General features: G+C 43.3%; 1 protein-coding gene across 1 annotated transcript; it reads right to left on the bottom strand.

Annotated features, from left to right (window-relative positions):
• Window positions 1-78,601: 78,601 nt before the first annotated feature.
• Window positions 78,602-140,497, bottom strand: WDR18 (WD repeat domain 18). Its single transcript, XM_073594096.1, has 10 exons — window positions 140,237-140,497; window positions 140,045-140,155; window positions 121,664-121,797; window positions 119,300-119,441; window positions 105,024-105,167; window positions 104,887-104,945; window positions 84,710-84,834; window positions 81,851-82,017; window positions 80,041-80,109; window positions 78,602-79,948 (listed from the first exon to the last, which is right to left on the bottom strand). The coding sequence occupies exons 1-10, from the start codon at window positions 140,444-140,446 to the stop codon at window positions 79,823-79,825; spliced, it is 1,287 nt and encodes a 428-aa protein (XP_073450197.1). The 5' UTR covers window positions 140,447-140,497; the 3' UTR covers window positions 78,602-79,822.
• Window positions 140,498-144,179: the final 3,682 nt, after the last annotated feature.

The following is a 144,179-nucleotide window of genomic DNA, read 5'->3' as shown; positions in this document are numbered from 1 at the left end:
AGAAGAGGAGGAGGCACGGATGAAGCCTTTCTCCAGGTTTTCATCGATGTATTGTCTCAATGTCCCTAGTTCCATCTCCGAGAGGGGAAATATGCGACCGAATGGGATTTCGGCTCCTGGGAGTAATTCGATTGGACAATCGTATGACCGGTGTGGTGGCAGGACATCAGCCTTTTTCTTGTCAAAGACGTCTGAAAACTCCTGGTAGGCCGTGGAATATTCTGGTTATTGACAGGTACAGGTTGAACTGACAGGCAACTGGCTGCATTGCTGGATTCAGGGGCAAGACACTGCTGCAGGCAATAAGGTGAAGTAAATGAAATTTCTTTCTTGATCCAGTTGATCTGAAGGTTGTGGGCTTGGAGCCACGGGGTACCCAAAATGACAGGGAACATAGGTGAGCTTAGGATGTCAAAACATATAAATTCCTGATGACCATCAGGAGTAGTAACAAAAAGAGGAACAGTCTCTTGTGTCACAGGACCAGAACTAGGCAGGGTGCCATCAGCCAGGAGGACTTCCAATCTACGTTTCTTGGGGAGCAGAGGCAGGCCAAGCTTTACTGCTAAGTCCAAGTCCAAGAAAGAGCTGCATGCCCAGAGTCGACTATGGCCTGAAGCTGAACCCCCTTGTTGGCCAACTGTAGCGTGATGAAAAAGGGTAAGGTGGGAAGAGGAAGTTCCAGACATCTGGAAGTACACTGGAGAATTCTTGGGTAACTTGCTGGGCCTTACGGGGCAGTTGCTCAGGAAGTGTCCTTTTTGGCCACAATAGAGACAGAGATTGGCTCGACGTCTACGCTGTTTTTCCTCAGGTGTCAGTGTGGATCGCACCAAACCCACGGGCATAGCGCCGATCTCTGGTACCAGCATTTTTGGGAGTCTGAGAACGTTCAGCCTGGCGCTCCCCAAGGCGTCTATCCAACTGGATGGATAGTTGAATGAGCCCCTCGAGGGTAGTTGGGATGCCGATCCTGGCCAACTCGCCCTTGAGGGATTCAGAAAGCCCCAGGCGAAACTGATATTTCAACGCAGCCTCATTCCAGTCTGTATCTGCAGACCACCAGTGGAAATCCACAGTATAGTCTTCCACCGGGCGCTGTTTCTGCTGAAGAGAATGCAGAGCGGCCTCAGCGGTGGCTGTGCGTTGGGGGGTCTTCATAAAGTTGCGACATAGCTGTAAAGAACATTTCCGCTGAACTAGTAGCTGGGTCCTTCTGTTCTCATTACCTGTGGGCCCAGGCCTGGGGTTCATTGGTTAGCAGGGAGATGAGGAAGCCAACTTTGACAGTCTCAGTGGAAAAGGTCCGGGGTTGCAGAGCCAGATATAACAAGCAGGCATATTTGAAAGATCTGAATTTCTGCCGGTCTTCGGAGAAACTTTCAAGGGTAGGTACCCTTGGTTCTGGGGGCAAAGTCAGTACTGAAGAGGCCGTAGCAGGGAGATTGGAGGAGGAAGGACCAGAATCCAAAAAGGCAGATGGTAGCATAAGATGTTGGAGTTTTCCTTCTAATTGGAGGTATCCTTGCTGAAGACTTTGGACCACTCGTGTAAGGGTAGTAGCCTGTTGGCACAAAGTCTCTATTGGGGACACACCTCCGCTGGCCTCAGTCATGGCTGGATTATACTGTCAGAGTCCTGGATGTGAGGCAGAGGGGGCGTCCCTTGCGGCTAAGTCCAGTGTATCCCTGGGAGTGAGACAGGGAATACGGTGCCCAAAGGTGTACAAGTTGCCAGGACGATGTTGCTGAGTAGCAGATAGCAGGGAGCTGCTGGGGTGCGCTGGTAAGGTTAAAGGGCAACCGTGCAAGGAGAGATTCCAGGTATGGAGCCGTGGAGCTACCAGGAGTGGAGTCAGAGCCAGGCCAATGATCTTGCAGCACAGGAATCAGTCCGAGGTGAGGTACAGCAGGATAATCAGGAACGGAGAAGGTAGCCGAGCCGGGGGCCAAACACAGGAGGACGATCAAGGTACAGATGCAGAGCAGAATAGTCAGGTCCAAGCCGGGGTCAATGCAGGCGGAACACAGGAGTAGTCAGGCAAGCCGAGTAGTAACAGGAAACAGGTATAACGACAGGCACAAGGAACACAGGAAGCTGATGATAATCCAGCAACCAGCGTGTACCAGCAGCAGGCTTAAATAGGTAAAAGGGCGCCAATGATTACTGTGATGCGCGCGTGCGTTAACGCATTCGTCTGCACGCTCCCGCTGTTGCGCACCTGTGTGTGCCCCTTGTCGTGCGCACAGAGATTCGCCTGGCACCACCATGGATACTGGCAGAATTACCCGTCCTACGGCTATTACCCTGACAGGGACCTAATGCGTTTTCTTCCACTTTGTGAAGATGCGATTAAAACCGTTAATCTTTCCTCCAATCCAATCATGGCTGAGGAAAAAACCTCCTGAGTAATATATACAGGGGCTGAAATGCCAAAAGCTGTTGCTGCCCCTGACAACCCCGATGGCTCACTCTGACCAGCCTCCCTAGGCCTTTCAGGGAGGGATGGCGTTGCAGAGGGAGGGTCCTCAGAGCCTGAGGGAGATCCCTTTGAGCTCCTGTTTTTTGGGGTATTTGTACCTCCCCTTCTGCCCATAATGCCAAACACAAATGCAGAGGTACTACGAGAAAATGCACCCACTGCTGAGCAAAATAGTCCAGCAACTGCCGCTGCTATCAAGGCTCAGTCTGATGCTAAGTAAACATGCCCTGGGAATGCCTTTGTCACCCACACTCACGTCCCTCCTTCAGCTGTATGCACCTGCAAAAAGTGCACCTTACAGCTTTATAGCTTTACATCGCCCGCGTTGTGGACGCTCAATCACGCCAACACTGCGCTAAGGCCCCGCCCCCCTTCCTCTGACCTCCCACTGCGCCCCCCTCATCTTTTTCAAAAGAGACTGTTTCCCGCGCGAGCGGGGGCTTTGATCCGACTGGATCGCACATGGAGGGGGGCTGGGGTGGAGGAGAGCTGCTGGATGGAGAGCCGCTGTAATGGCGGTGGCAGCGGGAGTGGTGTGGCAAACCGCCGAATGACCCATGCCCTCTCTGCCTGCTGGAAATAAGCTGTCCAGGTGGTGGGACATTCCAAAGAGAAACCCCCCCCTTCCCACATCCTACCTGGGGCTTGGGCTGGAGGAAGCGTGCAGCTTGTGACACAGAGCGAGACTGACAAGCATGGAATCAGCAAACATAAATTTTAGGAATTGGATAGTGTGCTAGCCTGCCGACATTCTAGATAACATTGTAGGGAAAAAAATGCAGAGAAATGCATTGGGTGGACGCCCCCTTGGACTTTAAAGGGCAGGAAAAAAATGGATAGGAGGTAGATGAGTATAAAAGGCAGAAAATTACAACTTTATTAAGGTACAAAAATTCAAAGATAGGAAAAGTTCAAAATCGTATATAATACAACACCAATGATAAAACATCAAGATTTGTTACACAATATATTACCCAAGGCTGGTAATCCAAAGTGTTACTCATGATTAGGGATGAGCTTTGAGTTTGAGTCGAACTCATGTTCGACTAGAACATGGGCTGTTCGCAAGCGAACAATTTGGGGTGTTCGCTGCAAATTCGAATGCCGCGGAACACCCTTTAAAAGTCTATGGGAGAAATCAAAAATGCTAATTTTAAAGGCTTATATGCATGGTATTGTCATAAAAAGTGTTTGGGGACCTGGGTCCTGCCCCAGGGGACATGTATCAATGCAAAAAAAAGTTTTAAAAATGGCCGTTTTTTCGGGAGCAGTGATTTTAATAATGCTTAAAGTGAAACAAGTGTAATATCCCTTTAAATTTTGTAGCTGGAGGGTGTCTATAGTATGCCTGTAAAGGGGCGCATGTTTCCCGTGTTTAGAACAGTCTGACAGCAAAATGACATTTCAAAGAAAAAAAGTCATTTAAAACTACTCGCGGCTATTAATGCATTGCCGGTCCGACAATACACATAGAAGTTCATTGATAAAAACGGCATGGGAATTCCCCACAGGGGAACCCCGAACCAAAATTAAAAAGAAAAAAAATGACGTGGGGGGTCCCCCTAAATTCCATACCAGGCCCTTCAGGTCTGGTATAGATATTAAGGGGAACCCCGTGCCAAAATAAAAAAAAAAAAACGGCCGCAGGAAAAGAGGAGGGCAAGAGAGTGCTCCCCCTCCTGAACCGTACCAGGCCACATGCCCTCAACATTGGGAGGGTGCTTTGGGGTAGCCCCCCAAAACACCTTGTCCCCATGTTGATGAGGACAAGGGCCCTTATCCCCACAACCCTGGCCGATGGTTGCGGGGGTCTGTGGGCGGGGGGCTTATCAGAATCTGGAAGCCCCCTTTAACAAGGGGACCCCCAGATCCTGGCCCTCCCCCCTGTGTGAAATGGTAAGGGGGTACAAAAGTACCCCTACCATTTCACTAAAAAACTATCAAACATGTTACAAAATGACAAGAGACAGTTTTTGACAATTCCTTTATTTAAATGCTTCTTCTTTCTTCTCTCTTCTTTCTTCTATCTTCTATCTTCCTTCATCTTCATCTTCGTCTGGTTCTTCTGGTTCTTCCTCCGATGTTCTCGTCCAGCATCTCCTCCACGGCGTCTTCTTCCCTTCTCCTCGGGCCGCTCCGCATCCATGGCATGGAGGGAGGCTCCCGCTCTTCTCTTCATCTTCATCTTCTTTTCGGGCTGCTCCGCATCCATGCTGGCATGGAGGGAGGCTACTGCTGTGTGACGCTTCTCCTCTTCTGACGGTTCTTAAATAATGGGGTGCGTCAGAGGGGGGCGGGGTCACCGGGTGGCCCCGCCCCCGTTATTTAAGAACCGTCAGAAGAGGAGAAGCGTCACACAGCGGGAGCCTCCCTCCATGCCAGCATGGATGCGGAGCGGCCCGAAAAAAAGATGAAGAGAAGAAGATGAAGAGAAGAAGATGAAGAGAAGAGCGGGAGCCTCCCTCCATGCCATGGATGTGGAGCGACCCGAGGAGAAGAAGGGAAGAAGACGCCGCGGAGGAGATGCTGGACGAGAACACCAGAGGAAGAACCAGAAGATCCAGAAGAACCAGAAGAAGAAGAAGAAGAAGAAGAAGAAGAAAGATAGCAGAAAGAAGAATGAATAAGCATTTAAATAAAGGAATTATCAAAAACTGTCTCTTGTCATTTTTAACAGTTTTTTAGTGAAATGGTAGGGGTACTTTTGTACCCCCTTACCATTTCACACAGGGGGGAGGGCCGGGATCTGGGGGTCCCCTTGTTAAAGGGGGCTTCCAGATTCCAATAAGCCCCCCGCCCGCAGACCCCCACAACCACCGGCCAGGGTTGTGGGGATGAGGCCCTTGTCCTCATCAACATGGGGACAAGGAGTTTTGAGGGGCTACCCCAAAGCACCCTCCCAATGTTGAGGGCATGTGGCCTGGTACGGTTCAGGAGGGGGGGCGCTCTCTCATCCCCCCTCTTTTTCTGCGGCCTGCCAGGTTGCGTGCTCGGATAAGGGTCTGGTATTGATTTTTGGGGACCCCACGCCGTTTTTTTTAAATTTTGGCCGGGGTTCCCCTTAGTATCCATACCAGACCTGAAGGGCCTGGTATGAAATTTATCGGGACCCCCACGTCATTTTTTTTTAAATTTTGGTTCGGGGTTCCCCTGTGGGGAATTCCCATGCCGTTTTTATCAATGAACTTCTATGTGTATTGTCGGACCGGCAATGCATTAATAGCCGTGAGTAGTTTTAAATGACTTTTCTTCCTTTGAAATGTCATTTTGCTGTCAGACTGTTCTAAACACGGGAAACATGCGCCCCTTTACAGGCATACTATAAACAACCCCCCCCCCAGGTATGAAATTTAAAGGGATATCACATTTTTATTGTTTCACTTTAAGCATTATTAAAATCACTGCTCCCGAAAAAATGGCCGTTTTTAAAACTTTTTTTGCATTGATCCATGTCCCCTGGGGCAGGACCCAGGTCCCCAAACACTTTTCATGACAATAACTTGCATATAAGCCTTTAAAATGAGCACTTTTAATTATTCATGTTCATGTCCCATAGACTTTAATGGTGTTCGAACAAATTTTTTGCCTGTTCGCATGTTCTGGTGTGAACCGAATAGGGGGGTGTTCGGCTCATCCCTACTCATGATGAGTTGAACTCAATTTGAATTTCACAGCATATATCCCGACATGTTTCAGAAAATCGCATTGGAGTGTACTTTTCCTTCTTCAGGGGAAATTTATAAATGGGTATATTATTGTTGTATCTGTAACAAATGTATATATGTATAATACAAACATAATATTTGTAGTGTAGGCATCAACAATATGATTTGGAGCCTAATTATATTATGTTACAAACGTGGTATATATAAAAAATACTTACATACATATCATTGACTCATTGAGTGGGAAGAGGAATAAAAACAAAAGAGAAAATACAGGCTGGCTGCATGAATCCATAAGCACGGCATAAAGGTTATCCGTGTGTCCATAGGCGGGAGAGCGAGATGCATTCACAAGGGACGCCTGGTTCACAGCGGAAAACAAGTGTAACCACTGTGGAGACAGTTATAACAAAGAAGGGGTGATTAGATCCACCTGATAATATTACAGAGTAATAAGGGTAAAGAAAATGCTGATCAAGCAGAGTTAACACATGGACAGAGACCATGTCCATGTGTTGGCAAGTATAAAAGTAGCGTTTACCTTTAGGATATACCATATAGCTGAGATCCGGGCTAGAAATGAAGGATTGACACGGAATGTCCAAGTGTCAGTCTTATTATACCCACTATTACACCCACTGGAATTAGTGTGGGCCAATCAGGTGGTTAGCTCCGCCTGATCAGCTGTGTGCTTCACAGCTGATCGCGGAATCAGAGCTCCCTAGGGGCCCTAGGGTCGTCACGCGTCTCCACGTCACCGGCGGGAAAAGAGAGCACCCGCCGCTCATCAAACAGGTGGCAGCAGAGGCGCAGATAGGCTCCTAATGGTGCACTGAAGCAAGGGCACGGACAAAACATATGTCCAATGGAGCCCACCCGCCGGGTGTCTGCATAACGACACCGCCATGTGCTTCACAGCTGATCGCGGGGATCAGAGCGTCCCTCTGATGGAGGGGCGCGCAGCGTAGCCACGAGGACGGGGCTAAAGAGCCACCTAGTGGTGAAAAAGGATCCGAGCAGCCAGCAAGTTTACAATGGAGAGAGGATTACAAAGACATGACAGATACATATACATACATATATACAATGTAGATGGTGACACTGAGCATCTCAAATATAGAACAAGGGTACCGAAAAGAGCAAGAATAAATAAAAAACTTTTAGAAACTGAGTTTTATTAGAAAATGATAATATAAATAGAGAATCTTGAACAGGGTGGAGATAGATGAAAAGTTAGAGCGCACATGCACTTTAACATTGAAAATATCTATTTACAAGCCTAAATCCAGGAAAGTATTTATGGAGCCTCCTGGTTAATTCTGTATTTTTAACTGTATTTATAAAGTGAGTAAGGTGTTGCCATAAACCACCCTACATAACTGGCTATGTGTATGGATAAGAGAGACTGTTAGCCCTACACTACTGTGTGTATTAGTAGATACGAGATACTATTACTCAAACAGTTTTTATAGGTAAAAAACAGAGATAGTGTCTTGAAATGTAATAAAGATGACAGTGTATACAAAAAAAATAAGATTTTTAGAGATTTAATTCAGACCCCAGGAGGTAAACCCTGGAAGAAATGAGCGAAAATTGAATGCCTCATTCAACCAGGGTAAAGCAGTGGCCTGTAGATTAAATATCCACCATAGCTCACATTGGAGGAGGCGCTTGTTGAAGTCGCCTCCCCTGGAGTGAAGGTGAATACAGTCTAGTCCCAGGAAGAAAATCTTGGGAATGGAGTCTGGATGTACCAAGGCCATATGACGGCCAATAGGTACCTCAGGGTCCCGTTTACGGATTGTGGATATGTGCTGATATATTCTCTTCCAAAACTCATTAATCACCTTACTGACGTAGTAACAACCACACTCACGTGTCAGTAAATATACTACGGCGGGAGTCTTACAGTTAATGTAGTGCTTGGGACGAAAGTGATTTGGTAGAACTACATTGTGGCGCCTATCCATGTATTGACAGTATGGGCACCCTCCACATGGGAAGGTGCCCAGCGTTTTGCAGGGATCCCCTCTATGAGATCTGTATTCACTTGTGACTAGCTTGTCACCCACGGAGGGAGCTCTCCTGTATGTGACAGCAGGTGTATCTGGTACAAATGGAGACAGTAGAGGGTCCGTGGTAAGTAGGTGCCAATATTTGTTCAAAATTCGCTTTAGGTTGGTTATGTTGTGTTGTATAGGTGGTGATAATCCTGGTAGTGTTAGTGGAGGGTAATTTCTGTGTATTGAGTAAACCACGGCATGACTGCCCAATAGTTTTTCTATACACCTTTTTTTAGGCTAGAGTTAGAATACCCTCTTTTGAGGAGTCTCACTCTGAGCTTGTTGGCTTCATCTTTGAAAGTGGCATCATCTGAACAGTTTCTACATACCCTGAGGTACTGACTATAGGGTATGGATGCTAAAAGTGGTTTGGGGTGAAAGCTAGTCGCATGTAACAGAGTTCCCTGCTGTGGACTTGCGGTAAAGCTGACTTGAAAGACTGCTGTCAACTTGCTTTTTAACAAGCACATCCAAAAATGTGATCTCTGTTGTACTATAAGACATGGTGAAGGTGAGATTAAATTCATTTTGATTGATGGAGGCTAAAAACTCCTGTAGGAGCTCAGCCGAACCATCCCAAATTAGAAACACGTCGTCTATGTAACGTTGCAATGAAAGTATATGGCCGACATAGACAGACAGCAAATCATTAGTGAGCAGTGAGTGTTCCCACTCCCCTAGGTACAGATTGGCGTACGATGCAGCACAACAAGTCCCCATCGCCATGCCCTGTACCTGGAGGTAGTGGGAACAGTCAAAGCAAAAGACATTGTGATACAATATGAATTCTAAAGAATTCAAAATGAATTCAGTATACTCAGGTTTACATTCACTGAATTGTGACAGTACATGGCGTATTGTGGCAAAACCCTTAGTGTGCGGTATGGTGCAATACAAAGACTCAACATCGATGGTTACTAATAAGACACCGTCCGTAATGTGTAGATCTTGAAGGGTCTGAGGGTCTGTAAGAAATGTAGAGTGTCCCGTACATAGGATGACAGGCAAGTAACGAGTGGTTTGAGGTGGTTATCTACAACTCGACTGAGGTTTTCAGTGAGATTGCCACAGCCAGAGATAATAGGTCTACCGGGTGGCTTTTTAATTGTTTGTGTAACTTTGGCAAAGCATAGAACGTAGCTTCTCTAGGATGGCTAGTTCTAACATACTCCCACGTTTGTTTCGTTATAACGTTTTGGTGGAAGGCTGAATACACCAATTAATAGAAATCGTGAGTAAATTTATCAAGTACCGATCGCTGAATTGGTCGATACCAATCGAGATTGCCGAGTATGTTTTTGCACATCTCGATGTATTGGGCATTGTCCATGACCACGACATTGCCACTTACTCACTTTATAAATACAGTTAAAAATACAGCGTTTACCAGGAGGCTCCATAAATACTCTCCTGGATTTACGCTTGTAAATAGATATTTTCAATGTTAAAGTGCATGTGCGCTCTAACTTTTCATCTATCTCCACCCTGTTCAAGATTCTCTATTTATATTATCATTTTCTAATACAACTCAGTTTCTAAAAAACTTTTTTGTTTATTCCTGCTCTTTTCAGTACCCTTGTTCTATATTTGAGATGCTCATTGTCACCATCTACATTGTATATATGTATGTATATGTATCTGTCATGTCTTTGTAATCCTCTTTCCATTGTAAACGTGCTGGCTGCTCGGATCCTTTTTCACCACTAAAAGTTGCTCTTTAGCCCCGTCCTCGGCGGTGTCATTATGCAGACACCCGGCGGGTGGGCTCCATTGGAGCAAGGCGGGCATTGGACATATGTTTTGTCCATGCCCTTGCTTCACTGCACCATTAGGAGCCTATCTGCGCCTCTGCCGCCACCTGTTTGATGAGTGGCGGGCGCTCTCTTCTCCCACCGGTGACGTGGAGACACGTGACGTCATCACGCCCCTAGGGGCGTGGCTACGCTGCGCGCCCCTCCGTCAGAGGGACGCTCTGATCTCCGCGATCAGCTGTGAAGCACACAGCTGATCAGGCGGAGCTAACCACCTGATTGGCCCACACTAATTCCAGTGGTTATAATAAGACTGACACTTGGACATTCCGTGTCAGTCCTTCAGTTGTAGCCCGGATCTCAGCTATATGGTATATCCTAAAGGTAAACGCTACTTTCATACTTGCCAACACATGGACATGGTCTCTGTCCATGTGTTTACTCTGCTTGATCAGCATTTTCTTTACCCTTATTACTCTGTAATATTATCAGGTGGATCTAATCACCCCTTCTTTGTTATAACTGTCTCCACAGTGGTTACACTTGTTTTCCGCTGTGAACCAGGCATCCCTTGTGAATGCATCTCGCTCTCCAGCCCATGGACACACGGATAACCTTTATGCCGTGATTATGGATTCATGCAGCCAGCCTGTATTTTCTCTTTTGTTTTTATCCTCTTCCCGCTCAATGAGTCAATGATATGTATGTAAGTATTTTTTTATATATACCACGTTTGTAACATGAGATAATTAGGCTCCAAATCATATTGTTGATTCCTACACTACAAATACTATGTGTGTATTATACATATATACATTTGTGTTACAGATACAACAATAATATACCCATTTATAAATTTCCCCTGAAGAAGGAAAAGTACACTCCAATGCGATTTTCCGAAACATGTCGGGATATATGCTGTGAAATTCAAATTGAGTTCAACTCATCATGAGTAACACTTTGGATTACCAGCCTTGGATGATAAATATTGTGTAACAAATCTTGATGTTTTATCATTGGTGCATTTTTGTATTATATACGATGTTGATCTTTTCCTATCTTTGAAGTTTTGTACATTAATAAAGTTGGCATTTTCTGCCTTTTATACTCATCTACCTCCTACCCATTTTTTCCTGCCCTTTAAAGTCCAAGGGGGCATCCACCCAATGCATTTCTCTGCATTTTTTTTCCCTACAAAGCATGGAATCAGGTATGTGCTCTTGACAGCCTCCGGTGGCGACTTGACATGTCATGACAACATTTACTTAAAGGAGAAAACCCACAAGAATTAGAAAAATTCCTTAGGAATCTCCCTTACCTTATCCGCCTGCAGGGTTCTGTGGTAAACCAGACAGACCCAAGCTTTACCACTCACGGTGGGCTCTGTTAAAAAACGTTCAGGAATCGGGGCCTTTTTTATCGGGGGATTCACACTCCTGGGCCTGTAAAGAAACTTTGAATGGATCTGGTTGCATGGCTTGCTCCAGCAAGATTTTTCCCCGTGGAGCTCAGCACAGCACATCTTTACTCGTGACCAACACCTAAGACACTGGCAAAAAAACTGAGATACTCCCAGTAAGGGGAGGGGTTGTATAGGGAGCTAAACTTCCTGTCTAGGGTGTGCCAATTATTTTTTTGATTCTCCCTATAGTGTGGGAAGTGCTGATATTTTTACTCTTCTTGTATTCCTATTGTTACCGTGGGCCGACAGTCACTATCCCAGTGTTTTATAGGTTAATGAGAGACCCGACTGGCGCTGACAATGGGGAATAGTCTCTGTAAAAGAATGTTTTGTGCCTGCTTATGAGGCTGCTGTGCTCCTAATGTGCCAAGTGGGAGGGGAAGTTTGGATTCAATAGTAAACTAACTGTAAAAAAGTGTCAGGATTTGGTGGATAAACTTAAATTGTTAGGACCCAAAGATCAAAAAAGGTATGGGTTGATAATAGGAGTTTAAATAACCAGCAAAAAAAAAAAAAATCATTCTTTACATTTCATGTTCTGTGTGCCTGGAAACTGGCAGACAACTCATTTCCCCCCTCCCCTTGTGTTGTAGCCTGCTTGCCTATTAGTGACAGAATGGGAGCTGACAGAGAAGCAGGAAACTTTGCAAAAGCTTAAAGAGATACTTGGTTGAATTGTCTTATGGCTTCACTCTGTAAGGCAGCCAACACCTTGCTAGCCGATGTATTAAGCAGATAAATATGTAAAATACCAGATGGCATTGCACTATATGGCCCATGGGGATTGGACCGGAGCTGGCGTCTTGGATTACTGCACCGTCTCAGGTACCACTGACAACATTGTCTGGGAGACTGTGCTACATCTGGGCCGCCTGAACCCTCGGCCAGACTCATAGGAACCAAACAGTTGGAGTTGCAACTTCAGGTAGAGATAATCCAATAGCCATATCACTGATGGGTCTAGCAAAAGAGAATTAGACCAGATGCAAGTGTTATCTAAATGTTTAACAAATATTTGAGAAGCAGAAAGATAGCTAAGTATGGCTGAGCGGAAAAAAAATAAGTGCGAGAAATCATTTGGGGAGACTAAAGCCTGCTCTTTGCAGTTTTCCTCACTCCCTCCCCTCATTTGAATCTCTTGTAAGGAGGGAATGAATTGCTCCTCAGTTTCAAATTCCTGTGTGAGAGATTGTGTCCATAAAAAAAGTTAACTCTTGACCAGCTATGACAATACAGAAGGGTTATATTGTATATATTGAAACTGAGCGTAAATAAAAAAAAAAAAAAAAGGTTCCATACACTGATAAGACCAGGTTGCTTTTTTATTTTAGCATGCCAGAATATTAAAGGAAGCACATGGCAGAAATTAATAATGGTTTTAAAGAAGTAGATAGGAAACATGAATTGCACTATAAAGAAAGTGAACAGAATATTGTAGAATTATCAAGTGGCTTGATGAATGTGAGACAAGAAAAGGCTGAGAATGGTTTTGATTACTTTAAATGTGTCCAGTCCAGAGACAGTATGTGAGTACTAATTTTACTGCCATAAGGAAACAATAAGTTTATAAATTTTACTGCCATGAGGAAACAAGGATTTGAATGGGCTTTGCTAAGAGAAGTGTGCAGTAGTATTGAAGCCCAGAGAGAGGAGAGAAAAGGGAATACAACAGACTTTATGCTTTTATAGCCCAAAATGATGGTCAAGAAGCTGTTTCTCAGAAACAAGAAAATGCAGATTGCCTGACAGAGTAGCAGAAGAGAGGGAGATGATGGATGACTAGTAGGGCAGCATTAACCCTTTAATCACACAGAGGTTAATTTGTGCATCTGTGAAAATATTAGGATTATCAGTGGGAAAGAAAGTCTGAATAACAGTCGTAAAGCAAATATTTCTTGGATATGTTACTTTTAGAATTCCCAGACTTTCAACTGTAAAGTGTTAATGATGCAATGCTGTTTATATTTGGGTACATTTATAAAAAGTAAAAAAAAGGCTAAGCTCTGAATCAGAATATGTGTTTGGGTTAAAAAAAAAAATGTTCTGTTTTGGGACCCTGTGGATTTCACTTGGGACCAGAGAATAAGAGGAACAATACAAAAGGGGGTTCAAGTTTGAAAGCATTTTATGTCTGCATACTTGGTGGACTTATATTTGAATAAATGAAAGAATATTGTTTTTAACAACTCCAAGGTAAGGAAGGCTTTCTTTGGTAGTTTGACCTGTGACCCTGTGCTCATTCATGTTGGATAAAGATTATCCATTTTATCCAATTCAAGTGCAGATATGACACCCCCCCTCCTTCTACACAACTGAAGAATGAGGAGAGTTCATTTTTATGGGTGTCTACTGATTACATGGATGAGTACAAAAATTGAACCTTTAGAGGTATTTTAGAGTTTAGAACATTAAATTAAGGTATGAAATAATGTAGACTACACAGTCCTTAGAGACAAAGAAACAAATTATGTCCTTCCTGGGTATGGCAAATTTTTGTAGAGCCTGGATTCCCGGGTATTCCATGCTGACTGCCCCGTTAGTTCGGGCAATACATGGGAGCCCTATGGCCCCCCAGGATGCTATAAAATGGAGTGAGGAAACAGAGACAGCCTTTACTGACCTAAAACAAGTCCTTTCTAGTTCATCAGTGCTAGCTTTACCAAACTATGACAAACCTTTCAAACAGTAGACTCAAGGGAAGGTCACATGGCATTAGTACTTACACAGTCACATGGCAGGCGCCAGAGGCCGATTACTTACTATTCTACAAAATTAGACAGTGTAACTAGAGCACTTCCACCCTGTGTACAGGCAGTGGTAGCTGCAGCTGAAGCAGTTAAGGCCTCAGCATCTATAGTGCTATATCACCCGCTGACACTTAAAGTACCATATGCAGTATCTGTTATCCTTTTACAACAAAAGATATCACATTTGAGCCCAGCATGACACCATTCCTGTATGACAATACTTTTGACACAAACTCACTTAAACAATACAGAGATGTACTACATTTAACCCATTCACACTAATACCACTTCCTACTGATGGTCATAAAGATGACTGTACTGCTGCTATCGCTGAAAAGGTACTGCCACAAAGTGATTTGAAAGATGTACCATTATCTAACCCTGACATGACACTTTTTGTTGATGGCTCCAGTAAGAAAAATCCAGATGGCACAAATGCAACTGGATATGCAGTAGTTACACAGGATGAAATTTTGGAAGCTAGGACATTACCAAAACATTATTCAGCACAAGTAGCAGAACTTGTAGCACTGACAAGAGCATGCATACTATCAAAAGGAAAATCCGTAACCATATACATAGTTACATAGTTACATAAATAGTCAGGTTGAAAAAAGACACAAGTCCATCCAGTTCAACCTTAAAAACAATAAATAAAATATAAAAAAAAAAAAAAAACACTGACAGTCAATATGCCTTTTCAACAGTACATGTTTTTGCACAACAATGGAAAAACAGGGGGATGGTCACCTCCAGTGGTAAACCAATTTCACACACGGACTTCATTCTAGAACTCCTAGATGCAATACAGTTACCAAAAGAGCTTGCAATCTGCAAATGTCAAGCACACACAAAATATACAGACCCCATCTCAAAGGGAAATGAAAGGACAGATGAAGCAGCCAAAATAGCAGCACAAGAAACACAAATAATGACAGAACAGGAAATCCATAGAGATAGATCATACAGTCCTTACTGATATGCAGCAGAATGCACCCCCCCCGGGTAAAAAACAATATTGGAAAACAAAAGGTTGCACAATAATAGATAACATCTACATGTCACCTGATTGAAAACCGGCATTGTCAAAATGCCTATTTAGGTATGCAGCAGTATTGACACAAGGAGTAACATGTGTCAAACAGGGGGATGACTGAAATGTTAAATAAGGTATGTACAGCCTATGTGCAAGATACGGTGCTCAGGGAGGCAAAAGACCACGGAAAGGGAAGTTCCCCACACCGCAATATCCATTCAAACACATTTGCATGGATTTTATTGAATTAGACAAATGTGAAAGGAAGAAATATTGTTTGGTAATCATAGATGCCCTGACCAAATGGGTGGAGATATTCTCGACAGGAAGTGCAGATGCACAGACAGTGATAATGGACCCCATTTTGTAAATAAAACTATACAACATTTGACAGAAGTGATGGGAATTCAAGTGAAATATCTATCATCCCCAATCAGCTGGATTGGTGGAAAGACATAATAGCATTCTAAAAAGCAAACTGAGGAAAGCTATGGAAGAAACAGGTAAAAATTGGATGTACTGCCTACTAGTAGCTGTGACCAGTATGCATATCACACCCACAAAAGAAGGTTTAAGCCCATTTGAAATAATACATGGAAGGCCAGATAAGATACCCTTACAACCAAATGAAACAGCTACTGAGGAGTCTGAGCACACACTAGCAGAATACATGTCTAGGCTCTTAAGACAAAGATGTACTAATGATTTTTGTTCTGTCCTAGAAGGTCCAATGCAAAAATATGAAAAGGTACATGTGGGAGATTGGGTCTTAACAAAAAGTAATAAGAAAAAGCAGTGGTACTCCCCAAGGTGGGATGGTCCTTTCAAAGTCCTCCTAACTACCCCTACTACAATAAGGATTGCAGAGAGGTCTACCTGGATTCACCAGTCCCATTGCAAAAAGGTTGTAAAGGCAGAATAGGGCCAGTTGGCTGCAATAGGTTCAGAAAATCTGGATACAAAGGGAGGTCTCACACAAGGTGGGATTTGTCTCAAACTGGTGAAGACTCCCTCCCCTTCCAACTCCCCTACCCTATCCGTTGGAACTCTGTAGCTGGTTAGGATAAAAAGGGACAGTAATTATCCTTGGGTTACTGGTGACTCTAGGAGAGGCATCCATAAGAACCATTGGATTGGGAAAGAACAGGAAAAGCATTGAATCTAACCTTTAAAGAGGGAATAACTAGCACTATACAAATATAGGAATTACCTCCAGAAGGTAAAGGGGCTTTGGAGGCAGCAGACAACAATGAAGATGTTGTATGGTATAAAAAGTGACTTTATTAATGCATGAAACATCGGAGTAAAAACATGAACTGTGTACATCGAGCTATAAAAGGGGCACAGAAGTATATATACATAGGTGATGTGTTGAAAAAGCGCTTGGATATTCCTGACGTGTTTCGACCCCATCGGGTCTTCTTCAGAGGAAATGCATGCGCTGTAGGAGAATTTTGTATACATGAAACAATGTTATCAATATGGTTATATATACACTCGTAAGTAATGAGCACAGTTATCTATGATAAAACTTTTTGAGCATAATTACCCAAGGGTGTGCGTATAGCTGTATCTTCTGAGCTTGCGATTTTAGAAGTCGCCTCTACCATTAGAATTCAACACCAAGGCCCCGCGGTCCGCCACCACCCCCGGGGGGGGGGAAGCTTGAGCAGCAGCTATGCGACTTACGATGGCTTACACGTTAGGAAGAACCCCCACACCTGGTGAGGGGCATGTGGATCAGCAGCACCTGCGATCTAAACACCAAGCAACGGCATGAATAGAAGCATGTAGAGGTTTTTTAGAAAATTTGTATCGATCAATGATAGGAGTATCAGGGTATTTTAACATTTCTCTACAGGCTGGTGGGTCTAAATTGTATCAGAGTAAAGATCTTTATATATTTTAGTCAAGGTTTTTGAAGCAGGTGTGTGAACATCGCGTTAAAGGAAAAATAAATAAAGAATATATATACCGACCTGTTGAGGAGATGGAAGGGAGTAAAGAGGGAACGAAAAGAAGGAAGGAGGGGGAAGAGAGGGGGGGGGAGGGGGGGAGGGGGGGAGAGAGGGGGGGAGAGGGGGGGGGGAGAGGGGGGGGAAAGAGGGTACCCCAGAGTGGGAATAAAAGTGGGGGAGGAAGGGACATGAAAAGAGGGGCAAGGAAGGGAAAACAATAGGGGGACCAGGGGAAAAGAGGAAAAAGGGGGGAGGAAAGAGCAGAGGAGAAACAAAGAAAAAACAGGGAAAAGAAAGAGAAAGAGAAAAGGGAAGAAGATATCCTAGGCCTAAGGTACAGATGGGGAAAGAAAAAGGAAAGGAAGAAAGGATAGAGAAAGAAAGAAAAAAGAGAAAAGGATGGTCAGAGGTGAACAGGAGGAGAGGAAAGGGTTAAATGGATGGGGGAGGCTAAAGGAAAAAATGTGTGAACAGGTGCTATGGCTGGAAGAAGTTGTGATGTAGTATAAAAAGACTACTAAAAAAGAAACAGTTGGGAATATCGTGCAAATGAGTGAGAAATGAAAAAAGGAATATAGTACAAGTAAGTGATAAGGGGGTGATAGAGGAAAATTATAACGGTGTGTGAGGGTAAAAATATGGTAAGTGAGGAATTGTAAAAGTGTTTAGGATGCGAATCTGAGATTTACCTCTAAGTGCCAAACATACGGCAGTGCCCCATGTGCAAAAAACAATCTAGGACAGTGGTTCTCAACTCTGGTCCTCAGGACCCACTAACAGGCCAGATTTTATGTAATACCTTGGGGAGATGCAGACTAGAATACTGCAATCACTGAGCAGCAAATGATATCACCTGTGATGTATTTCAGTTATCTTGCAAACCTGGCCCGTTAGTGGGTCCTGAGGACTGGAGTTGAGAACCACTGATCTAGGAGGTTGCACCAAAGAGGATATCGTGGCTGTGTATAAAATTGCAAGATATGTTATAATCAGGCTGACAGTGCAAGAATTGGTCTAATGTAAGAGTTGATAAATACCTGAGTTTCAGGAGCCTCTTATGGAAGTAGTGTTTCCTGATAGAGCTTTGGATATCAAATGCAGATCCCTTGTGGGGGACTTGCAGTCTTTAAGAGGTAACGGCCTCTAGTTTTGATTGGCTGCTGATGATAGATCGCAGGTGTGTGCCGGCCACCCCCACCCTACTCACCTGTGCGGAAGTAGTGCTGACTGTCAGCACTACATGTATATGTCACCCGGCATTCCGAAGGACTGAGTTCCGGCTCCACCGCCCCTCCGACGTAATAACGTGACGTTGTGACATCACGCGCCTGCGCGCGCCCCGGAATGCACACGCAGGCACGGAAGTGGCGCCCGGAGGGGTTCGGAATGGTGCTGGCAGGGGGAGTACACATCCCCGAGGGTCAAGCCCTCTGATGGTCGTGTGTATAAGCACAGATAGCTACACTTGTCTCCCCCTGCCAGGTAGAAGCTTAGCACTGCAACCGCCACCCCCCCATATAGAGGGGGGGCGGTCGAACCGGTGGACCAGATGTGGACCTAAATGGAAAGGGCATGCAAGACACACATGTACCCTGTAACAGATTGATTAACAGGGCACTTGGGATATTAGGTATCAGCCCATAACCGATGGAATCATTTTATTTGTTACAGCGATTATAACCGCATATTTTGAAGGCATGGAATAAGAGTAATTGTTCTAGACACTGAGAGCTTATTGGCTCATAATTCAGGAGTTCCTACATTTGTTAACATGTCATCTCCTTCTATTGCAAAATTATTTGTGCTAAACTTCCACCTCCTAGGGGGATGCATGCAATAAAAAGACATATTTAAAGTGGAGTTCCACCCAAAAGTGGAACTTCCACTCATCAGATTCCTCCCCCCCTCCGGTGACACAGTTGGCACCTTTCAGGGGGGAGGGGAGTACAGATACCTGTATATTACAGGTATCTGTACTCACTTCCGGCATAGATAGCCGCAGAATCTGCGGTTATTTACGCCACTTCCTGCTCCCTCCCCGCTGCCTGCTGGGAAACACACGGGTCCCAGAGGCAGCAGGGACCATCCGTATTGCGCTGCGCGACTCGCGCATGCGCAGTAGGGAACCGGGAAGTGAAGCCGCACGGCTTCACTTCCTGATTCCCTTACCGAAGATGGAGGCGGCAGCACCCGAGGACGGAGAGACGGTTCCGCCTCGGGTGCCGACATCGCGGGCGCCCTGGACAGGTAAGTGTCCATGTTTTAAAAGTCAGCAGCTGCAGTATTTGTAGCTGCTGACTTTTAAAAAAAAAAATTTCGGCGGCGCTCCGCTTTAAATTGAAACATTATGTAAACAAACCAAAAATCGCATTGAGTACAAATCGCATGGAGACAAGAGGGAGAAAGGGAGGATAACAAAACGATTTCAATATATTATTGTTCCTTGAGGGTTTTTATGCCAAAACAAGGCCAATTTCTTATTCAAAATCTTTGTAAGTTTCTAGAACAGGGAGGAAGCAGATAGATTTTTCTGCTCTCCCTGTGCAAAAGTAGCCTCATAATTATGCATCAAAGCATCCCATTTGTCACCTACGAACTGACTCGTTATGTATGACATTCGAACGTTCTTCTAAAAAAGGTATGAACAAACAAATATATGAATTGGACTCTAATCATAAGCCAAGTAGCAGCTAACAGTTCATGTCCTGACTCAGGTGTCAAAAATGGGGGAAGGGGTGTTTAACCACCCAGTCATGTACAAAAAGAGGGGAGACACCTGGGAAAAGGAGAGGCTGCCCACCCCAAAATCATAAAAATAGGAATTACCCCCAGAAGGTAAAGGGGCTTTGGAGGCAGCAGACAACAATGAAGATGTTGTATGGTATAAAAAGTGACTTTATTAATGCATGAAACATCGAAGTAAAAACATGAACTGTGTACATCGAGCTATAAAAGGGACACAGAAGTATATATACATAGGTGATGTGTTGAAAAAGCGCTTGGATATTGCTGACGCGTTTCGACCCCATCGGGTCTTCTTCAGGGAAAATGCATGCGCTGTAGGAGAATTTTGTATACATGAAACAATGTTACCAATATGGTTATATATACACTCGTAAAGTAATGAGCACAGTAATCTATGATAAAACTTTTTGAGCATAATTACCCAAGGGTGTGCGTATAGCTGTATCTTCTGAGCTTGCGATTTTAGAAGTCGCCTCTACCATCAGAATTCAACACCAAGGCCCCGCGGTCCGCCACCACCCCCGGGGGGGGAAGCTTGAGCAGCAGCTATGCGACTTACACGTTAGGAAGAACCCCCACACCTGGTGAGGGGCATGTGGATCAGCAGCACCTGCGATCTAAACACCAAGCAACGGCATGAATAGAAGCATGTAGAGGTTTTTTAGAAAATTTGTATCGATCAATGATAGGAGTATCGGGGTATTTTAACATTTCTCTACAGGCTGGTGGGTCTAAATTGTATCAGAGTAAAGATCTTTATATATTTTAGTCAAGGTTTTTGAAGCAGGTGTGTGAACATCGCGTTAAAGGAAAAATAAATAAAGAATATATATACAGACCTGTTGAGGAGATGGAAGGGAGTAAAGAGGGAACGAAAAGAAGGAAGGAGGGGGAAGAGAGGGGGGGGGAGGGGGGGAGAGAGGGGGGGGAGAGGGGGGGGGAAAGAGGGTACCCCAGAGTGGGAATAAAAGTGGGGGAGGAAGGGACATGAAAAGAGGGGCAAGGAAGGGAAAACAATAGGGGGACCAGGGGAAAAGAGGAAAAAGGGGGGAGGAAAGAGCAGAGGAGAAACAAAGAAAAAGCAGGGAAAAGAAAGAGAAAGAGAAAAGGGAAGAAGATATCCTAGGCCTAAGGTATAGATGGGGAAAGAAAAAGGAAAGGAAGAAAGGATAGAGAAAGAAAGAAAAAAGAGAAAAGGATGGTCAGAGGTGAACAGGAGGAGAGGAAATGGTTAAATGGATGGGGGAGGCTTTGCTGGTTCTGGAATAGGGCAGGATGCCAAGCATGGAATCAGGCCCTGTGGACCAGTGTATTAAGATTGGGGGTATAATCTACCAGGGCCTAAAAAGAGTGGAATAAAAGAAAGACTCATAATTACAGAAGCGGCCAACTCCCCCTGCACACATAGTAAGAACTATAACCAATTATTGATAACATTAAAGGAGCCGAGGTAGAAAGATCAGCGGTTGTACTCTATGGGAGCATGGGTGTCAGGAACTGACCCCTCAGGCAAATTTTTCCTTGAGGTATTACCACCTAATAAAACCAGACAACAGCAAAAGGTAGACACAGAAGGGAAAGAAGAAGGTCATACTAAAATAGATGTTCTGAGTAAAGCTATAAGATTTACCAACCTAACAGCAGATGATGCCATAGCTTTGGAGACAGGATACCAAGAAAAAAAATGAGTGGTTAGAATGGTTGAGGTACACGGTTAAAACTCTAAAAATGGAAAACTGTTTAGTTTGTGCCAGAGCCAGACTACATTTAGCAACTATCCCTTTTCCTCTAGATCACAATACAGACCCAGAAGGTTTAAAATGTTGTGGTTGTATAATAAGAGCTATAAACCTGAAACAAATTTTACCTGTCACACGTTGAGTTTGTTTCCCCCAGTACAGAGACCTCAGATACCTCCGGCGGTTACTGCTTATCCGGGCAACTTTACTTGTTTTGCACTCCCAGGGAACCATAGCGGGTGGATCTTGGGTCACTACCCAATGACTACTGTGTGGAGAGGATTAACACGGGCAATGGTGACTGGGTTATACATGACTATCAGAGAGCTGATGTCTGGTGGATGTGTGGGGATAAGAAACTGCGAACTAGGATACTGGCCAATGCCCGAGGAAATTGTGCTATGCCCCTGAGGATCCTGTTAGAACACCCGTGGACTAGAGTCACTAACAGTATCGGAGGGACACCTCTCCCATAGGGTCATTTGACTCTCAGATCTACATAGATGAGATTGGGTCTTCCTCGCGGGGTGCCGGATGAGTTTAGGGCCAGGAATCAGGTGACAGCTGGGTTTGAGTCTCTTTTCTGGTGGGTGACTATAGATAAAAATGTTGACTGGATTAACTATATACACTATAACCAACAACAATTTGTAAACTATACTAGGGACACTGTGAAGGGCCTAGTAGAACAGTCGGCCCCCACATCTCTAATGGCATGGCAGAACCGAATGGCCTTAGTTGAAAGAGGAGGGGTATGCAAAATGTTTGGTAGCATGTGTTGCACCTTTATCCCTAACAATACAGTTCCGGGAGGGATTGTGACCAGAGCCCTGGAACGACTGACTGCTCTATCGAATGAATTAGCGGAAAAATCAGGTATTAATGATCCATTCACAAACTGGCTTGAAGGATGGTTTGGTAAGTGGACTGGACTTATCACATCATGTTTGATCTCAATTGCTGTGGCTTTGGCCATTTTGGTCACTGTTGCTGCATTCCCTGTATTCGAAGGCTTTCACAAAAACTGATTGAAACCGCAGTCTCAAGTCTCAACTTAATGACATACAGTCCGAAAGTGTATTACACATGGACTATCATCGAAATGTGTTGAGATAAAATAGTCACAAGAGGAGGGAATGTTAGAAAAGTTTTAAGTGTTTATTGTGTAACTATTAAAAAAAGAAAAACCCTGAGACTGATTTTTAAGATGGCTTCTAAGCACATGTTTGAATTAACTTCTTTTTGTCTTTGTCTAACAAGCTTTGCCATATATGGTAGAACAAAGTGTACAAGATACCATTTTGTACCAGACACCTTATCAGTGTTTCCTCAGTCAATAGAAGCGTTATAGCTATATTATTGTAAGTACTAGGAGGGGGGCTGTTCATCTCTATATATGATTTTTACTTCATCTTTTGACTTGTAAGCATCATCCTTTTGTGTGACACATCTGAAATAAATTGTCTGCTTTTCAATACATCTGGAGTTTGATTGATCACAGGAGAAGAATAATCCTAACAATCTTCACTCCAAAGTTGTGCCTCTGAATGGCAGAAACTGCCCTGAGCTATCCTCCGGCTTTCATTATAAGGGCTGTGTGCACCTGGACACAAAACCTGCACACTGGGTTGGAGACTTCTTCCCTCCCAAGACACTCAGAAACCTTCAAGCTACAGAGCAAGAGCCAGGAATACCAAAATCCAGAGAAAACTGTAAAAACATTTTTTTCCCGCTCATAATCGATAATCCAGTGTCCAGCACTCTGCACACGTGAGAACCCTGTGTCCTTTTTCCAACCATCTTCCTGGTGGCAGAGCCTCCCACTGTTTCACCATGTAGTTACAACACCCTCATTTCTGCATGGGACATCATCAAAATAATAGGACTCTTGCACTCCTTTCCTGCACATACTGCCCACCAACATGCCCTTGCCACCATGCCTTCTGTAATTCCCCCCTGCTGCCCACCATCATACCCTCCACATTCCTCTCCTGCACATAATGCCCACTGCCATATTCTCCATACTGTTCTCCTTCACATACTGGCTGCTGCCTTACCTTCTGCGCTGTTCCCCTATACATACTGTCTGCTGTCATAACCTTTGCATTTCTCTTCAGCACATACTGGCCACCATCATGCCCCTGTCATATCCTATGCAACCCTCTGAATGTACAGCCCACTGTTCTACTGTCATACTATTTACACTCCTCTCCCCTATACTGCCTGCCAGTCTGTAGAAAAAGATTACTTGTTTGGAGAGTTCCTTGGTCTTCAAGGCAGTGTTTGCTTAGTGGTGCCTCTTGCTTAGGTGTTGCAGCCTCTGGGGCCTTTCAAAAAGGTGTGTATATGTAATGACAGATCATGTGACACTTAGATTGCACACAGGTGGACATCATTTCACTAATTATGTGACTTCTGAAGGTAATTGGTTGCACCAGAGTTTTATATGGGCTTCATAACAAAGGGGTGAATATATACGCACATGCCAATTATCAGTTTTTTATTTCTGAAAAATAGTTTTATGTATATATTTTTCTAATTTTACTTCACCAATTTAGACTATTGTGTTCTGATCCATCACATATCATTCAGATTGAAAAAACAAAAACAAAATAGGTAAAAAAAAAGTGAATACTTTTGCAAGGTACTGTATATGCAAAAACGAATAATCTCCAATCTTTTTAAAGGAGAAGTCCAGCCAAAGGGATCAGGGATATCAGTCCAGGCACCGCGTCATCATGACAATAAACTCTGGATCCACCAGGTGCCTGGACTGACACCCGTCTCAGCCTCTCAGCGAGCTCCGCCTCTCCACAGCTCAGTGCTCCAAAGAGCGAAGAGGGAGATGAGCAGAGAGCTGTGACTGACAGTCTACAGCTCTCTGCTCACGGAGCTCTCAAAACTGAGCGAACGGCGATGTTCGATCGCTCCATTTTCAGTGGAGGAAGCAGATAGATTTTTCTGCTCTCCCTGTGCAAAAGTAGCCTCATAATTATGCATCAAAGCATCCCATTTGTCACCTACGAACTGACTCGTTATGTATGACATTCGAACGTTCTTCTAAAAAAGGTATGAACAAACAAATATATGAATTGGACTCTAATCATAAGCCAAGTAGCAGCTAACAGTTCATGTCCTGACTCAGGTGTCAAAAATGGGGGAAGGGGTGTTTAACCACCCAGTCATGTACAAAAAGAGGGGAGACACCTGGGAAAAGGAGAGGCTGCCCACCCCAAAATCATAAAAATAGGAATTACCCCCAGAAGGTAAAGGGGCTTTGGAGGCAGCAGACAACAATGAAGATGTTGTATGGTATAAAAAGTGACTTTATTAATGCATGAAACATCGAAGTAAAAACATGAACTGTGTACATCGAGCTATAAAAGGGACACAGAAGTATATATACATAGGTGATGTGTTGAAAAAGCGCTTGGATATTGCTGACGCGTTTCGACCCCATCGGGTCTTCTTCAGGGGAAATGCATGCGCTGTAGGAGAATTTTGTATACATGAAACAATGTTACCAATATGGTTATATATACACTCGTAAAGTAATGAGCACAGTAATCTATGATAAAACTTTTTGAGCATAATTACCCAAGGGTGTGCGTATAGCTGTATCTTCTGAGCTTGTGATTTTAGAAGTCGCCTCTACCATCAGAATTCAACACCAAGGCCCCGCGGTCCGCCACCACCCCCGGGGGGGGAAGCTTGAGCAGCAGCTATGCGACTTACACGTTAGGAAGAACCCCCACACCTGGTGAGGGGCATGTGGATCAGCAGCACCTGCGATCTAAACACCAAGCAACGGCATGAATAGAAGCATGTAGAGGTTTTTTAGAAAATTTGTATCGATCAATGATAGGAGTATCAGGGTATTTTAACATTTCTCTACAGGCTGGTGGGTCTAAATTGTATCAGAGTAAAGATCTTTATATATTTTAGTCAAGGTTTTTGAAGCAGGTGTGTGAACATCGCGTTAAAGGAAAAATAAATAAAGAATATATATACAGACCTGTTGAGGAGATGGAAGGGAGTAAAGAGGGAACGAAAAGAAGGAAGGAGGGGGAAGAGGGGGGGGGGGAGAGGGGGGGAGAGAGGGGGGGGGAGAGGGGGGGAGAGAGGGGGGGGGAGAGGGGGGGAGAGAGGGGGGGGAGGGGGGGGGGAAGAGGGTACCCCAGAGTGGGAATAAAAGTGGGGGAGGAAGGGACATGAAAAGAGGGGCAAGGAAGGGAAAACAATAGGGGGACCAGGGGAAAAGAGGAAAAAGGGGGGAGGAAAGAGCAGAGGAGAAACAAAGAAAAAGCAGGGAAAAGAAAGAGAAAGAGAAAAGGGAAGAAGATATCCTAGGCCTAAGGTATAGATGGGGAAAGAAAAAGGAAAGGAAGAAAGGATAGAGAAAGAAAGAAAAAAGAGAAAAGGATGGTCAGAGGTGAACAGGAGGAGAGGAAAGGGTTAAATGGATGGGGGAGGCTTTGCTGGCTCTGGAATAGGGCAGGATGCCAAGCATGGAATCAGGCCCTGTGGACCAGTGTATTAAGATTGGGGGTATAATCTACCAGGGCCTAAAAAGAGTGGAATAAAAGAAAGACTCATAATTACAGAAGCGGCCAACTCCCCCTGCACACATAGTAAGAACTATAACCAATTATTGATAACATTATAGGAGCCGAGGTAGGAAGATCAGCGGTTGTACTCTATGGGAGCATGGGTGTCAGGAACTGACCCCTCAGGCAAATTTTTCCTTGAGGTATTACCACCTAATAAAACCAGACAACAGGAAAAGGTAGACACAGAAGGGAAAGAAGAAGGTCATACTAAAATAGATGTTCTGAGTAAAGCTATAAGATTTACCAACCTAACAGTAGATGATGCCATAGCTTTGGAGACAGGATACCAAGAAAAAAAATGAGTGGTTAGAATGGTTGAGGTACACGGTTAAAACTCTAAAAATGGAAAACTGTTTAGTTTGTGCCGGAGCCAGACTACATTTAGCAACTATCCCTTTTCCTCTAGATCACAATACAGACCCAGAAGGTTTAAAATGTTGTGGTTGTATAATAAGAGCTATAAACCTGAAACAAATTTTACCTGTCACACGTTGAGTTTGTTTCCCCCAGTACAGAGACCTCAGATACTTCCGGCGGTTACTGCTTATCCGGGCAACTTTACTTGTTTTGCACTCCCAGGGAACCATAGCGGGTGGATCTTGGGTCACTACCCAATGACTACTGTGTGGAGAGGATTAACACGGGCAATGGTGACTGGGTTATACATGACTATCAGAGAGCTGATGTCTGGTGGATGTGTGGGGATAAGAAACTGCGAACTAGGATACTGGCCAATGCCCGAGGAAATTGTGCTATGCCCCTGAGGATCCTGTTAGAACACCCGTGGACTAGAGTCACTAACAGTATCGGAGGGACACCTCTCCCATAGGGTCATTTGACTCTCAGATCTACATAGATGAGATTGGGTCTTCCTCGCGGGGTGCCGGATGAGTTTAGGGCCAGGAATCAGGTGACAGCTGGGTTTGAGTCTCTTTTCTGGTGGGTGACTATAGATAAAAATGTTGACTGGATTAACTATATACACTATAACCAACAACAATTTGTAAACTATACTAGGGACACTGTGAAGGGCCTAGTAGAACAGTCGGCCCCCACATCTCTAATGGCATGGCAGAACCGAATGGCCTTAGTTGAAAGAGGAGGGGTATGCAAAATGTTTGGTAGCATGTGTTGCACCTTTATCCCTAACAATACAGTTCCGGGAGGGATTGTGACCAGAGCCCTGGAACGACTGACTGCTCTATCGAATGAATTAGCGGAAAAATCAGGTATTAATGATCCATTCACAAACTGGCTTGAAGGATGGTTTGGTAAGTGGACTGGACTTATCACATCATGTTTGATCTCAATTGCTGTGGCTTTGGCCATTTTGGTCACTGTTGCTGCATTCCCTGTATTCGAAGGCTTTCACAAAAACTGATTGAAACCGCAGTCTCAAGTCTCAACTTAATGACATACAGTCCGAAAGTGTATTACACATGGACTATCATCGAAATGTGTTGAGATAAAATAGTCACAAGAGGAGGGAATGTTAGAAAAGTTTTAAGTGTTTATTGTGTAACTATTAAAAAAAGAAAAACCCTGAGACTGATTTTTAAGATGGCTTCTAAGCACATGTTTGAATTAACTTCTTTTTGTCTTTGTCTAACAAGCTTTGCCATATATGGTAGAACAAAGTGTACAAGATACCATTTTGTACCAGACACCTTATCAGTGTTTCCTCAGTCAATAGAAGCGTTATAGCTATATTATTGTAAGTACTAGGAGGGGGGCTGTTCATCTCTATATATGATTTTTACTTCATCTTTTGACTTGTAAGCATCATCCTTTTGTGTGACACATCTGAAATAAATTGTCTGCTTTTCAATACATCTGGAGTTTGATTGATCACAGGAGAAGAATAATCCTAACAATCTTCACTCCAAAGTTGTGCCTCTGAATGGCAGAAACTGCCCTGAGCTATCCTCCGGCTTTCATTATAAGGGCTGTGTGCACCTGGACACAAAACCTGCACACTGGGTTGGAGACTTCTTCCCTCCCAAGACACTCAGAAACCTTCAAGCTACAGAGCAAGAGCCAGGAATACCAAAATCCAGAGAAAACTGTAAAAACATTTTTTTCCCGCTCATAATCGATAATCCAGTGTCCAGCACTCTGCACACGTGAGAACCCTGTGTCCTTTTTCCAACCATCTTCCTGGTGGCAGAGCCTCCCACTGTTTCACCATGTAGTTACAACACCCTCATTTCTGCATGGGACATCATCAAAATAATAGGACTGGATCCCAAAAACGTCTGCCACATTCACTGTGTGAAAAAGGGAATTCACTCATACAAGGTGAAGTGTGTAACTCTGCACTAATAACAAACCTATTACAAGACACATATGAATGGCGAAGAGTACCAATAGAGATACATTCTGCTTGTGTCCTTTGCAATGTGACAACTGTATTTCCTATGGGAAGCTTTCAAAATCAGATTTTTTTTTTTTTTGGAGGTTCATTCTGTCTGCCATTTTAAATTTATTTCCAAAGTAAACCTTGGATCAATGTATGTATATATTATACCCGGCAGATCCCTGTGGAAGTTGGAAATCACTGTATTAGGCACTGCTACTGCAGTGATTTCCAGCTGACTTCCAGGTCCTGTGCTGATTAGTAGACACAGATGGTCACTCGCTTAGCACAGGCACCAATCGCAAGACACATTTTCTGAAGGAGTGCAAAGCTTTCTATGATTGGATTAGGTGGAGTTTTGCAGAAATAGCCATATCTGAAATTCAGCTTTCATTTTTTTAAAAGCCGGCATACGACTTGTTATCGGGTCCTTTAGAGCAGGGCATAGACTAAGAGAGGGAGCAGCAGAAGTTGAGCTGCATGCTGATAGAAGGGAGCAGAGTGGCAGTGAGGTGAGTTTATAAGTCTGTTGATTCTCTATTCACTCACATAGTGGGGATGGAGAGGAGACCTGTAATGCTGCGTACACATGACCAGTTTTGCCGTCGGAATAAACTCCGAAGGTTTCTCCGACGGAACTCCGAGGGAATTCCATTCAAGCGGTCTTGACTACACACGGTCAAACTAAAGTCCAACCAAAGTCCAACCAAAGTCTGACTGTCCAGAACGCGGTGACGTACAGCATGCATAACGGGACTAGAAAAAAGGAAGTTCAATAGCCAGTATCCAATAGCTATAGAATATACGATGAAAAGCTTCTGTCGTACTTAGCATCGCCCGCAAATACAGGGATGAACTGTTTACCCCATCCTCCAGGTTGTTTATGAACAAAATAAATATAATTGGTCTCAGCATAGAACCCTGGGGGACCCCACTACCCACCTCTTACCATTCCGAGTACTCCCCATTTATCACCACCCTCTAAGCTCGCCCTTGTAGCCAGTTTTCAAGCCATGTACTCACTCTATGGGACATGCCAACGGACCTTATTTTGTACAGTAAACGATTATGGGGAACTGTGTCAAATGCTTTTGCAAAATCCAGATATACCACGTCTACGGGCCTTCCTTTATTTAGATGGCAACTCACCTCCTCATAAAAGGTTAATAGATTGGTTTGGCATGAACGATTCTTCATGAATCCATGCTGATTACTGCTAATGGGCGGCACAGTGGTGTAGTGGATAGCACTTTCGCCTAGCAGTAAGAAGGGTCGCTGGTTCGAATCCCAGCCACGACACTACCTGCCAGGAGTTTGCATGTTCTCCCTGTGCCTGCGTGGGTTTCCTTCGGGTACTCCGGTTTCCTCCCACACTCCAAAGACATGCTGGTAGGTTAATTGGATCCTGTCTAAATTGTCCCTAGTATGTATGAATGTGAGTTAGGGACCTTAGATTGTAAGCTCCTTGAGGGTAGGGACTGATGTGAATGTACAATGTATATGTAAAGCGCTACGTAAATTGACGGCGCTATATAAGTACCTGAAATAAATAAAATAAAAATAAATTATACCGTTGACATTACTAAAATCTTGTATATAGTCCCTTATTATCCCCTCCAGTATATCACCTATGTATTTAGGTGTTTGTGTAGAGATCAACTATAAGTCAAAGGCAGACTATGTGAACAAGTGTAAAATATAGCTTTTCTTAAAGCAATTACTTGCTGTAACTGTTTGTCTACAAACAGGGGAGACTAGAAGCCAACAAATTCACCCAGCACACGTCTATACATGGAATTGCTCTGGCAGTATGGCACTTCTCTAGATGTAGGTCACTTCTATTTGAACATGACAATGTTGCTCTAGTTGATTGCAGTCCTTCTGACAACAGATAGTGACTGAAAACAGTGTAAATATTACTACATTTTTATAATTAGGTTTGCTTGGAGCAGTGTTGAAGGAGGAAGACTGGGATATTTCTGACATCATTCCTAATTACTTCCATGGTCCCAATTTCCTAATTAGGTTTTTTGACCCTGACAACGTCCTACATCCAAGCATCTTGGATGAATTAAGCAAAGAGGATATGACTGATGGTGGTGGCCTGTAACTCGGTATTACTGAACATGATGGATCACATGCAAGTACAGATCTAAGACTGTGGATTTTGTGATCAATTAAACTCTGTAAGCTTCATCATTTAATATTAGAAGGCCTAATTTTAATTAGCTACTTAGTCCTGTCGATAATGATAAAGGAGCTATATCTTTCCTAAACAATGAGTGTATGTCCTCTACCCTCCTCTCATGCACACACTGCCCACTGCCATATACCCTCTGCACTCCTCTTTTGCACATACTGTCTGCTGCTATACCCTTTGCACCTCTTTCCCACATGTACTGACTGCCATCATACCTTCTGCACATACTGCCTCTGTAATAAAGTATTCTGAACAATATTCACTGCAACTATACACTGGGGGGAGAACCTCTGGGGGGAATCTATGATGGAAAAGGACCTGGGGGTCCTAGTAGATGATAGGCTCAGCAATGGCATGCAATGCCAAGCTGCAGCTAACAAAGCAAACAGAGTATCGGCATGCATTAAAAAGGGGATCAATTCCAGAGATAAAACGATAATTCTCCCACTCTACAAGACTCTGGTCCGGCCTCACCTAGAGTATGCTGTCTAGTTCTGGGCACCAGTCCTCAGGAAGGATGTACTGGAATTGGAGCGAGTACAAAGAAGGGCAACAAAGCTAATAAAGGGTCTGGAGGATATTAGTTATGAGGAAAGGTTGCAAGCACTGAACTTATTCTCTCTGGAGAAGAGATGCTTGAGAGGGGATATGATTTCAATATACAAATACCGTACTGGTGACCCCACAATAGGGATAAAACTTTTTCGCAGAAGAGAGTTTAACAAGACTCGTGGCCACTCATTAAAATAAGAAGAAAAGAGGTTTAACCTTAAACTACGTAGAGGGTTCTTTACTGTAAGAGTGCCAAGGATGTGGAATTCCCTTCCACAGGCTGTGGTCTCAGCGGGGGGGGGCATCGATAGTTTCAAGAAACTATTAGATAAGCACCTGAATGACCACAACATACAGGGATATACAATGTAATACTGACATATAATCACACACATAGGTTGGACTTGATGGATTGTGTCTTTTTTCAACCTCACCTACTATGTAACTCTCTCCTGCGCATACAGCTTGCCGGCATACCTTTTTGGACTTCTCTCTCTCTCATACTGCCCACTGTCATGCTCTCCACACTCTTCTCCTTCACATGCCTGCTGTCAAACCTTCCACACTCCTCTCCTACTCTCCTACCAATCATCATGCCTCTTGCACTCCTTTCCTGCACATACTGCCCACCAACATGCCCTTGCCACCATGCCTTCTGTAATTCCCCCCCTGCTGCCCACCATCATACCCTCCACATTCCTCTCCTGCACATAATGCCCACTGCCATATTCTCCATACTGTTCTCCTTCACATACTGGCTGCTGCCTTACCTTCTGCGCTGTTCCCCTATACATACTGTCTGCTGTCATAACCTTTGCATTTCTCTTCAGCACATACTGGCCACCATCATGCCCCTGTCATATCCTATGCAACCCTCTGAATGTACAGCCCACTGTTCTACTGTGATACTATTTACACTCCTCTCCCCTATACTGCCTGCCAGTCTGTAGAAAAAGATTACTTGTTTGGAGAGTTCCTTGGTCTTCAAGGCAGTGTTTGCTTAGTGGTGCCTCTTGCTTAGGTGTTGCAGCCTCTGGGGCCTTTCAAAAAGGTGTGTATATGTAATGACAGATCATGTGACACTTAGATTGCACACAGGTGGACATCATTTCACTAATTATGTGACTTCTGAAGGTAATTGGTTGCACCAGAGTTTTATATGGGCTTCATAACAAAGGGGTGAATATATACGCACATGCCAATTATCAGTTTTTTATTTCTGAAAAATAGTTTTATGTATATATTTTTCTAATTTTACTTCACCAATTTAGACTATTGTGTTCTGATCCATCACATATCATTCAGATTGAAAAAACAAAAACAAAATAGGTAAAAAAAAAGTAAATACTTTTGCAAGGCACTGTATATGCAAAAATGAATAATCTCCAATCTTTTTAAAGGAGAAGTCCAGCCAAAGGGATCAGGGATATTAGTCCAGGCACCGCGTCATCACGACAATAAACTCTGGATCCACCAGGTGCCTGGACTGACACCCGTCTCAGCCTCTCAGCGAGCTCCGCCTCTCCACAGCTCAGTGCTCCAAAGAGCGAAGAGGGAGATGAGCAGAGAGCTGTGACTGACAGTCTACAGCTCTCTGCTCACGGAGCTCTCAAAACTGAGCGAACGGCGATGTTCGATCGCTCCATTTTCAGTGTAGAGGCATCGGGGGACAGATGCAGCATCGGACCGATCCTCTTTGCCCCTCCCCACTTTAATACTATAGGTCTGTTTGCAAATAATAAGCTATTTGAGACAGGGAAGGATCAGAGTTTTTAGTGATCATTCAAATTGATAATGTACATTGTATTTTGCAAGTGGAAACAAAACTGGTCAGGATGAGAAAGGGATAAAACACAAGATATACTGAAGATTAGCATAAGTAAACATAATTATTAGAATTTTATATGGACTTTAAGGTGTTAATATATATATTTCAACAATAGTCTTCAGTTTTTTTGGAAAATCCTCAGCATTTTTTAAATTAAAATAATACCTGGTGAGCCTGTCATGAAGGTCCTTGTTCATAAACATCCTTTTATAGGGTGACAACTGTCTGTGTCTCTCGCTCCTAATTGTGCTCCTGTTTTGTCACTCTTTCACAGTAGCAGATGGAGAGTACAAGTGGCTGTTTCAACACACATTACACAGATATGGTCCACTGTTGTCACTATTTCAAAACAAGCCCTGATAAATGACATGCAGCCATTGCTGGAGTGGCTGCAGGAGAAGAAAGGTGAAAACAAGAACCCAATAAAAATAATAGCAGTTGTTTATGACAGTAATTTGGTAAATACAATTTCATTCAGTTGGACTTTACATTTACTTTAGGTGTAAATTAAATATATCGGAATATGTAATGCATTTTGTCTCAAGATTGTTATGGATAAGCTTACACTTTGAAAGATCCGGAAGGGGTGCCCTAAACTTAGGTGAAAAAGTATGTATTATCAAATGCATCCAGAGCTGGGCAGATTCCTTGGTGATCAGCCAAAGCTGGAGCAGAAGCACGATTAAGCTGTCACTCCAGACATCAATATGTAGCAGGATGAGAGATAAGCTGACTGTGCATTGGATCCAGAAAATAGACTGTTCAGATAAATTCATCAGTTGGCTTAAAATACAATTTTTTTGTACTAAAGCTAAAGTAACAGACTAAGGATGGACAGCTTTGTGTCAGCATCTATGGTTTTTCACAACTGAAAAAAAAAAGTTTTTTTGTTTATCTCCAAAAACAACTTGCTTCTTGAGTGATTGTCAGAGGCCTAAAAACCTTATAAATCTTGCTGTGAGCGCATGATATAGCACAGCAACACCGGAGCTTTATTGACATAGACATTTATTTATGCCTACATAACTGTCTGGCACTGGTAACAGCAAAACTAATCATTTGATATCAGACTGTAAATAAATAGTATTTCAGGATGTAAATGAACATTTATTAGTTCCAGGGCACCTGCAATGAGGTCAGCTCTCATTGGGTTTCCGATGCTACCTCTACACAGCTATTATTACGGAGTTATTCATCAAGTATTTACTGTATGATTGGAACATACATAAATACCTGATCATCCAATTAGGACTACTTACCAAGGAGCAGAGGGCAACTGGTAAAATGCATGTAAATCTTAACAATGAACTCCTCTTATTTGATCCATTTTAGTTCATTAAATATAACATTGGAAGTGTTTTGTTATATCTGTTCAATAAATCCTGTTAAAATTCATATGAAAATACTCTAGACTGAGACCCTCTAGATACTAATAGATACAGCTAGATCCTATGAAAAACTGTATATATAACCTGTGATATAATATCCAACATGTATTAATCATATTGCTTGAACATCACTCTGAGGGTGGGAGTCAATGGTATAGAAGTAATCAAACAAAACTGAGAACAAAAAACAATTTGTTGACTTAACCACTCTCAATGAGTGATAATCAGTAAATCAATGCTACAACTCACTGGGCTTTGTCAAACCAAAAAATCCTTTTATTAACAAATACTAGAAAATGTTGCACTTCATTACAAAATTCCACATACATCTAAAAACACACACATCCACCTCACTCACATACACAAGCATAGTGAGGAGAAATGAGGCAGATTGCTGCTCCAGGTGAGTGTAATAATCCACCAAAAAGGAAGGGCTGGGTGCTAGCTCTGGCTCGCAACCGTGAACATGTAGACCAAGTGAGAAAAATTAGCTGCACACCAACATCCGTCCAACAGGTTTATTGAAAGGCTGCCACTAGGACTAAGACAACGGACCAAGGGGTGACAACGTTTTACACATACATTGTGCTTCTTCAAAACCCTGTCGTCACCCCTTGGTCCATTGTTTTAGTCTTGGTGACAGTCTTTCAATAAACCTGTTGGACAGATGTTGGTGTGCAGCTAATTTTTCTAACTTGATCCACAAGCATAGTGACCCAATGATATTGATAAAGATGATATTACAATTCATATTTCCTGGCCTACCTCACGTCAGCACACAATGGGTTAACACCTCCTCTGGAGCCCCATAGGAACACATGTTCCTAGCTGAATAAAAGACAGCCCCTCCCCCAACTAAGAGGTTCAAGATGGAGTCTATGCAAACAGTCACAGGGAGTGCAAGGCCATTGGAACGCGGTGAAGCGCAGACTTCCCAAGTATCTTGAATGGAAGAAAGCCTTTCAGGATTTTCAAGGGGGCCTGAGTAAGGTTGACAACAAGACAGTAGTAGCCTACATTGACTGACAAGGGGATATCAAAAGTCTTTTACTGTTTTTCACATTACAAAGAAACTTTTCGTGGGGCAGAGAACCACCTGCAGTCAGTTAAGGTTGGTCTTCTTGCCAGGAAAGCAAAATCTATTGGTTCTGTTAGGCAGAATAATTTTCAACAAGTGCCTCAAACCTATATTGGCTCTATGGAGGATTCCAGCAGTAGTTCTCAAGGAGCCTCCACTAAACACGCAAAGACTCCATCATACAAGATAGGTTCACAGTGCTATGGAAGAAGTTTGTTTTGTTTGCTCAGCAAAAGCTTTCTCTCCTGTGTTTCCTGCTCTCGCCAATATCCTGGACATTTTACGGTCAGTGCTAGAGGTTGGTCTGGCATACAACTCCATTTAAGGTACAGATCCCTCCTTTATCTTTCACAGGCTGCAGATGGGTGCAAAAGCCAGTGACTAGATGCTTCTTGCAGGTGACAATCTATATAGGACCTTGAGGGAAATCCTTGTTCCCTCTGTGGGACTTAGGCTTGGATCTGAGAGCACTGTTTGCTCCAATGGTTTCATTTCCATTGAAGTACCCCACGGTAAAACTAGTTCTTCTGACAGCAACTACTTCAGACAGAAGGATGTTAAAGATTGCAACACTGCAAGGGCCCTTTGGTGTCTTTTTTCTTTTCTTTTTTTACCAGAGATAGGGATACCACATCTATCGCCAAAGTTCAATTTTAAAGTGGTATCCAGTTTCCAGAAGTAGTCCCTCCGAGTTTTCACACGAGAGTCACTGATTGCACAGTAGGAAGACTTAAGTTTCTTACACATGGTCGAGTTACTAACAGTGTACTTGGTCAAAAGAGGAACGTGTACAATCTTTTCATTTTGCCATCAGGCCCTCAAGGGTCATCCACTATTGGCTTACCAGGGTGATTAGATTGGCATGCATGAAGTAGGCCTTTCTGCTCTGAAACAATTGCAAACTTATTTGACTAGAGGGATGGCAGCCTTTGGGGCAGTTATGCCAGGATTGCTTGGAAGATATATGTATGATGGCTAGCTTAAAGGTCTCGTGTGGCCTTCATTCAACCTTACAAACTAAATATGCAGTCAACAAGTTTGGGACAAGAGAGATCAATTCTTTCTGGTCTTAGCAGCTTTTCTTAGCTTGTCAGTGTCTCTTTTCATTTGTTCTCTCCCACCCATTTATTCAGCTATGGTATATCCTGTTGTGTACTGACGTGAGGTGGGCCAGGAAAACGGAAATTTCTTATCAAATACTTTCCATAATTTTACTTTCCTGGCCTATCCTCACGTCAGCACAGGACTCCCTTCCTAGTGGCCTGTCGCAGGCTAGGTTCTCGAACACCTTAGTTGGGGGAGGGGCTGTCTTTTATATAGCTAGGAACAGGTGGTCCTATGGGGCTCCAGAGGAGGTGTTAACAAGTTGTGTGCTGATGTGAGGATGGGCCAGGAAATTAAAATGACGGTAAATATTTGATAACAATTTTCCGTTATTTCTACAAAGCAGATATAGACAAAAGATATCCCTCCAGGAATCATTGAGTAATGGTTCACATCATAGTTAATAGTCCCTACGTTGGCACATGTATATCACAAGGAACCTTATTTTTTCACCATGGCAAATTTAGAACAGATTTGGTAATTCTGCTAAGTATATAGAGTAAGCATGGAAATCCTTAGGAAAGTTCCTAGTGTAGAGAAATGCAATGAAGGTCCTAGGCATAGGCTGGTTAAACCAACCTCCCCTCAGAGCGGTTATCAAGGGGACAGCATGAGTATAGTGGTCCAGAGGAAGAAACAAACATTAGAAGCTTGGGTTAACATCAGATAAGGTTATATGAGCAAAGTCCATTCCAACTGCAAGCATATCATGAGCCACCCTCACACTCTAGCAATAAACCAGACCAAAAAGAGCATTCCCTGTATCCATAAACAACAGAATTAATCAATCAATGTCTTCGAAATAGATAAGGTCAGCACAGTTTCATATAGTTCACATAGCCAAATAAAAATACTAGCGTCAGTTTCCCTTGGGGCAGTGGCGTCACTAGGGTTGGTGTCACCCGGTGCCGAAAAAATTGGTGTCACCCCCTCCTCCACCAACTACCTCAGTACAGACCCCCCCCCCACTAACTACAGACCCCACTCCATCAATATAGCCCCCCTCCCTCAGTACAGACCCCCTTCCATTAATATAAACCCCCGCTCAGTGCAGACCCCCTTTCCTCAGTATAGACCCCCCCCCACTAAGTACTGACCCCCTCCCTCAGTACAGACTCCCCTCCCTTATTGCAGACCCCCCATCAGTTCAGACACCCTCCCTCAGTGCAGAGTCTGCAGACCCCCCTCCATCAGTATCAACCTCCCACCTCAGTGCAGACCCCCCCATCAGTACATACTCCCCCCCTCAGTGCTGACCCCCATCAGTATGGAATCCCCCTCTCAGTGTAGACCCCTGCCCATTAGTATAGAATCCCCCCTCAGTGCAGAGCCCCCATTAGTATAGAATCCCCCCTCAGTGCAGAGCCCCCATTAGTATAGAATCCCCCCCTCAGTGCAGAGCCCCCATTAGTATGGAATCCCCCCTCAGGGCAGAGCCCCCATTAGTATAGACACCCCCCTCAGTGCAGAGCCCCCATTAGTATAGACACCCCCCTCAGTGCAGAGCCCCCATTAGCATAGACACCCCCCTCAGTGCAGAGCCCCCATTAGCATAGACACCCCCCCTCAATGCAGAGCCCCCCATTAGTATAGAATCCCCCCTCAGTGCAGAGCCCCCATTAGTATAGACATCCCCCTCAGTGCAGAGCCCCCATTAGCATAGACACCCCCCTCAGTGCAGAGCCCCCCATTAGCATAGACACCCCCCCTCAGTGCAGAGCCCCCATTAGCATAGACACCCCCCTCAGTGCAGAGCCCCCCATTAGCATAGACACCCCCCCTCAGTGCAGAGCCCCCATTAGCATAGACACCCCCCCTCAGTGCAGAGCCCCCATTAGCATAGACACCCCCCCTCAGTGCAGAGCCCCCATTAGCATAGACACCCCCCCTCAGTGCAGAGCCCCCATTAGCATAGACACCCCCTGCACCCACACATACATAAAGTTTACAGACCTCAGAACAGCGCGGATGATACACACAGCCGTGTGTGTCCCTCGGGCTCCCCCTCTTCCTGTGTGGATGTAAACAGAGAGGAGGGGGAGGCGGCTTCAGTCCGCTGCGCTGAGGGACACAGCGCAAGTCCGGAGGAGCAGATCAGGGCAGCGGGCAGTGTTAGCGGTGCGTGCCGCTACCTACGGATGTCACCCCTCTGGAGGGTGTCACCCGGGTGCGGCCCGCACCCCCCGCACCCACCTAACAACGCCACTGCCTTGGGGTGCATGTGCATTAATACTTATCGGTTCCTGGTGCTTGTAAGGGTTCCAATATCAAGTTGCTTTGCAACATGACCCTCCAGTTCCTGGATGGGTGAACATTGAATCGCTGTGAGGAGGTATTCAGTGGGTGCATGCTGGACCGATTTTGCTGGACACAGGCCGGCTGCTTCAAAGGCAGGTTGGAGAGTGGGCCATCTTTTGTTTATATCTGCTTTGTAGAAATATATGAATTGTAATATCATCTTTATCAATATCATTGGGTCACTATGCTTGTGTATGTGAGTGAGGTGGATGTGTTTTAAGTGATTGTGGAATTATGTGTTTTGGGTACCTTTTTAATGAAGTGCAACTTTTTGTAGTCCAGTTTGACAAAGCCTAGTGAGTTGTAGCATTGATTTACTGATTATCACTCATTGAGAGTGGTTGAGTCAACAAATTGTTTTTTATTCTCAGTTTTGTATAAAATTCATATGAGCTGATATCTTTACATGCTCTCTGCCTCTGCTGACTGTTATCATTTAGCATTGTTCTCAGCTTTCTGTGTGTAATACTGAACACCCTCAAAAGTTATGAAGAAGAGGAGAGGGGGAGGTGACAGTGCTGCCCCTCCTATCCAGTTCCAGTGAGTGATAGTTGTCCCTTTTAGGACCAGGAGTATGTCACTGGCGGGATCACCAAGTGAAAATACAGCTAAAATAACCTGTAAAAAGAAAACAAATGCAGAACCACAGCTAGGAACCAGTAAGCTATAATATACAGTATATTTTATTTTTCTTCTTGAGTTCAGATAATCTTTAAACATTTTTTAGGTTTTCGTAGGGGGATAATGGTAATTTGGATTTAAGAGTCAGCTTTAAACAAATCTGGGTAATTGCTGTGTTTGCAGACTGCCTCACAGCCGGATCCATATTTCACTTTTATAATATTGCAACATCTAGCTTAAATACATTCCTTAAAATTGCTGGCTGCGTATAAAGCATATATCTTCTGTTGTCTGGAACCTGAACTAGTCTGAACAAATGTATTCAGGAATTGCCATTTACTTGTAGAAAATGATTGCATGGTATGTTAACCCAACGATTTCCTATGAAAATATAACCAGCAATGAAACCAAATAAGATGCAGGGGTTTAAGTTCTGTTTCAATTACAGAAACATCACAGAAGGCATAATGAAATGGAGATGATAGGGTTGATTTTATTAAAGGCAAATAGGTTGCTTACTTGCAAGGGAAGTTGCAATTTGCAAGCAAATTTTCTCCAGAGCTTGTGGTGAAATTTCACTTTGCAAAGAATACCCAATCATGTGCAAAGGAAATAAAAAAACAGCATTTTTCTTTGTACATGATTAGATGATGGAAATCAGCAGGGCTTCAACCCATTCACTGAGCTTTGGGGAAAATTCTCTTGCAAACTGTACAGTTGGTTTGCTTTTAGTAAATCAACCTCTTAATCCCGGTTCACACCTGTGCGATTAGTTTCACTTTGGCCATGGGGCGACACTGCACAACAATTACTTTCTACATTCACATCTATGGAGCAGTGCATTTTTGGCCTGATGCTAATCCCTTAGGGTCTGTGGAAAATGCAGCTTGCTTTCAGGTTCTTTCCCACTTGCATTAGACATTAGTTGAGATGCTTCAGAGTTCATTGGTAGGTGTCCGTTATGGACAAAAAATGGTTGAACAATATGGCGGAGGGCCGGGTGCAGAACTGCGCATATGCAGTTTTAAAGCCAGCTGGGCTCAGAGGAGGGGGCGGGAGCCCGGTGACGTCATGGTGACTTTTATGAATTACAGCGGGGGGGTCAGAACATGGGATTGTAAGTGCCACCAGCTGCTGGGACTGGAGGAGTGGTGATGGAGGAGAAGAGGACAGAGTTGGTGTTGAATCAAAGCAGAGGAATGAACTGCCCATAGGACTGTCTGACTGAGCCTTCCCTGCATCCGAGTGAGCAAGCATTCTTTTGGAGGAGGTCAGTTTGACAGCTCCAGCCAGGTCACAGTCTCTGTGGGGGGGAGGCCATTGATATAAGGGGGGAAGTTTCCCCTTATATTTTTAACCCCCCCTTACCTTAGTGTATTTACTCTGTGGAAGGTGGTCAGTGGTCAACAGATTCCCCCTCCACACCAGATTTCCCAGAGTTCCCCCTTAAGTCAGTGTCCTCAGAGTTCCCCTTTACATTAGCGTCTGCAAGATCCCCCCTTACAGTGCAAGGGGGAATTCTGCAGACTGTGATTTAATGGGGAACTCTGATGTAAATGATAATGTTGTAAGTGGGAACTTCTGATGTAACAGGGAACACTGCGGACACCTTACATCAGAGTTCCCCTTTACACCAGAGCCTGCAGCATCTCCCCTTACATCATGGTCAACAGTGTTCCCCTTTCCATCAGGGTCCACAGTATTTCCCTTTACATCAGGGTCCGCAGAGTTCCCCCTTACACTGAGAACTCTGATGTAAGGGAGAACTTTGTGGACTGTGATGTAAAGGGCAACTCTGGAGTCTGATGTTAAGGGGGAACTCTCTGAACTGTGATGTAAAGGTGAGCTCTGTGGGCTCTTGTGTAAGGGGGGGGGGCTCTGGTGATCAGAGACCCCCTTACATCAGAATTTCCCTTTACACCGCAGCATTCCTCCTTACATCAGAATCCTCAAAGTTCTTCTTTACATCAGAGTCTGCAGAGTTCCCCCTTGCACTGTGATATAAGTGGGAACTCTGTGCTGGGTATGATTATTTAAAGCTGAGCTTCGTGTAAAAGAGAAAGAAATATGTTTTTTTTTCCTTTTGGTATACCTTAAGCATGTTGTTAATCATACTAACGGCATGTTTCTAGCTTGTCAGTAAATTTCACTTTGGGAGGCTGGCAACCTGCATGGGGAGCCCCTGTAGTGTTGAGCCATGATCAGCTGAGGTTTAATAAAATGTAGAGTACAGTGTCCCACATCTTGCAATGTGCTCTCTGCATTAGGCTTCAGTGAACACTCCTGGATAGGAAGAGATTCCTGTCACAGGACTTGGACATGTTTTATTCCACCTCTTGATACCATTTTCCCCCTTACTCATTAGAATAAATGTTTATTTACTTGCTTCAGTCCCAGAGCAAATTAAGCACAAAGCACATTTTGTAAAGCACAATTTTTGTGTTGCAATGTTCAGTATTTTAATTCATAATAAAGAAATTGTTTGTGATCGTTCATACCTACTGTACATTTATCACAAATCGCTACATGTATGGCCACCATAAGAAACCAAGTATTCTTTGCTGAACCAGGGCACCAACCCATTGACAGTCTTCCCAATACAGTCCTCCGGGACTCATGAACATGTTGGCTGTTTAAAGAGGAACTTCAACTGGCTATCTCATGGCCAGCCCCCTACAGGGAATTTGCTAGATCTGCAGACTGTGGGAGACTGTCCTGAAGTTCTTAGATGTGTGAAGTATATTCCAGAAAGCTGCAGGTAGAGGGGTTGAGGGCTACATCATCCTTGCCTAGGTAGAGAATGAGAAAGTGGGAGTAAGTATCTCCTGAAAAAGGAATCGCTACCCCAAAAATCCAAATGTCTAATAGGATTGGGGGGGGGGATTAGTTAGGATGATGTAATGTCTTAATTGTGAGTAAAGGTCCGCATTAAGGACCATTTCACTGGAGTACAAGCTATTCTACCTAAAAAAGGAATATCACTAAGCTTCTCCCGAATAGGGAAGGGCCTTCTGAGTGAATTCCCTTTCTGCATGGCAGGCCCTTAAGTGCATCACACGACATTCAAAATGTCAACCAGCAGACAATTTAAAGTATTCTGGGCCTCATCAACATGGGGCTGGTTGTTAAGAAACAGCATACTTGATTTGATTGTAGCCGTATTAGTGCAATTGTGACAGAGAAAATTGAGTACTGTCCGTGATACTTTTTTTATTTGCACTAACATACAATTTTTTCAGGACAAGCTTTCGGGGTATGTCCCCTTCTTCAAGGTCCAAGCAGTACTGATTCACAAATTTTTAAGCAGCATGTTAAAAAAAAAAAAAGGGAAAGCCAAACACATACAAATCAATGGTAATAAAGATAGCAGCAGAGTTAGTGAGATAAGACAGAGGGAGAGAGAGCTATAAAATGCAGGGGGGGATACTAGTCACAGAGGGGTCGTAAAACTTTAGCATAATGTGTAAGGAAACCAATATCTAAATTCAGGCCGTTATTTTTCGTGTCAAAAAGAAGTATCATTCTTAGTTCAAACGTTTTCCTTTCCTGGATAGTTCTGAAATTCCCTTTAAGAACTAAAACATTGAGGTCTTCTATAGTGTGGTCCGGCTGTGAGAAATGATGTCCCACAGCTTCAGGCTGTGAGTTACATCCCTGATATCCACCCAGCAAAAGAAAATATTATACAACCTTTCACCACTGGAGCGAAGAGCTGTACATGATCTGCGCAATAATCAGGCCATAACCATCAAACCAGCAGATAAAGGAGGAGCAGTCGTTGTGATGGATACAGACAAATATATACAAGAGGGCCAGAGGCAGCTTGCAAATACTACTTACTACAAAAAACTGGATTATGATCCGACCCAGGATTTTACTAAACAATTAAAAGGTCTCATTGCGACAATTCCAAGCCACCTACATTCAGAACTCATCAATGCGATTCCAGATAATCCAGAAATTGGAGACTTCTACATGCTGCCCTAGATTCAAAAGCCAGGAAATCCAGGCAGACCTATTATAACAGGTATGAATACACTTACCGAACATATCTCAGGCCTCGTAGAAAACATGTTAAAACCTTTAGTCATGAACACTGCGAGTTTCCTGCAAGACACCACTGATTTTCTGAACAAGCTTAACAATATACAACAATTATCACCAAATACACTTCTAGTCACTATGGATGTAGAATCTCTGTACAGTAACATCCCTCACAAGGATGGGTTGGCGGCATGTCACAGATTCTTATCATCCTCACCAAACCACAAATACACGGCTGAGGATGTGACACAGCTCATTGAATTCATTCTTACACACAACTACTTCACTTTCAATAATGACATCTATCTCCAGTGTATGGGTACTGCTATGGGAAGCAAAATGGCACCCCAATATGCAAACTTATTTATGGCTGACCTGGAGGACAAATTCCTCAGCATACAACAAAAGCCATACAGATATTATCGCTATATTGATGATATATTCATGATATGGACTGAAGGTGAAGAAAATCTAAACCAATTCTTCTCATTTATCAACACTTTTCACCCATCTATCAAACTAAAAATGGACTATTCGAAAACACATGTCAACTTCCTGGACACTACAGTATACATCAGGGATGACAAGCTTCACACGTCGATATACAGAAAACCTACTGACAGATGCAGCTATCTTTATAGTTCCAGTTTTCACCCCCAACACACTAAACGGGCCATCATACACAGCCAGGCCATCAGATACCACCGAATTTGTTCAGACCCAGAAGACAGAGATAAACATCTCAGAACACTGGCAGACTCCTTCCATAAGAAAGATTACAAAGAAAAAACCATCAACAACAGCATAAACACAGCCTTAAAAACCAGAAGAGAAAATCTCCTCCAATACACAGAGAAAAAAACAAATAACCGAGTACCTCTAGTCACCACATACAACCCAGCACTAGAAGGGATCAAAAAGATAATCAAAGATTTACAACCCATTATAACAGAGGATGAAACTCTAAAAGGAATATTCCAACAACCCCCATTATTGGCTTTTAGACAACCACCCAACCTCAGACCTAAACTAATCAGCAGGAAACTTCACTCTGATTATGAAGTCACAAATAATGGAAGCAAACCCTGCAATAAAAAACGCTGCAAACTATGCAGCCAGATCAATCTATCCAAAAGTGTTACACATACAAATGGGACCTTCAATATCATGGGATCTTACAACTGTACCTCCAGTAATGTTGTGTACCTCATCCAATGCAAAAGGTGCAGCAAAGGATCTTATGTTAGTGAAACAGAACAGAAGTTGCAAGCGAGGATGAATTTGCACAGACATACCATCAAAGAACATAAAGAAGACAGTTTATGCACACCTGTGGGACATCATTTCTCACAGCCGGACCACACTATAGAAGACCTCAATGTTTTAGTTCTTAAAGGGAATTTCAGAACTATCCAGGAAAGGAAAACGTTTGAACTAAGAATGATACTTCTTTTTGACACGAAAAATAACGGCCTGAATTTAGATACTGGTTTCCTTACACATTATGCTAAAGTTTTACGACCCCCTCTGTGACTAGTATCCCCCCTCACTCTATACCTCTCCCTCTTTCTTATCTCACTAGCTCTGCTGCTATCTTTATTACCATTGATTTGTATGTGTTTGGCTTTCCCTTTTTTTTTTTTTTTTTTTAACATGCTGCTTAAAAATTTGTGAATCAGTACTGCTTGGACCTTGAAGAAGGGCACATTCCCCGAAAGCTTGTCCTGAAAAATTGTATGTTAGTGCAAATAAAAAAATTATCACGGACAGTACTCAATTTTCTCTAAGAAACAGCAAAAATTCTTGTCACTTCTTGTCAGAGACCGATAGAGCTGCTGAAAGACAGGCCTTTAATACAAATGAAAGATCAATGACTTGTTTCCATGCCTTCATTTCTCACATTCCCCACATCTTGCCTTCTCTCTTTGAAGTTATAATAAAACATTTCTGATGGCTGCTCGGGAAACTGTGTGGAATTGCATGTGACAAACATCTGGGATTTGCGACTTTACTTGTTTGAATGTTCAGGAAGAGAATGTAAAAAATGTATGTGGTTTTTGCCACATTCTGCTGGTTGGAAGCTAAAGAGTGGGAAATTTGAGTGGAGAATGAAAAATAGAGTTTTGCTTTTGACTGCTGGTGATTGTTGTAGTTGCAATCTTTTGTTTCTTTGGGGTCTTTACTTGCAGCTTTTTAAACACCTTTCCTATCACGAATGCAAATATAAATGTAGAGAAACTTTGCGCTACTAAGATGTGTTTCAAGTGAACTCTTATAAGCTGTACAACTTCGAATAAAATTATTAAATAGATGGTTGAATCATAAAGTGCATATAGTGCATTAAGGTGCAATGAAATAAATCGAAGACAGCTGTCTGCTGTAGAATCTTCCAGTGTATCACAATCCACTCTTAATAAATTATAATCCTAAAGTGATCCCGCGCTTCAGCAGAAAAATAAAAAATACATTTTTTTCACTAAATAAAATAAATAAACATTGTGTAAATCTAATTGGATAATTAAAAAACAGTGCAAGTGTAAAAAGTGAACAATCCATACATTGGTAAATCAATCCAAGGGCATAAGATTCAGGGTGATAGTAGTCTCTTAATTAAATCATCTAAAAAATGTCCAAAAGAAGGAAATCGTGCACAAGCAGTTCCAATAAAAAACTCAGTGGACAGGGAGAAGTTTAGATCCAAAAGTGAGCTCACAGAACCCTCACCTTCATATCTTGATATAACAGCATGTAGTAATGAATGGGGATCAGCTCCGTCACTCCAACTTCTGCCACCAGGGGGTCCTCCGTTCCACTATATGTAAGACCTCAATCGCCTGAAGTACCAGCATAAACCCATATACAGGAATTTATTCCGCTATATTGATATCCACCACCAGGGGGTCCTCTGCTCCACCAAGTAGATCACCTAAATATAACCTCCACATCCACGTTCTTCATAAAACCTCATATCCTCCGCAAAAGGGGGGGGGGGGGGGGAGGAGAGGTTGAAGGATACCGGAAGTGATGTGAGAGCGGCGTCCAGACGCCTTAGCAGCTGATTTGTGCTTGTTTTTTAATGTTTATTGTAAGAGTCCAGTTTATATCTTTGGAATAAAACCTTTACACTTTTAACATACTACACTATTGGAGCTTTCTCTCTCTCCCACCCTTATCCATTTCTCTCCCCCCCCCCCCCCCTTTTGCGGAGGATATGAGGTTTTATGAAGAACGTGGATGTGGAGGTTATATTTAGGTGATCTACTTGGTGGAGCAGAGGACCCCCTGGTGGTGGATATCAATATAGCGGAATAAATTCCTGTATATGGGTTTATGCTGGTACTTCAGGCGATTGAGGTCTTACATATAGTGGAACGGAGGACCCCCTGGTGGCAGAAGTTGGAGTGACAGAGCTGATCCCCATTCATTACTACATGCTGTTATATCAAGATATGAAGGTGAGGGTTCTGTGAGCTCACTTTTGGATCTAAACTTCTCCCTGTCCACTGAGTTTTCTATTGGAACTTGTGCACGATTTCCTTCTTTTGGACATTTTTTAGATGATTTAATTAAGAGACTACTATCACCCTGAATCTTATACCCTGGGATTGATTTACCAATGTATGGACTGATCACTTTTTACACTTGCACTGTTTTTTAATTATCCAATTAGATTTACACAATGTTTATTTATTTTATTTAGTGAAAAAAAATTCTTTTTTATTTTTCTGCTGAAGCGCGGGATTACTTTAGGATTATACCTTTCCTATCACGTTTTAATTAGCCTTTTTTTTTCTTTCCTTCCTTCAGTGCTAATTAAGGGGAGTGGTTAATTGCTACAGGTACTATATAACTTTCTTTAGTACTCACTTAGAGCTTGCCCACCTTTTTGCTTGCTGGAACTTAGACAAAGTGGAAAATTGACTAAGTAGTGAGTTAAAAACTGTAGAGTATAACAGGAGTCTTCAAGCCCATAAGTAAAATCTGAAATTTCCTGTTAGTAATATTGTAACTGGGATAATGTGTGCTAGCAAGATTGAAGCTTTTGTGCAGTGCGCAGTGTGCCGCATGTAAACAACAATGGAGCCACATCCAGGATGGATACCGCTGTGACAAATGTGAGCGGGTAGCCCTTCTGGGAGCTCACATTAGAGATCTGGAGGAGCAAGTTGCAACACTGGGCAGAACTGACAACCTTGAAAGGGGTCCTCTGCTCACTGAGTGGGTGATTAGTAGGGATGATGTGGAGGGTGAAGGTGTAAGTCAGGATTATCAGGTAGGATTACTGTAGTCAGAGGGAGTAGTAAGGGCTCACTGCTACCCCTAACAGCTGGGAGAGCAGCCCATCTAGTAGGGGTGGTGAGGGTAGTGCAGGTAGGCCTAAACAATTGCTGGTAATAGGGGATTCTATAATCAGAAGGCCTGATAAAATACATTGTCACCAGGATCGCCTCATCCAAATGGTTTGGGACTGGGAGAGGCTGGGCATGACCCAGCTCTCTTGGTCCATGTTGGAACCAATGGCAGAATATATGGAAGGTGGGGGCTCCTTAAGAACCAATTTAACCACTTTAGCCCCGGAAGGAGTTGCCACCTTAATGACCAGAGCATTTTTTGCGATACGGCACTGCATCGCTTTAACTGACAATTGCGCAGTCGTGCAATGTTGTACCCAAACAAAATTGACGTCCTTTTTTTCCCACAAATAGAGCTTTCTTTTGGTGGTATTTGATCACCTCTGCAGTTTTTATTTTTTGCACTATAAACAAACAAACAAAAAAAATCGCAATAGGCATATATTGATTGGTTTGCGTAAAAGTTATCGCATCTACAAACTATGGGAAAGATTTAGGGACATTTTTTTTTTTTTACTGTTACTACTAAAGGCGTTGATCTGCGGGACTGCGACATTGCAGTGGACAAATCTGTCTCCAAATGATACTTTTTGGGGACCAGTGACATTATTGCATTCATCAGTGCTATAAAAATGACACTGGCAGGGAAGGGGTTAACACGAGGGGGCGATCAACTTTAACTGTGTTCCCTCAGAGTGGTCTAACTGTAGGTGGGGTGGGCTTACTGAAACATGACAGAGATCACTGGGGACAGTAGATCGGGGAAATGCCTCGTTTATATAGGCAGTTCCCCGTTCTGCCTCTCCTCACTGCGATCGCGGAACCCCGGCGGACATCGAGTCCGCGGGACCTGCGGGCATGCTCCTGCTATTTTGCCTTTACGGACTGACGTAGAGGTACATCAGTTTGCGCAGGACAGCTGATCTACTGCAGTATATCTGAATGAGCAGGTCGGCAAGTGGTTAAAGAACTAGGATGCAAGTTGAAGGGGCCTCCAAGGTGATGTTCTCTGAAATAATGTCTGTGCCATGCGCAACACAGGAAAGGCAGGGGGTGATTAGAGAACTGAATGCATGGCTACAGACCTGGTGTAAGAAGGAGAGATTTGGGTTTTTTAGAATTTTCATTGGGGTACAATCTATATGCTAAAGTTTGCACCTAAATTGCCAAAATAAAAAAAAACGGCAGTCCTACAGAAGTTATTCAATATAATAACTCCATACAGCTTGGACTGAATTTACAGTTCTGTCAACAAGCTAAACAACACAGCCCTTGCCCTTTAGGAAAACTGGGGCCCTGGGAAAAGGTTAGCATTATATAATGAAGTGCAGTTCCCAGCATTCCAGGTGCATCCCTGGTCCTATAGGGTATACAGTGCGAGGGAAAAGGACCGTGGAAATAGCAATGGGGGAGCACATCAGATTTTGAGATGAAAGATGCCAGCAAGAATATTAAGCCAACCTGTTGCTTTGCACTGCATTGCCAAAACATCGGGTTTGCTTCAACCACTTAAGCTCCAGAAGATTTTACCCCCATGACCAGGCCATTTTTTGCTATTTGGCACTGCGCTACTTTAACTGCCAATTGCGTGGTCATGCAACACTGTACGCTAATTATATTAATATAATTTTTTTCACACCAATAGAGCTTTCTTTTGGTGGTATTTGATCACTAGTGTTTTTTTTTTTTAATATTTTTCATATAAACGAAAAAAGACAATCATTTTTTACTTTCTGCTATAAAACATATTCAATAAAAAAAATTGTAAAAATTTAAATCTCTTCATAAGTTTAAGCCAAAATGTACATCTACAAACTATGGTGTATATACAGTCAGGTCCATAAATATTGGGACATCGACACAATTGTAATCTTTTTGGCTCTATACACCACCACAATGGATTTGAAATGAAACAAACAAGATGTGCTTTAACTGCAGACTTTCAGCTTTAATTTGAGGGTATTTACATCCAAATCAGGTGAACGGTGTAGGAATTACAACAGTTTGTATATGTGCCTCCCACTTTTTAAGGGACCAAAAGTAATGGGACAGATTAACAATCATCCATCAAACTTTCACTTTTTAATACTTGGTGGCAAATCCTTTGCAGTCAATTATAGCCTGAAGTCTTGAACGCATAGACATCACCAGATGCTGGGTTTCATCCCTGGTGATGCTCTGCCAGGCCTCTACTGCAACTGTCTTCAGTTCCTGCTTGTTCTTGGGGCATTTCCCTTCAGTTTTTTCTTCAGCAAATGAAATGCATGCTCAATCGGATTCAGGTCAGGTGATTGACTTGGCCATTGCATAACATTCATCTTCTTTTCCTTAAAAAACTCTTTGGTTGCTTTCGCAGGATGCTTCGGGTCATTGTCCATCTGCACTGTGAAGTGCCGTCCAATGAGTTCTGAAGCATTTTGCTGAATATGAGCAGATAAAATTGCCCGAAACACTTTAGAATTCATCCTGCTGCTTTTTTCAGCAGTCACATCATCAATAAATACAAGAGAACCAGTTCCATTGGCAGCCATACATGCCCACGCCATGACACTACAACCACCATGCTTCACTGATGAGGTGGTATGCTTTGGATCATGAGCAGTTCCTTTCCTTCTCCATACTCTTCTCTTCCCATCACTCTGGTTCAAGTTGATCTTGGTCTCATCTGTCCATAGGATGTTGTTCCAGAACTGTGAAGGCTTTTTTAGATGTTGTTTGGCAAACTCTAATCTGGCCTTCCTGTTTTTGAGGCTCACCAATGGTTTACATCTTGTGGTGGACCCTCTGTATTCACTCTGGTGAAGTCTTCTCTTGATTGTTGACTTTGACACACATACACCTACCTCCTGGAGAGTGTTCTTGATCTGGCCAACTGTTGTGAAGGGTGTTTTCTTCACCAAGGAAAGAATTCTTCGGTCATCCACCACAGTTCTTTTCTGTGGTCTTCCGGGTCTTTTGGTGTTGCTGAGCTCACTGGTGCGTTCTTTTTTAAGGATGTTCCAAACAGTTGATTTGGCCACACCTAATGTTTCTGCTATCTCTCTGATGGGTTTGTTTTGTTTTTTCAGCCTAATGATTTCTTGTTTCACTGATAGTGACAGCTCTTTGGATCTCATATTGAGAGTTGACAGCAACAGATTCCAAATGCAAATAGCACACTTGAAATGAACTATGGACCTTTTACCTGCTCCTTGTAAATGGGATAATGAGGAAATAACACACACCTGGCCATGGAACAGCTGAGCAGTCAATTGTCCCATTATTTTTGGTCCCTTAAAAAGTGGGAAGCACATAAACAAACTGTTGTAATTCCTACACCGTTCACCTGATTTGGATGTAAATACCCTCAAATTAAGGCTGAAAGTCTGCAGTTAAAGCACATCTTGTTCGTTTCATTTCAAATCCATTGTGGTGGTGTATAGACCCAAAAAGATTAGAATTGTGTCGCTGTCCCAATATTGATGGACCTGACTGTATACTGTAATTTGTATTTATTTTTTATACTAGTAATGGCAGCAACTTATTGTTAGACTGTGATAGTGCTGCGAGCAATCTGACACTAACTGACACTTTGTGGGAACTGACTAACTGCCATTGACATCTCCAGTGACACAAATACAGTGATCAGTGCTAATAATATACACTGACACTGTACTAAAAACACTGGCTGGTGTGGGGTTAACATCTAGGTGCAATCAATGGGGTTAATTGTGTGTCTAAGAATGTGTAATGTGTGCTGATGTCATCACAAGGAGTAGACGAGCAGGGGTGCATGCAAACAGACAGCGATGTACGGGTATGTCGAGCTGCCTGTAGTATATGTACTGCGGTGGGTCAGCAAGTGATTAATGTATATGCAACACTAAGAACAAAAAATATATTGCAGCTTGCCACTTATTGATGTGATGGCTGCATTCGTTTTTCTTTTTTCACACTAAGAATATTTTCTGCAAGTACACAAAAAAATAACAGTTGATCTTGCCAGAATTCCAGTGTCCTTGTAACTCCTGTGCACTAAACTGAAGTCTCAAACAATGTTATCAGCCTTACTAGCTATTTTCTGTAGTATAGAACACCTGCCCCCATAAGTAATGGGGATGAGGAGAAGGGGAGGTGTTTGTAGTCCAAGTCAGCATAACAGCCAAGTACCGCAGGTTGCACTTGATGGGCTTGTGTCTTTTTTCAACCTCACCATGTGACAACGTTGCTCCTCCATATATACTGTACAGTGACTGACCCTTGCCATCCTACAACAGGAACTATGGGGTTGATTTACTAAAGGCAAATCCACTTTGCACTACAAGTGCACTTGGAAGTGCAGTTGCTGTAGATCTGAGGGGGACATGCAAGGAAAATAAAGAACAGCATTTTAGCTTGCACATGATTGGATGATAAAATCAGCAGAGCTTCCCCTCATTTCAGAACTTCCCCTCAGATCTACAGCGACTGCACTTACACTTTGCACTGCAAGTGCATTTGTATTTGCCTTTAGCAAATAACCCCCTATGTATCATCAGGGAAAGAGGAAAAAAAGACACATCTAATAATCCAGAAGCTTGCAGCACTAATGAATCTTTATTGTAATCCATGTCTGTACTGGAATCAGCTATTTCTGCAAATCAGGGGAACGACAATGTGCTCCAGCCTAGGGGTTGGCATCTCAGCCTGGGCACTGACACAGGAGGGCAGGTCACATGCTCCCCCATACCTACAAGAGTCAGGTATTCTCAGCTGGCTGCAGAGAGGTAAGGAGCTGCGAAGAAGCACAAGTAAGTATAGGAGGAGGGGAAGTCGATCAGGAAATGCCCTTTTTCAGAGACACTGTTACTTTACCATGCATAGGCTAAGTGACAGTGTCTCTTTATCCGCTTTAACTGACAATTGCGCGGTTGTGCGATGTTGCACCCAAACAAAATGTGTCCTTTTTTCCCACAAATAGAGCGTTCTTTTGGTGGTATTTGATTGCCTCTGCGGTTTTCATTTTTTGCGCTATAAACAAAAAAAGCGCGACAATTTTTTCCCACAATTCTTTGCAAAATCAAGATTTTTTTTTCACAAAATTGTTATATTAGCAGGTTATTTCTCACACACATATGCATAGCACAAATTACACCCCAAAATACATTCTGCTACTCCTGAGTACAGCGATACAACATGTGTGAGACTTTTACACAGCGTGGCCACATACAGAAGCGCAACATGCAGGGAGAACCTTCAGGCATTCTTGGAGCATAAATTACACGTATAATTTCTTGACTTCTAATGCCCCGTACACACGGTCGGACTTTGTTCAGACATTCCGACAACAAAATCCTAGGATTTTTTCCGACGGATGTTGGCTCAAACTTGTCTTGCATACACACGGTCACACAAAGTTGTCGGAAAATCCGATCGTTCTGAACGCGGTGACGTAAAACACGTACGTCGGGACTTTAAAAGGGGCAGTGGCCAATAGCTTTTATCTCTTTATTTATTCTGAGCACGCGTGGCACTTTGTCTGTCGGATTTGTGTACACACGATCGGAATTTCCGACAACGGATTTTGTTGTCGGAAAATTTTCTCTCCTGCTCTCCAACTTTGTGTGTCGGAAAATCCGATGGAAAATGTCCGATGGAGCCCACACACGGTCGGAATTTCCGACAACACGCTCCGATCGGACATTTTCCATCGGAAAATCCGACCGTGTGTACAGTGCATTACACTTTTGAAGGCCCTGGAGCACCAGGACAATGAAAATGCCCAAAAAATGACCCCATTTTGAAAAGAAAACAACCCAATGTATAATCTATGAGGTATAATGAGTCTTTTAAACATGTCATTTTTCTCTATAAGTTTTTGGAAAATGTGTAAAGAAAATGAAAACGCATTTTTTTACACAAATTTGTCCATTTATATAATATTTCTAACACATAGCATGTACATAGCAAAAATTACACCCCAAAATAGATTCTAATAGAGTATGGCTGGATGGCTGAGAATGGATGAGTACTGCTGAGTATGGATGGATGAGTATTGCTGAGGATGGATGGATGGATGGGTATTGCTGAGTATGGATGGATGAGTATTGCTGAGTATGGATGGATGAGTATTCATGAGGATGGATGGCTGAGTAATGCTGATTATGGATGGGGTTAGATGGGATGGCTGAGCATGGATGGATGGCTGGATGAGGCTGGAATTGTCAGATATCAGTGCTGTGGGCACTACACATCAAGCCCACAGCGCTGCTGCATCTGATCTCTTCCCTCTCTGCTCACACTGTACAGAGAGGGAAGAGAGGAACTGGATATGATGCCGGTTTGTTTACATGTGATCTCTCTGTCATTTGACGGAGCGATCATATGGTAAACGGCCGCTGTCAGCGGCCATTTACCGTGATCCGTGATGCCCGGGTCCTGTGGACCCGGCGGTAACTGATATTCCCGGGTGCGCGCCCCAGGGGGTGGACGTCAATGTACACCCTCCCAGAGTTATCGAGACGCATTGTAGCCATCATTCGGCTATGGCACGGTCAGTATGCGGTTAAATACCTCAATACCGGGCCAATTCTGACACTTCTCATATACATGTAAATATCTATTTTTTGTTCCTAGAAAATTACTTAGAACCCACAAACATTATATATTTTTTTTAAGCAGACAGCCTAGAGAATAAAAATGGTGGTCGTTACAATATTTTTTGTCACACGTTATTTGCATAGCGGTCTTTTGGAAAAAATACACTTAACAGCCACTGTAACCACAGTCAAGAAAGGCCTTCTTTGCTTCTTACTCATAGACAGACATGTGCAATTCGTTTCAGTCCGAATATAAATTCGGACAAATATTTGGTTATTCGGAGATTCAGATGTATTCAAATCTCCAAATGAAATAGTAACGAATAACAAAAATTTTTGGAGCAATTTGAATTGGGATCTGTCGAAAAATGATCGGCCGATTCAAATTCTGTGTGAAGAATAGCTGGTTGTTAAAGAGTAAGTGAACCCCTTATCGTTTTCAGCCAAGGAACCTGCCATCTTTGCCTCTGTTTAATCCACAACTGCCATAATGCTGCACATGTGATCAGTTATGACACCAGCTATTGGATAATTTGACAGTTTGGTTGAGAGCACAACCAATGGGAGTGTTACATTTCTGGCCCCTTTAAATGAAACTGGTTTTATGGGTGGGTTTACTTCCGCTTTAAGGAACGGGCTGACCGATGACTCATCAGCTGTCAGCGGGCTTCCCCACTGACAGCTGAAATGTAAACAAAAGAATGCTGGCAGTGAAAATTCTGTCAATAAACAGCATGGGCCCCCCTTTCCCTCCAATCCATACCAGGAACTTTAGGTCTGGTTTGGGTTTTAAGGGTATCCCCACACCAGAAAAAAAAAGGCATAGGGTTCCCCCTAAAATCCATACCAGACCCTTATCAGAAACAGATAGGGGATGAGTACAGCGCTGCTACAAAGATGTTGAAAAATAATATTTACACAATAAGCAGCTAACACACCTCTAAGACAAAGAAGTAAAAAATCAACAAGTATATATATAGTGTAGCGCTATGTGTATGAGTAGATAGGAATGAAATGTTAGAATCGAGCCATCTTGCAATGGCCAGAAAACAAACAAAAAATTTGTTTAGAAAAAGTGACTTAATGAAAAAATTGGTTGCACTAATACAAAATCACATATAAAGCATAATAGAAATACACCAGTGAAAAAGTGAAAACAGGATCAAAATATGAATCAACCATAAATAAAGTCCATATGAATAAGATGTGTCCTTGATGGAAATCAAAAACCACCACCAACAGTCTCTGAGGATTAGCTGATGAGGACAACAACAGGGTGTCACTGGTGGGTGAGACGGAGAAACACCAAATCCAATGTGACGTCTATGTGTGTGTCAAAACCACCACCATAACATCTGAAGAGGCTTACCAGACGCAAAGGACTTGAAAAGACATACGTCTTACAAGTCACAAAAAGCTTGTTTAACCACCGAGGCTAGCAGGATGAAAACATCGGGTATCCAAAACTTCAATTAGAGGGGAGGGAGGGTCTGTCGACAGCTTCAACCATCCAGACGTATCAGCAGACCAACCGGATGTGTGATTGGAACCATGAGAGAAAGAAGACTCACATGGCGTGATATCGTTTTAAAAGGCATGCATTTATTAAAACAGTAAAAAATAAACACTCACATGGTATACGATCGTAAACAGCTTAAATGGTATCAAACGCGGTGATCATAGGAGGTCCACCCAACATGTTTCGGCTGATCAGCCTTCATCTGGGGTGTGGACCCCCCTATTTCACCGCTATTTAAAGTAGAAATGACCCCCACTGGGAGTGTCACAACCCCGGAAGTGACCAAATGATGTCACTTCCGGTTCTCAAATATGTATATATAAACTTTATGTAATGTGTTTTTTAAAACAATAATCGCGGTATATATATCACTAATCTACAACATCGGGGTCACAAGTGAGTATAAACTTAAAACTTAAAAGAATGCTGATATTGTGGCCGGACGATCCGGAAGTATTTAGAGTGAAGATCCAAGCCTCCTTCTCAGCACGGCCAGATTCCATAGGACGGAGCGTCATCTCGCTCCGCCCCCTCTAATCGGCCGGGTATTGAGGACGTGCGCAGTAGCGGAAATCATAAAGAGGAAGTCCGCCGCCGCACCAAGCCTCGTTTTGAACAGTGAATCCTGCGGGTTGGGGCACTATACTCCGCCCCCTGGTGTCACCTTGATAGCTCTTGTCGAGAGTGTGGAAATAAATCCCAGCGCTCTGGCAATGAATGGCAGGAACTGGCTCTTGGGGACTGATCTGATCCAGGGGGCATGATGGCAGCTATCGGTAGGTATATAACCATTCCGGTCGGGGGGGGTCAACACTTAGGGGGCTCTCCAGGTTGGAGACTTACTGGATTTATGAATTGGGTTCCCACTTCCCGCAAGGTATTAACGTGGAGTGGGACATCAATTCATTTATCAATCAGGCATAGTTATCATATTTGTGACTCTTCTTTCAATATGTTTTTATTCTTTATTTTCAGTCGTCTTCATTTATTTTATATTAAACCTTGTATCATTGGGAATTAATACCCTTAATATTATTTATAGTTACTCGTTACTGTGACTTTAACATCAACCTCTCACTTATTTGTGGATTTAGTTCCCATATGGCAAATGTTACCTTTTATACAGGTTTTTATTGTTGGTTTCTCCATATGCATTGTATAAGTTATGTGGGATGTCCTTCATTGGTAGTGTCACTATCTTATTAATCAGCCCCTGTTAAGGTTTGCCTTCACTCGACACTTTATTAGCATTTTTGGACTTCTGCTAAACATATTTTTTGACTCATGGCATAGGTTTTTATTATTTCCCTTTTTTACCACCTTTGCTGACACTGTCATCCATTGCCAGAGCGCTGGGATTTATTTCCGGTTTTCTCCGTCCAACCACGGCTCTCTATACAGGAAGTTCATACGATGTTGTAAATGAGAGGCTTGGCTTTGTTTTATTAATGTGAGCAGAGATGTGGGCGGACTCTGGGTGCGGCCACACTCTCGACAAGAGCTATCAAGGTGACACCAGGGGGCGGAGTATAGTGCCCCAACCCGTAGGATTCACTGTTCAAAACGAGGCTTGGTGCGGCGGCGGACTTCCTCTTTATGATTTCCGCTACTGTGCACGTCCTCAATACCCGGCCGATTAGAGGGGGCGGAGCGAGATGACGCTCCGTCCTATGGAATCTGGCCGTGCTGAGAAGGAGGCTTGGATCTTCACTCTAAATACTTCCGGATCGTCCGGCCACAATATCAGCATTCTTTTAAGTTTTAAGTTTATACTCACTTGTGACCCCGATGTTGTAGATTAGTGATATATATACCGCGATTATTGTTTTAAAAAACACATTACATAAAGTTTATATATACATATTTGAGAACCGGAAGTGACATCATTTGGTCACTTCCGGGGTTGTGACACTCCCAGTGGGGGTCATTTCTACTTTAAATAGCGGTGAAATAGGGGGGTCCACACCCCAGATGAAGGCTGATCAGCCGAAACATGTTGGGTGGACCTCCTATGATCACCGCGTTTGATACCATTTAAGCTGTTTACGATCGTATACCATGTGAGTGTTTCTTTTTTACTGTTTTAATAAATGCATGCCTTTTAAAACGATATCACGCCATGTGAGTCTTCTTTCTCTCATGGTTCCAATCACACATCCGGTTGGTCTGCTGATACGTCTGGATGGTTGAAGCTGTCGACAGACCCTCCCTCCCCTCTAATTGAAGTTTTGGATACCCGATGTTTTCATCCTGCTAGCCTCGGTGGTTAAACAAGCTTTTTGTGACTTGTAAGACGTATGTCTTTTCAAGTCCTTTGCGTCTGGTAAGCCTCTTCAGATGTTATGGTGGTGGTTTTGACACACACATAGACGTCACATTGGATTTGGTGTTTCTCCGTCTCACCCACCAGTGACACCCTGTTGTTGTCCTCATCAGCTAATCCTCAGAGACTGTTGGTGGTGGTTTTTGATTTCCATCAAGGACACATCTTATTCATATGGACTTTATTTATGGTTGATTCATATTTTGATCCTGTTTTCACTTTTTCACTGGTGTATTTCTATTATGCTTTATATGTGATTTTGTATTAGTGCAACCAATTTTTTCATTAAGTCACTTTTTCTAAACAAATTTTTTGTTTGTTTTCTGGCCATTGCAAGATGGCTCGATTCTAACATTTCAGACCCTTATCAGAGCATGCACCCCAGAAACCCAGGAAAGGGAGGGGACAAGCGAGCCCAACCCCCCCTTCTGAACCATACCAGGCCACATGCCCTCAAAATAGGGGGGGTGCTTTGGGGCAGGAGCAGCTCTACCCCCCCCAAAGCACCTCGTCCTCATGTTGATTGCCAGGGTTGTGGGGGTTTATCGGAATCGGGAAGCTCCCTTTAACAAGTGCCCCCCATGTGAATTAGTATGGGATACTATGTATCTCTAAATATTCACCAAAAGTGTGTAAAAAGTGAGTAAAGACATAAAACAAGTTTGACAAGTCCTCAAAAAAATAAAAAAAACTTCACCCAAACGGGAGGGGAGGGGGCGGAGTGGGTATCTAGTTTTGACAGGTACCTGTTCCCATTTTCGCTCAGATCGCCTAGGCAATCCAAATGGAGGTTCTCCTCCCCCTCCATGCCCACAATCTTCTGGGATTTGTCACAGGTCCCAGAAGGCTGAGGAACCATTCACAAAGCACAGTGCGGCTCACGCATACGCAGTGAGCAGCTGGCTCTGAACCCAATAGGAGTTATAGCCGGCTGCTGACAGTTAAATTGCCAAGCGCCCAAACACTGGTGAAGAAACCAGCCCGGATGAGGATAGCGCTGGACCCTTGGACAGGCAAGTGTATTAAAAGTCAGCAGCTAGTTTTTGTGGCTGCTGACTTTCAATTTTTAAAGTGATTGTAAAAGGATTGTTTTTTATTTTTTTTAAATAACAAACATGTCATACTTACCTCCACTGTGCAGCTCATTTTGCACAGAGTGGCCCTGATCCTCAACTTCTGGGGTCCCCCGGCGGCTCTTGCGGCTCCTCCTCACTTCAGCTAACCCCCTAGGAGAAGCGCTCTCCTGGGGGTTAGCTTGCGGGTGCGCTCCGGAGTCCAGCATTTGCATCCATAGACACGAATGCCGGACTCGGCCCCCCCCCGGCGCCTGCGCCATTGGATTTGATCGACAGCAGCGGGAACCAATGGCTTCGCTGCTATGAATCTATCCAATCAAGAGCCCTGTGCAGAGAAAGACAGCACTTCTCCGGCGTGGGAATTACGGGCTCAGGTAAGTAAAACGGGGGGGCTGGGGGTTGGTGACTGCCAGAAGTTTTTTCACCTTAATGAATAGGATGCATTAAGGTGAAAAAACATGAGGGTTTACAACCCCTTTAAAGAATATACAGTACGCACTTCAACTGTGCAGTTTTTTCCTTTAAATCTGCTTTAACCACTTGCCGACAGCAATACGCTGGCTCTCTCATGAAAGCGATCTGAGCAGCTAATTAGCCGCTTAGATCGCTTTCAGAGGCGGGCCTGAGAAACGATCTGACAGTGCGGCCGGCTGGTCACAGTGGCCGACAGATACCAGATCATCTCTGATCACCTCCATAGCCTTGCAGGATTGGAGGGACGTCATTTTAGGTCTAAAGCGGAAGTAAACAATATATTTTTTTTTTAAACAAAAAAGATTAACATTTTTTTTTTTTTTTAAAGGTAGAGGAGAGATTTGGGATCTTCTTGATGCCAGATCTCTCCACAAAGAGGACCTGTCATCCTTATTTTTATTACAAGGGATGTTTACATTGCTTGTAATAGGAATAAAATGACCAAAAACATTTTTTATGTGACAATGTAGAAGTAAAGCACCTCCATCCCTCCATTGTTGCACGCAGAAGCTAGCGCATACATAAGACGCACACGCATAAGTAAACGGTTTTTGAACCACACATGTAAGGTATCGCCACGAACATTAGAGCGAGAGTAATAATGCTAGTGCTAGACCTCATCTGTAACTTTAAATGGGTAGCCCGTAAAAAAAAATTGAAAGCATCGGCTATGGAGATTTTTAAGTTCCATAGTTGGTTGCCATTCCACATGCATGCGCAATTTTAAAGTGTGTTAGGTATCTATTTACTTGGCGTAACATCATCTTTCATATATTTTACAAAAAAATTAGGACATTTTTTTTTATTCATTAAAGTGTACTTTTTTCCAAAAAATTGCGTTTGAAAAACCACTGCGCAAATACCGTGTGACAAAAAAATTGCAACAATCACCATTTTATTCCCTAGGGTGTGTGTGTGTGTGTGTGTGTATATATATATATATATATATATATATATATATATATATATATATATACACACACACACAGTATCTCACCAAAGTGAGTACACCCCTCATATTTTTGTAAATATTTTAATATATCTTTTCATGTGACAACACTGAAGAAATTACACTTTGCTACAATGTAAAGTAGTGAGTGTACAGCTTGTATAACAGTGTAAATTTTCTGTCCCCTCAAAATAACTCACACAGCCATTAATGTCTAAACCACTGGCAACAAAAGTGAGTACACCCCTAAGTGAAAATGTCCAAATTGAGCCCAAAGTGTCTGTATTTTGTGTGCCCACCATTATTTTCCAGCACTGCCTTAACCCTCTTGGGCATGGAGTTCACCAGAGCTTCACATGTTGCTACTGGAGTCCTCTTCCACTCCTCTATGACGACATCACAGAGCTGGTGGATGTTAAGGACCTTGCGCTCCTCCACCTTCCGTTTGAGGATGCCCCACAGATACTCAATAGGGTTTAGTTCTGGAGACATGCTTGGCCAGTCCATCACCTTTACCCTCAGCTTCTTTAGCAAGGCAGTGGTCATCTTGGAGGTGTGTTTGGGGTCGTTATCATGTTGGAATACTGCCCTGCGGTCCAGTCTCCGTATGTCTCAGTCTCAGTCTCAGTATGTCACAGTACGTGTTGGAATTCATGGTTCCCTCAATGAACTGTAGCTCCCCAGTGCCAGCAGCACTCATGCAGCCCCAGACCATGACACTCCCACCACCATGCTTGACTGTAGGCAAGACACACTTGTCTTTGTACTCCTCACCTGGCTCCCGACACACACGCTTGACACCATCTGAACCAAATAGGTTTATCCTGGTCTCATCAGACCACAGGACATGGTTCCAGTACTCCATGTCCTTAGTCTGCTTGTCTTCAGCAAACTGTTTGCAGGCTTTCTTGTGCAACATCTTTAGAAGAGGCTTCCTTCTGGGACAGCCATGCAGACCAATTTGATGCAGTGTGCGGCATATGGTCTGAGCTCTGACAGGCTGACCCCCCACCCCTTCAACCTTTGCAGCAATGCTGGCAGCACTCATAAATCTATTTCCCAAAGACAACCTCTGGATATGACGCTGAGCACATGCACTCAGCTTCTTTGGTCGACCATGGTGAGGCCTGTTCTGAGTGGAACCTGTCCTGTTAAACCGCTGTATGGTCTTGGCCACCGTTCTGCAGCTCAGTTTCAGGTTCTTGGCAATCTTCTTATAGCCTAGGCCATCTTTATGTAGAGCAACAGTTCTTTTTTCCAGATTCTCAGAGTTCTTTGCCATGAGGTGCCATGTTGAACTTTCAGTGACCAGTATGAGAGAGTGAGAGCGATAACACCAAAGTTAACACACCTGCTCCCCATTCACACCTGAGACCTTGCAAACACTAATGAGTCACATGACACCGGGGAGGGAAAATGGCATAATTGGGCCCAATTTGGACATTCTCACTTAGGGCTTAGGGGTGTACTCACTTTTGTTGCCAGTGGTTTAGACATTAAAGTGATTGTTAACCCATCTATACAGTCTATGCCAGCCCCTCTATTAGAGGCTGCCATAGAACACTATGTCGTTCGTTTTCAAAAACGAGTGCTGTAAATACTTTGGGCTGTCTTCAGGCTGGTCACATCACTTGCGGCCGCTTTCCAGCTCCAATACTATGCTTCTGAGGGAGGGACCGCGAGCTCTCTCTGATGTCAGCCGGGGTGATCACATGGCCGCTTGTCTCTCTGCAGAAGCCATGTATCGTAGCTGTAAAGCATCCGCAAGTCACGTGACCGGCCTGTAGACAGCTCAAATTAGGTTTTTTTAGTGCTCGTTTTTTAAAACAAGACATAGTGTGCTATGCGAACCTCTAATAGAGAGGGTGGCAGTGAAAATTTTGGAAATTTAGTTTACAAGAATAGCGGGGGGGCGTGGCCAGGCTGGAGACAGACACAGAGGGGATGACAGACAGGAAGGAGGGGGGTGAGAGGAGAGCGGAGCAGGCAGCCTATCACAGAGGGAGGCACTTTGACCACTGTGATCAGGGCGGAGCAGCCCTGGTTATCGTGGTCTGTTTAGAGAGGGCGTACAGGAAGGGGTAGGTTTAGGTTTTTCTTTTTTTAACAGTTTAGAGGGGGGCGGATTACACAGCACAAGCGCTGTGTAATATTGTAATATGCATATATATATATATATTTTTTGTTGGGTTAACAAACACTTTAATGGCTGGGTGTTGAGTTATTTTGAGGGGACAGCAAAAATACACTGTTATAGCTATGCACTCACTACTTTACATTGTAGCAAAGTGTTTGTAATAAAAACATTGTTGCCATTCTGAAGCTTCCCTCTAACCACTTTGCATATTATTTTATATATATATACTGTGATTCTGTACTTGCCAAATATGCTGCAGAAATCTCCCTCCACTAAGTCTGACTGCATCCATTTTAACTGTGTTCACTTCCTGGATTTACACAAACACACAGAGGCACGCCTCCAGCTCTGCAGCTCTCATAGGCCCTCTTATGACTCATCCCCCCTCCCTTCCTGGCAAACTCTCATGAGAGTAAAAGAGAGAGCTGTGAATGAGGTCATAAGCCTAGGCTTTTTACCAGATAAGAAACAGGAAGTGGACTGTATTAGGTATTTACTGGCAGAAAACAAAATATGTTTTACTATCCAAAGTTAAAACAACAAGGGCAGAAGATATAACAGATGGAAAGATGAAAAAATGACTGAAGGTCTGCTTTAAAGTGTTACTAAACCCACAACAGTAAAATCATTCTATATATGCAGTAAAGCATGCTTGTTATACTTAAGGATGAGCTCCGGCGTGTTCGCACAGCCCACGTGCAGAGCCCGCCAGGACGTCGGCACTGCGCTGCGCTAATCACAGGCAGTGAGACATTTCCCGATCTCTGCAGCCGCGCATCGGGACAATGTCTCACTGCCTGTGATTAGCGCAGCGCAGTGCCGACTTCCTGGAGGGCTCTGCACATGGGCTGTGCGAACACGCCGGAGCTCATCCTTAAGTATACTCACCGTAGAACCTAAGGGGTTAATCCTCTGCATTATGTAAAAAGGCTGTTTGATCCTGTATCCTCCTCTTCTTCCACTGAATCCAAAACAGGTCCAGATAAGACAGTCTATGGATTTAGGCTGCACATGCTCAGTTTGGTGTGTATTGCTAGAGTTTATTTTTTCTTGGAAGGGTGTATGTGATCAGCACAGGGCCAATCAGCACTGTCCAGACAGAGGGTCAGGGACAGCTGATTGCTAGGACAGCTCAATGCAGTATGAAAGCTCCCCCTACAAGCTTTAACCAGCCACTGATAAAAGTCACAACACTGCTATATACTGCTAATGAGAAAAGGTATTTAGCAGTTTATATTTACTAAAATAGTCGCATTTCCATGTTCTGTGTACTGTGGGAGACCAGATTTATTGAATGCAGGCTCCTGGGTTTAGCAACACTAAAGCCTACACACGATCAGATTATTGGACAAATTTTCGGACGACAGAATTCAATATCAGAAGTGACGTAATGTGTTGAATTTTTTTTATGTGTTCTTTCCTTTCTGAGCATGCCTAGTCTTGCTCTTCAGATTTTTTTTTTTTGGCAGAAAACCCTACTAATGAAAAGAAAATCAGACGTTGTGGTCACATCAGAAAAAAAAAATTTGGAGCCTGCACATCCAGTTTTTGTCTGATGAAAATTCGTAATTGACTGTCAAAAGCAGCATACCAACAATCAGAAAATTGGACAAATTTAATTTCAGATTTTCTGACCGTGTGTACAGGCCTTAAGTCTCACAGTAAAGAGTGCTAGTGACTTTCTACAGCATTTATGGTATTGCAAGCCAGACACCTATGCCAGGCCCTCGACTGTGACAGCATCAGCTTGCTCAGGGAAACACTCTCTCTGCTGACAGCTGGACAGATCAGGGGCAGCAGCAGACTGAATAATCACTCTTCTTATTTTGTTCTTCTCACCTGTTAGCACATGCACTTTCAGAAGAGTTGTATTTCTACTGCTGGCCTCCCTATTCTGGTCTGGTGCAGTGCTGTTAAAAAGGGCATTACAGCAGGCTGATTTCAACACAAATTCTGATACTTGACTAATTGCATCCATAGAAAATCTGTACTTAGAGAGTATGGAGGTGGTTATTAATTCCTCCTCAGAAGAAAATGCTAGTTATCTGGCTGCCGCAGTCATTTATGACTTCATTACTTTGAGTCACTGACCTAGAACACATAGAACTTTCCGAATCTGTATCAGGTCAATCATTTATAAAATACTGAAACCAGAGACAGCTAGATTTTTCAGGTCAGTAATCCTGCAGTCTTTGCACTTCTCTCTGTACAGGTTTTCTTAAAAAATCATTACTTTTTTTTTTATATTTTCTGATTTTAATTGAACTACGTAACTAGAGCTATCAGTCACCTTTTAGAAAATAAAAGGGATCCCCCTTGTGGTCAGAATTTTAAACACCTCTAACATAAATATGTATGTAGTATGTATGCCCAAATCATGGGCCCCAATTTACTAAAGTGTAAGGTGTAATTGAAACATCCATTCATGTGTTGTGAAATTAGATAAAAATGTAGCCCATCCGAATGTCAGTTTAAAAGGAATACTTCTTTTTACTTGCATATTAGGTCCTTAGTATGAATACAAATTACAAACTGTGCTATGGCCCCTGCTCGGTCTTATTGTAGCATTTCTGAACCAGTAAGGAAAATGGCGACGTGGGAAGGTTATTTACAAGTCAGTTTTCCATCAGAGTTTGCAGTACTAGTATAGAGTACTCTACTGTTTGTGGGGGCAGGGTGAACTAGATTATAATAGGGTAGACAAGTCAGCCCCTATTGGTGAGTGGAATGGTGAAAGATGGGGAGAGGGCTATGGCAGGTGATATGAAGGTTCCTACGTTACAAACAACCATTGGAAATGGTACTATTTGTACTAAAATAAAAAATATGCAATATAAGTGTGCAAAATGTGACAATGAATTAAAGTGTTTGTTCCCCAATGCCAGAAGCCTGCCAAGCAAAATAGGCGAGTTGGAAGCTCTGGTGCAAGAGGAGAACTATGAATTAGTATTGCTGAATCTTGGCTTCATTCTTCTCATGAATGGGCTATTAATATTCCTGGCTATGCTTTCTTTCGGGAAAGACAGGGTAAAACAGAGAGGTGGTGCCTGTCTCTGTGAGAAGTGATCTCAAAGCGAGTGTGATGAAACCAAAATAAAAAAGGGGAGTGTGAATAGGACCCAAGATGTCCTTACCTTCAGTGAAGGAAAAGGAACAAACTGGGGTTTAACCTGATATAACTTTATTAGAACAATTAGTAGAAAAACATTTTAATCATTGAAAGGAAAGCATAAACAATAGGAGATTGCACATGGTAAAAACTGACAACGTTGTCACTTAAAAATGCATGCCCATGAGCTCAGCCATATCCCAGTCATCCACACGTGTCAATCATCTCAAATCACTAAGTGTGACTTAATAAATAATGCTTACATGTGTTTAGGCGAGGTGAGTTCCGGGAAACCTTGGTAGCACAAGTCAGTACCCATATTGTGCTTAACCATGTACCTCCAGACTCCCTATATGCCTATAGAGCTGAGGCATTAAGTCTTTACAATGTTGAAAAAAGCATTGGTCATCGCAGACAAATAAATGCAATTCTGGCTAGAAAGTATCCCTGATAGTGAACAGGACAGGTTTGATTTCTGGATGTAGCACTGTCAATCATAGAGATAATATATACAAAAAAAAAATGCAGCACGCTGTTATGTAAGCATGCGATTTGAGTCAAGGAGAAACAATAGATCCACAACAAGCCTGTTAGTCATTCAGCACCATGTTTCCATGAAACATTAAAGATAGCACCGCATATAGTTTGAATAGGAAAATATAGTCAGCTGAGTCAAAACACAGAGCCTCCAAAAAAAAAAAAAAAAATTTTAAATGTTCAGGCTGTGATTGCTTGCTGGATATGCCAGTTGAAAAGAGTCTCACTGTTTAGACGATATTAGATTGGTCCTCAATTGCAGCGACAAGGTGGTGAATCCAGAGTCCTTTGCAGGGGTCTACAGGTGTGCAGGATGCGAATCTCTGTATTCCTAGTCCTGGTGACACACACAGGATGTTATCCACTCAAAACCAGCATGGGGCCGCCTGGCCATTTACTTCCAGTTTTCGGTTGTTTGTGGATTTAATAGATGTGATTAAAAGCATATAATGTCAACTTGTGAATGGCGATTTTACCTTATACATCAATGATTATATACTATGAACTTTAGGCATTTTTAAGTAACAACGTTGTCAGTTTTTACCTTATGCAATCTCCTATTGTTTATGCTTTCCTTTCAATGATTAAAATGTTTTTCTACAAATTGAATTCAGGTTAAACCGCAGTTTGTTCCTTTTCCTTCACTAAAGGTAAGGACACCTTGGGTCCTATTCCCACTCACCTGACAAGGAACACCACCCTATTAGGTAAGCCGGTAACCTGTTACCTGAATTGACCAACGATACTGGTCATCAGGACCCCACCCATTGCGTTTTTTACTATGGAAAGTGTGATGAGTCTGAAGCATTATGGGTGGAGATGTACATGGGTATGTGTACTACAAAGGTTATCATTGGCGTTTGTTATAGAAATCCCAGTGTTAATGAGGAGGCGGAGACTCAACTGCTTGCACAGATAGAAAGGGCTGCAACAGTGATGGGGGATTTTAACTACTTGGACAGGAGGAAACGCACTGCTGGAACGTGTAAAGGGCAAAAATGTAGAGACCTATTACAAGACATTTTTTTTTCCCACAAAAATGTTTTTATTTTTACTTTGAAAAGATTCATACGAAATACAGAAAGTACATTTCAGAACATACAAAAGTTAGTGAATAACCTAACATTTAGTGCCCCTTTACGTGCCCTCCTTAGTTGGTCTAGTGGGGAACTAGCCCTTTGATTTCTAGTGGTTGTGGCAGGGTTTTTTCTTTCCCAAGTTGGGCGATGATGCCGCAATGCTCTGTAGCTTATTGGTGATAGTACTATGCAGTGAGGGCCAGTAAGGGAGCATAAGGCAGCATCTGGTCGTACTATTAGTCTTTAGTAGGGGGTGGATAGCGTCCGACTCTAGGTCATCTCTCCATCCCAGCTCTATCCTAGAAGAGAATCAATGTAGAAAGGGGGGTAGGGGAAGAAAGAACAGAAGAAAGGACAGAGTAGAAAGGTGGGTAAGGAGTGGGGAGGGGGTCGAGGGAGGTGCACCTTCAGGGGATGTGCAGACCACCCGGAGGTTATGTGGAGAGGGGGTGGGAACAGCCACCAGCTACCCTCTCCAGGTGTCCCCGGGCATAGCATATAGTGTGCAGGGTCTATTGCCCTTTGGGTCCGTATCACCGGAGGGGCATGGACCCCAGGCACAAAAGTCAAGGGTTTTCCTGTGACAGTATTTGGTATTGTTGTGAGTTCCAATATTCAAACCAGGGAGCCCATGTAGTCGAAAAATGCGTCATTCTGTCTTGTGAGGCGTGGATCAGCTCCTCTATCGCTGCTATTTGGTTGATTCGGAGTGTCTACTCCTTCATAGAAGGGAGTCATTTGGACTTCCAATGGACTGGTAAGCATAGCCTAGCGGCATTGATCATATGCATGGCCACTGATTTGTAGTATCTTTTATGGGGAATTTTGGAGAGGTGTAAGAGGTACCGTGCTGGTGTGAACTCCAGGGGGAGCGAGGTTATCTCAGTTATTACTGCGTGGACCCTTTTCCAATACGGCTGGATCATTGGGCATGTCCACCATATATGGAGAAGGGTCCTTGGGTCTTGCTCACATCTCCAACATCGGTCAGAGACCGTAGGGATACACTTGTGGAGTATTTCTGGCGTTCTATACCATTTCATCTTAATCTTATACCCGTTTTCCTGTGTGTGTACGTTGAGTGGATATAGAGATGAATTTGGTCCCAACTGGTGTCCTCTATCTCCCTATCCAGTGCGGTTTCCCAATAAGCGTGTTCTGAGTGCAGGGAGGTATAGGATTCCCCGAACATTGTGGCGTAGAGCACTGAAACCAAGTGACTCTGGGGGGAGGGGCCGGTACACAGTGCTTCTAATGCCCTGTACACACGGTCGGATTTGCCGACGGAAAATGTGTGATAGGACCTTGTTGTTGGAAATTCTGACCGTGTGTGGGCTCCATCACACATTTTACATCGTAATTTCCGACACACAAAGTTTGAGAGCCTGCTATAAAATTTTCCGACAACAAAATCCGTTGTCGGAAATTCTGATCGTGTGTACACAAATCCAACGCACAAAGTGCCACGCATGCTCAGAATAAATTAAGGAACGAAAGCTATTGGCTACTGCCCCGTTTATAGTCCCGACGTACGTGTTTTACGTCACCGTGTTCAGAACGATCGGATTTTCCGACAACTTTGTGTGAACGTGTGTATGCAAGACAAGTTTGAGCCAACATCCGTCGGAAAAAATCCATGGATTTTGTTGTCGGAATGTCCGATCAATGTGTGACCATGTGTACGGGGCATTAGACTGTTGGATTTTTTCCAAAGCTGTCCCTGTTTGTGTGGTTGTCAAGAAAATGTTGTATTTGAATATAGGCCCAGAAGGGAAAAGGGTGTGTTTGAGTGGCTGCTGGTATGTGTTTGTGCGCAAGCCAAGCCAAGGAGCTAGACACAGATCAGTCCCTGCAATCAGCTGTTCTAGCAATACCCAGCCCTTGTTTCGTCTGTGAAACCTCCAGTCTACCACTCGGGTCAGGTGTACTGACCAGCAGTATCTCTGCAGGTTCGGGAGGCCTATCCCGCCTCTTGTTTTTGGCAGAACCAATTTTGCCCATCCAATACGCGCCGTCTTGGTTCCCCAGAAAAAGGCCCTACACATCCTCATGTAGGTAGCAAAAAAAGAGGGTGGCAAATGGATCGGGACAGTTTGGAGTTTATGTAGTAAACGAGGGAGTACTGTCATTTTGAGAATCGCAGTCCGACCAAACCATGATATGGTGGGGGCGTCCCACCTATTGAGATCTTGCTGTATAGATTTTTAATTCTGCTAGGAAGTTTTTTCGTATAAATCTTTGAGCTTACCAGGGAGTTGAATACCTAGATAGGTGAGGGCCTCTGCCTTCCAACGAAACGGGAAGTTATTCTGACAGAGTTGAACTACAGTAGGGGGCAGTGATATGTTTAGCTCAAAGGATTTAGAATAGTTAATCTTTAGGTTCGAGATAGTCTTGAATTTTTCTAGAATTGGCATTAGATTGGGAAGGGACGTTAACAGGGACAAGAGGAAGAGTAGGATATCATCTGCAAAGGCGGCAATCTTATATTCCCGTGGTGTACTCCTATGCTTTAGATGTTCGGGTTTGCTCGAATGCAGCGGAGAAGTTCCAGAGCGAGGATATATAGTATAGGGGAGAGAGGGCACCCCTGTTTGGTCCCATTCTGGATGAGGAAGGCTTCCGACAGGTGGCCATTAACCCTAATGACTTTAGCTCTGGGATTCGTGTATAGTGCCCTGATAAAGGCCCGCATACAGTGACCCAGCCCCAGGTTCTCCAGGACTGCATCCATGTAGTCCCAGGCCACCCTGTCGAACGCCTTCTCCGCATCCATGGCCAAAAAACAGCCCTTCCGTTGGGTAGTGGTGAGCCAGTGGTGTAAATTGAGGGCCTTAATGGTGTTGTCCCTGGCTTCTCTCCCAGGGACAAAACCGACCTGGTCCAGAACCACCCATGCAGGTACATGGTAGGTCAGTTGGTTGGCCGGGATCTTGGCAAACAATTTGACATCTGTATTTAAAAGGGAAATGGGTCGGTAATTGGCTACGCCAGTGGGATATTTGTTTTCTTTAGGAATTACCGCGATATATGCCTCTAGGAGGCTTCCTGACTTACAAAAGGGAGAGGGAGAGGGCATTGAAGGCCTTGAGAAATCGTGGCACTTGGAGATCGGCGAAGCTTTTATAGTCTTATAGACTTTTGTCAGGCTTCGTGGCCTCCCCCCACTCCTCCGCCAAGAGCGGGGCTTCCAGGGCTTCTCTATCCTCAGTTGAAAGTGCCTGTGGGCTATATGCTGTTAAGAACTCCCACATGGCATTCACGCAAACGTTCTCCTCTACCGATCTGCATTCATGCGTTTGGAGATCGTAAAGTTTGCTGTAAAATAATTGAAATTGCTTAGCGATCTCCTCTTTATTGGAGTTGATAGCCCCATCTCTACCTTTTGATATGGTGTACTGTAGTTGTAAGTGTTTGTTTCTGTGTGGCCCTCGCTAGGAGCCTCCCTGGTTTATTGCCTTGTTAACAGAATAACTTCTGTGAAAAGAGTTGCCGTACGTGCTCTTTTAAAGAGCTCCTCACAAAGGAGCGCTCTAGTGTCAGCTAATGTCATGTACACACGAGCGGAATGTCCGATAGAAAAAGTCCGACAGGAGCTTTTCATCGTATATTCCGATCGTGTGTATGAACCATTGGACTTTTTACGTCGGAAATTCTGACGGACCTAGAAAGAGAACATGTTCTAAATTTTTCCGACGGTACCAATTCTTATCGGGAAAACCGCTCGTCTGTATGCTGTTCCGACGTACCAAAAACGGCGCATGCTCTGAAGCAAATACGAGACGGAAGCTATTGGCTACTGAACTTCCGTTTTCTAGTCCCAACATACGTGTTGTACGTCACCGCATTCTGGACGGTCAGAATTTGGTGTGACCGTGTGTATGCAAGACAGCTTGAGCGGAATTCCGTTGGAACTTCGTCGGAAAAACCTTCAGAGTTTATTCAGACGCGAAAACCGGTCATGTGTACAGGGCATAAGTCTTTCGCCACCTTCCTTGCCAGTGAGCATTTATGCTCTGCTTCCAGTAAGGCTAATTTGTCAGATAAGCTTTTAATATTAGCTTGGTGTTCTCTTTTCTTCCTGGCCGCGATGGAAAGCAGGTTCCCCTCGTACCACGCATTTGTGCGCTTCCCATTGAGTCATGGGAGACACATCTGGTGTATTGTTATGTCGAAAGTAGTGCCTAATGGTTTGTGTTATGTCAGCGAGGTCTCTAGGTTCGGGCAGTAGGGTGGCATCTAACCTCCATATTTTGGTGGAGTTTTCCCTCGGTGGGAATTGTAAGGTCAGTGTGATCGGTGGTGGTCAGAGAGTACCATATTCTCTATAGTCGCATCATGGAGGTATGTCAGGTCAGCTTGGTGAATGAAGAGGTAGTCTAACCTCGACTATCGATTATGTGGGGATGAGAAAAATGTACAGTCCTTCTCCCGTGGGTTTATGGTTCGCCAGGTGTCGTGGAGCGTGAGAGAGGTTAAGTGCAGCTTTACTTGGCGTAAGGCAAAGAACGGAAGTGAGGATGCGCCATTTGAGGTATCAAGAAGTGGATCCATGGGTATGTTAAAGTCCCCACCCAGTATAGGAAGGCCCGTCTGAAATAGTGTTAGTTAGTAAGAGGAGCTCCTTTAGGAAGATCACTTGGCCAGAGTTGGGGCAGTATATGTTAGCCAGGGTAACTGTTCTATTTTTCCAGATCCCCTTCAGGAAGAGGAAGCTACCCTCTGGATCAAGGACTTGGTCCGTGAGGTGGAATACAAATGATTTCGTGAGCAGGTCTGCGATTTTTATCGTGACTAACATTGTTGGCGGACATATCGGACACTTCTGACACCATTTTGGGACCATTCACATACAGCGATCAATGCTATACAAATGCTTTGATTACTGTAAAAATGTCACTGGCAGGGAAGGGGTAACACTAGGGGGCAATCAAGGGGTTAATTGTGTTAGCTAGGGAGTGATTCTAACTGTAGGGGGAGGGGACTCACAAGGGGAGGAGACCAATCAGTGTTTCTCTGTACTGGGAACACATGATCGGTCTCTCACCTGACAGAACGTGGATCTGTGTGTTTACACACACAGATCCACGGTCCTGCTCTGTTAACGTGCAATCGTAGGTGCGCGGCAGACATTGCGGCCACTGGGCACGCGCATCGGCTCCCGAGTGTCGCGGTGGGGGCGCGCGTCCCCCCCCCAGACGGCCAGGGAGCACAGGACGTCATATGACGCCAGCCCAGGATGGGAGATCCTTCCTGCAGAAGTCATATGATAATGAGCGGGATGGGAAGTGTTTTTTTTTCACTGCTGTTTTTTAAATTCTTTGCTAAAAAAACAAAACTGACAATTCTGGGTGTAGGGCGTGCACAAGTGCCACCGGCGACCAGCTCCTGTTGTGATCACACACAGCAGGAGCCCAGCAGTGGGTACTGCAGACTCTATATAAACAAAAAAGTTAGTGCTACTACCCATACATCACATAGAAAACAGAGCTCCCGATTGTACAGTACACAGGCAGAACATGCAATGGAACATCGCAGTTTGTCTCAATTACAACTAAGCGTGTCTGATCCCTATAACCTGGGATCCATCCCTTCTGTGCATGTTTTAGAAATAAATATACTTTTATGCTTTGATTGAATAAAAACAAATTTATGGATTTACGCTACGAGTATCAATCTTTTCCATCCATCCTTATGTGAATGCACCATATGATCCAACCCACTGTGGAGGAGGCAACTTCATTTGCACCAGGACCTAAGACAACTCTGCTTGAATGCGCTTTACCCCTGCAGGGGTGTATCTTTCCGGTGAGTGTGGAACGGAGAGGGGAGCACGAGTGGAATTCACCTATTTTGCACTTAAGCTGTTTTTGATCCAGGCACAAGTCACTTTGGAACTTACGTCACAGAGACACCATTTTTGTCGCTTTTGGACTGTGAATTACTTGCACCAGAGCATATATATTTTTACCACATGAATTTATTTCAGCTTGATTATTGAAATTATTTGATGGTCACTTTTTGCACTATGCACATCACTTTTTTAAATGAATATTTGCATTTGATTATTTTTATCAATCTATTTCACATTGAGTATACAAAGGCATTTAATAGGTGAGGCACTATACATCTTTTTATTACATCAATTAGCAGCCATCTTTCCATATTACATACTACCAACTCCACCTAGTGGAGTTTTTGGGGTAGGCAGCAGCCATATTTATTTATTTATAACGTATGTTTTTCATCCTTTGTATCTCAGGGCTGCTGATTTCAAAAATCACTTTCGGTCTACATGTGGTCACTAAAACAACTGCACATCTTATACTATTCTGCACCAGCTTCCTGACCATGGTGGAGAATGCTTGTGCAATGTGTGTCAATACTGAAGCCTCCATCAGGGGCCCAATGTGACAGGGTGGCAAACTCAAGATCCCAAAAGGGGGGGCAGTTGTAACTAACAGCAAGTGCCTGAACAAGGACCCGCGAGGCAGTATTATCTTAGCAAAAACTGTATATTGAAAAAAGATTTAAATCAGCCTTTGAAATTACATTAATATGTTAAATATTGCATGGGATTTTTTTTCAACTTTAAATTGTTCTTTATTCAATTTTTTTTTCCCAATACAAAATTCAGAACCAGTGCAATCGTTACAATCATCATAAAAGCAGGGAGAGAAAAAATAAGAATTTTGTCAATTATATTTTCCTACTCCGATGTTGCAAAACATTACAATACTCATTACCCCCCTCCCTCTCTCCCTTCCCCATGTCAGGGAAGGTTCCATCCGCTGATGACAGTGCCTGATATTTGGCGTGCAGTACTGGCGTCCACCAGCAGGTGGTTCCTGGCAGTTTGGGGCCGACATCATCTCCTGCAATCAGGCATCACCTGAGTCTGATTGAGATGTGTATAAATACCCGGCAGACACACTTATGCCTGGCCTTGGTATCTTTCCTTGTTCTCTGATCCTGAGCTCTGTACCTGTACCTGATCCTGACCGTTTCCTTTACCCTGAGCCTTGTACCTGTACCCATCCCTCCTGTGATCCATCCATCCCTCCTGTGATCCATCCATCCTCTCCTTGTCCTGTTTGTTTTCCCTTTCCCCAGCTGCTGACCTCCCGTTGATGACCCTGGCCTGGCACTGTTTATGATTCTGGTATTCCCTATTACTTGTATATATTTGTCTGTTACTATTATTATTTGTGGGTTTCTGTTTGGTATTGGTTGTTGTGCACCAAGTGATATTGGAGGTGGTTGTATTTATATTTATTCACTTATCTTTAATAATTCATATATTTCACCTTACCTGCGTTTGTTCCTCTGTCCACACAGCTCTGGTCACACCTGATACTTGACAGAATACCAAGGCCATTGCTGACCAGAAGTGGCTGCACAGAGGAACCATCCCGGTTCTGTTTACTTCTGTGAGATGAATTTGGATGTTATTAATTACTATGCTCTGCTGGCGTCAGAGAGTGGTGAATATCTCCGCCAGACACTGAAGGAGTGGACTAGTGACCAGCTGTTTGAAATCATGTGTTTAGCTCACCCCCTGGTGGATCAGGGTTGTTAGCCGTTTGGGGATGTGCAGCCTTTAATTCAAATATGTACAGAGCTGGCCCTGCCCAGTATTGCCAAAGGCCATGATGACTTTTCTCCACCTTTTAGTGTTAATCAGGTCATATCTTTTAGTATGGCTTTTGGAAGATGACTCCACTTTTGAACATTACCTAGCTTGTTCCAAACGTGATAAAAAGAGTGTGTTGATTCGGTACAGTCCCTTGTCAGACAGGCAGAATGTAAACTGCAGTTTGTCCAACCAGTTCTCCAAGAATGGTCTAATATCTTGCAATCAACCTCAGCCAGCCACAACAAGCCATCTCTGTTACCAGACACCTGCCTGCCCCAAGAGTCTTTTCCTCCATCAGCCATGGCAACCTCAGTTTCAGCCCAATATACTCTACTTCCCACCAAATATCAATACCCTGTTTCTTCCTGCTGCACCTATCCTGCCTTTAATCCACTTGCCTCTTTCCTGCAGCCTACAATCTCTCAAGAACTTCCACCAGCTACTGTTACCTCTTCCCTGCCATATTCCAACCCTCCTCTCCAGTCTGCTTCATCCCCTACCTACAGTCCTGCAGTTACCAACAGGACTTCAGTAGCTAAACCTAAAAAGAGACAGAAGTTCTTTCCTACCCGTTTGATCCTGCCAGTAACCCAACCTGCCTCCATACCAGCTAATCCACGCCAGCCTGATGTTCCAGAGCCCGCTTTCCAGTCTGATGTCCCGGTGGCCGCCTTCCAGTCTGATGTCCCAGTGCAGATGTTCCAGTCTGAAGTTCCGGTGCCTGTGTCCCCGCTTGAAGTTCCGGTGCCTCCGCCTGGAGATCCAGTGCCTCCGCCTGGAGATCCAGTGTCCCAGCCTGATGTGCCTCTGTCTGCTGCCCTGGCCCGATGTGCCACTGTCTGCTGCCCTGGCCCGATGACCCGGAGCCTGCTGCCCGGCCTGATGTGCCCCTGTCTGCTGCCCAGCCTGATGTGCCTGTGCTTGCTGCTGAGCTTGTTATGTCTACACCTGCTGCCCAGCTTGAGCTGCCGGTCGCCTGGTTTGATACTTTGGACTGTCTTCATACCCAGCTTAGTGTGACTCTGCCCGCTGCCCAGCTTGATGCCATGGACTTGTCCCAGCAGCAACTAGTTGGAGCGTCCAGAGGCCGCTCCTTTGAGGGGGGGGGTACTGTCAGGGAAGGTTCCATCCGCTGATGACACTGCCTGATATTGGGCGTGCAGCACTGTGGTCCACCAGCAGGTGTCTCCTGGCAGTCTGGAACTGCCAGGGGAGCTTTCCCCTGTTGGTAGTATTTATGTGATCTTTGGGCCACAGTACTGGCATCCACCAGCAGGTGGTTCCTGGCAGTGTGGGGCCGACATCATCTCCTGCAATCAGGCATCACCCGAGGCTGATTGAGATGTGTATAAAATACCCGGCAGACACACTTATGCCTTGGCCTTGGTATCTTTCCTTGTGCCCTGATCCTGAACCTGAGAAGCTCTGTACCTGATCCTGACCCTGTCTGTTACCTGTACCTGTCCCTCCTGTGATCCATCCATCCTCTCCTTGTCCTGTTTGTTTTCCCTTTCCCCAGCTGCTGACCTCCCGTTGACGATCCTGGCCTGGCCCTGTTTATGATTCTGGTATTCCCTATTACTTGTACATATTTGTCTGTTACTATTATTATTTGTGGGTTTCTGTTTGGTATTGGTTGTTGTGCACTGAGTGATATTGGAGGTGGTTGTATTTATATTTATCATATATTTTCATCTTACCTGTGTTTGTTCCTCAGTTGCTGTCCACACAGCTCTGGTCACACCTGATACTTGACACCCCACATCCCCCCCCCAATTAATCTCTCTCTCTCTCTATATATATATATATATATATATATATATATATATATATATATATCTCTCTCTCTATATACACACACACACTATATATATATATATATATATATATATATATATATATATATATATATATATACACACACACACACACACACACACACACACACACACACACATACATTTATTAACTATTTCACTCTATGTTTCTTTCGATTCCCATAAGTTCTTTATCTAGCATTTGAAGTGGATAAATAAGGACATATCTATACTAAGTTATCTAATGTATAAGTTCTAATTTTCAACACTCTACTTTAGGTGGATCTCCAGTCTTACTAACTCCTCACCCCTCTAAGAAGGGGGTCCCATTTTTTCCAACCAGGGCCACATCCACATCTTCTCAAATTCCTTAAGACTTCCTCTTTTTATGTAGATTGCTTCTATCTATCTCATCGCAATAATTTTTCTGGCTTGTAATAAGCATATTAATATTACTACTGTAATACTCTTCCTCTCCTCAAGTCCCTTCCTATATCCCAATATGCATAGCCCGACCTCCATCTCCAAAGTTATCCCATAAACCTCCCCCAAAGTATTAAGAACCCCCTCCCAATATCGGAACAACTTTGGGCATCTCCATACCATATGGATGAGATCTCCAGTCTCCTGGCATCTAGGACATTTGTCATCTGTTCTTCTCTCATACTTATATAGCCTTTTAGGAGTGTGGTAAGCTCTATATATCAGCATCAAATGGGATACTGTCAGCGAGGGCGAGACTGAAACCATCGGTCCCATCTTCAAAATCCTCCTCCACTGCTCCTTTGATATTTCCCCTATGTCCGTTTCCCATCTTTCTTTATCCTTACGGCGATCCAGTCCAGTAATAGCTCCTTTACATAGTTGTCCATATAGCTCCGAGATAAGACCCTTAGTTGTACCCGCCTGAAGTATATTTCGGAAAATAGGGGTTTTATTCCATTCTACTACTTGTGTCCTAAACTGAATTTCTAGGGCGTGCCAAATCTGTAAGTATCTTAAGAATGTATGTTGTGGTATATTAAATTCCATCCTCAAGTCCAAGAAACTTTTCAGATTACTACCATTGTACAACTGTATCAGCCTATTTAATATCCTGTGCTTCACAATCTTTAACCTTTCCTATCAGGAGCACTTCCTGCAGGTTACTGCTATTCCATAGGATTTTAGTGATTGGATTTACTTTAAGATTCCATGAATGCCCAGGGAGCATTAAACAGGTCTGTAGTGAATACAGGCATTACGACAATATCTGAATCTTTTAAAATATATTTAACATAGTTTTTTCAGTAAAACACATCACAGATCATTTAAAAAACAAACAAAAATTCTTTATTACAAAATGATAGAAAACAGATGTTATTGTGTACACAATTTATACTTCTTTTGGTTAATTTGCAAAATACTGTTTCCTAAAGTATTCTGTGCTATACATCCAAAGGGTGTCTATCATGAGTAAGAACGCATTATTTTTAATAATGTGCTAAAATACACCACACATGTCCGGCACATCCATTGCTCAATGCCTTTTACTAAGGATACAAATTAATGTAAAACGAACAGAGTACACTATGCTACAAACTTTTGTTTTTGCCAGGCAATATAAAGAGTAACAATAGTATCCAATGAGCATTGACTACTGGGAACCAAACAGGTTCCAGGCCCGGTTCACACTGATGCAACATGCTCTCAGACTTTGCAGGACTTGACGCATCAGAAGTCGCACCCCATTCAGTGAAAAGTAACCGTTCTAAGCGGTGAGACTTGAGTCCCTCCAACTTAGAAAAAGGCTCCTGCACTACTTTTGGTTCGACTTCGCTACAACTTGCATTGATTTCTGTTAAAGAAGTTGCATGCATTTTGTGCCAAAGTCACATGACTTTGAAGCCGTGGCAGTGTGAACCGGGGCGTAATTCAGTTGCAGTCAGATCAGCAAACAAGGAGTTCTTTCGACCTGTTCACACCTAATTTTGTTTGGGTGGCATGTGCTGCAACTCACATTATGCTTGTGGGTTGTTTTTTTTTTTTTCACAGTTCACTTCAATGCACGGGTGTGCTCTGCAGATGCACTGGGGTGCCATTTAAAATCAATAGCATTGCAACACACCACAATGTGTTTGGTGTGCCAGCCCAATCAGGTGCTGTGAATGAGCCCTTATTGGTTGCTCTTGGTTTCTGTATATTGCTCTTTTTTATGAAATAAACACGATCAATTAATACATTTATATCATTGCTGAGGATACCTGTGACAAATAAACCAGCTCCCTAAAACAAAAAAAAGAGAAAATCCTGCTATATGAACAATTTTCAGTGACCAGTAACCAAAACAATCTTGCCAATTGGACTTTTGCCCCATTATCTATTTTATCTAATTTAAAACAGATAATCTTGCACCTCTGATCACAGAACCACTTTGTACAGCTAGTCTAAAGCTGCAGGACATCTATTTTGATATGAACTAATGGTTTACTCGAGAAAAAAAAAAAAAAAGAGAAAAAAATACGTTTTAGTGTATCTTTTGCACCAAGCTTCATTGTTTGGTGAGAATGCTAGCTGAAAAATCAAAGAGATCTTTGTTTATCTTTCGCACCATACTCAGCTCCTCGTCCAGTTCTGCTGTTCGTGCTCGAAGCTGCTCAACAAGACCTGAAAGATTCTGAGGTGAGAGAGAAATGATGAAGCCAAAATAGAGACAAGTCACTAACGCACAATAATTGCCAAATTTATCAATATTACTAAAGACCTCACCTTTCCTTCACTTTCACCAAGGAGTTGGTGAAGATGATCTGCCCTTTGCTGGTAAGTGTCTTCTGATCCCTACAATGACAAGGAAGGGCACTAAAGTATTTTCTTCTTTATTAAAGCACAATTTAGCTTGAATGTTATTTTTAGCCTTAAATGAACATTAATGCAGTAAGCCTTACGAGTACAATTCTAGGGGCCACTGTTTTCAGCAGAGAATTCATTAATTTTTTGGTGCGACTTTAATAACACAAAGAAACACCAAATCTGACACCTTGTAAGAAAAGTCAAAAACACAGTCAAATCATGTTGCCTAAATCTCATCTCAAGTGTGCTTATCCAATCAATGGTAGAGATATTATTCTGGGGCGAATCCTATGTTTTGTAAGTTTTCCTCATTTAACTTTTCAGTTAGAGATTTGAAATCAACATATCTGCAGGAAGTAATGAAGTTGGAATAGTGAAACAAGCACCACACCGAGTATGCCCTAAATAATTATCAAATCTTTATTAAACAACCATACAAAAAAAAAATCAAACTACCTTTCCCCACAAATTGAGTCCCTGTCGAGTCTGTTTTAATTAACTTTGCATTTTTTTTAGTTATGATAGATTGAAGTATAGCACCAATCGAAACAATGGAAGAGATCCCCTAACAATTAGATGGCCACAGCTTCCATTTTTATCTAGTAATATAGTCCTACTTGCCATAGCCTTACTTTGACCACAGCCCTGCCCATGTGTCTGCAAGGCAGAGATGTGAGTGGGACGGTTTTTGTTTAAAGCCTCGTACACACAGTACGATTGTTGGCAGGAAATTGTCTGTTGACAGACTGTTGTCCTAAAATCTTACCGTTGGTATGCTCCTTTTGACAACTGTTGTCCAACTTTTGGCCAACAAATGTTGGATGACAGGCTAGATTTTCATATGGTCAGTACATAAATCCATCACACAAAAGTCGAAAGTACAAACGCATGTTCGGAATCAATGCTCACCAAACACGAAATTAGCAGAAGGGGCCCAAAGGGTGGCGCTCAAGAGCTGAAATTCCTTGTAGTACATCACTAAGTTCATGTTTGTGGCACGACAATTGTATACCGTTAGTATGCAAGACAAGATCCTGGCACACACCCTCTTGACAAAAGTCAGACGCTCGGCTGGCCAACAATCGTACTGCGTGTACGAGGCTTTAGACTTCCAATCTGCGGCTGCTGAGTGCAACTAGTAAGCAAGTATTTAGTAGGCTTTTAATAAACCCTGGGAACCTCCTGGACCAATACACATACATATGCTAAAGGGTGTATATTTTAGTGCATGCATAGTAGAAAGCCTAGGAAATACAGTAGTTGCTTTTTTCAATCATGTACAACCACCACAACTTTATCTGTTGTCAAAGTGTCACCTATACCATATGTCCCTCCCACCTACAGCCAGCAGTCCAAGTAGGATGTTTTCTTCATGCTCTCTGCTGGAACCCATACACACCAATCGTCACGTTCCCTATGATATCTGCTACTGGTTGATGATAATGAAGTATACTGTGCCACAGGCTAGGTATGAGACAGAGTGTATGCCCCCACCCCTATATTCCTCCAAAATGTCAGCCAAGCCATGCCCCTTCCACATTACACCTGGGACCTCCTTCCTTCCCTCGCCCCTCTATTCCTTCAACCTGTGTTTAATTCAAGCAAGTGTTGCTTCTAAACACTCATCTAACATTTGCTTCATTCAGAGAACGGGAAAATTATGCTAACAATAACTTGGACTCTTACTGGCCAGAACAAAAAGTCAGTAAAACAAATGCACAATACTCACATGTTGATGTTTCCCAAGTCGAAGAATAATTCCATCACTCTCTGGCCCGTCAGAGCCCTCAGCTCCCTGAAAATGTTTGCTGAATCGAGGCAGGGGAAAGTTAGGCTTACTGTCTGCTCGAAGCATGTTGCCAGGTGCAGGTATGATGAAGGCATTTGTTACTGGACCTAGGGAAATTGAAAACAATTTAGAGGAAATCTTTAAAGCAGTATTAAACCCAAAAGCAAACATGTTGCAGCTTACCAAATCACTCATTGCTCCGTTTTAGGCTCGTTCGCTCTTCTTTTTCCATCTAGTGATCTGGCAAGTATGTGGTCTTTCAAAAGAAAACTCTCTTGCAGACTGCATCAGTTTATAGGGATGAGACCAACCATTTACCAATGGCAGGGATGCTTACAATGATTAACTTTTATTAAGGTTCCGTTCACATTTGGGATCTTGGGCAGAATCGCTATGATTCTTCCCGTGACCTCAAATTCAACTGCAATTGCAACATGGTTGGCATTAATATTCAAAGACCCCTAACTGTGATGCGGCTTGTCACGATAAATCGTGCAGAAAACCGGAATGTGTAAAGCTCGTCAAACACAAGAAGCGCCTGTTCTTTTTTTTGGGCGGCAAGCTTTGCGTGTTGCGATTTGTCATGATTGCGTGCGATAATTGAGGCAAAAGATCTGGAATCATGGGCAGAGTCACAGCAGTTCCCAAAATGCTGAACGCGAACGGGGCCTTATTCATGTACAACCTTAGTGCCGGTTCACACTTCTGTGCGCATGTGGTTCGCACCGCACAGCAAATCACATGCGATTTCACTCATACAGATAGTATGGCCGATATCGCATTCGGACCAAGCTCGCACAGGACTCTTTTTTTGTCCACACCAATGCGATCCAATTCATGTCCGAACTGACAGTTCGCAGTGCGATATGCAAGCTTAAATGGGGGTGTCATTAACAATGTATTGACACTCCTGGCAGTTCGCATATGGCAGTGTGAACTGCCGTGCGAGTCGGGTACAATGCTGGAACCCGCAGTGGATTTGCAGGGTTCCTGCATCGCACAAGTGTGAACCAAGCCTTAATCCCAAAAGGAAAAAAGTTTGCTGTAACTTAATTTAACGTTAACTGAAGTGCAATCTGGAGTTTAGCTTCAGTTTGTTAGTATACGGGTACATCCAGTGGGGTTGATGTGGGTATAATGGGATGATGCCTGCACCTACATCCACACCTGCCTCCCCTCTGTGATGTAACCAGAAGAAACAAGGATGTAGTCACTTTCGGATTACTGGCTTGTAAATTATGTGATTAAACCAATGTCAGTTTGATCAGATGCTTTTGGAGGGCAGAGGAGAGATCTGAGCGGTTATAAACACCAGATCTCCCTAATAAGGAGACCGGTCATGCCTATTGCTATCACAAGGAATGTTGTTCATCCCTTGTGATAGCAATAAAGTTGATTAAAAAATTATTTTTTTTTATGTTTAAAGCGCACCCATGCTCATGTGCAAATGCGAATGCATACATAAACCGTGATCGCACCACACATGAGGTATCACCGTTAACATCAGAGCGATTAAACGGAGTACCGTAGTTTGCTGCAGTTCCACAGGAGTACAGATTTTTAATGTGTGACATGTTCGGTATCTATTTACCCGGTGTAACATCATTTTTTTTGCGTTTTTGTGCATTAAAATTCATTAAACAGTGTTTGTAAAGTCACTAAAGTGACTTTACATGTATCCCTTGCAGATATGCTGCCATTAATGAAGGTGTTGGTTAGAAATGAAAAGGCTAAATACCGTTTGACACCTCAGCCATGCGGTTACGTGATCCCCCTGTGCTGGCCAGCCTCGATCTATGGAGAGAAATGGGAGGGGCTGAGATTGCCCTGTGACGTCAGCTGGCCAGTGGAGAGGAATCTCTGCCCCTCCTGCTTCTCTCCGTAGATCGAGGCCGGCCAGCTTAGGGGGATCACGTGACCGCACGGCTGCGGTGTCAGAAAAGGCATTTCACCTTTTCATTTCTAACAAACACACTTTCATTAATGGCAGCATATCTGCATGGGATTCCTTTTATATGTGCTGCATTACGCAGCTGAATAGAGGCAAGAGGGGTGGGGAGAAAGGTGCGCTCATGATGACAGAGAGGGAGGGGGGAGAGACTGTCAATGGAGAGAACAGGGCTGCAGATGATGAGGCACATAACATGACCACAGTACTCAGGGCTCAGCAGCCATGATTATCATGGTCAGCAGAGGCAGGGGGACTCAGGAACTGGCAGGATTAACCAGGTTTATTACCAGTTAGGAAGAGAAGAATTACACAGCACAAGCACTTTCATGCCTTAAAGGAACAGGATCTTAGTTTTTTTTTTTTAGGCTTACAAACACCAAGTCTGTTTTTTGAAAATGGCTGTGCAAATATCGTTTAACATATAAAATTGCCACAACCACCACATTATTCTCCAGTGCCTCTGCTGTGGAAAATATATAATATTTGGGGGTTCTAAGTAGTTTTCTGGCAGAAAAAAAAAAAAATGCAGATTTTTACATTAATGACAAAAATGCCAGAACTAGCCTGGGGGTAAAACTGTTAAATCTGACAGTACATTTAATACTTCCCTCCCAGACTGATAGTGCTGCTGTTCTTCTATGCTCATTTATCCAGAGTGTAAGCTCTCTAATACAGATCAGCAGGTGAAAAAGAAAAAAAAAAAAAAAAAAAAAGAGGAAAAAAGTCTAAAAAAGAAACCGAATGCAGCCATCACATCTAATGATCAGTAAGCTGCAATATATTACATTTTTGGTTTAGGGTTTAAAGTATTGGGAAATGTTGGACTATAATCCAAAACACAAACTGACCTCTGTGGTTGACTGTACGCAGACACTGCTTGCTTTGTACGTCCCAAACACAGACTGTTTCATCATGAGATCCTGATACCAGCATACTCCCATCCAGTGAAACAGAAAGACATGTTATCTGGTCCCTGCGAACAGAGATTAAGAAGGGTCCTTTATTGTTTACACTGTCTACAATTAATGAACACGTATTTACCTCAGCCTACTATTCAGTGTACATAGGGGTGGCCTTACAAAAAGATCCCTAGAACAGGGATATGCAATTAGTGGACCTCCAGCTGTTGCAGGACTACAAGTCCCATGAGGCATAGCAAGACTGACAGCCACAAGCATGACACCCAGAGGCAGAGGCATGATGGGACTTGTAGTTTTGCAACAGCTGGTCCGCTAATTGCTTATCCCTACCCTAGACAATCAACATGTTTAAGCATAAAACATTTGGGTCACGCAAAAGTGCTCTTAAAATAAAAAAATGATTGTTATCATATACACTCCAAAATCTCTTTGCATCCAAAAGCTGATCATCACAAACACAGTAACATCAAAAATATTTAACACACTCATCTCATCTAACAAGCAAACTAAATCTGGAAACTATATACATTCAGAAAGTTTCTCAAAATTTCAACCACCCAACTGAGATATACTCTGACCTTGGGGGGAGTTTCCAGTAAGCCTTTTTTTATGCAATTATAGCATTAAACCCAAAAACAAAAAACATGCTATAATGCAGCCATCAGACCAAAGGACTGGTAAACTGTTAGTTTTCTTTTTTTGAGGATATTTTTTCTTAATTTTCACCAGATTATACTGCCACTACCACTATCTGTCCTAGGGTGACAACACCCACTTGCTGTAGAAAAAAACCTCTTTCTCTCTTCATCTCCATTACATAGGGAGAAGGTGTAGTCCACAGAGCATAGCTGAAAAAGCTGATAACCACTGAGATTTCAGTTCAGTACACAGGAAGTTACAAAGACTTAAGATTTCTGTATTTGCAAAAAATGATTTGGCCTGAAAAAGGAAAACCAATACAGCCACCACATCTAAGGACAGATAATCTGCAAAGAAATGTTTTGTTCTTGGGTTTAGATATACTTTAAAGCGCTAGTAAAGTCCGCTCTTGTGATTTTTATCTACAGATATGCTTATAATAAAGCTTACCTGTAGGTAAAATGAACATTCACTCTTTTGGCACCCGGTGACATAACCAGCGCATGCGCTCTGAAGAACAGCATATCCGTGCATCTCATGGTCTGAGAGTCCCTAAGGTGCCTTTTGGCAAACTCCAGATGGGCTGTCATGTGCCTTTTACAGAGGAGTGGCTTTCTTCTGGCCACTCTACAATGCAGGCCTGATTGGTGGAGTGTTGCAGAGATGGTTGCTCTTCTGGAGGTTCTCGTCTCTCCACACAGAAATGCTGGAGCTCTGTCGGAGTGACCATCGGGTTCTTGGTCACCTCTCTAAGGCCCTTCTCCCCCGATCGCTCAGTTTGGCTGGGCAGCCTGCTCTAGGAAGAGTCTTGGTGGTTTCCAAACTTCTTCCATTTACTGATGATGGAGGCCACTGTGCTCATTGAGACCTTCAAAGCTGCAGAAATGTTTCTGTACCCTTCCCCAGATCTGTGCCTCGATACAATCCTGTCTTGGAGGTCTACAGACAATTCCTTGGACTTCATGGCTTGGTTTGTGCTCTGACATGCACTGTTAACTGTGGGACCATATATAGACAGGTGTGTGCCTATTCAAATCATGTCCAATTAACTGAATTTACCACAGGTGGACTCCAATCAAGTTGTAGAAACATCTCAAGGATGATCAGTTGAAACAGGATGCACCTGAGCTTCTCTTAACAGATTTTTTTAAAATTTCCCTTTGACCAGGCTATCTACGAGTGTTGCAAAAGTTTCTGTTACATGCATGTTTTATAGCTTAAATGTAATTCTAAGGAGGCAGCTGCTTTTAAAACTCTTGAAACGTGCATAAATATATGCATACACAGTATGTACAATATATGGACACGTGATAGGGATATTGCATATTTCATATTCCTTATCAAGGGTGACCTCACAAATATCTAAGAAAACCTCTAATATCCTGGTTACTCATCCTATTGGAATGTGAACTGCCTATATAACCAAGCCAGCCCCCTCTCCTTCAGTAATTTGCCATTTTCCTTAGGTCATTTTGCTCTGAAGGTGGGCTTGACCATTACCTATATACAAGGCCTATATACCCTAGCTAGAACTTGTAGGGTTAGTCCCACCCAGAATGGCCATGAGGAAAGCGTCTGGTCCCGATTACCTGTGCAATGTTGCGTGACAGCAAACGGGACTCCATGGCGAGAGACAGGATTTTTAGTTAAGTATTCTTGTTATATTTTCTATCATCATCTCTGTCATTACTTTTAATAAAGGTTATACTTTTAAGTATTTGTGTGTTTACATACTGGCTTGGCTCGCTACCTTTCCTTCAGTGCTCTAGGTTTCTCCTCTTTTTCAGGATCAGAATTTTTATGATAGCACTCAAGGGTCTCCTAATGTACCACAGGCTTTGAGAACAGCGTTTAAAAGATTTATTCGTTTTGGGATGTACCTTTACATACAGCACCACCTTTTTCCCTCAAACTGCTTACGCACCCTTCACACTTGTGCAACCTTTCCTGCGACTTGGCACTGACAAGTCGTATCCCACAATTTCCGATGAGTATCGTTCACATCTGTGCGACTTCAAAGTAGTCCCTGCACTACTTTGCAGTGACTCTGAAGCGACTTGAGGTCCATAGGCCTCAAGATTACACAGGCATCGCATCAAGTCGTGGCAAAGTCTAGCGACTTTCAGGTCGCACAAGTGTGAATGGGGCCTTATAGAAAGTCACTTAAGCCTGGTACACACTAGCAGTTTTTTTTGTTTAACCCAGCGAGCTGAACGAAATAAAACCCAAAAAAAAACAAATAAAAAACTGAAGCGCTCAAGAGGAACTGCTGTACTAACAATCCAAAAAGTTAGTACAGTGATCTCCCCTGCTGAGCTATTGTGTTCTGAAAGGGGGACACCGCGACCAAGCCCGCCCCCCAATCCCCTGAACTCACTGGTCAGTGCTCTCAGCCATTGGCTGAAAGCAGTGTTCGGTTGCCGATTTGCAGACCTTTTTCGGTCATGCCCCTTTCGACAGAAGTCAGCCGGTTTCCACTGAACCAGCCAATGCCGCCCAATATTCAGCTAGTGTGTACAAAGCTTTATTCTGATAAAAGTGCTTGGTTATCAGCCAGTCAGATTTAAAAAAAATTTAGTCATAAAAATAAAGTCAAACAGAGATGAACTTAACCACAGCGTTGTCACTTTAAGAGCATAAAATGTTAATCCGGGACTGCCAGCTGCTCATCAAATACCCCAAGCTAAGAACTATAGGTAATTAGAACTGTAAATCACTATTCACAGCGCTGTCCCCATCATGCTGCCACAAACACAATATATACCTTGAATAGACAAAAAAATACTTTGCGGAAAAAATCCACAAAACAAATGTCCAAATACAGTCCAAAAAAAATTAAACACACAAAAAAATATATATGGATAATTATATATCTGTCTTGCAAAGTGTCACTGTGCTTAAAGTGCTCCAAAATATGGCTTCATAAGGTGCTCCAATGTAAAGTGCTTCTGTGCTGCTATTCCTGCTTCAGTGCTGCATACATTGCTCTGTACCCAGTGTCCCTCACCAGATTCTTTTGACATTGTGCTTCTCAGCATCAAAGTCTCCCAGGCAGCCTCAATTCTGTCCCTGTGTGAAGGGGGTGTGTCCCTTCCCTCCCCTCCAATCAGCTCACCTCACTGAGCTCTTGCAATGTGCAATTTCAGCTCTCCGTCCCCTGTTTTCTGACAGTTCAGACAAGCTTTATAAATTCTGGACTTTAAATGAATGTAGAGAAGAGAAAACTGCAGATTAACAGATACAACTTATGTAGGAAGGTCTGTTTCATCTCTGTGAATCACTTAAAGGCCAGTCACGTCATTGGGTATATGTAAGGGTTTAAACCCCATTAAGGAATCATATTGCTGTGGTTACTGTAAAGTCTGTGCATATGTACCAACAGTGAATGAATTCACTAGCCCTAAAACAGGGGAAAACCTGACAATTCAATCCTTCTACAATTGTGGCTCGGGTAGAGTAATTTATGTTGCCAGTTGCCCGTGCTTACATAGGCAAGACTTACCACAAGTTTAGGTGAGGGGTCTTGGAACATGTAAATGATTTGGTGCTAAAGAAAGACCTGTTGCTAGGCATGTCTAGTCAAAACATGGCAGCAAACCTGATTATTTACAATTGTGTAGCGCATGATGTGAAATTTGGCCCCAGGAAAGGAGATCTGGAAAAGATGTTGCCAACAGAGGCAACGTGGATTTTTTTAGTTGGGCTCAAGGTCACCTCATGGCGTGAAGCAAGGCTTTACTTTTTTGCCATTTGTGCATGGCCAAGATGATTTATTTTTCCATGTACAGCTTTTGTGAAGATGGAAAGAATGTAAAATTACTCTTCACCATAAAAAACAGAAGCCCATCAATACTTTACCCCACACGTATAACTGCTCACACCACTAGTACTGTGTGGCAGCAAATTAGCCAAGATGATCTATGCTTTATGTTCATCCATTCCCAGGACCTTTATATATGATTTATATATGATTTTGTATACATACTATGAATGACACCAGACAAGACCTGAATGTTTCCATACACTGACAACTTCATTGATTTAGTTGTCAGAAAGAATATAAGATGAGTTTTGTGTACGGCAGACTGCCCCTTATATATGATGAATAGTGAATGTAGAACAGCATTGTCAGCTCGTGAGAATGGATGATGATAGCAGGATAAATGCATTCTTTAAGAAATCATAATCAGTTAGTAAAAAAGACAGAAGAGGGCACTGTGTATGCAGGGCTGTAGCTGCGGCAATGATCGAAGACATCATGCGGGTGCCATTATGCAGCATGATGGCGCAATGGTGTCATTGTGCACCTATTATACTATAAAAAAAGGCACTGAAATAGTGGGGAGATGCCATTAGCCATGTGGTATATTTGATGCACATTTTGATTATTTCACTTACAATGTCACCCCTGATGAAGCCTTATTTTAGAAAGCAAAACATGTTAGGTTTTTGGATTTAAATTTTGAGTACTTTTGTATTATCGGGGAGTGGAGTGCTAAGACCTTATTTTGAAGGAAGGGGACTGATGGATTAGTGAGACGGTGCTTTGGCAGAGTTGCTATTTAGACCAATAGAAATTTGATATATCCAGCTCGGAAGACCACAGCATCCTAAACTGTTATCACAAGCTTGTGATAACAGTTTAGGATGCTGTGGTCTTCCAAGCTGGCCGACGCAGGAAATTAGTGGGATATCGTGAATGCTTGTTATCTACATCTTTGTAGTGAGTTTGAACCCCAAAAGGGCGTGTGGAGCACAGGGTGTGGAATAAGGCGATTGGTGCACTATCCAAATATTTCCCCTCTATATCTACATATGAAGCCTGCCACGGACTTGATCTCAAAGTTTATTCACTTCTGTATCTGCGATTTACTGTTTGGCTATTACTATTGCATGTATATTAGTTTATATGCAGATGTGTCATTATTTAGAATTTTGACAGAAGCGCCGCTTGGATATGAAGCTCTTTTTTCCGTTTGAGGTTTTAACTGTGACAGACCATATTATATATATATATATATATATATATATATATATATATATATATATATATACACACATACATATATACATACATACACACACATACACACATACATACATATACACACATACATACATACATACACACACACACATACATACACAAAGTGGCACATAATTGGGAAGTGGAAGGAAAATCATAAATGGTTTTCAAATTTGTTTTACAAAAAAATATCTGAAAAGTGCAGTATGCATTTGTATTCAGCCCCCTTTACTCTGATACCCCTAACTAAAATCTATTGGAAACAAGTGCCTTCAGCCGTCACCTGTGTGTAATTAACAAGATATTTGGGGGGCACACCTTCTCATTAAAGCTGGTGCAGCCATAAGACCATACAATAGAAGAAACATTTTTTACAGAGCACACATGCAAAAAAAATTCACCTCCAGCAAGGCTAGTTTAAAAACACTTAAACATTCATATGGTCTTATGGCTGCACCAGCTTTAATGAGAAGGTGTGCCCCCCAAATATCTTGTTTGTGTATTGTATGGATTCTGACCAAATCCTTTTGGGATAGGAGCACCCTTCTCCCTCATTAAGTACCTCTCATTAGTGTCCACTTGTGTCATAGGTGGAGACTTCAAGATTCTCCCATTTAGAAGAGTGTAGCTCTCATGGTTCAGAGAAGCAGGATCTCCCAAATCTATGGATAGTGTAGGACCCACTAATCATGGGGTAATTTGTCGCAGTAAGTGGGCTTAGCACCATATAGCAATATGGTGTGACCAAATCCCCATATTTTTGAAAATGTCTTTTTGAGAATGTTTAAGTGTTTTTAAACTAGCCTTGCTGGAGGTGAATGTTTTTTTGCATGTGTGCGCTGTAAAAAATTTTTTTCTTCTGTGTGTAATTAAAACTCATTATAAATACAGCTGTTCTGAACACACCAGACATAGTTACATAGTAGGTGAGGTTAAAAAAAAAGACACAAGTCCAACCTATGTGTGGCAGACAGGTTAGGGATAAAGTTGTGGAGAAGTTTAAAGCAGGGTTAGGTTATAAAATAATATTCCCAGCTTTGAACATCTCATGGAGCACTGTTCAATCAATCATTAATAAATGGAAAGTGTATGGCACAACTGCAAACCTACCAGGACATGGCTGTCCACCTAAACTGACAGGTTGGGCAGGGAGAGCATTAATCAGAAGCAAATATATAAAAAGCCGCGCATAAAAAATGATCAATCAAATAAATTGTGAAATAGTCCTTGAAAAAATCCCTGAAAACAACATTTTCAGGGATTTTTTTCACCATTCAATTTGTGTTGGACATTTAATCACAAGGACTATTTCACAATTTATTTGATTGATCATTTTTTATGCACGGCTTTTTATATATTTGCTTTATTGGTGTAGTTCACTTATAGCTGCAGCTTCACGTTTAGGTTTCTAGCGCAGTTTTCTTCTTTTTCTTTGATTAATCAGAAGCAGCCTGGCAACTCTGGAGGAGCTGCAGCTCAGGTGGAAGAATCTGTCCACAGGACAACTATTAGTTGTGCACTCCACAAATCTGGCCTTTATGGAAGAGTGGCAAGAAGAAAGCCATAAGAAGTCCCGTTTGCAGTTTGTGAGAAGCCATGTGAGGGACACAACAATCGTGGACGGTGGTGCTCTAGTCAGAGCAGACCCAAATTGAACTTTTTGGGCTAAAAGCAAAATGCTATGTGTGGCGGAAAACTAACACTGCACATCACCCTGAACACACCATCCCCAATGAAACATGGTGGTGGCAGCATCATGTTGTAGGGATGCTTTTCTTCAGCAGGAATAGGAAAGCTGGGCAGAGTTGATGGGAAGATGGATGGAGCCAAATACAGGGCAATCTTATGCCGTGTACACACGGGCGGACTTTTCGACCGGACTGGTCCGAACGGATTTGCCTACACACGCTCAACCAAAGTAAAACAGATTCGTACATGATGATGTACTACCAGACTAAAATAAGGAAGTTGATAGCCAGTAGCCAATAGCTGCCCTAGTGTCGGTTTTTGTCCGTCGGACTAGCATATAGACGAGCGGATTTTTCAACCAGACTCGAGTCCGTCGGAAAGGTCCGCTGGAGCCCACACACGATCGAATTGTCCGACAGAGTCCGGCCCACCGGACCAAGTCTGCCGGAAAGTCCGCTCGTGTGTACGCGGCATAAGAAGAAAACCTGTTAGAGTCTGCAAAAGACTTGAGACTGGGGAGAAGGTTCACCGTCAAGCAAGACATTGACCTTAAACATACAGCCAGAGCTACAATGGAATGATAGATCAAAGCATATTTATGCGTTAGAATAGCCCAGTCAACGTCCAGACATAAATCCAATTGAGAATCTGTGTCAAGACTTGAAAATTGATGTTCGGACACTCTCCATTCAATCTGTCAGAGCTTGAGCTATTTTGCAAAGAAGAACGGACAAAAATTTCACTCTCTACATGTGCAAAGCTGGTAGAGACAAAGACTTCCAGCTGTAATTGCAGCGAAAGGTGGTTCTACAAAGTATTGACTCAGAGGGGCTGAATACAAATGCACGCCACACTTTTCAGATATTTGTAAAAAAAATAAAATAAAATAAAAACCATTTATCATTTTCTATTCACTTCATTTCACATTTACGTTTTTTGGTTGTAACATGACAAAATGTGGAAAATTTCAAGGGTATGAATACTTTTGCAAGGCACTGTATAAAATTAGGCAGGCCCTTGCACTACATAGATGATAGCTCTAAAGAGATACAAGTAGGAAAGTGAGTGAAAGAAAAAAAAAAAAAAAAAAAAAAAAAAAAAACAGGTGGTATAGTAATGAGGAAAGTGTGGTCCAGAGAAGTAAAACACGCCCTCCTCTGTGATGTAGTAAGGAAGTGCATTAAGGGATATGAGGTTTCCTTGATGGTTACATGATACAGGTAGTGATGGACTCAGTAAAAAAATTTTAAAAATGCTTTCTAAGAGGTGAAGATTTAAAGCTGCCATGGACTAGGTAAGTGGAGATAAGCACATTGGGATGCCCTAATGCCCAGTGCTCTAGAAATTCCTGGTAGAGGGCTGTGCTGACTTTGGACTTGATAAAACAGAGTGGACCAATACCAGCAGATGACATGGCTCTCCAAATCATCATGGATTGCGGAAAACTTTGCATTTCATTTGGAAATCAAGGTTCCAGAGTCTGGAAGAAGAGTGGGGAGGCACAGAATCCAAGTTGCATGAGGTCTAGTGTGAAGTTTCCACAGACAGTGATGATTTGGGGAGCCATGTCATCTGCTGGTGTTGGTCCACTTCATCAAGTTCAAAGTAACCGTAGCCCTCTACCAGGAAATTCCAGAGCACTTCACGCTTCCGTCTGCTGACCAGCTTTATGAGGATGCCGATTTCATTTTCCAGCAGGACTTGGCACCTGCCCACACTGCCAAAAGTACCAATACCTGGTTTAATGATCAGTCAATGCTTGATTGGCCAGTAAACTCACCTGACCTAGGAGTATGATCAAGAGAAAGATGAGACACACCAGACCCAACAATGCAGGTGAGCTGAAGGCCGCTATCAAAGCAACCTGGGCTTCCATAACACCTCAGCAGTGCCACAGGCTAATCACCTCCATGCCACGCCGCATTAATGCCATAATTCATGCAAAAGGAGCCCCAACCAAGTATTGAGTGCATACTATACTGTACATGGACATACTTTGTTGTTTTATCGATCTTATGTAATATTCAAAATTTTCTGGGATACTGAATTTTGTGTTTTCACTAGCTGTAAGCCATAATCATCAAAATTAAAAGAAAGAAATGCTTGAAATATATCACTCTCTGTGTAATGAATCTATATATTAGTTTTACTCTTTGAATTGAATTACTGAAATAAATTAACTTTTTGATGATATTCTAATTTTATGAGATGCACCTGTACATCTTAGTAATAATGAAGTCCCCCTACACTCCTCCCTAAGAAACCACATGAAATATTGCCGCTCCCTGGAAGAGAAGGTTTTGGTGTGTATCACACACTTTTTAAATTGACTTGTCTAAAGTTAAAAATGTAAAGTGTAAGCATATAAAATCTAAGAAACGGGACTTTGGGGGCTTTTTTTTTTTAAAGTTAAAAAATTTAAAGTGGTTTTGGGTGATTGCTTGAAACAAGCATATGTATTGAAACAGATGTTAATGTGCATTAGTTTTAAGTGGTGAAGACAGATCACTGAACGAAATTTTTATAGGATAAAACCTGCAGCCATTAAGTTGTTAGTAGGCAGCCCTGTTGAAAGCAAAGGAAACTGCCAGTGCTTTCGCAGATAATCGCGTCCACTCGCAATCGGTTCAAGCAGTGATCACATGGGAATGGTCTGCCCTGAATGCAGGCTGTCTGCATCCAGGCCCAATCACTCGCATGCGATCGCTGCTTGCGAATGTACCCTAACAGTTTCTTCAAAAACATATTACACAAATATTTTATATTATCAATCTTGTTTTGTGACACACATAACTGCATATGTACTGTGAGTTTGTTAACCACTTGCCTACTGAGCACTTTTACCCCCAGGCCAATTTTCACCTTTCAGCGATATCACACTTTGAATGACAATTGCGCGGTCATGTAACACTGTACCCAAATTAAATTTTTATAATTTTTTTTCACAAGAATAGAGCTTTCTTTTGGTTGTATTTAATCACTGCTGTTCTTTTTTTAATTTTTTGCTAAAGACTGAAAATTTTGAAAAATGTTATTTCATAGTTTGTTATAAAATTTTGCAAACAGGTATTTCACTGAGGCTGCACTGATGGGCACTGGTAGTTTACACCGATGAGGAGGCACCGATTGGTGGCACTGATGGGACTGCACTGATAATCGGTGCCCTGATCAGTGTAGATGTCCCTTTTACACAAGCCGGTTATTGGCTCTCCTTTCCTCACGCTGTTAGCATGAGGAAAGGAATGCAGAGAACCAGCTTGTGTTTACATTATGATCAAATGAGGAACTCAAACTGGGCAGATTCCTCACTTCCTAAAAGTGAGAAAAAAAAATCTCTAATCTCTATAGGGATGCAAAACCCACTTGAAGCAGGTCAAATAGGAGCCAGGAGGAGGTCAACTGCAGTATTCAATGCACCTGTCAACAAATCTAATTAAATATGTCCCACAATATAAACTACAAAGAAATGACATATACACAAATTATATTTATAAAACTGGATGATTGATAAAACTGGGAGGAAAAAACAAAACACTTGCATTCTAAAAATCCTAAACTAGCAGTTGAATGATAGGAAGGCAAAATAAAGAAACGCATCCAGTCTTCTTTTGAGGCAATACATGGAGCTGGCTTTACCTAGGTTTTGTGGAAGACTATTCCAAATCTTCACAGCCTTACTATGGAAAACCCTTTCCATATGTAGAGGATAAATTACTTTTCTCCTGGTAGAAAAAAAAAAAAAGGAAGGAGGAGGCATAACCCCTGGTGTTTCGTTTGTTATATGTTGGCAGCAGTGGAAGCTTTTACTCACACTTCTGGCTGTTACAGTAGCCAGGGTTGCATGTAAATCTTACAAGCCAACATTTTTCTGTCAGGTAGAAGGGATCTAGTGGCTATACAACCACCCAATTGCTTCCACGGAACCCTGGTAGTGCATACCTCCGCCATGTTTTCTGGGCTCTGCTATCCCACCTGCTTGGTACTCCCATGGTGGGTGTCACTGGGTAGAAGGGAGGGAGACAGGTGAACATCAATTCACTGATCTCCTCTACCTAGAATGAACATGTAACCAATGTGCATTACATTGCTAAATTAATGACAGCCTCAGCCAAAAGTAAAAAATTTGCAACTAAACACATTTGTATGATTGTACAAGGTGATCAAATCCCCCTTAATTTGCTCTTTTTGCTCATTATTTTAATGTAATGAAGTGCCAACCTATTTGTTTACTGTTAGCAACAAGTCCAATTCAAAGTAGAACTAAAGGCAAAACTTTTCTTTCCCATTTTGGATAGCATAAGGTAGGGTTAGATCCCTCATTTTTTTCCGTTTGTGTCCCATTCGTGAGATTTTCCTTCAGTTCTTGTCACATAGCTAAAACAGTAAGTGAGAAGGAATCCCCCCCCCCCCTTCACCCAAAGTGAAGGAATCCATGGTTGTCCAAAATTTGGAATACAATTTTATTCTCACTTAATAAGGCAATGGTAAACAGGATAAATAGGATAGGGAGAAGCTTCCTAATGGGGACACCGACAGCAATAAAAATCTGGCAAGTGTTCTAATCCCTCTTTACTCCATAAGTAAAAAAAAAAAAAAAAAAAAAAAAAAAGTTTGCCTTTAGTTATACTTTAATTCCAAACTTTCCTGCAGTTTTAAAAAACCAAACAAGATCATGAAATAAAATGTAACTAAACTAGTGGTACAAAAAATAAAATCCAAAAGGACAGAAATCCTTCCGTGTCCCCACAACAAGAGCAAATATAAAGGCTGGTTTACACTTGCTTCAAAATGTGGCATTGGACATACTTTTTAAAGTGCTGTGAATGCCAAAGCACCTGTCACTAAATAAAATGGTAACTTTACAGTCCTGTTTACACATTGTGTTTGCTTTGTTTCACTTCAAAAATGATATCCAATGTCAGTTTCTTGGTGCCTAAAAAAAATCTCCAAAGGGGGCGCATGCGCGAGGCTTTACATGGCAGACGTGTCTCTGTGAAGCTCCGCACTCCCCGCCGCACATCCGGGACTATAAAGCCTAACTGAACCGACAGATCGGAACCATTTCTACGGGGATCGCTTCTTCATACATCAGTGCCCCTTCCGGTATGGTGTTAACGGGCCACCGCCGAAAACCGAACCATAAACCCATCAAAGAAGCGCTAGCCCGCGCTTCCTCCAAGATGGCGTCGAAGGCCCGGAACCTGGCTGATCTCACAGCAACATCTCCAGCTCGCTCTGATATACCGGACAGCGAGGAAGAGACTGACATACAAGAAAGTTCAGGAGGCTTTCCACCCGCCCCTGATACAGGTATGTCACAAGCTGCCTTTATGAGAGTCATGGAATCCATGTTACATAAGGCCCTTAAAGCAACTTCAGACCAGATCACCACTAGTCTGACACGTGAGATACGCGAGATAGGCCAGCGCACAGCAGACCTTGAGACAAGAGTTGATGACATAGAACTCACCCTCCAGGAACAAACGCAGGAGCAAATTGCTCTCAGAGAGGAGAACTCTATGCTTTTAGCCCGCCTCGAGGACGCGGAGAATCGCTCCCGCAGATCCAATCTACGCCTCAGAGGCATCCCAGAAACAATTGATGACCTGCAATCTTTTACAACAGCACTTTTCCAAGAATTAGCACCCTCCATACCCATCGAACGACTTGAATTCGACAGAATTCACAGAGCACTCACCAGGCGCCAAACAGACGGTCCACCTAGAGACATTATCATTAAGCTGCACTTTTTTCGCACGAAGGAACAGCTCCTGGCAGCCGCCCGCAACAACAACACCTTGCAATTCCAGAGTCATACATACCAATTGTTTTCTGACCTGGCACCCCTCACGATTGCTAAACGCCGCGCCATGAAGCCTCAGCTACAGGTACTTATACATCATCAACTTAAGTACACATGGCGGTTCCCGTTCGCATTGCAATTCTCCTATCAAGGTCAGCAACATACCTCCACCACGCCAGAATCTCTCCAAAAGCTGCTGGAATCACTCAACCTATCTCCCCAGTCTGCCCACTCAGACACAGCCCTTCCTCGCACTCCAGCCAGATCTGCATCGCAACCGTACACCATTACTCCTAATCGGAAAAACTCCGGACCACCATCCATCCGGAAGGGAACTCCAGCCAGATTATCCGAATACTCCTATCGCAGCCCGAAATCCCGAGCTCCACGCTGAAAACAAAGGAACTACCCTTTCTATTCTTTTTGTCTCCTCTTCTTTTTTTTTGATTACGCAGGTACTCGGTTGCACATGCAGAGAATGTCTCCATGCCACCTCAGAGACCCCACTAGTGACCGAGACCTGCTAGAGGACTACTGTCAAGATATATGGTAACCTGAAATTGTTCTTTTTTCAGGGCTCGCAGGCCTTTTAAGGCCTTCTCAGGTTCAGTTGTGTTGTTCGGTTTTTCTTTTACTTTTACACTTATTTTTCCCTTTTTATTCGTTATTATCTCATTGTTGTTCTTAAACGCACAATTATGTTTTGCACACACCCAGAGCGTACTTGACCTGGTTTGCATTCTGTGAACCGGGTGAACCCCGCTACTCTGTAGTTTTCAAGACTTTATACCGGTAACGATTCAACTAGATAGCCTCTATGTTTTGTCTAATTTACCGAGAATTTCATGCACACTTTCCTAGTATGTACCCTACATCATCCCCATCCCCCCCCCCTCCTTTCCCCCTTCCCCCCCTCCCCTCCCCCTCCCCCCCCTCTTCCCACCCCCCCCCCACTCCCCCCCCCCACTCCTCCCTATTCTCCCCCCCTCTCCTCCCTTCTTTCCCCTCTCCAACCCCCCCTCCTCCCTTCTCCCTTCCCTTCCCTGTTTTTTCCTCCCCTGTTCCTCCTTCTCCCACCCTCCTTCCTCTCCAACCCTCCCTCCCCTCAACTTGTAGACACCAATTTTTTATGGTGAATGTCAACATCCGAAAACACACATGTGTGCTTAGCAGTTATTGAATAGAACTGTACCATACGCTCTTATGTTCCCCACCCCCCACCCTAAACTTGATATTCTGTTGATGTTAACATTATCAGGGGGCAATGGGAACGATTTCGTAATTTTCATTTAATTTCGTTTTGTTATGTTCCATTATACTTATTTTTTAAATCACTATAATCACTTGCTGCTCCCGGTTGCGGCGGGGAGCAGTCAATGCTTACCCCCTCAGCGGTGCATCCACTCTCTGACCGAAACCTTGGTCGCAGAGTCAGTGCACGCATTAGTCGGGCTCTACTGATGCGCTGCCCCCTTATCAGGGGGGCCGCTCGGTGCTTCACCCGACCCACTATGCTCTCCCTCCCTCCCTCCTCCCTCTCCCCCCTTTTTGACTCTATATCTCTACTCCCTTCTCTCTTTCTGTGCCGGCTGACCTGCGTGGGCCCCCCCTTTTTCTTCTTTGATACTTACCACCCACACACCCCATAATGGCCCCACTTGAAATTCTCACCCTGAACGTTAAGGGGTTGAATTCCCCACATAAACGAGTAAAGGCATTCCAAACCTTTGCGTCCCTGAAAGCTAAAATTGTAGCCCTACAGGAAACCCATTTCTCTATGCACCAAACACCAAGATTTTTTAGCTCCAAATACCCACAGGTATTTACTGCTTCAGCTAAAACAAAACACAGAGGAGTTTTACTCGCTTTTCATCACACCATGCCATTTACCCCCCTCACCGAAATAAAAGACCCTGAAGGTCGTTATCTCATCCTAGTAGGACTATTACAGGACATACCCATAACCCTTGTCTCCTATTACGCCCCCAATACAAACCCGAATCCCTTTTTTTCACATCTATTACAAGTTGTGCAAGCGCACTGCAAGGGAACTTTGTTCCTCTGCGGAGACTCCAACTCCATATTACAGCCACACACAGACAAATCTCCCTATGCCCCTGAACATTACTCCCCCTCTTCACAATTTCGCAAACTTATACAGTCAGCCTCCCTCCTAGACACGTGGAGAGAACTCAACCCCTCTAAGAGAAACTATACATTTTATTCACATCCACACAAATCATTTTCTAGGATTGACCATATATTCACCTCAATAGCTTCTGCACCACTTCTCCTTCACTCACATATCCAACCAATTACATGGACAGATCACTGTGCCGTTATAACCACAGTGTCATCCCTAATCCCACAAACTACAAATAGATCATGGTGTATGAATGATTCCCTCCTAACCAATCCATCATACTGCCTAGATATTCAAGTAGCCCTTAAAGATTACTTAAAACACAATGCAACCCCCGACATCTCCCCTGTCCTCCTCTGGGAAGCGCACAAACCCGTGATTCGTGGCACATGTATCTCAGTGGCATCCCATCTTAATAGAGACAAGAAGCTCAAATTACGCCAACTTGAATCAGATTACCATAATAGTTTCCTTTTATTCCAATCTGACCCAACAGAATCACACAAAGTAACATTAGAAAAAATAAAGCTGGAACTAGATCTAATCTTAGCCGAAACGGCTGATAAAACTATTCGTAGAACAAACCACACGATTTATACTAAAGCAAATAAACCAGACACCTATCTGGCCCTACGTCTACGTAGACCAGACCGTGCTCGTGTTCCCATTAGACTCAGACTGGCTAAGGATGAAATTACTAGCAATCCTGTTAAGGTTCTCTCGGAGTTCCGTAAACAGTTGGCAAATCTCTATGATTCTAAAACAGCATTTCCACTACGCCAAGCAGAAAAACTGTTCCATAACTTACCTATACCAACCTTGTCTGAATCCAGCCGTGAGCTGATGGAGAGCACGATCTCGACAGACGAAGTAATAGCAGCCATTAAAACTCTAAAACCTAATAAGCGCCCAGGCCCTGATGGCCTCCCCAGTCTCTACTATAAAAAGTTTGCCACTGAACTTGCCCCCCTTCTCACCAATACATTTAATACTATACTAAAACAACACTCTTTTGGCAGGGACACATTGACTGCTCTTATCTCTATGATCCCCAAACCAAACACTGATAGCACGTTATGGTCCAACTATAGACCAATCTCACTTCTTAATGTGGATATTAAGATTTTAGCTAAAGTCCTCGCCCTACGCCTCAATCCCATCATTGGTGGCTTGATACACAAAGACCAGGTTGGCTTTATACCCAAACGACAAGCGAGCGACAATATCAGACGAGTAATCCTTTTGCAACATCTGGCTCGTTCCCGTAAGATCCCCATGCACCTCCTTTCCTTAGATATACGCAAAGCCTTCGATACAGTCTCATGGCCCTACCTAATTTTTATCCTCCAACGTTGGGGCTTCGGTCCCAACTTCTTAAATTGGATCAAGGCCCTTTATAACCACCCACAAGCGTATGTTCACTATTCCGGATTCCGATCAGATCCTTTTCCAATAGCACGGGGGACTAGACAGGGATGCCCATTATCCCCCCTGCTCTTCGCACTCACAATCGAACCCCTGGCAGCCCTGATTAGATCTAACCCCGATATTCGAGGCTTAGATATAGCATCCACCTCCCATAAAGTGTGCCTCTTCGCTGATGATGCACTTCTCTTCATCACTTCACCCCACACCACATTACCCAACCTTATGAACATCCTGGATAAATTTTCTAACATATCTGGACTTGAAGTCAATCAAACCAAATCGAGGGCCCTTGATGTGTCCCTGCCACAAGCTGACCTTGAAACACTACGTAGCAATTTCCCCTTTCTCTGGTCTACCACATCGATCCCATACTTAGGGATCAAGCTCACTAAGGACCCTGCCAACCTGTTCCAATCTAATTACCTCCCAATGCTTTCACAAATATCTTCCTTATTAAATACCTGGTTACCACTGTGTGTCTCCTGGCTGGGACGTATAGCTGCTGTGAAAATGTCCCTATTACCGAAACTGTTATACTTATATAGAGTGCTCCCTATCAAAGTCCCTCCTTATTACCATAGGATTGTACAGAATAAAGTTTTCAAATATATATGGGGACCCACTAGACCCAGAGTGGCGAAACCGATTCTTCTCCGCAACAAGCTCTACGGTGGCCTGGGTATCCCCAATTTCGCACACTACTACCACGCAGCCCGTCTAGCACAGTCGACTTTATACCACGCCAAGTCAGAGACCCCACTTTGGGTGGCCCTCGAAGCCATCGATTTACACCCGCTTAATATAGGCAATCTACTATGGCTTCCTACATCAGCTAGAGGACCTATAACTAATCCGTTAACACTTTACACTCTTAAACTTTGGGATAGACTAAAAGCTCCATTTAAACTAATCTCTCCACACTCCCCACTTCTGTCTTACTTAGGTCACCCTCAATTCCTCCCAGCCTACACAGAACCAACCTCATTTCATGCCTGGGCCCAGGCGGGTCTGACTCGCATTTGTGATCTCATTAGTGGAGACACTGTGAAACCCTTTCCAATTATCCAGGAGCAAACACAACTTCCCCATAGGGAATGTTTCCGCTACCTCCAAATTAAGCACTTTGTGCAAGAAACTATAAAAACCAACTCTGGTCTGGGTACTCTGACCGAGTTTGAGCGTATGTGCGAGTCTGATCCGCATGCCCCGGGTATTATCTCCCGCCTATACTCCCACCTTACATTACCACCCCCAGATCTTCCCACGTATGCGCAAAGATGGTTGAGAGACCTCGACACTACACTCGAACCAGAAGATTGGTCGACCATATGGTCTAACACAAAAAACTCATCCCAGAATGTTATTGCCTCCGAAGCGAACTATAAAGTGCTAATGCGCTGGTACCTAGTCCCAGCTAGAATTGTTAAGTTTCTACCAGACTCCTCCCCAAGCTGTTTCAGAGGTTGTGGGGAAAGGGGTACGCACCTACATATATGGTGGACATGTCCACATGTACAACGCTTCTGGGCGATAATATTTCAGATGGCAACCACCCTACACCAAACCACTTTATCTCCCAGCCCCAAAATTGCCCTCCTCAACCTCTTTCCACAAGACTATACCAGATCACAACTCCGACTTCTCTTACATTTATTCACAGCAGCCAAGCAGACGATAGCTAAGGCCTGGAAAACCCCCACTCTTAACATAGCCGAAACAAAGAATAGGATTACCCAAGCAATGATACATAGCAAAACAGAGGCAAAAATCCTAGATAAGGCCACCCAACACAACAGAGTCTGGCGACCCTGGGTGGAACACTTTTTGCCAACAGATATCGACGAGGACCTGGTAACGCTTTAAGCAGACCTGGATGTCATCCCGAGACTCTATTTTGGCACCTGTGCCCACGCGGGCTGACCGGCACCCCCCTCTTCCCCCTTCTCCTATTTACTACTTTCCCGCTTACACCCCCTCTTTACTTCCCCTCCTTTCTTATAATCTCACCTCTCCATTCCACCCTACCCTCCAAAATTGAAAAAGAGTAATATACTCTGTTACTAGCAATACTTTTTAGGGCCCCCCCACCACAGTTGTTGGGGATTGGCCCGGATTTATAGTGTTAAAAAAGGGACCATACCTCCCTTTCATCTCTCAAATATATACGTACGCAGTTCCAACATGCCGCACAACTTAGTATTATACATGTTATTCTAGTACTTAGTTTCCATCAAGCCAAAATTTCATGCATTATTTCTATGTTCACTGTCATATATTCAATTGAAACTATGTATGGAACTTAATGTAACAGCTGTTTGTGAATTTTCCAATAAAATATTTGAAAGAAAAAAAATCTCCAAAGCCTTTATAGAATGGCGCCGGAAGCTTTCGAGAGGATTTTATTCAGCTTTAGCTTCGCTTTGTTTTGAAGGTATTGCAGATAGGAGATATCCCAGGATGCACTGGGAAACCAACAAGTGATCCAGAAAGACGTCATCAGAAGTCACTTCTGGTTCATGTGTATATATTATGGAAGGGTTTGGTGCAGAGGTCACATTTGGTGTGGAGCAGCAAGAAGGTGAGCAGGGTGTGCAACATGGGAAGGTTATAGTAGAAGGTGAAAAGTGACCAAAGAGAGAAAACTGAGTGGCAGAAGATCAGCAGAGCTGGAGGACCGGAGCAGGAGTAACTAGCAATGTCACAGTGGTGCACAGCGTGGGAGCAATATAGTGGAAGGTGAGCGGGGGATCAACAGAGCTGGGGATCTGCTGAACGAGTTTACCCCAGGAGCTGGGGATCTGCTGAACAGGGGTACTAATGAGCTGGGGATCTGCTGAGTGGGGGTACTACTGGACCCCCTTTAAAAAAGATAGAACATCAACACACACACACACACACACACACACACACACAGGGCATATGCCAAGCTTCATTAAAGCTTCAAAAAAGCATGTTAAAGCAGTAGGTGCTTTAATGTGTGTTGAAGTTCAAAGCAAGTGTAAATGAGCCCTTAAGTTGATTTTTTTTTTTGTATGCTTAAAACATGACATTCATTTAAAGTATTATCTTAATCCTAGTAAAAGATTTTGATTTTTTTTTTTTAAACCTCCAGGTAAACAAAGAGTGATCCACTAACTTATTTCCACTTTTTGTTGGAAATGATCCGTCAATGACTGGATCATCTAACATAGGTAAGTCTGTTAACTATTATTACTGCTGTAAGGATACAGCAGTAGGCAATCTTTGATCTGCAGTTTAATATGACTACAAACACAAAAGGTAGATTAGTATATAAAGACAGAATAAGTGTGGATAGAAACAGAGCCAACAAAAAGGTTCAGGGAAGCAATTCATTGTTTTAGCAGAAAACTTCCTACCTGTGTCCTCTAAACACCTTTTCTTGTTCAGCATTGAAGGTCTTCTCCCGCTGCACTGGCTGCAGAAACAAAATGACATTTCACTGCTTGGAAAACCCTGTTTAGGTCACTCTTAAAAATCTAGAAAGGGCACTTACCCATGCACAAAGATCCACCTGGAATATCGAGCCATCACTACCACCACAAAATAAGTGATATTCAGCTGGGTCAAACGTTACTGACATGATTCTGACATCAAAGAGGACAGACATCAAAAGTTCCCCAGAGGCAATGTCCCACAACTGAAATAAAAATTATAGGGTTTCTTAGAGCAAAGGAAGGACTGTGAAAAATATTAGTTTCCTAATCTTAAGGCCCCATTCACACCTGCACAACGAGCTTAGGGCACGTCTGTCACGTGACTGCATAGGGCTGACCTACATGCGACAAACACACCAAAGTAGCTTCTGCCCCTTTTTTGGGTAGTGAGCCTTGCGTGGTCATAGGACAAAACATGCATCTGCTATCCATGTTTTGGGTGTAATTTCTGCTCACGTTCCCAGAATGCGCAGGTGTGAAGAGTCTAAGACCCTTTTCACACTGGGGCGTTTTTCCAGGCGCTTTAGCGTTAAAAAAAAGCGCCTGTAAAGTGCCTGAAAGAAGCCTCATCTGCAATCCCAATGTGAAAGCCCGAGCCCTTTCACACTGCCAGCGCCTGAAAAACGCTGGTAAAGCGCCGTATAAGACCCCTTTCACACTAGGGCGTTTTTCGGGCGCTGGCAGTGTAAAAGGGCTCGGGCCATCGGCGCACCCAGCCCGGTGGCAAAAACACAAAAGCGCTGCAAAGAAGCTGCAGGCAGGACTTTTTTTTTGATGCCCTGCCAGTGCAGCGCGCCAGTGTGAAAGCACTCAGGCTTTCACATTAAGACTGCAGATGAGGCTTCTTTCAGGCGCTTTTTTTAACGCTGAAGCGCCTGAAAAATGCCCCAGTGTGAAAGGGGTCTCAGTGTGAAAGCACTCGGGCTTTCACATTGGGATTGCAGATGAGGCTTCTTTCACGCGCTTTTTTAACGCTAAAGCGCCTGAAAAACGCCCCAGTGTGAAAGGGGTCTAAGGCTCCATTCACACCTAGGCTATTTGAATTGCGGGCGGAATCGCCACGGTTCCAGATCATGGCCAAACGCGATTGCGATGACATTACTTCTTAATGGCACCCCAATCTCAGTTCCGGAACTTCTTTTGGGCGACACGCTTCCCGCGATTTGGTTTCCTCTGTCGCGTGGCAAAATCGCACCACGATTGGGGTGCCATTAAGGAGTAATGGCATCGCAAATGCTTCCTACGTTTTGGAATCGTGCCAATTCCAAACGCCTAGGTGTGAATGGAGCCTAACACATTAGTTACAAAACGGCCCAAATTCCACTAGTTTATGCAGTTATAGTAAAATCACTGTAAACACAAAATTACAATGGTGAAAGCACATGGAGCATCATTACTAAAGTTTTTTTTTTTTTACTTTTAGTAAAACATGTAATACTTACCCACTCTGTGCAATACAGCCCTGAACCTCCTTTTCTGGGGTTCCCTGCTGGTGCTGTCCGCTCCTCCCCTTTAGTGCCCCCATAGTTTGGGGGTTCTAATTAAGATTTTTACATGTGAGAACTGTCAGAATTGGTCTGGGTTTTAAGTGGTTAAACGACAACTCCAATTGTAATTCTTTACATTTTGAGGCCACATAATAAAGTGTTTCTAAAGGAAGTTGTTTTTTTTTTTTTTTTTTTTTTTTTTTTAATAACAAACATGTTATACTTACCTGCTCTGTGCAATGGTTTTGCACAGAGCAGCCCCAATCCTCTTCTTTTTTTGGTCCTGGCTCCTCGCCCCTGCTGAGTGCCTCAAATAGCAAGCCTCTTGTTATAGGGGAACTCAAGCAGACTTGCATCCAAGCCGCGATTCGTGTCCCAAATCACACATGGTGTGGCTCAGCCCTGCCCCCGCTCTCTCCACATTGGCTCACTAGCTGTGATTGACAGCAGCAAGAGCCAATGGCTCCCTCTGCTGTGTGAGCCAATGAGCGGAGAGAGACCAAAGAGAGCAGCTGGTCTCATGCACATCTCTGGACCGCGATACGGCTCAGGTAAGTAAAAGGGGGGCTGAGGGGGCTGCTGCACACGGAAATTTTTTTTTTTACCTTAATGCATACAATGCATTAAGGTAAAAAACCTTGAGCCTTTAGAACCACTTTAAAGAGGAACTGCAGTCTGCTCACATAATCTGTAATAAAAACATCTTTGCCATTCTGAAGCTTCCCTCCAACCACTTTGCCTATTTTATATATAAATGCGATTCTGTACTTGCCAAATATGCTGCAGAAATCTCCATCCGCCAAGTCTGGCTGCAGCCATTTTATCTGTGGGTAGCTGAACCTGCTGCCTATTCACTTCCTGGATTTACAGACAGACACACACACACACACACACACACACTCACACTTCTGCTTGCCTGGACATTTCTCCTCTGTGGATGAATACACATGGATCTCTGCAGTGTCCCGTTATCTCCGCCCTCATTAAGCCCACTGCAGCTATGCAGCTCTGATTGGCCCGCCTATGGCTCATCCCCCCTCCCTTCCTGGCAAACTCTCACGAGAGAGTGAGAGAGAGATGTGCATGATGTCATAAGCCTAAGCTTTTTACCAGAAAAGAAATAGGAAGTGGACTGTATAAGGTATTTACTGGCAGAAAAAAAAAATTTACTATCCAAAGTTAAAACAAGGGCAGAAGTTTTAATAGATGGAAAGAGCAAAAAAACGGATTTTTAAAACAGCTTACCTGTAAAATCCTTTTCTTGAAGTACATCACGGGACACAGAGCACCATAATAATGACTATGTGGGCTATACGCTTACCTTTAGGTGATTGGACACTGGCAACCAATAGTTAGACGGTTCCTCCCATATAACCCCTCCTATACCGGAAGTACCTCAGTTTTGTAGCAAGCAATGACGATCCCAGAAGGAGGGGAGGGACCTCTGTGTCCCGTGATGTACTCCAAGAAAAGGATTTTACAGGTAAGCCGTTTTAAAAATCCGTTTTTCTTTATCGTACATCACGGGACACAGAGCACCATAATAATGACTATGTGGGATGTCCTAAAGCAATGCACCTGGGGGGGGGGGGGGGACACATTATCCCTAAGCCCAACGGGCCTGAGACTATAAAGCTGCCTGCAACACACTGTGGCCAAAAACAGCCTCTTTTTGAGATCTCACATCCACCTGGTAAAACCTGGTGAACGTATGAACTGAAGACCAAGCGTCCGCTTTGCAAACCTGAGCCATAGACACCTGTTGGCGTACTGCCCATGATGCACTAATCCCTCTAGTGGAGTGTGCTTTTAAATCCCGGGGTGGAACCCTGCGCTTTAATACATACGCCTGGATAATAGTCTGACGAATCCACCTGGATATAGTTGAACTTGTTGCCGGCTGTCCTTTTTTAGGACCCTCAGGCAAGACAAAAAAAAACAGTCAGTTTTCCCGAATCAAGCTGACATTTCCAAGTAAACTTTTATCACCCTCACCACATCCAGTGAGTGAAGCGACCTTTCCTCCCTAGTCCTAGGGTTTGGAAAAAAGGAAGGTAAAATGATATCCTGATTCAAATTAAATTTGGAAACCACCTTCGGTAGAAAATTAGGACGAGGGTGCATGACCACTCTGTCCTCATGAAGAATCATAAAAGGTTTTTTGCAAGAAAGGGGCGGCCAATTCTGACACCCTTCTAGCCAATGTTATAGCCACCAAAAAAAACGAATTTTCTGGTCAATAGGACAAAAGGAATATGCCTAATAGGTTCAAACGGTTGACTCTGTAAGGCTGACAGGACCAAATTTAGGTCCCAGGGACATAAAGGTGGTTTAAGCGGCGGCCTCAGGTGTGTTACTCCCTTGACAAAGGTTCGCACCAAAGAATGGGATGCAATTGGTCTTTGGAAAAAATACGATAAGGCCGAAATCTGTCCTTTAATTGTGCCTAAAGCGAGCTGTAAGTCTACTCCTGCTTGAAGAAAGGCGAGAACTCTTCCAATCATATACCTACGAGGGTTCCATTTTCTTTCCTCGCACCAAGAAATGTATGACTTCCAGACTCTATAATAGATAGCTCTAGAAACTGACTTTCTAGCGTTTATCAAATTAGACAAGACTGAAACCATAATACCACGGTCTTTCAATAGCCTGGTCTCAATAGCCAGGCCATCAAATTCAGCAACCGTAAAGAAGGATGGAATATGGGCCCTTGAGACTACAGGTCTGGACGGCAAGGAAGGACCAATGGGTCCCCTACTGCCAACTTCACAATCTCCGAGTACCAGGACCTCCGGGGCCATGCTGGAGCCACTAAGATCACCGGTTTTCGCTCTTCCTGTATTCTGCGTAGCAAGTGCGGCAGAATTTGGATCGGAGGGAAGGCATAGATCAGAGAATACTGATCCCAAGGAACTACTAATGCGTCTATCCCGACAGCCAGCGGATCCTTGGTCCTGGATACAAACCTGTCCAGCTTGGCATTGAATATGGATGCCAGCAGATCCACATCTGGAGTCCCCCAGTATTGGTAGATCTGTAGAAAAACCTCGGGATGCAGGGACCATTCCCCTGGTAACAATTTCTGGCGACTTAGAAAATCCGCCTGCCAATTGTCCACCCCCGGAATAAACACTGCCGACAGAAACGGCACATGTTTTTCTACCCAAGTCAATATATGATCTACTTCTCTTTGGGCTGCCCGACTCCTGGTACCTCCCTCGTGGTTGATATATGTCACCACCTTTACCGGGGGGTTGTTGAACTGGACTCTGACAGGAAGACCCCGCAATCTGGATGTCCAGAATCGCAGAGCCAGCCGAGCTGCCCGAATCTCCAATAGATTGATGGGCAGGGTCCTGTCTGTGACCATATTCCCTGAACAGACGCTTCCTCTAGGACTGCTCCCCAACCGAAAAGACTGGCGTCCGTGGTTACGACCTTCCAGGCTACTGGAGGGAAAGATTTCCCTCTTTTCAAGTTGCTGGTTCTTAACCACCATGAGAGGTTCCATAGAACCTGTGGAGATAGAACCATAGGCTGATCCAGGGTTCGAGCTGACTTGTCCCAGGCCTTTAGAATACTGTTCTGGAACACTCTGGAGTGGAACTGTGCATATGGCACTGCGCTGAAGGATGACACCATCTTGCCCAGTAACCTCATGCACAGCCGAACAGAAGGTGTTAGTTCTTTTTTCACCTTCTGTACAAGTTCCACTATGGAGGCAACCTTTAAGGGAGGAAGAAACACCTTTTCTTGGGCGGTGTCCAAGACCAGACCCAGATACACCAAGGCTTGGGTCGGACAAAGAGCTGACTTGTCCATATTTAGCATCCAACCTAGGCGTTGTAAAACCCGTACTGTTCTTGACACGTTTTGAACCAGTATGAGGCGACAGCATTCCTTTAGAAGAAGATCGTCCAGATATCCTACTACGGAGATTTTCTGAGACCTTAGGGAAGCCAACACCGGGGACAGAATCTTTGTAAAAACCCTGAGGGCCGTGGCCAGACCGAAAGGTAGTGCCACAAATTGGAAATGACTGCCCTCTACAGCGAAGCGTGAGAACCTTTGATGTGGACCGAAGATCGGCACATGAAGGTACGCGTCCTTGATATCTATGGACGCTAATTAGTCTCCCTTTCTCAGGGATTATTATTATTGAACGAACCGACTCCATGCGGAAGGATCGGACGTCTACAAAGAAGTTGAGAGCCTTGAGGTCCAAAATGGGCCTTACTTCCCCATTTGGTTTCGGCACGGTAAATAAGTTTGAGTAAAACCCCTTGAATCTTTCCTCGTGCGGAACCTTTACAATTACCCCCTGCATCAGCAGATGGTGTAAAGCTAGGAATAGGCATCTTCTTTTCTCTGGATCCGACGGAACCCTTGAGTACAGGAACCGATTCACGGGTGGGGGGCCGAAGCCTGCCCCCCACCCGTGAGAGCAGGGGCACCCCTTCACAAGGTAGACTTGGAGTTGGGCTTAGGTGTCTTTTGGGTCCAGGGTTTCTTCTGACCCTGGGGTCTTTTAAACCCAGACGGCTGAGGCCGTCGTTACCGCTTAGGGGAAGAAGCACCAGGTCCTGGAGCATTAGGAATTTTATAAGAGGATTGTTTCCCCTTCTTAATAGGGAGCAGGGCACTCTTTCCTCCAGAGATCTTTTGGATATATTTATCCAGATCCTTGTCAAACAAGCACTCTCTGTAGAATGGAAAAGCTGCAAGTAGCCTTTTACATGGCGTCTCAGCAGACCAGTTCTTTAGCCATAAGACTCTGCGCATATGAATCGACAGTAACGCAAAACGAGACATCTGTTGGATCTAGTCTTTCAATGCGTCTACTGCAAAACATAAGGCATGAGGAATCTCCGATAACTCCTCGGCAGATTCCTCCTGGCAAGGTATGTTCTTTACCAACCTTTTAAAGCGATCCTTTAGGGATTGGCAAATCCCAATAGCTGCAACTGCTGGCTGAACTGCAGCACCAGCCACCGAAAAGGAGGACTTTAATAAGGACTCTAGCTTTTTATCAGCTGGATCCTTGAATACCTGGGCATTATCCAATGGACAGGTTAAACTTTTGTTTACAGAAGATATGGCAGCATCCACCAACGGTGTGCTCCATTTCTTCCTGAACTTCTCCTCCATAGGATATAAGATAGAAAACCTTTTTGGAGGTAAGTATATCCCGTCAGGGTGCTCCCAGTCCGCATAAACCACCTGCTCCAATAACGGATGCAAAGGGAACGCTTGGGAAATTTGCTGAGGTCGCAAAGATCCCAAAGTAGAACAGGAGAGTGCAGACTCCTGAACCGAGGGTAACTTAAACCCAATTCGTACCATCTCAATTAGAGATAGGATAAACAATTTTTGGGAATGGGAGGCTGAAATTGGCTCTTCAGAGCCAGAGTCCTTAGCCGAGGATCTTTCAGCCTCTCCTTCCTCTCGGTCCTTTATGACCACCTCTTCCATGTGGCTATAAGAGTCCTGGTGCTCTAGGGACTCTCCACTTGGCCCAGGCTCAGGGGAGGGAGATCTATTACGCTTCCTCCCCCCCTGTGTTACAGAGGCAATCATGCCAGCTATTTTGCCCTCAAGGCCTGCTAAGGCAGATGCCAAATCATCCTTTGTAACACAAGCTGAGGCAGGTATATTGGTAGTGGCCACTATGCCTGACAAATGCAATGGCTCAGCCATCTTTCAGGAGAAACTGAGGCTGCATCAGCATGGGGTTGGTCTCCTGTTTTTAAAGGAGGTACTCTTACCTCTGTGCTTGATTTGTTCCCTATACCTCGTTTTCTGGAAGACATTGCTTACACACAAGGAAGAAAAGGAGTACTCGAGGAAGAAAAGGAGTACTCCCCACAAACTATAACCAGCCTTTAACCTGTCACCACTGTGTCCAAGACCACCAGACTCACGTGCCCAACTATCGCTCTGTGTTGTCCACGCGCACGCCAGGAGCTCCATGCCTATACGCATTAGCTTGAGATTGAGCACGCGAATCAGCAACCGGCGGCACGCCCACCGCACAGCACATGCGCCGTCCTGACGCACGCGGCGCATCTGCGACGCGCACAGCAGTGGCACATGCGCACACCCATGCCGGTGGCGCGCACACAGCGGGCCCACGATGCGCATGCGCACACTCGCGCACGCCAGTATTCAAAAAATGCACACCAAACCGGCCATCTGTAATCCCAGACACAGGCTCAAGGTTACCAGCAGTTTCAAAGGGAAATACATATACATATACATAAAAATCCCAAAGGGAGTACTCACCATCCCAAGCAGCAGGGCCTGTCTTACCAGGCCCAATCTTCCCCCATCACGGCGGGTAGCGCCTCCAAGGACCTTCAGGGACCGGGTCCCCCATATATTGGGGTCCAAACCCCTGGACCTGTAAAGCACCCTTTCTGGTTTTACCTTGGGCAAGATTGACCAGGAATACCAACTTAACAAGGGTCCAGCGCCTATATAGAAAACATTACAAGCAATACCTCGTTCTTGAACCGAGGTTCGGGTACAATCCAGTTTAGCTTTGTTAAGCCATCCAAATGGATCCGATTATAACGTCCTCAGGGGACATTTTTTGAAGAAATTTGAAGAGCTTCAACAGCCATGACCATTACCTTCAAGACACTGGTGGAAAAACGGAGGTACTTCCGGTATAGGAGGGGTTATATGGGAGGAACCGCCTAACTATTGGTTGCCAGTGTCCAATCACCTAAAGGTAAGCGTATAACCCACATAGTCATTATTATGGTGCTCTGTGTCCCGTGATGTACGATAAAGAAAATGACAGAAGAGCCGCTTTAAGTCATGAGAGCAAAAGAAATACATTTTAATACATATTTGCTTGTTACCATTTAAACCACTTGCCACCTGCTAATAGAAGACTTACTGCTAGGGAGCAGCAGTAAGCTGTGATCGGTCCCTGGCTACTCACATCGGTCATAGCCATCACGATTACAATTGCTTCCATGCATTACTGTTTTGCTTACTATTGTGATTAGCTCATAGCTATTACATGGTACGTGGGCCAATCACAACACCCTGTACCATGTGATTAGCTGTAGACAATCACAGATCACAATGGTAATCAAGCTGTCATGAATGAAACCCATTGACAGCTAAAACTATTGCTTGTAACAGTGATTGTGGTGTCCGTTTATGAAGCAGTGATCCCAAGGATCGTCGCTGATCACAGTCCATAAACAGTTTATGAAACAGTGATAATTGGGGGGAGAAGTGTTTGAACTTGTTCTCCCGCCGATGATCTCTGCACATGGAGAGTCCTCATTGACTGTCACAGTAACCGCCAGTTTATGAAGCTGCGATCTCAGCGCTTCACTGGCGATCTGTGTCAGAATTCACCTCCCCGATTCAACAGCTCAGAGGTGGTGAATCGGGGAGTGAAGAGGAAATCTGGGGAGATCGAGAAAGATTTTTAACTTCCTTCTACCTCGTTCAGACCCCCAACACTGTAACCGCATATGTATGTATGTATGTATGTATGTATGTATGCATGTAGGGGGACTCATTTTTTAAAAATTAATCCATGCCGTCTGTCAGTGTACTGAGCGGTGATAATTTATCACTGCTTAATAAACGGACATTTCGATGTTTCTGTGAATTTCTGGTGCTGTAATCTCGTAAAGTCTCACGAGATTCCAGTATCAGGGGCCGTTCTCCACTGTTTGAAGCGTTTGTAGATCACTTCACTCCTCCAAAGGTGAAGCGATCTACACCGCTTCATAAACTGGCACACAGAGGAGAAAGATCTCCACTGTGAATGCCGGAGAATGAAGCAGTGAATAGATTTCACTGCTTCATAAATGGACACCTATCGCTGTTATAAGCAAGAATAGTGTTAAAAAAAAAAAAAATCCCTGATCAACCCTTCAGAGTAGCACAGTGTCACTATGGTGATACTGAACTACTCTGAACACGGGATTTAAAAAAGAAAAACAAAAAGAACTAAATTGTTTATAATTGTTTTCCTTCTCTCTCTTTTTTACATACTGCCACCTGTTAGTATCCATGATCACCACCACACCAAATGATGATGCTGCACTGATGACAGTATTACAAAAAAAAAAAAAAAAAACTTGACTTCATTTTCAAAAACATTGTACAAAAAACTCACCATGTCTCTTACTAAATACCTTGGACTGTACTTTTCAAAAAGGGGGTATTTGTACTGTCCTGCCATTTTATGGCCTCAAGAAATGATAGGCAGTCAGTACATCAGGACTGATCAATTTTCAAACATACATACCATATTTTGTAGGACTAATATAATATATACTAATATACTATAACTTTCACACAAATTAAATAATACACACCGATTTGGGTCATTTTTACCAAAGAAATATAACAGACTACATTTTGGCCTAACTTTATGAAGAAATTAAATTTTGCATACAAATAATCTAACAGAAACTAAGGAAAATGGGTTTCTATTTTTCAAAATTTTCTGTATTTATTTGTGTGAATTATTTTTTTTAAATAAATTTAATTTGCGTACAGTGTTGCTTGACTGTGCAATTGCGAGTTAACCACTTACCAACCGGCTCACGCCAATATACGTCAGTGAAGTGGCACAGGTGTGCAAAACAACGTACACGTACGTCGCTGCGTCATTGGTGGCTAGCGGGCACGCCGCCGACGGCACGAGCGTGTCCGTGGGTCCTGCGGACTCCATGTCTGCCGTTGGCCCGCGATCATGATACGGAGAGGCAGAATGAGGGAAATGCCTATGTAAACAAGGCATTCCCTGTTCTGCCTAGCAATACGACAGGGATCTACTGCTCCCAGTGATCGGGAGCAGTGATCTCTGTCATGTTCTAGTTAGCCCACCCCCCCTACAGTTAGAACACGCCCAGGGAATACACTTAAACCCTTGATCGCCCCCTAGTGTTTAACCCCTTCCCTGCCAGTAACATTTACACAGTAATCGGTGCATTTTTATAGCACTGATTGCTGTATAAATGCCAATGGTCCCAAAATAGTGTCAACAGTGTCCGATCTGTCTGCCGCAATGTCGCAGTCACGATAAAAAAAAAAAAAAGCCATAAATCCCCTATTTGGTAGACAAGATAACTTTTGCACAAACCAATATACACTTATTGCGATTTTTTTTTTTTACCAAAAATATGTAGAATACATATCGGCCTAAACTGAGGAAGAAATTTGTTTTATTGGTATATTTATTATAGCAAAAAGTAAAAAAATATTGCTTTTTTTTCAAAATGTTTGCTCTTTTTGTTTATAGCGCAAAAAATAAAATCCGCAGAGGTGATCAAATACCACCAAAAGAAGGCACTATTTGTGGGGGGAAAAAAAAAGGACATCAATTTTGTTAGGGTGCAACGTCGCACGACCGCGCAATTGTCAGTTAAAGCGACGCAGTGCCATATCGCAAAAAAGGGCTTGTCAGGAAAGGGGTAAATCCTCCGGGGCTGAAGTGGTTAAAGTAGCACAGTGCTGAATAGCAAACAATGCCCTGGTCATGAAGGGGGTAAAACCTTCCAGGAGGTCAAGTGGCTGAAATAGCCATAACAATGTTGTATTCATGCTAGCATTCCATAGCTGTACAATTAATGAGAAATGTAAACATTTCCAGTAGGAAACGCAGTGACTTAAAGAGTATATATATATTATTTTTTTCTTTTAACGCCAAGTTTCATTCTTTATATTATCTGGAGGGCTAAAGTTTAAAAATCTACACTGTTTCATTCTAGGCAGTAATTATGTAATATTGCATATTAAGATTTTATATTTTCCACATGAACCCAGCAGGTTGAGGTCTACAGTTTACAGAAAACAAAAAGAGTTCTGAAGCGCTAAAACTGGCAGTCATTAGAAACTTTTGCCATTTCATAACAATTATGCAAGGAATAGCTGGACACCAGGGCAGCTGCAAACTTCTGGAAGAAAAGTAGACAACAAAAATAAACAAAAATGCAGCGCTCAATGGGACCAGTAGTAAAGAACTATTGCTGATAGTATAATCAATAAAAGTTCATTTATTGGATGCAAGCTGAGATTTGAAATTAAAAAATACTGTCAATGAAAAAATGAGATGATAAAATTATTAGACTTCATAAGCACAACTCATTATCATGGTTGAAGTAATCCGAAAATTAGTATATACGATACCACCATGACTTCCAGATGACAAGGGGTTAATGTCAGCAAGTGTGCTCCAAGCTCCGATCCTAATTGTCAGACCCAATGGCTCAATGTGCAGGGAGAAAAATAGAGATGAGAGACACTGCCCTCTAAGGTGCACTTAGTGGCTGTATTCCGGATATCAGACTCGCTGTGATCCAGGAGGTGTATTGTAGATCGCGCCTCTGAACGACCTTGGTCAAGCTAGCTGATCAGGCTGGCTGGAACCTGGCGTGCTGGACGGCGCTCTGGATGGCGGGCACTGAATCCGGAAGCCGGGAGGCAGGGTCAGGGCTGGAAACGAGGAGTACCAGGAAGCTAGGTGGATCGCAAGCTCAAAGTAGCCGTGGCGACCGTGACTTACATGTTTCACGCTCCTGCGCTTTATCAAAGTTGATAGTTCACCAACTTTATCAAAGTTGGTGAACAACTGGTTAGAATGGATAACTGTCAACTTATATCTGTCTATGGGCAACCTAAGCGAAGCCTGCTAGAGTGAAAATCTGGCACGTTCTGGCAATGCAAACAATCAGTAGCTAATGTTCCAAGGCATTAGCTAGACTATGAAAAATAAAGAATAAGAGAATGAACATGACTTTGCAATTAAATGTTTTTTTTTTTCACTTTTGCATTACCGCGTTTTAGAATTAAACTTTTTTTTTTATTATTTTGGATAGAGTGGAAATGGATTAGAACACCTATCAGTTATTATTGCTTCCCGTGACCCCGTTCAGGAGATTCACCCTATCGAAAGTGAAAGAAAATCCCCAAATTTTGGGTTGACACCAGAACAAGAATAGAGGGGAAATCTTTTAATGGGGACATTAGTTCTGGTGACACCCTGGTGCTTGATCACTTTGAAGGGATTTCCTCTCATTACCTGGGTATAGGACAGGAAGTAAAGGAACATCTCCCCTATGAGACACACACGTGTGTGTTAGGTCTTAATACGATGTCAGCATTACCTCCTATATTGTTTTTTTTTGTTTTTTTTTTTTAACTGTGTTGTATTGTTAAAAATACCATATCAGAATATATGGACAATAAAGATTTACTGGTCTTACCATAATATAACATTAAGCCTGACAGAGCAAAAAAAATGAACTGCATTGTTTTATGTATACAGTCCTGTGCAATGATATCCTAGTTGTTAGTTTGGTGTGATAAAGCAAATTACTGTTCTTTAGAAATTACTTTAATGTCAGGACAAATGATGTCACAGTCCCATCTACGAGCTAGACGCCTTAAGGAGCCAAGCAAAAGGAGCTTCCATTAACAGGGGATTTAAAGCTTAGTCACTAATTGTATCTTAGCTAATTGAATGTGTCCAGGACTCCTATTAGAACAACAAGCCATGCTCACAAATAAAATGGATTTTCAACTTGACCACTAAAGAATTTATTTTGTCACGCACCACGATTCCTTCAGTTCATGCTATTAGAAAAAAGGCTGTAATCATATAAGCCCTTGTTTAATCATAGCTTTCAAAGTGCTATTTTAAAGAACATCACATTCAGCAAGCATTTGAAGCAGTATTAAACCCAAAAGCAAACATATTGCAGCTTACCAATTCTTGCGGTAGCTGCATTTGTTTTCTTTTTTAGGCTTTCTTGTATTTTCATCTGGTGATCAAGTCTGTTTTTCAACAGAATAAGCGGTCCTTCAGATGTATCAGTTACAGCGATGAGAGAAACCACTTTAACCACTTCAGCACCGGAAGAATTGGCTGCTCAATGACCACTTTTTGCGATTCAGTACTGTGTCATTTTAGCGGACAATTGCACAGTCGCGCGACGCTGTACCCAAACAAAATTTACATTCTTTTTTTCCCCACAAATAGAGCTTTCTTTTGGTGCTATTTGATCATCTCACTATAGGAGATGAGGAACTCACAATCTCTCTCTCCTCAGAGAACTGGGATGTGTGCGTTTACACAGACGTCCCTGTTCTGCTTCTCCTGCCCGTGATCGCTCGTGGCCGGTGGTCATCGCGACAGCTAGTCACAAGCATTGGCACCCCCGCCTCCGGCAGGGCGCGCCTGCTATCCCACTTAAAGGGACCGATGTATAGCTACGACGGTTCGTGCTGATCTGCCACAGTATAATGACGGCGGCTGGTCGGCAAGTGGTTAAACTGGCTGGGTGTTTTATATGTAAAACCTTTATCTAAAGTATTAGCTGGAATTTGTATTCAATTTGTTAGTGTATTTAAATCTGCTAGTACAGCCAACACTCCCCTCCCCCCAAATTGGATGAATGAGCACAGGGACGCCCTCGGACAGCAGCATTGTCAGAGTGGGGGTATTTTAATACAGGAGGCGTGTTACTGGCCAGATCACCAGGTAGAAATGGGGATAAAAAAAAAAAAAAAATGCAACAATCACATCTAATGATTGGTAAGCTGTAATATATTGAATTTTCTGGTTTTGGGTTTAATACCACTTTAAAAAGGCAACAGTTTTCCTGAAACTTGTAAAGCTAGGTGTCTGCCCTTGTCATACACGGGTTTCTACCACATACTTTTCTACAATGCAGTGAAAGTAATACAGCTTGAACAAGACTGTTGAGGAAACAAGCAGCTCACTTAACAGGCGAGTTTGTGTTCTTTCCTCAATCAGCAACTTAATATCCGGAGTTAGTCAGAAACGTAGTCTATATGACTACAATTACCTTAACAGTCTGGTCCAAAGACGAAGTAACCGCCCGAGCTTGAGGGCCTCCAGAACCACACTGTACATCTGTGATGGGCAATGTGTGTTGGGTCCACATATGTCTGGGTTCAGGCCCTCGAGACCCTTCAGCCTGCAATACACTGAATAAGAGAATTTTAATATTTATTAGTTTGAGATAAACCAGGAACTATTGACAATCTTGTTAGATACAATCATTGTGTTCGTTATTTTGTTTGGCAGTTACATAACCACAGAATTTCAGGCTAGATTTAATTTAGAAATAAAGTGTATGTATAGACATTTTTTAAAGGATAAGTTCAGCTTTGAAAAACGTTAAATCTTCCACCCGGTTTTAGGGTGGAAGATGTAACATGTTCCCGCACCTGCAGCAGCTCAGCAATCCGAGCTTTCACTGTGACAGCAGTACGGGGAGAAGTTCCCCAGTACCAGCTGTCATTTTTTTAAAAGAATGCAGCTGTGTGGGGCTCTGCCACCCAGTCATGTCATTCATTCGCAGAGCCCTGTCAAAGAATGAACTACAACCACCGACAGCCTTTGCAACTGTTGGCTTGTAGTTCAATGATCTGCCACGGCGCTGTTGTAGTTTGATTCTTCCCGTCAGGGTATCTGCTTGCCCGTTCGGGGTGTACGAGCAGACGGCTTACACTGACAGTCTGCAGGGTACCCTTATGGCATCAGTGATCTGATGATCACTGGTGCAATGCTTTCCAGGCTCCTAAATAAAAAAAATAAAAAAGAAGAAGAAAATGAGTAAATGCACACATTTTTGCAGGTAAAAAAAAAGTGCATTTATTTTTTTTAAGGTGAACTTATTCTTTAGGTTTTGAATATAGTGTGCCAGGATTAGTTCCCATGATACTCTGTTATTGATGTCTCTGACCCTACTTTGTAGATTCATGCTCCGCATTTGTTCTATGACTTGTCAACAAAACAGAAAGTGATCCAAAATTTTTATGTTTTTAGCAAACAAGAGTTAAAAGGGTATTTTTTCAATGTGGGTGCTGTTCTGGTGACATCTGCTTATAATGGTAACTTCCCTCACTTTGTAGAGATTGTCTCACTTTCTATTGCATCTTCAGGACAGAAAGTGAATGGAAATTTAACCAGAAGAAATTCACTGGCTCCAAGTGTTAAGCTTCCCAACTGTTTAGGCCCCCAAGAGAGTACAGGAGGCCTACAACTTTATACAATCTGGAAGAGGTGCTTGCGCACAGTGTTATGCTTTCTACAAACATAATGCTATATGCATTTACCAGTAGGTTGAACGTTTGTCCCTTCAGTCCTTAGAACATTGCTCCATTAGTGTTGTGGAAGATCAAGGTGGTCTTTACCAAACCTGAGAATAGCCACAATGTTGAATATGAATGGCAGAGACTTCATCCGTGGTAATCAGTTCTTCTTAACCACTTCCCCTGGGTAGACGTCATATGATGTTATTTACTTTGAGTGGGGATATCTGGATGATTGATGCTTGCAGCTACAGGCATTATCCAGATAACTTTTTTTTTTCAGTTGGGGATTCCCTACACTGTAAAAGTCACTTCCAGCACTGGCAGATGTAATCCTCTGCAACTCTAAACTGGTAACCAGTAAATGTAGCTGTACTGTACTGTAGCTTGGCGCCATTCCGCAAGTGTGCGCAATTTTAAAGCGTGACAAGTTTGGTATCTATTTACTCGATGTAACATCATCTTTCACATTATACAAAAAAATTTTGGGTAAATATTGGGGTTTTTTTTTTTTTTTTTTTTTTTTAAATGAAAGTGCTTCCCCCCCAAAAAATACAAAAATCATGTTTGAAGAATTGCTGTGCAAATATAGCGTGACATAAAAAAATGGCAACGACCACCATTTTATTCACTAGGGTCTCTGAGATATTATATATATTTATTATGTTTGAGGGTTCTGTGTAATTTTCTATCAAAACAAATTATGATTTTTACATGTAGGAGAAATGCCAGAATTGGCTTGGGTGGCAAGTGGTTAAGACAGAGGCTTGAACATCAACATGATCACCAAGTGGTTCACGAAGTAGGGTTCTTTGTAGTAGCCCATCTAAGGACTGGACTGCATGTCATTTTATACACAGATTTTTGTTAGATGCTTTCCCATTGGCAAAGTTGTCACCTGACTTTGGATCACAATGTGTTTAGAATTTTTATTTTTGGCAACCCCTTTTCCACCTAACTATCCATCAGGAACCTAACCTCATTACATATATCTGCACTACAGATCTATTTTGACATTCCTCACACTCATCAGTCAAAAGCAAATTATATATGTCTATATGTTGAGCAGACCTTTCAAAACTCTCATATGAACAAAACCCCAAATCTCTTACGTGAAAAGGTTCCACACCAGAACTAGGCTATCCTTTGCACCAGACACAAAATGGCTGCCGTCATCTGTGAACATGAGACAGGTCAGATCCTGGTAGTGACTATTGAGAATGGCAAGGAGATTTCCTGTACAAACCTAGATACCACAGTGGAAATGTAAAGAAGAAAACAAAGTCTGAATTAAAAAGTGACAACAAAGTACACAAAAATAACAAAATTATTTAAAAATAAAATTTTTATGAGATAAAAGTGTGAATCTTTACATTTCACTCAAAAGCACTTATGCATTTCTTAATCTGATATTTACATTTAAATTATGCATTACATTAAAGGATACCTGTAATTAAAAAATAAAGTATGCAATTTCTTGACTGAAAATGCTAGGCCCCTGGGTGTTTTTTTTTTAAACAAACATGTTATACTTAACTGCTCTGTGCAGTGGTTTTGCACAGAGCAGCTCTGATCCTCTTCTTTTCGGGTCCCCCGCCAGCGCTCTTGGCTCCTTCCCCCTTAAACAGTGCCCACAGAGAAAGCCATTTGCTGGCTCCCGAGCTGCTGCTCTATGCATCCATAAGACACACAGAGCCGTGGCTCGGCCCTGTCCCCGCTCTCCTCATTGGCTCAAAAAACAGACATGCAGAATACAGGAGTATCATTTCCTAAATGCCTTTAAACTGGTGGTCAACTGCAGACTGGAAGATGGTTTTAGCTAAAATGCACGTGGGCAGGAAAGGTTGCATAGCCATTGAGCTCTGCTATCCCTATAATAGTCCCATAGTGAAAAAGGTAAACAGTAGAATTTAGTTTGAGGACACTGGTACGACAAACGCTTCGACATTTGACACAGTTCCCCATGAATGTTTACTGTACAAAGTAAGGTACGTTGGCATGGACCATAGGGCGAGTACATGGATTGAAAACTGGCTACAGGGACGAGTTCAGAGGATGGTGATAAATGGTGAGGGGTGGGTAGTGGGGTCCCCCAGGGTTCTGTGCTGGGACCAATCCCATTTCATTTGTTCACAAACGACCTGGAGGATGGGGTTCAATCTCTGTATTTGCGGACGATACTAAGCTACGCAAAGCAATAACTTCTCCGCAGGATGTGGAAACCTTGCAAAAAGATCTGAACAAATGATTGGGGTGGGCAACTACATGGCAAATGAGGTTTAACCGCTTCAGCCCCGGATCATTTGGCTGGCCAAAGACCAGAGCACTTTTTGCGATTTAGCACTGTGTCGATTAAAATGACAATTGCGCGGTAGTGCGACGTGGCTTCCAAACAAAATCGATGTCCTTTTTCCCCACAAATAGAGCTTTCTTTTGGTGGTATTTGATCACCTCTGCGGTTTTTATTTTTTGCGCTATAAACAAAAAAAAAGGGAGCGACAATTTTGAAAAAAAAAAAAACGCATTATTTTTTACTTTTTGCTATAATATCCCCAAAAAATATATTAAAAAAAACATTTTTTTTCCTCAGTTTAGGCCGATACGTATTCTCCTATATATTTTTGGTAAAAAAAATAAATAATCACAATAAGTGTATATTGATTTGTTTGTGCAAAAGTTATAGCGTCTACAAAATAGGAGATAGTTTTATGGCATTTTTATTAATAACGTTTTTTTTTTTTTACTGGTAATGGCGGCGATCAGCGATTTTTATCGTGACAGCGACATTATGGCGGACACGGACAATTTTGACACATTTTTGGGACCATTGGCATTAATACAGCGATCAGTGTGATTAAAAATGCATTGATTACTGTAAAAATGTCACTGGCAGTGAAGGGGTTAACACTAGGGGGAAGTTAAGAAGTTAATGTGTGTCCTAGGGACTGAAGGGGCATGCGGACTGTGCAGGGAAACTAACAGATTGTCTGTTCATACTCTGTATGAACAGAGGATCTGTCAGTTCTCCCCTCAGAGAACCGGAAACTGTGTTTACACACACACAGATGCTGGTTCTCCGTGTGCCCCAAGCTATCGCGGGAGCCCGGCGGTGATCGGACCGCCGGGCACTCGCATCGGCTCAGGGGGCGAGCACGCGCCCCCTAGTGGCCCAGCTGTGCCATTCTGCCGCAGTACAACTGCGGCGGCTGGTTGGCATGTGGTTAATGTAGAAAAACGTAAAATAATGCATTCGGGTGGCAAAAATATGAATGCACTCTATACACCGGGGGGGGCAGAACCTCTGGGGAAATCTAGGATGGAAAAGGACCTGGGGGACCTAGTAGATGATAGGCTCAGCAATGGCATGCAATGCCAAGCTGCTGCTAACAAAGCAAACAGAATATTGGCATGCATTAAAAAGGGGAATAACTCCAGAGATAAAACGATAATTCTTCCACTCTACAAGACTCTGGTCCGGCCTCACCTGGAGTATGCTGTCCAGTTTTGGGCACCAGACCTCAGGAAGGATGTACTGGAAATGGAGAGAGTACGAAGAAGGGCAACTAAGCTAGTAAAGGGTCTGGAGGATATTAGTTATGAAGAAAGGTTGTGAGCACTAAACTTATTCTTTCTGGAGAAGAGACGCAATTTGAGAGGGGATACGATTTTAACTTACAAATACCGTATTGGTGACCCCACAATAGGGATAAAACTTTTTTGTGGGAGGGAGTTTTATAAGGCACGTGGCCACTCATTAAAAATTAGAAGAACAGAAGAACAGAGGTTTAACCTTAAACTGCGTAGAGGCTTCTTTACTGCAAGTGCGGCAAGGATGTGGAATTTCCTTCCACAGGCGGTGGTCTCAGCAGAGAGCATCGATAGTTTCAAAAAACTATTAGATAAGCACCTGAAGGACCGCAACATACCGGGATATACAATGTAATACTGACATATAGTCATACACATAGGTTGGACTTGATGGACTTGTGTCTTTTTTCAACCTCACCTACTGTAACTGCTATTGGGAGCTCATGTCTTATGACGTGTGAAAATCAATGTTTCCCTATGAGAGCCATCTTAACTAGTCCGACACAAGTTGATCCTATTTTGAAAATGCTCCCTGCACTACTTTGGTCCAACTTTGATCCTACCTCAGCCCATTGAATATCACTGAAGTCAAATCTCGTCTGTTCTTCTCCCTCTGTCAGGTCTCTTCCGCTGTCTTCTCCCACTGTTCTTCTTCCGATGTTGACTCGATGCGTTCTCCCGCTCTAATGCTGGGTGCGCCACTACTTATATTGGCATGGGGTGGAATCACCGGGTGACGTCACCGGGAAGCCCCGCCCCTTATGTCACCGCCCCATCATGCCCTGGGCGGTGACATCATAAGGGGTCAGGCTTCTGGGTGACGTCACCCGATGACCCCGCCTCATGCCAATATAAGTAATGGCGCACCCAGCATTGGATCGGGAGAGAGTGTTTTGTGAATATCGGAAGAAGAACAGAGGGAGAAGACAGCGGAGAAGACCCGGCAAAAGAGTGAGAAGACAGCGGACAAGACCTGGCAGAGGCAGAAGACAGCGGACAGAGGGAGGAGAACCGGAGAGGGCTAGAAGACATCAGCGGAGATGACCCAGAGAGGGGAAAAGAACCGGCAGAGGCAGAAGACATCGGAAGCGACGCCAGAGCTGCCTTAATAAATTACTCTAAAAATCGGTGTACTGCGTTTTATTTTTGACACTTTTCTCTCTCTCTCTTTTTTTTTTTTTTTTTTTTTTTTAGGTGGATGGGTAGGGGTACAAAGTACCCAATGCTCATTCAGGGTGGGGGGCCGGGATCAGGGGGCCCCCTTTGTTAAAGCAGGCTACCAGATTCCGATAAGCCCCCCGACCTCATCAACATGAGGACAAGGTGCGTTGGGGGGGGGGGGGGCGCAAGGCCCCCCTGCCCTAAAGCACTCAACCCCCATGATGAGGGCAAGCGGCCTGGTACGGTTCAGGAGGAGGGGGGCGCTCGCTTGTCCTCACCCCCTTTCCTGACCTGCGTGCTCGGATAAGGGTCTGGTATGGATTTTGGGCGGACCACACGCCATTTTTTCTGGTGGGGTTACCCTTAAAATCCATGCCAGACCGAAGGACCTGGTATGGTCTTGGAGGGGGGAACCCATGCTTTTTTTTTTTTTTAATTGGTGTGGAGTTTCCCCTAAGAAGATTTATACCGGACACAAAGTGCCCGATATTGTCGGGTTCAAAGTCAGATCCCTGTTCTTTGAAGTCGGACGGATGTCGGACTTCAAGTCGCAGGGCAAAGTCGGATCCACAGTCGTACCAGTGTGAACCTGGCCTGAGAGTAGGGCCGAAACAACTAAATTATTGTCAACATACAGAATGCATTATTTGTTTACATATCAGGAAAAACAGTGCAGCACACTGTCCATACAGCAGTAAGTGCCTGAGAACATGTGACTGTGTGAGGACCAATGCTTTTGGGACTTGTAGTCCTGGGCAGGAAGCGAGTGGTTCTAAAGGCAGACGTTTTTATTACCTTGCTATAGGGGCACTCTATACCTATACTTTGCAGCTTGCTATTGGGGCACTCTGAAGGCAGGAGGACCCAGAAGCATTGGTGGGGGACCCCAGAAGAGAAGAATCAGGGCTGCTCTATGCAAAACCATTACAGAGCAGGAAAGTATAACATGTTTGCTGTTAAAAAAAATATATATATCACTTTAAAGACTGTGTGCAGGGAATCTTCCCTGCACACAGTCTTTAACCGCTTCAATACAGGGCATTTTCATCCCCTTCCTGCCCAGACCAATATTTAGTTTTCAGCGCTGTCGCACTTTGAATGACAATTGCATGGTCATGCTATACTGTACCCAAATGAAATTTTTATTTTTTTTTTTTCCCCACAAATAGAGCTTTTTTTTGGTGGTATTTGATCACCTCTGCATTTTTTATTTTTTGCGCTATAAACAAAAGAAGAGCGACAATTTTGAAAAGAAAAAACACAATTTTTTTTACTTTTTGCTATAATAAATGTCCCAATTTTTAAAAAACAATTTTTTTCCTCAGTTTAGGCTGATATGTATTCTTCTACATATTTTTTGAAAAAAAAAAAAAAAATCGCAGTAAGTGTATATTGATTGGTTTGCGCAAACGTTATAGCGTCTATAACATATGGGATAGATTCATGGCATTTTTATTTGTTTTTTTACTAGTAATGGTGGCGATCTACGATTTTTTTTTTTTTTTTTTATGACTGACATTGCGACGGACATATCGGACACTTTTGACATATTTTTGGGACCATTCACATTTATACAGCGATCAGTGCTATAAAATTGCACCAATTACTGTGTAAATGTGACTGGCAGGGAAGGGGTTAACACTAGGAGGTGATCGAGGGGTTATGTTTCCTAGGGAGTGATTCTAACTGTAGGGAGAGGGGACTCACAAAGGGGAGCAGATCGATCGGTGTTCCTCTGTATTGAGAACACATGATCGGTCTCCTCTCACCTGACAAGACGTGGATCTGTGTGTTTACGCACACAGATCCACGGTCCTGCTGTGTTCACGGGCAATCGCAGGTGCCCGGTGGACATCGTGGCCGCCGGGCACGCGCACCGGGTCCGGTCGGGAAGCCCAGGACGTCATATGATGCACGCCCATTAATATGACGTCCCCCCCCTGCAGACGTCATATTAATATAGCCAGGTAATGAAGTGGTTAAAGTGATTTTTTTTTTTTTTTTTAACATGTTATACTTTCCTGCTCTGTAATGGTTTTGCAGAAGAGAAGTCCTGATTCTTCTCTTCTGGGGTCCCCCTGCCTTCAGCATCTGAAACAGTGTATACACCGCTCCTTCACCACTCCTGCCCATTGAAATCAATGGGCAGCGCGGCTATACAGCCGGCAAAGCGCCTCTGCAGAGGCACTTTGCGGTGGTTTTTAACCCTATCTCGGCTGCTAGCGGGGGGTAAAACCACCCCACTAGTGGCCGAATACCGCCGCTAAAACGACGGTAAAGCTAATAATAGCGGCTCTTTACCGCCGACGCACTTCCCGCCCCAGTGTGAAAGGGGCCTTACAGTAGAGATTATCTGCTCTTTTTTGTACTATAAAAAAGGGCTAATTTTAGTTTTAACGCCATTATGACAGATGATACAAACAAAAAAAAAAAAGCATACTGCTGCTGCTGCTGAACGTCTTAGGTCTGGTTTACACCTATACTTTTTTTTTTTTTTTTTTTTTTTTTTTGGTGCTTTTTGCAGAAATGCACTACAGTTAATTTAACGTGGTTTCCTACGAGACACATTCACATATATGCTTTTTTCAGCCGTTGCGTATTTGGACAGGGTTTAAGGACATTTTTCAACGCAAACTGTGTTTTTTTGGTTGAAGAGACTTCAATGGAGAAGGTGCAGAAAAGCATGTAGTGCATTGTTGCCGCAATTTGCGTTTTTTAATCTGCCCAACAACAAATTGGCCAAAAAAAAAAAAAAAAAAAAAAAAAAGCATAAAAAAATGCATATCGCAGCAAAATCTCTGGGCAAAAAACGCACAGCAAAAAGCACTGCAGAAACGGATCAAAAGCAAACTGCATAGGTGTGAACCAAGCCTTATGCTGGCCATAAACGTATCAATGTTCGGACGACAATATTCATTACAAAAAACCTTTGTTCATTCACTGAAAGAATGTCGTTTGAAAATTTCACTTGCTTTTAAATGAGAGATTTTGCTCCCTAACCATATAACTGGTTATATATATTTACCACTGCATATAGATATTTAAGAAAAAATTGCCTTTTATTTTAAACTTTACATATTAACTAAAATTATACAGCACACTGTTTTTTAAGGTTATTATCCCATTGATCGAAACAATAATCTGCCAACTAATCAATTATGAAAATTGCAACCCTATTTGAGGGAATAGATTTTCCAAAACAAAAAAAAAAATTGAAGAAGCAGGATGGAAACATTAAATTAATTAAAATAGTGTATGTGTTTTTCATTTGGGAAATTCCATTAATTCCCAACTTAAATTTTGAAAGCAAAGAAATGCTGAACTTGTGATATTTGTCAGTTTTCTATTTCATATGAAACTAAACTTAGGTCAAGATGAGCCTAAAAATTGAACTTTAGTCAGAAAATTAGATCCTGCTAGACCTTTTCAGACTGGCCCCTTTTGCAGGTATAGTTATGGAAAACATTAAAAATAAGTATCTATACTGTTTAAAATTCAGTAATACTCTGTCTCAAATGCTTAGTTGCCCTCTATTTTTAGGCACTGTGCCAAATTTGTAGAGGCTGATCTCCTGACAGCCTAAAAATTTACTGCTGTTCAGGGGCTCTGGGCTTCAGCAAAATGTCAGCCTCCAGCAAGAGCAGACAGGGGCAATGCTGGAGGCAATTTACAGCACACACAAATTTTGGTAGCATAATTAGTAATCCTGATTGTATGTTCCTTGCTAAAGGACATTATTTTTATCAGGTTCTTATGGGTAAAGTTCAGCTTTAAGCATCCTCCAAACTCATGTCTAGCCGAACTCTAGTTCTTTTTTTAATCCGATGAGCTGCAAGCTGGATCATTCCAACCCTGCAGCTCATGTAAACAAAGAGGCAGGAATAACCTGGCCTGCAGCTCACAGGAGTATTAAAAAAAAAAAAAAAAAAAAAAAAGGGGCTTGTTTACAGCTTGTTTGCACAAGTGTCACTTTCTGATTTGCAGTAGAACACTTTTCAGAGGCCGTTTGACAGATGGTTGGGAGGCGTTACATTCCCTCCTCACCACAATCTGATCTGCCGGCTCTGAAAAGAAAAAATAAACATGCATATATTAATCACTTCAATACCGGGCACTTTCCCCCCTTCCTGCCCAAGTCAATTTTCAGCGTTGTCACTTTTTAAATGACAATTGCGCAGTCATGCTACACTGTACCCAAACAAAATTGTTATTTTGTTCCCACAAATAGCGCTTTTGTTTGGTGGCATTTGATCACACCTCTGAGGTTTTTATTTTTTGCTAAACAAAAAAAAAAAAAAAAAGACCAAAAATTTTGAAAAAAAAAAAAAAAAATGTTTTTCTTTGTTTCTGTTATAAAATTTTGTAAATAAAGTAAGCTTTCTCCTTCTCTGATGGGCACTGATGAGGCTACACCAATGAGGTGGCACTGATGGGTACTTATGAATGGCACTGATGGGCATCACTGATGGCACTGATTGGCATCTGCCTGGTGTTCCAGGGTGGCATACCTGGTGGACGTCATTTGTGGGCATCCCTGGTGGTCCTGGGTGGGCATTCGTGGGGGGGCTGCGCTGATAAACAATCAGCACAGACCCCCTTACCCACCACCCCGTCAAGAGGGCAGCCAATCGGCTCGCGTCTGTCAGACGCGAGTGAGAAAAAGCCAATTAACGGCTCTTCCTGTTTACACTGTGATTGGATACGGCTGATCACGTGGTAAAGAGCCTCCGTCAGAGGCTCTTTACCGAGATCGGTGTTGCGGTGTGTCAGACAGACATATGATGCCCAGTCAGGATATCTGAACCACTTCCTGGCCATCATTTTGCTATAGGCAGGGCGGGAAGTGGTTAACCTGGAAAAATACTAAAGAAACATACATACTCACCTCTATGCTGTAACATCACTGAGATGCTGCAGTGCTACCCTGCTGGCTTTAAGCTCAAGAATTGGGCAATCACATGACCGCTGATCGCTCAGTTTTGATCTCCTGGGAGCAGAGATCAGTCTCCACTCTTCTCCTTCAGAGCAGGCTGGGGAGGGGAGTGGGAGCAGCTGACTCAGGCTCTCAGCTGCATGCTGAGAGGTGGAGCCAGCTGTCAATCAGGCATCTGGGTGGATCCTAAAAAATAAAAAAAGTGTAGCGCTGTAGACCCCTAAAAATTAAAATTATTAAAACTGAATAAGTGATATCTCAGAATCTAATGAAGTGTATATATAATGACATACCATATGATTAGATATTAGTACAAAGAAACTAAATACCGTATTTATCGGCGTATAACACGCACTTTTTTCCCCCTTAAAATCAGGGGAAAATCGCGGGTGCGTGTTATACGCCGATCCCCTGCGATCCGGAGCTGTCAGATTTTCAAAATCGCCCACCGCGATTTGAAAATGGCGCCGCCAGCGCCGAAATACACAGTGCCGGTCCTCGGCTCTTCTCGGCCACTTTCGTCTTCACTCGAGCGCCGCCCGAACCTAGCCGAGTGTACTCGGCTAGGTTCGGATAGCTCCGCTCGGGACTACGAGTGGAGCCGAAAGTAAACGAGAGCCGCCGAGAAGAGCCGAGGACCGGCTCTGTGTATTTCGGCGCCATTTTCAAATCGCGGTCGGCGATTTTGAAAGACAGGATGGCAGGGATCACAGGATGCAAGGCTGCACTGCGGAAGGCTGCACTGCGGAAGGCTGCACTGCGGAAGGCTGCACTGCGGAAGGCTGCACTGCGGAAGGCTGCACTGCGGAAGGCTGCACTGCGGAAGGCTGCACTGCGGAAGGCTGCACTGCGGAAGGCTGCACTGCGGAAGGCTGCACTGCGGAAGGCTGCACTGGGGCAAGGCTGCACTGAGAAGGCTGCAATGATGGGCATTTAAATGTAAGTTTTTTTTCCTTCAACTTCCCTCCTAAAAGTTTTTTTTTCCTTAAAATTCCCTCCTAAATTGGGGTGTGTGTTATACGCCGATAAATACGGTAAATACATATATAGTGTACAAAAATATGAACCAATGTGCAAAGAACCCCTGCAATATTAATGTAGATAAAATTGGTACACTGTGTATATAGTATATAAACTATAGAGACATCAAAACATGTGAACGGTGATGCAAATATAAAATTAATTAAAGTCCAAAAAGTCCTACATGAAATAAATATCAAAGTCCACCAACAGTATAAAGGAAGTGAGAAAGCCACCACCCAGGGTCTTACCAAAAGTAAATGACTTGGAACAACTTATGCCGGCTAAGTCACAAAAGGCTGCGAGACCAACAGGTCACGAGAGTGTAGTTCTTGAAATGCCCATTTTGTATTGTACATTGAAATAGGAGATATGTGAGGAGGCTGTGTAGAAGATTGAAAGTAACCAGAATTACCAGGAAAGGCAATGATGGTGGAAATAGCCGTCACCTGAAGATATTAAAGGCTTACCAGAGGTTGTTGACATCCCCTTTAGATATCCTCAATAGATTCCAAACCAAGGCGACTGTTTAGCATCCACAGTTATCCTCAACAATCATGGAAAGTGATCCAATCGCAATGGAAGGCCACAAAAGAATATTCATATGCCATGCGAAAAATGGATGAAAGAACTCACATAGCTTAATAACGTAAACACTGGTTTATTAAAAGTATAAAAATAAACTCGCATATTCGCAGAGGGTGGAACTTTCACAATTACCGCTACCTGATCTTTGTAATTTTTGATGATCTACGAATATGTGGGTTTATTTTTGATTCTTTTAACCACTTGATGACCGCCTCACGCCGATTTACGTCGGCAAGGTGGCACGGACAGGCAAAATCACGTACATGTACGTGATTTGCCTTCCGCGGGTGGGGGGTCCGATCGGACCCCCCCCCGGTGCCCGAGGCGGTCGTCTTTTCTCCCACGGCGATCGGAGATGAGGGGGAGGCCATCCGTTCGTGGCCCCCCCCTCGCGATCGCCGCCGGCCAATGAGAACATTCCTTTGCTGCTGTATGCTAAACAGCAGCAAAGGAAATGATGTCATCTCTCCTCGGCTCGGTAATTTCCGTTCCGGCCCGAGGAGAGAAGACAAGTGAGTGAGTGCACAACACACACACACACACACAGTAGAACATGCCAGGCACACAAAACACCCAGATCCCCCCCCAATCACCCCCCCCCCCCCCGTCACAAACTGACACCTGCAGTTTTTTTTTTTTTTTTTCTGATTACTGTATTGGTGTCAGTTTGTGACAGTTACAGTGTTGGGACAGTTAGTATTACCCCCCTGTAGGTCTAGGATACCCCCCTAACCCCCCCTAATAAAGTTTTAACCCCTTGATCACCCCCTGTCACCAGTGTCGCTAAGCGATCATTTTTCTGATCGCTGTATTAGTGTCGCTGGTGACGCTAGTTAGTGAGGTAAATATTTAGGTTCGCCGTCAGCGTTTTATAGCGACAGGGACCCCCATATACTATCTAATAAATGTTTTAACCCCTTGATTGCCCCCTAGTTAACCCTTTCACCACTGATCACCGTATAACTGTTACGGGTGACGCTGGTTAGTTTGTTTATTTTTTATAGTGTCAGGGCACCCGCCGTTTATTACCGAATAAAGGTTTAGCCCCCCGGTCGCCCGGCGGTGATATGCGTCGCCCCAGGCAGCGTCAGATTAGCGACAGTACCGCTAACACCCACGCACGCAGCATACGCCTCCCTTAGTGGTATAGTATCTGAACGGATCAATATCTGATCCGATCAGATCTATACTAGCGTCCCCAGCAGTTTAGGGTTCCCAAAAACGCAGTGTTAGTGGGATCAGCCCAGATACCTGCTAGCACCTGCGTTTTGTCCCTCCGCCCGGCCCACCCAAGTGCAGTATCGATCGATCACTGTCACTTACAAAACACTAAACGCATAACTGCAGCGTTCGCAGAGTCAGGCCTGATCCCTGCGATCGCTAACAGTTTTTTTGGTAGCATTTTGGTGAGCTGGCAAGCACCAGCCCCAGGCTGCGCCAGAGTAGCGCCAGTACCACTGACACCCACGCACGTACCATACACCTCCCTTAGTGGTATAGTATCTGAACGGATCAATATCTGGTCCGATCAGATCTATACTAGCGTCCCCAGCAGTTTAGGGTTCCCAAAAAGGCAGTGTTAGCGGGATCAGCCCAGATACCTGCTAGCACCTGCGTTGTGCCCCTCCGCCCGGCCCAGCCCAGCCCAGTCCACCCAAGTGCAGTATCGATCGATCACTGTCACTTACAAGGCACTAAACGCATAACTGCAGCGTTCGCAGAGTCAGGCCTGATCCCTGCGATCGCTAACAGTTTTTTTGGTAGCATTTTGGTGAACTAGCAAGCACCGGCCCCAGGCAGCGTCAGGTTAGCGCCAGTACCACTAACACCCACGCACGCAGCATACGCCTCCTTTAGTGGTATAGTATCTGAACGGATCAATATCTGATCCGATCAGATCTATACTGGCGTCCCCAGCAGTTTAGGGTTCCCAAAAACGCAGTGTTAGCGGGATCAGCCCAGATACCTGCTAGCACCTGCGTTTTGCCCCTCCGCCCGGCCCAGCCCAGCCCACCCAAGTGCAGTATCGATCGATCACTGTCACTTACAAAACACTAAACGCATAACTGCAGCGTTTGCAGAGTCAGGCCTGATCCCTGCGATCGCTAACAGTTTTTTTGGAAGCTTTTTATTGAACTGGCAAGCACCAGCGGCCTAGTACACCCCGGTCGTAGTCAAACCAGCGCTGCAGTAACACTTGGTGACGTGGCGAGTCCCATAAGTGCAGTTCAAGCTGGTGAGGTGGCAAGCACAAGTAGTGTCCCGCTGCCACCAAAAAGACAAACACAGGCCCGTCATGCCCATAGTGCCCTTCCTGCTGCATTCGCCAATCCTAATTGGGAACACACCGCTTCTGCAGCGCCCGTACTTCCCCCATTCACATCCCCAACCAAATGCAGTCGGCTGTATGAGAGGCATTTTTATGTCCTCCCGAGTACCCCTACCCAACGAACCCCCCCAAAAAGATGTCGTGTCTGCAGCAAGTGCGGATATAGGCGTGACACCCGCTATTATTGTCCCTCCTGTCCTGACAATCCTGGTCTTTGCATTGGTGAATGTTTTGAACGCTACCATGCACTAGTTGAGTATTAGCGTAGGGTACAGCATTCCACAGACTAGGCACACTTTCACAGGGTCTCCCAAGATGCCATCGCATTTTGAGAGACCCGAACCTGGAACCGGTTACAGTTATAAAAGTTAGTTACAAAAAAAGTGTAAAAAAAAATATATGTATAAAAAAAAAAAAAAAAAAAAAAAAAATAGTTGTCGTTTTATTGTTCTCTCTCTCTCTATTCTCTCTCTCTATTGTTCTGCTCTTTTTTTACTGTATTCTATTCTGCAATGTTTTATTGTTATTGTTATTATGTTTTATCATGTTTGTTTTTCAGGTATGTAATTATTTATACTTTACTGTTTACTGTGCTTTATTGTTAACCATTGTTAACCATTTTTTTGTCTTCAGGTACGCCATTCACGACTTTGAATGGTTATACCAGAATGATGCCTGCAGGTTTAGGTATCATCTTGGTATCATTCTTTTCAGCCAGCGGTCGGCTTTCATGTAAAAGCAATCCTAGTGGCTAATTAGCCTCTAGACTGCTTTTACAAGCCGTGGGAGGGAATGCCCCCCCCCCCCACACCGTCTTCCGTGTTTTTCTCTGGCTCTCCTGTCTCAACAGGGAACCTGAGAATGCAGCCGGTGATTCAGCCAGCTGACCATAGAGCTGATCAGAGACCAGAGTGGCTCCAAACATCTCTATGGCCTAAGAAACCGGAAGCTACGATCATTTTATGACTTTTTCGCCGGATGTAAATAGCGCCATTGGGAAATTGGGGAAGCATTTTATCACACCGATCTTGGTGTCATCAGATGCTTTGAGGGCAGAGGAGAGATCTAGGGTCTAATAGACCCCAATTTTTTCAAAAAAGAGTACCTGTCACTACCTATTGCTATCATAGGGGATATTTGCATTCCCCGAGATAACAATAAAAATGATTAAAAAAAAAAAAAAAAAATGAAAGGAACAGTTTAAAAATAAGATAAAAAAGCAAAAAAATAATAAAGAAAAAAAAAAAAAGCACCCCTGTCGCCCCCTGCTCTCGCGCTAAGGCGAACGCAAACGGCGGTCTGTCGTCAAACGTAAACAGCAATTGCACCATGCATGTGAGGTATCGCCGCGAAGGTCAGATCGAGGGCAGTAATTTTTGCAGTAGACCTCCTCTGTAAATCTAAAGTGGTAACCTGTAAAGGCTTTTAAAAATGCATTTATTTTGTTGCCACTGCACGTTTGTGCGCAATTTTAAAGCATGTCATGTTTGGTATCCATGTACTCGGCCTAAGATCATCTTTTTTATTTCATCAAACATTTGGGCAATATAGTGTGTTTTAGTGCATTAAAATTTAAAAAAGTGTGTTTTTTCCCCAAAAAATGCGTTTGAAAAATCGCTGCGCAAATACTGTGTGAAAAAAAAAAATGAAACACCCACCATTTTAATCTGTAGGGCATTTGCGTTAAAAAAATATATAATGTTTGGGGGTTCAAAGTAATTTTTTTGCAAAAAAAAAAAACTTTTTCATGTAAACAATGAGTGTCAGAAAGGGCTTTGTCTTCAAGTGGTTAGAAGAGTTGGTGATGTGTGACATAAGCTTCTAAATGTTGTGCATAAAATGCCAGGACAGTTCAAAACCCCCCCAAATGACCCCATTTTGGAAAGTAGACACCCCAAGCTATTTGCTGAGAGGCATGTCGAGTCCATGGAATATTTTATATTGCGACACAAGTTGCGGGAAAGAAAAAAGTTTTTTCTTGTCTTTCTTCATTTTCAAAAACAAATGAGAGCTGCAAAATACTCACCATGCCTCTCAGCAAATAGCTTGGGGTGTCTACTTTCCAAAATGGGGTCATTTGGGGGGGGGGGGTTTGTGCCACCTGGGCATTCCATGGCCTCCGAAACTGTGATAGGCAGTGAAGAGTGAAATCAAAAATTTTCACCCTTAGAAATCCTGAAGGCGGTGATTGGTTTTCGGGGCCCCGTACGCAGCTAGGCTCCCAAAAAGTCCCACACATGTGGTATCCCCATACTCAGGAGAAGCAGCTAAATGTATTTTGGGGTGCAATTCCACATAGGCCCATGGCCTGTGTGAGCAATATATCATTTAGTGACAACTTTGTGCAAAAAAAAAAAAAAAAAAAGTGTCACTTTCCCGCAACTTGTGTCAAAATATAAAATATTCCATGGACTCAATATGCCTCTCAGCAAATAGCTTGGGGTGTCTACTTTCCAAAATGGGGTCATTTGGGGGGGTTTTGTGCCACCTGGGCATTCCATGGCCTCTGAAACTGTGATAGGCAGTGAAGAGTGAAATAAAAAATTTACACCCTTAGAAATCCTGAAGGCGGTGCTTGGTTTTCGGGGCCCCGTACGCGGCTAAACTCCCAAAAAGTCCCACACATGTGGTATCCCCATACTCAGGAGAAGCAGCTGAATGTATTTTGGGGTGCAATTCCACATAGGCCCATGGCCTGTGTGAGCAATATATCATTTAGTGACAACTTTTTGTAAATATTTTTTTTTTTTTTTGTCATTATTCAATCACTTGGGACAAAAAAAATAAATATTCAATGGGTTCAACATGCCTCTCAGCAATTTCCTTGGGGTGTCTACTTTCCAAAATGGGGTCATTTGGGGGGGGGGTTTGTACTGCCCTGCTATTTTAGCACCTCAAGAAATGACATAGGCAGTCATAAACTAAAAGCTGTGTAAATTACAGAAAATGTACCCTAGTTTGTAGACGCTATAACTTTTGCGCAAACCAATAAATATATGCTTATTGACATTTTTTTTACCAAAGACATGTGGCCGAATACATTTTGGCCTAAATGTATGACTAAAATTTAGTTTATTGGATTTTTTTTTATAACAAAAAGTAGAAAAATATCATTTTTTTTCAAAATTTTCGGTCTTTTTCCGTTTATAGCGCAAAAAATAAAAACTGCAGAGGTGATCAAATACCATCAAAAGAAAGCTCTATTTGTGGGAAGAAAAGGACGCAAATTTCGTTTAGGTACAGCATTGCATGACCGCGCAATTAGCAGTTAAAGCGACGCAGTGCCAAATTGGAAAAAGACCTCTGGTCCTTAGGCAGCATAATGGTCCGGGGCTCAAGTGGTTAATAAACCAGTGTTTACGTTATTAAGCTATGCGAGTTCTTTCATCCATTTTTCGCACGGCATATGAATATTCGTTTGTGGCCTTCCATTGAGATTGGATCATTTTTGTTGAGGATAACTGTGGATGCTAAACAGTCGCCTTGGTTTGGAATCTATTGAGGATCTCTAAAGGGGACGTACCTTTCTGACCAGTTGGTCTCCATGCCTGTTTGACTTGGATGACATAAGTCTCCCCAAGTCAACAACCTCTGGTAAGCCTTTAATATCTTCAGGTGACGGCTATTTCAACCATTATTGCCTTTCCTGGTAATACTGGTTACTTTCAATCTTCTACACAGCCTCCTCACATATCTCCTATTTCAATCTACAATACAAAATGGGCGTTTAAAGAACTACACTCTCGTGACCTGTTGGTCTCACAGCCTTTTGCGACTTGGCCGGCATAAGTCGTTCCAAGTCATTTACTTTTGGTAAGCCCCCTAAGACCCTGGGTGGTGGCTTTCTCACTTCCTTTATACTGTTGGTGGGCTTTGATATTTATTTCATGTAGGACTTTTTGGACTTTAATTTTATATTTGCATCACCGTTCACATGTTTTGATGTCTTTAAAGTTTATATACTATATACACAGTGTACCAATTTTATCTACATTAATATTGCAGGGGTTCTTTGCACATTGGTTCATATTTTTGTTCACTATATATGTATTTATTTAGTTTCTTCATACTAATATCTAATCATATGGTATGTCATTATATATACACTTCATTAGATTCTGAGATGTCACTTATTCAGTTTTAATAATTTAATTTTTAGGGGTTTACAGCGCTACACTTTTTTATCTACTACTTGGGTCTATAGGTGTGTTGGCAGCTGTTCACTCACCTTTTACGCAGCGCTATATTACGTATTTTTTCGTCTTATCTGGGTGGATCCTGCCAATAGGGTTGGGATCTTTCTAGAGCCTGGAGTGGCACTGTGATGTCAGCCAACTGCAAGCTAAAGCTAATTCTGGGCCACGGTGCACTCCTGAAACACACAACAGAAGTAGGGCCAAAAAAGCTTTGGCCTAGGGATGCACCGATACCAAGTATTTTCACGAGTACTTGTACTCGTGAAAATGCTCCCGATACTTTGCGGTGCAATTTGCATCAATACAAAATGAATGGGCGCAAATTGCACTGCAAAGAATCACATGCCATTTGAACAGGAATGCGATGCAATTCCTGACCTAATCACATACGATTTCCCCCACCACGTGTGTGTGTGAACGCAGTATAGAAAGGGAAGCGCCATCTAGTGGGCAGTTTATTAAAAAGGTTATAGCTCACATTAAAGCGGACCTTCGATCATTTTTCCATCTTTCCATCTATTAAATCTTCTGCCCTTGTTGTTTTAACTTTGGATAGTAAAACATTTTTTTTCTGCCAGTAAATAACCTTTTACAGCCCACTTCCTGTTTCTTGTCTAGTAAAAAAAACCTAGGCTTATGTCAAAATGCACAGCTCTCTCTTGTGAGAGTTTGCCAGGGAGGGGGGGTGAGTCATAAGAGGGCCAATGAGAGCTGCAGAGCTGAAGGTGTAAATCCAGGAAGTGAACAGGCAGCAGCTTCAGCTGCCCACAGTTCAAATGGAAGCAGCCAGACTTAGTGGAGGGAGATTTCTGCAGTGTATTTGGCAAGTAAAGAATCACAGTATATATAAAATAATATGCAAAGTGGTTGGAGGGAAGCTTAAGAATGGCAAAGATGTTTTTATTACAAATTATGCGAGCAGATTGCAGTTCCTCATTAAAGTCCATATCTGCTCAAATCCAACTCTGCATAGTGTCCCCATCCCACCGATAGAAAACCACGGCCACTGGAGGTGCTCACAGGGCTGGAGGAGATGTATAGGCGGTCCGCCCCCAAGCTGACATCACTTCTGCCCTATACCCACAGGGGTCCCGGAACTTCTCTTCCAGCCCTGTGAGCACCTCCAACGCCCGTGGTTTTCTATCATCGGCAGGATTGGGACACACTGTACAATTTGGATTCAATATGAACTTTTGTGAGTTATAACATGTTTAATAATCAGCCCACTAAATGGTGTTTCCCTTTCTATACTGGGTTCACATACACAGGAGCGGCGCAGGGGGAGGGGATACTGCATGTGATTCAGACAGGAATCACCCTGAATTCAAATTGCATGCAATATTTTGCAGTGCAATGTTTTGCAGTGCAATTTGCGCACGTCCATTTTGCATTGATGCAAATTGCACCGCAAAGTATCAGTACTTGGCAAGTACTTGACTGAAAGCATCGGTCAAGCACTGGTGCTCGCTGTTGAAAAACCGGTATCAGTGCAAACCTACTTTGGCCATACTTCTCCTTTAAGGGGGTGGTAAAAAAAAAAAAGAAAAAAAGAAACTGTCCCCTGTTTTTACAGCCCCCCCCAAAAAAGTGTAAACAAGTCCTAAAAGTGTGAGTTTGAAGCTCATCTCTGACCGCCATCTTTAGAATACTCATTGAGAGAATGTTTACTTTGACTTACCTCCCACAAGTAGATACTCTCCCCAATCCCCGCCACCAAGTACAGTCCATTAGGAGAGGCAGCTAGGCAGGTGACTGGGCCCGGGCACACTATCTTCTGCTGCAGCTGGTCCTATGAGGGGTAGAAAGATGATTGATCAGAAGCCCCCATATCACAGGAGCACACACACTACACTAAGTACGTCTCACTCGCCTTTCTCTGCAGCTCCCACACGTTGATGTAGTTTTTCCCCAGCTGTCCTCCGAGGAGGTATTGTCCGCCGAGCAGCTCCAGAGCGTGGGGTGTACTGTTCCCTCCCCGGTAGGTGAGCAGTACAGCGCCTGTCTGAGGATCCCATACTGAACAATTGGCTACCTGGCCGGCTGCATCGGTACTCAGCACCAGTTCTAAGGGCGCCGCCATGTTTGCCCGGGCTCCTAGATCACGTGCTCTGCAGTCGTCCGGCCCCCTTGGCTTCGCATGTGAGGTAGTGATGAGCTGCGAGGTGGCGGGCTGGTCTCGTAACTCGGATCTGGTTTCTGGGTATAGAGATACTCACAGTGATATCGACTACGAGGAGGTGCCAACCCTATAGATGGCAGGGACTAAAACTTAGGGGTGCATTATGGATTTGAAGCTTCAATGAAGGTCCTTTCACACAGTAGTGATGTCCAGTTCATGAACGAATCGTTCTTTTGAATCGATTCTTTTCAGTGAACCGGATGAATCGATTCATCTGAGTGAACTGATCCGTTTGAAACAGTTCAGTATGCACTCAATACTAGCAGAGCAGAGCAGAGCAGGCCTGGTAATATGATCCTAGAGTGAGAGAGCTTGGCCCCTCCCTGCAACCAATCAGCATGCTCAAGGCACAGTGACACTCAGGAACTGGATACAAACTTAAAACAAGTCAGGAGTACACAGTACACCGAGTTAAAGAATCATACAGGTTACCAAGTTAAAGAATCATAGGAGTTGTTAGAACATAGTACACTGAAAGAACCATGAGTCACCACCAGTAGAACAATACACTAAATCAATGATCAGGTAGCAGCACTACACTACAGACTGCTTCAAAGAGAGAGAGGACAAAGTCAAGATAACAAGCCTCAGTCTATGTGATAGTTTGTTGAAGTGACAGGTTCTCTTTATTGCATCTTGGGTCTGTTATATGATCATATGAGTATAGGATTGTGCTCAGTAACCTGGGTAGCAGGTGTTCTGTCAGATCAAGCAATCTATAGGAGTAGCCAATATTGCCACTTACGTGATGCACAAACAGCTGTGTAAATGAAAAGCGGGTTTTTGTGCATGTGAACTGCATTCTGATGGGCCAACTTCACAGTTAAGATTGCTAGCCATCAGATTTGTCCGTAGTCTTTACAGTGCATAATGAGGCCCCTTTCACACTTGTGTGACTTGTCCTGTGACTTGGGACTACAAAGTCGCATGACAAGTGGTACCCTATGATTTCCAATGAGTACCGTTCATATCTGTGCGTCTTCAAGTCACAACGACTTCAAAGTAGTCACTGCATTACTTTGGTCCTATTTTGATGCGACTTGAGGCAGAGATCTCAAGATTACATAGGTAATTCTTCAAGTCGCATCAAAGTCACGGTAAAAATCGTGGCAAAAATTGCACGACTTTCAAATGGCACAAGTGTGAAAGGAGCCTAACAATTGGATTTTACTACCGTGGGTACTTCGCCCGCCCGTGGTAGTAAAATCCGATAATTTTTTCTGTGCATGCACTGTAAAGATTACGGAAAAATCTGATGGCTAGCAATGTTAACTGTGAAGTTGGCCCATCAGAATGAGGTTCACATTCACAAAAACCTGCTTTTCAACGACACAGCTTTTTGTGCGACACCAAAATTGATGACGCTGGCTGCTCTGACGGTCTGACACAATAGTATTGTGCTTGTGCTCTGAGCAACAAACTAAATACAAGTAAACCTCCCCAGGACCTGCCAACCTTCTGTGAAGAATCATTCTTTTGATTCTAATCATTTAAGAAGGTTGAGTCAGAGATTTGGTTCACTTGCTTGTCAGTAGACTCAGCAAGTGAACCGAAGAACCGAAGAATCGATTCATTGAATCGGTTCATTTCAGTGAGTAGTTCGAAATGAACCGATTCACTTAAAAGATCCGGACTTCCCATCACTATCACACAGGGTCATTACTTCAGCCTAAGAAAAAAACTAGTGAATTTGATCTAGAGTATACCACAGCAGATCCAGTAAGACTGCGTTGGGCAGCTATTCAGGCACAGTCCCACCATGTGGCCAAGGCAAAATGCCTCCAAAAATGCATTGCAGTGGTGTGCAGGCAAGGTGAGAAAACGCATTGCGTGCAGTACATTTTCTTAGAGGCAATCCACTACTATGGGGCCTGCAATTGAACTTCATGAGATGTCTATGTGACATCTCAATAACGTTTGTTTAACCACTTCCCGCCAGGCCTATAGCAAAATGATGTTTGGACCAATATGTATTCTGCATTTTTTGGGTGAAAAAACAAATCGTAATAAGTGTATATTGATTGGTTTGCACAAAAGTTATAGCGTCTATAAAATAGGGGATAGATTTATGGCATTTATATTATTGTTTTACATTGACAGATCCTTGTTCTGGCTCTCTGTAGAGCGTTTGCGGGTGTCCGGCGGACATCACGACCACCGGTGACGTGCATCAGCTCCAGCGCGGTGTGCGCTCCCACTGTATCTATTGTACGAACGACGTACAGCTATGGCGATTCGTGCAATAGAGCCAACCTGCCACAGTATAATGACTGCGGCTGGTCGGCAAGTGTTTTAAATGAAAATTGCACGTTGTGTTCATGTACAACAAAAATTGTATAGCCTGCACATCCAGTTTTTGTCGTCAAAAATTTCGGAATCAGCTGTTGAAAGCGCCATACTAATGATCAGAAAATCGGCAGATCGTTCATCTGTCTAAATTTTTCTTCAGATTTTCGTATCATGTGTACGGGCCTTAAATGTGGTATTTGCATTTGGAAGCTATTGCTGTGAACCGACATCATGCGTTCAAAGGAGCTGTCCGTGCAAGAGAAACAGGTCATTGTAAGGCTTCAAAAACTAAACAAATTCATCATAGAGATAGCAGCAACATTAGGAGTGGCCAAAACAACAGTTTGGTACATTCTGAGGAAAGAAGAACGCACTGGTGAGCTCCGTAACATAAAGAGGCCTAGACATCCATGGAAGACAGTGGTGGATGATCGCAGGATCCTCTCTGTGGTAAAGAAAAATCCATTCACATCATCCAGACAAGTGAAGGACACTCTCCAGGAGGTGTGTGTATCGTTGTCAAAGTCTACAATCAAGAGCAGACTTCACAAGAGCAAATACAGAGGGTTCACCACAAAGCGGCAAACCATTCATAAGCCTGAAGAATAGAAAAGCCAGATTAGACCAGTTCTGGAAAAGCATTATTTGGACTGATGAAAGATTAAGATTAATCTGTATCAGAATGACAGGAAGAAACAAGTGTGGAGAAGGCTTGGAACAGCTCATGATCCAAAGCACACCACATCATCTGTAAAACATGGTGGAGGCGATGTGATGGCATGGGCATGCATGGCTTCCAGTGGCACTGGGTCCTTGGTGATGATGTGACAGAAGCAGCTGGATGAATTCTGCAGTGTTTAGAGATATACTGTTAGCCCAGATTCAGCAAAGTTGATTGGACGGTGCTTCGCAGTACAGATGGACAATGATCCAAAACACACTGCAATAGCAACCCATGAGCTTTTGAAGGAAAAGAAGTGAAATATTCTGCATTGGCCGAATCAATCACCTGATCTCAACCCAATTGAGCATGCATTTCACTTCCTGAAGAGAAAACTAAAGGCAGGAAGACACACAAACAAAGGACAGCTGCAGTTAGAGCCTGCCAAAGAATCAGAAAGTAGGAAACCCAGTCTTTGGTAATGTTCATGAGTTTCAGTCATTGCCAGTAAAGGATTCTCAACAAAATATTAAAAATGAACATTTTTTTTTATGATTATATTAAAGCTGAGTTCCACCCGGTTCTGTGTTTATTAGAAGTCAGCAGCTACAAAAAGTGTAGCTGCTGACTTTTAATAAACACTCACCTGTCCCACGGTCCAGCGATTCGGGTGCCCAAAGCCTC

This window comes from Aquarana catesbeiana, linkage group LG01, assembly GCF_042186555.1.
Source record: "Aquarana catesbeiana isolate 2022-GZ linkage group LG01, ASM4218655v1, whole genome shotgun sequence".
In the NCBI taxonomy this organism is placed as follows: domain Eukaryota; kingdom Metazoa; phylum Chordata; class Amphibia; order Anura; family Ranidae; genus Aquarana; species Aquarana catesbeiana.
This window is presented reverse-complemented; position numbering and strand designations above follow the sequence as displayed.

What these genes read in the sequence shown, in the direction of transcription:
- WDR18 (XM_073594096.1), bottom strand. Translation starts at nt 140,446, where the DNA reads ATGGCGGCGCCCTTAGAACTGGTGCTGAGTACCGATGCAGCCGGCCAG. An exon ending in AGGTGGATCTTTGTGCATGG is followed by an intron (nt 104,946 to 105,023) that starts GTAAGTGCCCTT and finishes TTGTTTCTGCAG; the next exon opens with CCAGTGCAGCGGGAGAAGAC. An exon ending in GACTTGGGAAACATCAACAT is followed by an intron (nt 80,110 to 81,850) that starts GTGAGTATTGTG and finishes TTGTCATTGTAG; the next exon opens with GGATCAGAAGACACTTACCA.